General features: G+C 42.8%; 1 protein-coding gene across 1 annotated transcript; it reads right to left on the reverse strand.

Moving 5' to 3' along the window:
* Positions 1–15321: 15321 nt before the first annotated feature.
* Positions 15322–115097, reverse strand: PTPN14 (protein tyrosine phosphatase non-receptor type 14; the record flags this gene model as incomplete). The annotated part of the gene is made up of 18 exons (XM_082832391.1): positions 15322–15450; positions 20126–20289; positions 23963–24197; positions 26615–26743; positions 29938–30156; positions 31301–31444; positions 35724–37201; positions 39384–39462; positions 42786–42843; positions 45096–45178; positions 46022–46109; positions 49093–49181; positions 53078–53165; positions 54151–54221; positions 61084–61151; positions 63679–63776; positions 101049–101218; positions 114924–115097. The coding sequence occupies 18 exons, from the start codon at positions 115095–115097 to the stop codon at positions 15322–15324; spliced, it is 3564 nt and encodes a 1187-aa protein (XP_082688517.1).
* Positions 115098–144179: the final 29082 nt, after the last annotated feature.

A 144179-nucleotide genomic window follows, 5' to 3' on the forward strand; every position in this document is an offset into this window, starting at 1 on the left:
CACCACTTATTGAAGAGACTGTCTTTCTCCATTGCATATTCTTGCCTCTTAATTGACCAAAAGTGTGTGGGTTTATTTCTCGGCTTTCTATCATGTACCATTGATCTCTATATGTTTTTGTGCCAGTACCATATTGTTTTGATTACTGTAGCTTTGTAGTATAGTCTAAAGTCAGGGAGCATGATTCCTTGAGCTCTGTTCTTCTTAAGATTGTTTTGGCAGTCTGGGGTCTTTTTTGTTTCTATACAAATTTAAAAATTATTTGTTCTAGTTCTGTGAAAAATGCCATTGGTAATTTGATAGGAATTGCATTGAATCTGTAGACTGCCTTGGGTAGTATGGTCATTTTAACAATATTGATTTTTCCAATCCAAGAACATGGTATATCTTTCCATCTGTTTCTGTTGTCTTCAATTTCATTCATCTACATCTCATACTTTTCAGAGTACAGGTCTTTTGCCCCTTAAGTAGGTTTATTCCTAGGTATTTTTTTTTTTTTTTTTTTTTTTTTTGCGGTACGCGGGCCTCTCACTGTTGTGGCCTCTCCCGTTGCGGAGCACAGGCTCTGGATGCGCAGGCTCAGCGGCCATGGCTCACAGACCCAGCCACTCTGTGGCATGTGGGATCTTCCCGGACCAGGGCACGAACCTGTGTCCCCTGCATCGGCAGGCGGACTCTCAACCACTGCGCCACCAGGGAAGCCCTATTCCTAGGTATTTTATTATTTTTGACGTGATGGTAAATGGGATTGTTTCCTTAATTCTGTTTTTACTAGTTCATTGTTAGTGTATAGAAATGCAACAGATTTCTGTATATTAATTTTGTATCCTGCTACTTTCCCAAATTCATTGATGAGCTCTAGTAATTTTCTGGTGGTGTCTTTAGGATTTTCTATGTATAGTATCGTGTCATCTGCAGACAGTGACAGTTTTACTTTTTCTTTTCCAATTTGGATTCCTTTTATTTGTTTTCCTTCTCTGATTGCTGTGGCTAGGACTTCAAAACTATGTTGAATAAAAGTGGCAAGAGTGGGCACCCTTGTCTTGTTCTTGATGTTAGAGGAAATGCTTTCAGTTTTTCACCATTAAGTATGATGTTAGCTATGGCTTTGTCATTTATAGCCTTTATTATGTTGAGGTAGGTTCCCTCTGTGCCCACTTTCTGGAGAGTTTTTATCATAAATGGATGTTGAATTTTATCAAAAGCTTTTTCTGCATCTATTGAGATGATCATATGGTTTTTATTCACTTTTTTAATGTGGTGTATCACATTGATTGACTTATGGATATTGAAAAATCCTTGCATCCCTGAGATATCAGTAAATACCACTTGATCATGGTGTATGATCTTTTTAATGTATTGTTGGATTCAGTGTGCTAATATATTGTTGAGAATTTTTGCATCTATATTCATCAGTGACATTGGCCTGTAATTTTCTTTTTTGTGATATCTTTGGTTTTGGTATCTGGGTGATGCTGGCCTCATAGAATGAGTTTGGAAGTGTTCCTTCCTCTGTTTTTTGGAATAGTTTCAGAAGGATAGGTGTTAATTCTTCTCTAAATGTTTGGTGTAATTCACCTGTGAAACCATCTGGTCCTGGACTTCTGTTTGTTGGGAGTTTTAAAACTACTGATTCAATCTCATTACTGGTAATTGGTCTGTTCATATTTTCTATTCCTTCCTAGTTCAGTCTTGTGGTGTTGTACCATTCTAAGAATTTGTCCATTTCTTCTAGGCTGTCCATCTTATTGCCATGTAGTTGCTCATAGTAGGCTCTTATGATCCTTTGTATTTCTGTGGTGTTGATTATAACTTCTCCTTTTTCATTTCTGATTTCATTGATTTGGGCCTTCTCCTCTTGATGAGTCTGGCTAAAGGTTTATCACTTTCATTTATCTTTTCAAAGAACGAGCTTTTTGTTTCATTGAATTTTTCCTAATTTTTACATCTGTATTTAATTTATTTCTGCTTTGATCTTTATGATTTTTTTTTCTTTTACTAATTTTGGGTTTTGTTTGTTCTTCTATCTCTAGTTGCTTAGGCATCAAGTTAGGTTGTTTGAGATTTTTCTTGTCTCCTGAGGTAAACTTGTATCACTATAAACTTCCCTTTTGCTTTTTGCTTTTGCTGCATCCCATAGATTTGGGATCGTCGTGTTTTCATTTTCATTTGTCTCTAGGTACTTTTTGTTATCCTTTTTTTCTTCAGTGATCCTATAGTTCTTAAGTAGCATATTGTTCAGCCTCCATGTGTTTGTGTTTTTTCAATTTTTTTCTTGTAGTTGATTTCTAGTCTCATAGCATTGGGGTCAGAAAAGAAGCTTGATATGATTTCAGTTTTCTTAAATATACCGAGGCTTGTTTTGTGGCCTAGCATGTGATCTGTCCTGGGGAATGTTCCATGTGCACTTGAAAAGAATGTGTATTCTACTGGTTTTGAATGGAGGGCTCTATACATACCAGTTAATCCATTTGGTCTAATGTGTTATTTTTTTATTTTTTATTTTTTTGCGGTACGCGGGCCTCACTGTTGTGGCCTCTCCCATTGCAGAGCACAGGCTCCAGACACGCAGGCTCAGTGGCCACGGCTCACAGGCCCAGCCGCTCCACAGCATGTGGGATCTTCCCGGACTGGGGCACGAACCCGTGTCACCTGCATCGGCAGGCAGACTCTCAACCACTGCGCCCCCAGGGAAGCCCTGATGTGTTACTTAAGGTTTGTGTTTCCTTGTTGATTTTCTGTCTGGATGATCTGTCCATTGAGATAAGTGGGGTGTTAAAAATCCCTTTCTATTATTGTGTTACTGTTGATTTCTCGTTTTATGTCCATTCGTATTTGCCTTCTGTATTTTAGGTGCTCCTGTGTTGCGTCCATGTATTGGGTTGGCCAAAATGTTCATTTGGGTTTTTCTGTAAGATGTTACAGAAAAACCCAGTGGAACATTTTGGCCAACCCAATATATTTACAATTGTTATATCTACTTCTTGGATCGATCCCTTGATCATTATGTAGTGTCGTTCTTTGTCTCTTTTAACAGTCTTTATTTTAAAGTCTGTTGTGTCTGATAATAAGTTTGCTACTCCAGGTCTCTTTCGATTTCTTTTGCATGGAATACCTTTTTCTATCCCCTCACTTTTAGTCTGTGTGTGTCTCTAGATTTGAAGTGGGCCTCTTGTAGGCAGCATATGCTAATACATGGATCTTGTTTTTGTATCCATTCAGCCACTCTGTGTCTTCTGGTTGGAGCGTTTAGTCTGTTTACATTTAAGGTAATTATCAATATATATGTTCTTATTGGCCATTTTGTTAATTGTTTTGAATTTGTTTTTGCAGGTCTTTTTTTTTCTTCTTTTGTTCTCTTGTGATTTGATGACTGTCTTTAGTGTTACGTTTGTATTCATTTTTGTGTGTATCTATTATAGAATTTTGGTTTGTGGTTACAATGAGGTTTTTATCTAGCCATATATATATATATATATATATATATATATATATATATATATATATATATATATATATATATATATATATATATATATACTCTCCTCCCCTCACAATTACTGTTTTTGATATCATATTTTTTATCTAATTGTTCGTGTATCCCTTAACTGCTTATTGTGGATCTAGGTGATTTCACAACTTTTGTCTTTTAACTTCCCTACTAGCTTTCTGTGTGGGTGATTTCCTACTTTTACTGTATGTTTGCCTTTACCGGTGAGCTTTTTCATTTCGTAATTTCCTTGTTTCTAGTTGGTGGCCTTTCCTTTTTAACCTAGAGAAGTTCCTTTAACATTTGCTGTAAAAGTGATTTGGTGGTGCTGAACTCTCTTAGCTTTTTCTTGTCTATAAAGCTTTTGATCTCTCCGTCAGATCTGAAGGAGAGCCTGGCTGCATATTCTTGGTTGAAGGTTTTTCCCTTTCACCATTTAAAATATCTTGTGCCACTCCCTTCTGGCCTGCAGAGTTTCTGCTGAAAAATCAGCTGATAACCTTATGGAGATTCCCGTCTGTGTTATTTGTTATTTCCCTTGCTGCTTTTAATATTCTGTCTTTATCTTTAATTTCTGTCATTTTGATTACAGTGTGTCTTGGTGTGTGTGTTCCTCTTTGGGTTAATCCTGTATGGGACTCGCTGCACTTCCTGGACTTGGGTGACTGTTTCCTTTACCAGGTTAGGGAAGTTTCCAGCTGTTATCTCTTCACATATTTTCTTGGGCCCTTTCTCTCTTCTTCTGGGACATTCCCCTATAATGTGAACATTAGTGTGCTCGATGTTGTCCCAGAGGTCTCTTAAAACGTCATTTCTCTTCATTATTTTTTTTTCTGTTCAGCGGCAATGATGTCCACTACTCTGTCTTCCAACTCACTGATCTGTTCCTCTGTATCGTGTAGTCTACTATTGATTTCTTCTAGTGTGTTTTTCATTTATTGTATTCTTCGTCTCTGGTTATTCTTCATATTTTCTAATTCTTTGTTAAACACTTGGAACTGCTTGCTCTGTGCATCCATTCTCCTCCTGAGTTCTTTGAGCATCTTTATGGCCATTACTCTGACCTCTTTCTCTGGTAGATTGCCTATCTCCATCTCACTTAGTTCTTCTTCCGGCGTTTTTATCTGGTTTTTTTGTCTAGAACATGTTCCTCTCCCAACACATTTTGTCTAAGTTGCTACGTGTATTTTTACGTATGTGGTAGATCAGTGACGTTTCTTGACCTTGGAGAAGTGGCCCTCTGTAGCAGATGTCCTGTGTGTCCCAGAAGCACACTCCCCTCTTGTCACCCAAGCTATATACTCTAGGGGTTCCCCCTAAGAGGGCTGCGTGGGTCCTTCTGTTGGGGCGGGCTGGCTACGTGGATGGTCTGGTAGGCTTGGTTGGTCCCTAGCCCGGCTGGTTGCCAGGCCCCGCCTTGTGCAGATGCTGCTGGCTGCTGGTTAGCGGGGCTTGCTTGTGAGGCAGCCCAGGCTAGTGCTGGTACACTGGTAGGCGGAGTCAGGATCCAGAAGACTCCAGGGCTGTTGCCTGCCCACTGGTGGGTGAAGCCATGTCCTGGATTTAGTGCTGGACGACTGGCAGGCAGGGCTGGGTCCTGGAGTTCGGCTGCAGGGCCCAGGGATCCTAGAGCTGGTGTCAGCTTGCTGTTTGGGGTGGGTGGGGCAGAGGTAGAGACCAGTTACTGACACAGTTAGGTATGGGGTCTGGGGTGTCCCAAAGCTTGTGTTGCCCTGCTAGTGGGTAGTGCCGTGGCCCAGCTGGTCCCAGGGTAGGGTCTGGTCTCTTTGGGGCAGGCTTGGTCTGCAGGCTGCAGGATTGTGGTTTTCTTATGTCTGGTGTCTGCCCTCTGGTGGGTTAGGCTGGTTTAGAGGTTAGCGCAGGGCCCGTCTACAGGCTAGGCAGGGCTGGTGCCTGTCCACTGGTGGGTGGAGCTGGGTCCTTCCCCTCTGGTGGGCAGGGCCCTATCTAAAGGCATGTCTAGAGGTAGCTGTGGCCTCAGGAAGCTTTTAGGCAGCCTCTCTACTGATGGATAGGGCTGTGTCCCTGCCCAGTTAGTTGTTTGGCCTGAAGCATCCCAGCACTGGCACCTACAGGCTGTTGGCTGGGGCCAGGTGTTGGCACTAATGAGCTAGATGTAGGATACCATGATGGTACGAGCCCCGGTGTCCACACAGTAGAATACACCTCGCTGTGGCTGCCACCAGTGTCTATGTCCCAAGGGTGAGCCACAGCCACCCCTGCCTCTCCAGGAGACTCTCCAAGACCAGCAGGTAGGTTTGACCCAGGCTCCTATCAAATTACTGCTTTTGCCCTGGGTCCCAATCTGCGAGAGATTTTGTGTGTGCCCTTTAAAAGTGAAGTCACTATTTCCCCCAGTCCTGTGGGCCTCCAGAAATTAAGCCCCACTGGCCTTCAAAGCCAAATGCTCTGGGGGCTCATCTTCCCAATGCAGGACCCCTGGGCTGGGGAGCCTGATGTGGGGCTCAGACCCCTCACTCCTGTGGGAGAACCTCTGTAGTATAATTATTCTCCAATTCGTGGGTCACCCCACCCGGGGCGAGTATCGGACTCGATGATATCGCGAGTCTGCCCCTCCTACCCTTCACGTTGTGGTTCCTTATTTATGTCTTTAGTTGTAGAAGATCTTCTCTGGTATGTTCTGATCTTGTTCATCAATGGTTGTTCTGCAGATACTTGTGATTTTGGTGTGCCTGTGAGAGGAGGTAAGCTCAGAGTCTTTCGACTGCCATCTTGCTGGGCTCTCCTATCATCTTTTTTTTCCTCCAAACTTGATGTAGTTTTTCTTTTAAAAACTATCATTGTTTTGTTGCCACAGTCCACTTATGTACAGCACCATCTATGTGTTTAGTGAAATTTGCTTGCCATCTCCTTTCACCCCAGTGTGGTTTACAGGATCCTGATTTTCATGATGTGAAACAAGCCGGGACCTCTGTAGGTGAATGACTCCTTGTACAGTGATAGGACTGAAAGTGGGTTCCTCACTGAAGTGGTCATAGTGCCCTGCTACTCATCAAAGGGACATAAGGTATGCACCCTCATCACCCGGGGTTCACCAGGTGTGTGTGTGGCAGTTGAGTGGCTGAACATATGGGGCAGGGCAGCCACCTGTAAACCCGGAGATGAGCTGTGCTGCTGATAAAGTTGAAAGACAAAAGCAACGATGTGGGTCTTCTGTAGCAGCCTGCTGCTTGGCTCTTCTGGGCCAGCAGTTTGGGCTCTGAATAAATGACAGCTGTGGGGGGACTTGGCCTTTAATACGGGTTGTCACTGCAGCTGTGAGTAAGCTGCAATTCTAGCTTCTTCGCTCCATTTACCTAACCAACAATCACCCCTTTCAGCTTTTTCCTAACCATGATGACTTTTGGAAATTTCAGACTGATTCTTCAGTGTGATCCAATTATCCAGGAATGAGAAGTGGGTAGAAATAAATGGGCTTTAAAGAAGTGAAAAGGCAGGTTTTCCCAGATACGTTGGCCTATGAAAATAATCCTGAGGGAGAAGATGCTTTCAATTAATGCAAACATACATAGGCCAGAAAAGAGTCAGCTGTTTTCTCTGGGAAAAAAAAAAAAAAGTTTATTGCATTTGGAAGTCAATAGATATCTTTTACAAAAAAAGGTTAGAATAAAGATCTCACATTTGTAAAGGCACATATGAAACATTTTAATAACAAGGGCAGTGAGAACATAAACAATACACAACTAGGACCAATAGCTAAAGACTTTATAAAAACAGATAGGAAACAGTGCAAAAATACTGTCAAAAGTCAGTTTCATACACCTCTTAACTGTGTATAAAACTGGCAAGCATAAGCTTATTTACTGATATAAAAAAGCACATAGAAGAGCATGCATAATTTTATTTAAGGCTTTTAATATTATTAAATTGAGAGGGAGTCTACACCAAAGTAAAGTTGACATGTGACTGTTAATCACTCCCCAACTTAGGGAACGTCCTATAAATGTCTCACTCCCTCTCTCCCCTTACAATTAGTTTGCAGTGAAGAGACTGGACCTCCATCTTGCAAGGTAGCAAGTGCCCACCGCGGGGAGAAGAATGTGTTATCAGGATCCCAAGCCCCTATCTGGAATGCATTTCTCACAGCAACAATACGATAGGTGGTTAAATGTCCAGGTCAGCCCATGCCAGCCAGATCTGGCTGACACCGCCCTGCTATTCAGCCGTGTTGGACATCAGAAGGCTTCTGTGGGCTGACCTAAAACCCTTAAGAACAAACTGGTTTCTACATTAGGAACTTGTCTGTAGGTTCGAAATGAGACCTATTAAATGTCAATTGGTTTGAATGATAAAACAATTCACAACATTTTATAAAACACAGACCAAGGAAAGCATCAAAATACTGAATTAAGTCTCACAACAATAGTCCAGTGAAACAAAATAGATCAGCATGTTACTTGATGTAACACAAATTACTTAAGGTTATCTAATAGTCATCTGCATATGTAAACCTTTTTTTCCCCATTTACACGTCCTCAAGCAAGTTAGCTGACTATTGAAGGAACAAAGGACATACACAGGAAAGCATCTCTGATGAAGAGTAACCTTACTTTTGAAAGGATAAGGGTAATAGATTTTTAAGATTTCAAACTGGCAAGAAAGTTCAGTCAAAGGAAGTTGCAATCACATTTTACGGTATTCCAAGTTGGGGGGAAAAATGGCTCTGAATGACAGCTCTCAGTTCTAAGCTGAAGGTGTTTATTAGCTAACACTACATACAGTTCAGGGAGGTGGGAGGCCCCTGAGAAATGCTGAGAACGCCAAGCACCTCTGCTCTGAGAGCCAGCTGAGCTCAATGCAGAGCAGGGTTCCTGAGATGTTAGCAAACTAGTTCCACGCTAAGGCACAAAAAGACCCCAATCTAATGTTTTTAGCTTTTTCCCCAAACCCCTGTCAGGTGAGGCAGCCTCTGTGGTTCCCTGAAGGAGGAGGTGGAGGTGAGGAAGAAAAAAATAGGACACATTGCAGACTGGATGAATAGCGTGTCCTGCCCCTCCCTAGACAGTGGAGAACGGATCACAAGGCAACGTATAAATGTCCCTGCGGAGCCCAGAGCTTCACCCATTTCACCAGATTGGCCAGGCTGCGTAGAGGTGACGGTGAAGGGAACAGAGTCAGCAGGAGAAGGCTAGAAACAAATTAATCCGACTACATGTGTCACGATGCCAAATGCAGCCGCTGTGGCTCCATGTCAGCTCGCCTCAAAAGAAGCCTGAGGGAGGGGTGCAACCTTTGTCCTAAACAGGACTGACCATCGATCCAGCTTATCTTCCACTCCTTCTAGTACTGACAGTGCCCGTCGCCAAGGGGAGAAAGGGGGTAAAGACAGCTTCCTGGTTGCCGACAGCACCTAGCTATTTTCATTATGGTTATTTCCCTTTGCCAGATTTCATTCCTTGAAACTACATAAATGCCAAATTTTACTTTTTGAAACGATATAGGCTTTTCAGGATTAAAATTAGATTTCTGAATTACATAATTTGGAGAGATTGAAGAGGGTGATTACCTATGACTAGATTCAGCCACTTTGCAGGAGTTGCTAAAAGGGTAGGGAAAGGAAAGAAGAGGTGTGCTGTCCAGAGCTGATCCATAAAGCAAATGAAAACAAGGCCGGCGTAGCCCTAAGTGAATGGGGTGCTCTTGGAAGAGGGTGACATCACAAAGTAATCCCACCTGTGCCCTCAAGTGAGACAACGAACTGCCGTCACTACTGACATATTGACGTCTTACCTGCTTTTTATGCCCTGATTAGAAACACGATGTGCTGGGAAGGGGAATCCGCTCTGCAGCGCCCCCCCCCCCCCCCCGGGCCGGAGGAGAGGCGCAATCAACATGCACAGGAGGGGCTTCCCTGCTGGCGCAGTGGTTGAGAGTCCGCCTGCCGATACAGGGGACGCAGGTTCGTGCCCCAGTCCGGGAAGATCCCACATGCCACGGAGCAGCTGGGCCCGTGAGCCGTGGCCGCTGAGCCTGTGTGTCCAGAGCTGTGCTCCGCAACGGGAGAGGCCACAACAGTGAGAGGCCCGCGTACCGCAAAAAAAAAAAAAAAGATGCACAGGAGCTGTGATAGCTAACTCCAGAGCCGTGTGGTTGGGCAAATCTTCTGCTAATAAGGTTGCAAGGAAAGGGAGGGCCACCAGCAAGCGAGGGGAGGTGGTCTTTCTGAGCAGCAAACCTAGGCAGGCATCAGAATCGAGAACATTCGTCAAGCTCCACTGCAACAGTGAGGACACGATTTAAAACTACGAGCGAGGGTACGGACTTCCCTGGTGGCGCCGTGGTTGAGAGTCCGCCTGCCAATGCAGGGGACACGGGTTCGAGCCCTGGTCCGGGAAGATCCCACGTGCCGTGGAGCAACTAAGCCCGTGCACCACAACTACTGAGCCTGCACTCTAGAGCCCGCGAGCCACAGCTACTGAAGCCCGTGCGCCTAGAGCCCGTGCTCCGCAGCAAGAGAAGCCACCACGCTGAGAAACCTGTGCACGCAACGAACAGTAGCCCCAGCTCGCCGCAACTAGAGAAAGCCCGCACGCAGCAGTGAAGACCCAACACAGCCAAAAATAAAATAATTTTTTTAAAAAACCAAAAACTGTGTGAGGGTGAAACAGATCTCCCCACTACAGCGTGGTCTTTCCCAGGATCACCACCTCATCTCCATCCCTCTGGCCTTATAGAAAGGGAGGGAGTAGGAGAGACATCACCGAGTTCAGAAAATTGTTTGTGAATCAGGAACTTTTTGATAGAAACTCCAAGCCTTCCTCTTTCTCTTCCCATTTATAGCTCTTCTCTGGGCAAGCTTATGGCATTTTTTGGAAAGAATGATCTTGATGGCCCAAAGCATGGCAGAAGGAACAGTGACTTTCTAGATAGATGCGTTCTCATGTTCAAGGCTGCCCATCAGCTTCTGCCCTCCTGTCTTAAAACGAGAAGTTCCTTGAATTTAGTTTTTAAATGAGAGGGCTGATCAGAGTTCCAAAGGGTAGGAACTGATGCACATCCTCCTTTTCACTGCACCAAGCAACAATAAATTATCCTGTGAAATCGACTGATGCCAGATATTCAGTGCCAGGCTCATGGACATTTTAATAGAGAACCTTTTAGTTTGGCCTTGAGGAAGAAGACACAGCTGTTTTAAGCTGGAAAAAAATAAGTAAGGTAGTAAGCTGGATAAAAACACGCATCTGAGTTTCTAACAGAAATGCAAAAGCTGAGAGCAGGCAGGATAAAGGCTGAGTGTCAGGCAAGTAGGCCATCAAGTTCCTCAGGACCCCATGAAGAACAGCAATTTTGGGGGCAACACATATGAGTTGGCAGAATTTGATTGGATATACCTGCCCATTTCTCCCAGGCATGTTGCTGTTACTTTCAATAGATGCACCAGTAAGGTCTTTTGCCCCAAATGTCTTAGAAGCTGAGGCAAAGACAAGAACCATTGTGCTTAACTTGCTCAGAGTTCACGGGAAGTGTCAAACATAATTTAATATCCTAGAGATGTCCACCCTATAGGGCCGAGTAGGATTATTTCAACCCTATAGGGCCAACTAATCTGTCACCCGTAAAGCTCTAGACCAATGGAAAATGTTTGCAGTCTCCATGAAAACCCCAAATTTCTCCATCTGGAATCAGTGCTAGATGAGCTGTTACTTTGCTCACGAAAAGAAATCACTAAGAGCGAGCATGATGAGTGTCTGATAAAATCCATAGGCAATAAAATAAAACACAGTTGCAGAAGTATCTTTGGTAAAACAAGAGGAAACTATTCCCACAAAGAGCCACCTTAAGAGCCCAACAATAATTGGTGCTTCTGGAAATTTCTTACTCTGGGATCCTGACAGTTACTCCCGACACGAAGGAGGAATGAAGGGTAGATTAACACTGATATGGCTCAGACCCCATCCCCAACCCTTGAGTCTAAGCTCCCTGGCACACATCTTAGAAGGTCCCTGCATTTGCCCACCCCCTGACCTCAAGCGATGGACAGGTCTACCCCCCCAAAGAAAATCAATAACCATACCCACTTTCTCCATCCCATGCACCACTGGAAGTGGGGAAGAGAGATTCAAAAGCACGTTCTGCTTTGTGACTCTGGACACCTCGGGCCCACATGTTGTGTTCCATAACCACTGGGCTGAGGTCAGCTAATACAGACTGTATATCAAGAAAGGATGGCAGCTGAAAACCCCATAGTCACGTGCGTGATGGCCAGCCCTGCCTAGGAGAATCCAAAGTGCTCTCTGCAAAGAGTGACTCCAAGCCCCAGGAGGTGGCCCACTCAAGTGAGGCAAGGGTTGCCGTAGCAAGGCAGTGAGTTCACAGAAAGAACCAAGCCGCCCACTGTACATGCTTTCGTGTTCATCAGCACTTGAGAAATGACATACGGTGCGCTGGGATCCATACTAATCGGGGAGGAGAAACAAACTAAGTGTTAGGTTGATCCATGTGCATTTTCTGTTATTGTAAGTAAAACATGGTCCAAATATTGGAAATTTCATATGAGTCAACCTGTATTAAGCTGGAAAAGATAAGGAAGGTAGGCAGTTGGATAAAAGTGCTGACTTATGGTACCCACTGGTGTTTATAACAGAACCACAAAAGCTGAGTGTAGGCAGGATAAAGGTTAAGTGAGTCCTGGGCAAGCCAGTGGGCAAGTCCCACAGGATGTCACCCAGCGGAGCCCACCAAGACCCTCTCTCCAGGCCGATGGGGGGAAGGGGCCAGAGATGGCCACGGGACTCGGAGGCAAACAATAACTGACTAATTACAGTCCAAAAATAGTTCCTCTTCTCAATCTAGGAGCACAAAAGTTGTAGAAGTAAAATTCTCTCTATTTAGGGTTCTCGGAAGTTTATTACTCAGAATATTCCACGTTTGACATCCCTGCCTAAAGCCACCAGATCCTCCTTTACTTCCTATCCAGGGAAAGTGGCGTGTAAATGTAAATGAGACCAAGGTGGTGTCCGCTTAAAGCCCAAGGAACCCAGTAAAGCACAGCAGGATACGGTTCGGCTTTTCAAACAGGCTTAGCTCAGCTCAAGGATGAAGACGTCAAACTCAGCCCCACTGGTTCAGGGACCACGGTAAACAAGGATGAACACTGGGTCAATATATCCAAATGGGAGTGGATGAAAGAAACAAAACATTTCACCTGGAAAAACTTCAAAACCAGAGGCCTGAAAGTGTCGGATGGCTTTGTTGTAAGATGGTATCTTTTTTTTTTTCCCCCTCCATTTTTAATTTTCTCCCTTCAAGTCGAAACTGCAGCAACAGACCCCGATAGCTCCAGCTTCAGACTTGATACATCGTCAGGAACTCACTCCAAAAGCTCTAACTAGATAACTAATTTAATACACTTTGCTTCAAGGTTTATTCCTTGGCTTGCTTCCCAGATATAAAGCATCTCTGGGCAATTATTATGCAGATGCCACTGAAAGGACTTCAAATGGCTGCTGCTAATTTAACAGGAGATAGGTTGGCATTTACTGGAGACGTGAAAAGGAAGGCAAAATGGGCTCAAGGGCGAAAAGCATTTGTTTTTAAAAACAAAATATGGGGAATCACTTTTAAATGTTTTCCTTTGAGTTTCAATACAACCTTTGGCTAGGAAATTGGATACTGGACCTACTTCTTTGCATTTTGTGCGTTCATGAATATTCCCAGAGCACCAAGTGGCAACAGTGGATGAGTTGAAAGGAGGGCCGTGAGTGATGAGCTCAGAGACAGCAGATCTACACGCTGCCCACATGAGGCATTTTAACACCCCACACTGGGGCCTGAGAGACAAAGAGAAATACCGATGTGGTTCCTCAAACAATAAACCAGTAACGGCAGACCAACTGTTAAAACATCCCTAACAGCAGAATATCCCAAGGATGGAAAGTCCCTAAGGAAATGGAAACAATACCGCTTTGCTTGCCGATGATCCAATTTCTGAGCGTCTCCTAGTGAGGGTTACGAGCTGTGATCCACTGAAAATACACGTCATACTAGTGGTTTTCTTTTTCAGATCACGCAGCAAAATTCCAGAATCTATGGCGCTCAGCTGAAGTTCTACTCCTTGACTGATTCTTTAGACCTTGGAAGAGAAGGTAGGAGGCCCTCCATCGCCAGATACTGAGTCCAAATACAGAGAACCACCACTCTAACACCTGGCCAGATGTGAAACCAAGTTGATTCATACTCCAAAGTAGTTCATCAGGAATCTGCTTCCGCACCCGCCTGTTGTGGTGACCGGAAGCCACAAAGGCACACTCTTTCTGGTCAACTGGATGCCATCCTTTCTTTATATTTGCACCTCAGGAGGAAAAAAAAAAAAAAAAGGGAGGGGGGGGGAGCAGTGGAAGAAGGCATCATGGAACACCCGCAAAAGTCAATTTTAAGAACAAAGCCACAATTAAAAGTTGCATCAAGAAAAACTAGACAGTAGAGGGGAAAATTCCCCAGAAGTCAGCAGGAGGGAAAATGTGCAGAACATGATTTATTATGTACTAACCTACCAAATTCAGAAGGACAGTGGCCAGTGAAGGCCCAGAAGGAGACGAACTGAGGGCAGGGTTAATACCACAACTGACCAGAGTGGGCTGTATGGAGAAAAGGAAAGCAGCACAAATCTCACCGTCTTTCAGCAGGTGGGCCAAGCTTTGGACTGCAAGGTCCTGGGTGGGCTTAGTTCTGCTCCTGCAGGCCAAAGGCTGGAGATGCTTAGCAGCACAGCGGGGATAACACTTGGGGTGGCTCCTGGCAGGGCCCCTGCCACCTGAGTGCCAAAGAGCCCCCATACATCAGCTTTCCCAACCGCTTCCTTTATAACCTTTCCATGGCACCCAGCACCTTGACCTTCAGATCCCCGTCAGCACACGCTTCATATTTAAATAAGAAACAATATCAAGGGCCTGCATGTCTCTTCTCTCTTCCACACTGGTCTGTTGTCTTCTCTCAATCAGGCAAGAAGCCTAGCTGCATAGACAGCCTGGCCCAGGGCCTCGGAGGCCACCAGACTAGGGTCCACTGAGCCAACAGGGAGAGCAGCAAATATCAAGGGTGCAGTCTCCAGCAGGGGAACAGGCTCCAGAGCCCAGAATAAGGAGTGGTTGAGAAAGATACAACACAGAGTCCTCGTTCTTCCCGGGCAATGGCAATCACTGCATTGGAAAGGGAGCGTTTCCTCTAGCTGGTCCTGTCTTTAACTCAAGCCTGGGAGGAAAAAAGAGACTACTGAGGGAGAGGGCAAAAAGGGGAAAGGGAAGGAACTGCCCATCAAGCCGCAGGAGCCCCCAAATATAAGAAAAGAGTGTTGTTCTTCTCCTTCAGGAAAGGGCCTTAGCCCTTATCTTTTATATTTTAGGATGAACTCACTTTCTTGCCATCTTTGATGTGGACGTGAGCAATTAGGCTGACAAATGTCAGGGCTGGTTACAAATCTGGCTGCAACTTCACTCGAGATGTGTTCCCTTATGCCTCTGTCCCCCAAATAATCCACCAGGCAACCCTCCCTACTGACCTATTACAATGCAGATCAGTCAAAATGTGGTTCAGAGGAAAAGTACTATATTATTGTGAAAACTGCATTACGATGATTCACAAAAGTTATTCCAAAGGGGGAAAAAATAAATTATCTCCTATAAAATAATACATGACGTTTGTGAACGATCTTGGCGCTCCTGTCTTCAGGGAGCCGGTGACCTGCCTGCTCCGGCCATCCGCGCCCTGCCGGGGGAGCAGATGTTGTCTGGAGGTGCGTCCCCATCTGGAAGGTGGGGCTGGTCGCCTCTTCCAGGAGCTGAAGCAGGGGGTTAAATGAGTCTGGAGTTTTGGAGGAACTGGATGAGGACCTGGTAGACAAACTTGTACTGAGCGATGGTCTGGATCATAAACATCCTCTGCTCCCTGAGGAGCCTCAGCATCATGGGCACTTCCACCTTCTGCAAGAAAAGAGAAGAAGATCCTGAGATGGGGCGGCGGGGGGGGGGGGGGGGGGGGCTTCCCTTGGTTCCTTCCTCATTCCCTCATCCAGGAAGCATTCACTTGCTGCCCCTGTGCAGGTATAGGAGAAAGCCAAAGACAGCCCCCTCTAGGTTATCCCAGTCGAAGACCCTAATAGTAACTGGAGAAGCTGGTCGTCATGTACCACGGGTGTGATATTTTAACTACAGACCAGTCCACTAGAGAAAACACAGAGGCTGGAGTTAAACCCGATTGGTACTCTTAACCCTACCGTGACCCAATGGTAGGATTTAAGCCCTTTCTGGGTCTTCGCTTCTTCATCTGTACAACAAGGATAATGATGCTTTCCTCCAATGGCAGTGTGGCCTTGGCCAAGTTAGTGACATTTCCTCGGCAGTAACACAGGGTGATAAACAGTACCCTCCTCAGAGGATCAGATGAAGAAATACATGTAAAGCATTTAACACAGTGTCTGGCACACAGTAGGCTCTTAATAAAGACTACTCACTGTCTCATTAATATTAATGAAATAAGAACACTCATGCCCATCCTGCTACCCCACAGGGTCGCGGGCATAGCCAAGTGAGATAATTTACGTGTAAACCTTTAAAACATCAAAGCACAATCTCTGGGCACCAGTCACGCATGTTTGGAGTGAAAGTCTTTAACTAACGATATCTTGAGTATTAAATGAGATTGCCAATGTGTAAATTCTTTGAAGATCTCCAATGGAAAGGAATTAATACGGCGGATCATTGGTGCCACGGTGTCCCCTCACTTGTGTCACTTTCATCCCCCTGGACCAGCCAAGGCAGAAGCACCATGGAGTCAATGTACCATCATGGCCTTGGTATACTTCTCCCTGCTCTGGGAGCCCTTAACCCAGGCAAACGACCACACCCACGAACTCAGCACGGACTGAGCAAGCATCAGAAATAAAACAATAAAAACCCAGCTGTATGTCTTTTCTTACTTTACTTTCAAGTCATTTCAGCTATTTCCAAACTTTGTGTAGCTACAGTACCATACATGCCATCCTGTTTAGTCGCGCTTCTCCAAAACTAGTTAAGTAACGCACACCACAGATTTAAAAGGGACAAGTCCCTGGTAATACGCAAAGAGAAAAAGGCATGTGAATCCTTAAACTATTAGTCAAGATACAGAGCCTAGACCATAAGCTTCTGATGGTAACTAGTGGGTCTGTGCCTAAACTCTACTCCAGAGTGACTGACATCACTATACACAACACAGAGCACCTAATAATGAACTTAACATAATGCATGATAAGCATTACTCTGTGTTGGGCACTGAATATAAGGATAGAATAAGGCTGCTCCTACCTCTTACCCATCAAAGGCTTTGACAAGAGAGGCAGGGTCACACAGAAGCTAAGAGGTCATCTCCTTGTGCCTCAGTTTCTCTTTGTTAGATGAGGGTACTAACAGAACCTCTCTCGTAGGGTCACTGTGAAGGCTACGAGCTGTAAGGCTCTTGAAATAGTGTTGGCACATGGTAAACACTACATACACGTTAGCTGTGGTTATTATAGTATTTTCATTCTCGTCATCATCACAACCACCACCACCTCCCCCCCCCCCACCATCTCCTTTACCTCTACCATCTCCTCCACTTCCATCTCTGCCATCACCACTATCATTCATGGTCATTACCATCTCCATAGCCTGTAAGACTTAGCCCCTCAGGCTGACTCAAGGACAGTATGCTAGGTGATATAGGGCAGTCTGGAGACAAGACAAAGTTCCCCCTGGTCCTCAATGAAAGAATCCTTCAGCTTGCCTTGAAGGTGCGCTTCCACAGGCTCTGCTGCCCACCGTCCCTAACCCAAGGAATCCGGAGGCAGCTGACGCTTGCTCCATCTTGCTTAGAAGACGTCCCCCCCACCCCCCTACTCTACGAAGGAGGGATAACCAATTCAGAAAAGCAGCAAGATCAAGACATCTTGCTCTGTGGCTAGTGAGAACCTGACCTTTTGTAATTTAGCTAATCTGGGACAGGTGGCCAAGAGAGAGTATCACAAACCATGAAACTGGTGCGTTCTGAAAACAAATGTATGGGCATTAAAATGTCATAGCTAACATTCAGTGACCAAAAGCAACAGGGCACAAAGAAGCTTCTCAGGGCAGCCCAGGAGAATCCCCTCACAGCTGCCCAACTTCACTGTTAAGCATCTTTGCTCCAGGAAAAAGAAAAGGCATTTCACTGACGAAATTAAAACTCTATGGATTATAGACTAAAACATAAAGTATCCTAAATCCAGAAGCCATGGAAAGAAGATGGGAAAGTTTAGACGGGAGAAAAATGGGACAACCAATTTTATATTGATTTAGCAAAATCTTTTGTTTAAAAAACAAACATGGTCGCACTCCTCTTCTAAAATAAGGGTTTGAATTTTACTAGCCAGGTCTGAAGCAGAACAAGTAGAGACCTCTTTTCTCCCTAGCCGGCTCCCAATAGCAATTATGGGAAATGGGACAGATAAGGCTGGCTACATGTGCTAGGCGAAGGGAAGTGAAAACTATGAGTCATCTTGCTATCTTTGAATATCAATGGGAACAGAAGTCCTTTTTGGACTGACCACATTCCAGTAAATGTTCTGGCATGCAACTGGGCATTGAGGAAATCTGCTATGTCTGGATACACCATAGAGAATTTAATCACCCTGAGCCCTCACCAAGTCCCCTCAAGGCCCCGGTGGCTGAACCCCTTACTCTGTACCACGCTGGCTCTGACATCTGTTATGTTCCACTGGGCCAGTGACATCTGGTGATCGATGAGCCTTCATGTCATCGTATGACTGAGGCTCAGCCTTTGATGGGTCTCCAAAGAGCTCTCAGAACACAGCGATCCTTCATGTCAGACCAGACTGACAAAACAGCTTCTCAAGTTGAAAAGGAGGAAGGGGGAACAGAGGAAGAGCACATGGGGAATGCAGAAAAGAAGGGGAATTTGGCGAAGAAAGTGACATGAGGAAAAGACCTCTAAGTGGGGAGGGGTTGATGCAGCCCTTCTTCCTCCCCAGGAGCCCACTGGTGCTGCCAGCGGAGCTCGGATATGCTTGAGCCACACATACCCAGATTCCACTGCATCTTAGTCTATCTTCCCAGCAGTGAGCGGATCTGGGACTCAGTGGCGAGCTATTCACTCTACTAGAAACTCCTAGAGACTTCTAGTAGTGACAGAGAAGCAGACAATCAAGAAATCTCATGTGAGATAAAAACTCATAGAAGATGACGAGATTTCTGTTATGTAGACTCAAGTGATTCCATGATGGGAATTTTGTTCCCCAACAGAATGTTTGTTAGTTTGAACAATAGGCCACATGTGATATAACTCCTCTTCTACTTTTTAGCAGCACAAACATTCATATGTACAGACTGAAAGTTTCCAAAATTAACCTTTCATAGGCAGGGAACTTAAAAATCCTTTGAACGTATTTAAACTTGGCATTTATCGTTTTCCGAGAAGTCTGAATATAACAAACTCCATGGGGCAATATTTAATCTGATCTTCAGACCGTTGAGTAAATACATATATTGTTATATAAATTCCTTCACAGAACATGCATTATAACATCTCCTGATTTTAAAACTATCACACCACTTCAAAAGTTTCCTTTGATTCTCCAAGCTGTACAATTTGTAAATTGAACAAGAATCAAATGACACTTGGCATTTGGAGGCAGAGTGAAGACAGGAAATAACTCAGGGCCAGGAGGTGAGAGACCTCACTTCAAACCTTGGCACCACTGCTTAAGGGCCACCTGGCACTGGACAAGCCACTAGATTGTTTCTGGACCTCAGCATCCTCATCTGTAAAACAGGAACGGGACGTGTGCTGCTAGCGGTGATTAAAGAACCTAAGAAAAAAAAAGTGAAAGCCATCTAAAACCCCTAAAGCCCCCTGTGAGAATAGAAGGCAGAAGAATTGTTCTTTCGCCTTTGATTGCTATTTGTCTCATCTCTACAAAATCAAAAGCCCCTCGGTGTCACTCCCTGACCTACAGCAAGAAGGCAATGCCACACACCGTGTGGGCACAAATTCAGCCGCAGCCCGCGTCTATGGGAGAAAAGCTGGGCCTCCAGCCTCAGCAGAGGCAGGCCACGTCTGTGCCCTCGGATTATCTACCCGGCTCTGCTACACATCACTGCCAGTCTAGACGAGAGCAAAGAGTCCCCTCAATAAAACTCCGCAGTAAAGAATGAAAAACGTGTTTAAAGCACACACATTTTCACGTAGGAGTTAAGCCAGAACACATCCCAGAAATGCAAGACGCATCTATACTATATGCGACCCCATAACCCACTGTGGAAAATTACCCACAATAAAACCAGACCTTCTGTGAAACACTGCAGACTTCTGGGAGTTGATGCCAGCGAAGATCAGATTTTCCAAATGCTGCCTCTCTCACAGTTTCAACTCTTTTTCTATATTATCGGGGTCTCTACACAGAGCAGTGAAAGGCAGATCAGGAAGGTTGTAAATGTCAGAGTCCAACTAGGAATCATGGGTCTGGAAAACTCTCGTCAGGAGAGAGGACATGAAACAGTGGAAATAGAAGGGCACAGGTGAAGGTTTGGCCATGGTGTAGATTGGTCCCCAAGGTGGAGGATTCAGAAGCCCAGAATGACTTACTTCATTATGCTCCAGGCAGTAGATCATCAGCTCAGAAAGGATGACCACGCCGGTCCTTCCCACCCCAGCACTGCAGTGGACCACTATCGGGGGGTGCTGGTTCTTGGTGCTTTCCAACATGCTGTTGGTATGGCGACGGACCGACTGGATCTCCTCCAAGTAGGCTGCAAGACAACATGCAAATCTTGTCACTGATGTCCTGCATCGCTTTGCATACAAGTGAGGGGAAAGAAAAACTGTGATTTTTTTTTTTTTTAAGTGACAATAATTTACACTACTTACAAGACACTAATTATTTGGCTGGTACCCACTCTACAGTCCTGGATCCAGAAAGGACCAGCTGGGAGTCAATTAGTCCACGGGAGAATTTGTTCTTTAAATTAAATAGTTCTTTTTAAAAAATTAAATTCTGTCTTCCCCTCTGCAAATCCCAAAGTCCCCCAAGCAGATGATTCTCGACATTACTTACAGCAATTCCTACTATTAACAGACTGGGATCAGACACCAGCTAGGTCCCCTTGAAATGCCCGCCTGTCAGAGCCAATTTCTGGTGGGAAGAGCGTCCATCTGCCCTCTCTTCCTTCCCCTCACTGAATGAGTGAATGTCAGCTGAGGCTTGACTCCATTTTTAGATTATAAAATAGACTTTGGGGAGCCTGGTTTTCAGCTTGGATCCCATGTGGTGATGTGAGTAGCTCAAGATAACCCCCCTTTCCTGGAGGCAACATGTGGGTAGGGTGTGTGCCACGTGCCCCGTCAACATCTGCTTAGCCCCACAGGGCTGTGCAGGAGACTGTTCACTACTCCAACTGGGCACAAACTGAAAATTGCTCAACCCAAGCCTTAAGGACTATTTCTTTTTAATGGTCATGAAAAAAAGGAAAAGTATATAAATGTAATCCCCAAACAATCCAAGAACCGGAAAAAGTCAATTAGTAACTGAGATTTTATAGTAGCTAGTTCAGGGGAGAAGCAGATTTGAAGGTTCCTGATACTCAGAAAATCTCATCCCAGTGCAGCAGTGTAAAACCAAATGAGGAGAAAAACTCAAACTGCTGAAGAGAAAACAGCATTCAAACCATTCTCATAATATTTTATAATTCATTAATTTATTTATTTATGTTTGGCTGTGTTGGGTCTTCGTTGCTGTGCGCGGGCTTTCTCTAGTTGCCGCGAGAGCGGGCTACTCTTTGTTGTGGTGCGCAGGCTTCTCACCGCGGTGGCTTCTCTTCCTTGCGGTGCACGGGCTCTAGGCGTGCGGGCTCAGTAGTTGTGGCTCACGGGCTTAGGTGCTCTGAGGCATGTGGGATCTTCCCCGACCAGGGCTCGAACCAAGGTCCCCTGCATTGGCAGGTGGATTCTTAACCACTGCGCCACCAGGGAAGTCCCCATTCTCGTAATTTAAAAGCACCTGTTTACACGCAATGACTAGGAACTCCAATTTCTTTTATAACCTTATTTAATTAGTAATCTGAAATAGTTTACCCAAATAAACGTTTACTACCATCACCATCACCACCACTAATAATGTAAAATGAGATAGAACAAAACAAAAGAGGGAAGGCAATCTGAGGTGACTAGATAAGGTAGTTGCTATTGGTACCAACATGAGCTAAATACTGAGCATGGAATTCCTTTCACAATTTTTTTTTCCAAAGGGGAAAAGATACTAGGCAATAACATTTTCTGACGGCAGGCAATGTTCACATACAAGAGACTAGGTATTTCTTGTGCTAAATTTAAGGAGAGAAGTAAAAGGAATATTGATCAATAAAGCTGATGCCACCGTCAAGGGGAATTCCATGAAACACAGAGAAATTAGATTTAAGCAGATTCTTTCTCCTGCAATCATATTAATAAAGTTCCTTAAGGTGTAACTCAGTGAAGCCCTCTGGAAGACAGTTTGACCCAGTTCCTCTGCATCCAAGTAATCTCATTTAAACACAAACAAAAATCTCCTAAAATTCTTAAAAACCTAAAGAGCCAACATTTCTAAGACCCTGCTCAGCACACTTGTCCTGAGTTTCTTAGAAAGGTGAATTAATAAACACTGTTTTAAAATATTCTCTATATTTTTCAGTAATTTAGACGGGCTGTCCTTAAATTGGTTCTGATTTAAAAGATTTGATTATAATTTTAACCATCTCATAAAACCTTTTATCAGATCTGTTAGCCAGTCATCAAACGGATCTACTTTTATTGTTTCCATTTTCTGAGTCTTGCTTCTAATAAAGCAATTAGCAAAACAGTACCAGAAAGGAATAAAAAGAACACTGTTATGAGGAAAGAAAGCTCTGCAGAGGTCACTGTGCTCATTAATATTTTGAGCTGCAGGTAACTGTTTGACCTCAGGCCAGCCACCAACCTGCTCTAGGTCTCATTCTAGATCCTTTGATTCCAATCATCTTTCTTACTCTCAGTGTCCGACTCCTTAAGAACCATCATCACTTGAATGAAAACTGAAATAGCTGCATTGATAAATAAGTGTGCAGCAGAATCTTTCTGTTGGAACTTGTGAAATGGTACTTCAGGTACTTGAAAACCTATTCTCTCTTCTCTCCCCCACCCCTCCTACTCTAAATGAATATCAAAATAAAAATCAAGGTTTTGACACTCTCCAACCTCCCTTTGTTGTGGCCATAGGTCTTCTGCCAGCTGGTGAGTCAACAACATAGCAGGTGTAGTAAATCTGCAAGGCACCCTCAGGCCTCCTTCCTAGCTGGGTGAGGAAAGAGTAGGGTTTCCCGCAAGTGCAGGATGTTTAGGCAAGTCTGTAGAAGGGAAGGAGGCTGCTACAGCCATCACCAAAAGCATCAGATCTCACCTCCGGACAGTGATCACCGGCCTGTCTTCGTCATGAGACCGCAAGAGCCTTTAAAACAAAGACTGCTTCATTTCTGCATTCTAAGAGCCCAATTCAGTGCCTGGCACTGGTGGACACACACCCAGTTTTTGGCCTTACAAATAAAGTACTGCATACAATCTGGATGAATTCGTTTCTAAGATAACCATAGCTTGAAAACTACACATAAATTAATGAATCCAAAAATGATAGTTTCAAATACTACAAGTTGATTTCAATAATTCTTAGTATGTTTAATCGTAGGTATGAGAAACTACTAATTGGGATTTACTGCTGTAGGAAATACAGGGCTTCCGAGATATAAATTTTCATGAGAAACTTTTGAAGTTGTTTTTTCTATATTTTATTGCTTTGTGTTTCTTTTTTTTTGGTTGTGGTAAAATACACATAGCATAAAATTTACCATTTTAATCATTTTAGTGTGCATTACATTAGTGTACAGTGGCATTACGTATATTCACAGTGTTGTGCAAGCGTTACCACTATCCACTTCTAGAAATTTTTCATTGTCCCAAACAGAAACTTTCTGTCCATCAAACAGGAACTTCCTATTCCCCTTCCCCCTTGCCCCTGGTAACCTCTATTATACTTTCTATCTCTATGAAGTTGCCTATTTTGGATAACTCATGTAAGTGGAATCACACAACATTTGTCTTTTTGTGTCTGGTTTATTTTATTTAGCATAATGTTTTCAAGGTTCAGACACGTGACATGGACCAGAATACTAAAGGTCTAAATCAAGGTAGAACCAATTAGTTTACCACATTAGCTCATCTGCATACATGGTAAAGAGAATATGATAAATGCCATGTATTAGTCTTCTCTGTTCTACACATACTGCTGAAGTATTATATACTGAATGTTGTTAATACTTTGGCCACTTAAGAGAAAGCAGACTCTCTTTCCATTTCACCTCCAACTGATAAGACCATTATTACTGTTGGTAAAACCCCGACAGGGAAGAAAAGACTTACACAAAAATCCTTGAACATCCTCTGGGCAGCCGTGATCTGGCCAATCAGTATATTGCAAATGCCACACTGTCCTTTCCTGCCCGGACAAAAGGTGCTTGACCTTCAAGCCTGTGGTTGCATAGCAACCGGAATCTGTTCGGAACTTTGTGGTGACCTTGAACTTGCCATAGGTGGCTGAGCTGTGCTTGGAACCCAGTTTGGGCCAATATCGGTGGCTCTTGGTTCGTCCGCCTTCCTGAATCAGACACAGAAGCAAAATTGGACATGAGTCAGGGGAAGCTCTTATCCTCTTAATCTTAAAATCTAAGGACAGCGGAAAACTTGAATGGCTTCTAAGTCACTGACTCAGTAGCATCATTCAGTGTCTATCCCAGAATAGATACCCATATATTTTAGCTAACACCAATAATAAGATTTACCACACAGTTATATCAATGGTAAAATTTGAAGGTTCACAACTGGGCTGCAGTTGAATGTTAGAGGGAAGAGCCAGGGTGAAGACCAGAGGCGGGAACAAGCTAGGTGTGTTCAAGAAACAGAAAGGTCTTCAGTGTGGACGGCAGAGAGGAGGTTAGAAGGCCTCCTGGTCCACGGTAGGGCGTTTGGATTTCACCCCACGGTCAGTGGGAAGCCATCCAAAGGTGATGAAGTGACCTTAAGCAGAGGAGTGACAGATCCCAGTAATCGTTCTAGGTCACGCTTCTCACGTCGGATGCTCGGCCCTGGGCTCTCTCTGTTACACCCCACCGGCCACTGACACTGTCTTTACCATCTAGTGTCAATCTCACATTTTTTTCAGCCTGACCCATTTGTTTTCCACTGACAACTGAAGCAGAGGAAAACTGGCGTTACCCCTCTTCTCTCTCCCTTAATTTTATAATCTTTTCTGGGGGTATGCATTCTCAACCATTTACAAAATGGGGTCTATTTTAAAGTTTTGCACAGTTTTGACATCATAGGAGTGGGAGCGGGGGTGGAAGAGATGGCAGCTTAGAAGGGGACCCAGCAGAAGCGGGTGGTGCGAGAGGAGAAATGCCCAGCGCACGGAGCTGGGGGAATGAGTGGCAAGTGAAGGCTGGCTTGCACACAAAGCAATACAGCTTTGGGTGACACAAGTCATCTTGCCCTGGTTCTTTGGGTTGAATTGAGTCTTCTTAAATTTGAAGCACACCGGCCTCTTTTATTTAACCATCCTGTGAAAGGAGATTTATCTGAGGCCTTTAATTTATATAACTGCTGAGTACCTACATCAATTACAGATTTCAAAAGACTGTAAGTCTCTGGCTGCCTCACAGATCACTGGATTTTGTTCCTAAGACTGGTCCCTTCTTGTCACTCAGGTGTTAGCTCAAATGCAACCTCCTCAGAGGGCCCCGGGCTGCAGTCTAATCTAAAGTAGCCCCACAGTCACCCTCCATTCCGTTACTGGTTTCATTTTTTTCCCATGGCACTTAGCACTATCCGAGCTGACTTTGTTCACTTTTTACTGTAAATCCCACTGGGATGTAAGCTCCCTGGGGACAAGGGTCATGCCTGTTGTGTTTACCCTGGGGTCAGCACAGATGCTAAGTACACTGTTTTAAGTTGAATGAATCCCTCCCAAGGATGTAATTCGATAAAGTTATAAAACTAGAGATTTTTCAGGAACATTTACTCTTTGTGGGAAGGTGGGACAGAAGGTCAGCCTAGAGAAGTACAACTGGCCTGAAAGAGACCAAAGTCTTTCATCACTACCTTCTAATGGGCCGTTCTGGAAAGCATCTGCTCAGAAGAGTTAAGGAAGGGAACATGACTTTTTTTGTTTCCAGTTCTTTCTGTTCCCCATCCTTTTAAAGTTGTTAGGAAAGGGATAGGCAATACCATACATACGGTAAAAAACAAACAAACAAACGAACAGAAAACTCTTTTTCCTTAAATGACTTCAAAACGTAAGTTAAACTTTAATGAAAGGAACAAAAGGAAGTGGTTAAAATAAAATTAAAATAAAAAATCGAGACTGTGACAAGAGAAGAAACCCAAAACGTCTTCCCCCAAAGACAGTAAGCTCCAAGTGAACTGCTAGACGGAATGGGGGTATATGCCAGTTTTTGGAACACCACGTAGACTTCTCTAGTTACAAGGGAAAAGCTATGTTTGACTTGGCAAAGGAAGAAAAAGATTTTTTTTTTCTCTCCCCAAAGAAAGAGGCCTCTACAGGAACAACAGCTCTGGTCTCTTTTCAGCTGATAAGCAGGAGGGCATGGGAGCCGGCCACGCCCGGGGTTGGGAATATTTGCCGATTTACCCAGAGCAGCCCCAAAGTTCTCAAACTCCAGCGGAAAGATCATTGCTTTGTTTGGCACACAGAAGTGAGCTGGCTGAACTGAAGTTTGGTTCTTTTTTGTTTGTTTGTTTAATTTTAGTTCATGGTGATCCAAGGAAAAGAGTTAAGAGCTGGATAAAAATGGGGCATAACAATAAATTATCTTTGGAAAACAAAACAAACCTATATGCAAGTAAGGAGAGGAAAGAGATGCACGTCAGAGAGAGAAGGATTTGCAGAGAAACGGTGCTGCCGGAAGGAGGATGAGGCAGCAAAGGCGTAGACACAAAGCCCATCTTCTGCCCTCCGCCCCCGCCGGGACAGATGGCTGTGCGGCCATTCCCCCTTACCTCCTCTGCGGTGACCATGGCGATCACATTCGCTCCCTGCTCCCACACCATCTGCCAGAAGTCATGGCATGTGTGTGGCAGAGGCCCCTGAGTGGCGATGTAGTGCCATTCTGCCCCACCAACCACCACCTGGAAACCAAGGCAAGCGTTAGTGAATAAACCCCAAATCCAGGACAGAGTTACATGCTGACCATGGGTCCTTTTGTAGCCACCTGCAAACCTTGAATAATATTTTTAGGCCAAATGTGTTAGTGCTATCATCAAAAGCCCTGACACCATGGATGGCTAGTGACATCCATGCTCACATGAAAATACTTTTTGCCACTCAAGCTTATTACAACATACCTCATCATTTTTGGTCTACAACCCACAATAATTATGTACAAACCAGTGCATATTAAAAACATATATATAAAACATATATATATATATATATATATATATATATACCCACATATACAATATTACATGAAAATATGTATATAACCTAACAACTTGTTACAGAAATAATAGTTATGTTTCCAATGTGCAATGTACTGGTAATTGCCATTCTCTTCTCCTTTTTCTAGTCTATTCCATTAAAAAACAAAAGAAAACAAAACAAAAAAACCCCAAACTGCTCCCGACTACTAAATTGATTTCATATACCACTACCATATTGCAGTCCACAGTCTGAGACACAGTACTCCATGACATCCTTTTAAATAATAGAAAAATCTACCATGGAATAACACCCCTTTGGGAGCAATGTCTTTCTACCACTGCCCTGGTTATGAAGTGTATCCTAAACCTCTGTTGTACCCGCTACTCTGTACCACATACAGTAGAGGTATCATGAATGTACTTAAGCCAACAGTACATGATATTTTATCATCACCTTCCCCTCGTACAATACCACAGCATCCAACTGAACTCTGGAGTCATGAGATGATTTTGGATAATAAAATCATTACCCCACACAGCTCAGGGTGATCGTGGGAGGATAATTCTGCAGCTATAAATATTAGCAGCAGAAACACATCAATAAAAAGTCATGCCTCCAGTGTGAAAGCTCGTGCCATCAGGGTGAAATGGTGGCCTTTGGAGGGGTTCTTTCTGGGTTTGCCTCCATTCCTGTGCCTTGATACTGCCAAGTCAGGCTCCCTTACACATTCACCAGTGGGGATCTCAAGATGGTGCTAGGGGCAAAGAAGTGATCACTTTTTGAAACTTTTTCTCTCGTTTATTTTGTGAAACTATACACTAACTTGATTCAAACAAAAACAATGTCAGTTATTGTCTCGTTACACAAGGCATGTTTAGGTCAAAGCTGGCAAGCAAAATCCATTTTCCGAGTACTGGTGGGAGATAATACTCATACATTTGCTGGCCGGCTGGCTAGGAGTTTGGCTTATCTGTGGAACTGTGATTTTAAACATCAGCCTCTCTGGCACCCTACAATATAGGAGCCATAAATACTTCCAGAGTATGCTGCTGCCTGGGGCCTTTCAGCGTATTCCCAAGTATTGACAGGAGGGTATTAAAAACTGCATTAAAAACACAACCACCAAAGCTACTGAGGTAGATTTCACAGATGTGATTCCACGTCTGGAGCAAATAAATCTCTGTTCTGTGTTCACGGCTGCTTGGAACCCAGGGAGAAAACATTGGCAAGACATGTAACTCTACTCCAAAATCACAAGGACAAGTTCTTGCAAGCTCTCTGGGTCTATTAAACACACCCATGTCTAACCCGGATCCACAAGATGAAATGTGGGCCTCAGAGAATATGGAGGAAGGGATGGAAGGGATGTTAAGAACACCCACTGGGCACAGCGCACAGCGTATGCAGACTGACAGCTTTTTCCAGAGAGCAGATGGAAAATGGGGGAGGCGTTCCGGCCAAAAGAAGAAGATAGTATATTGCAGCTGTGGAAGATCTTCTCAGACAGTCTAGCAAGATGCAGCCGTGTGATCTGCATCTTTGCATGCATTATTTTGGTCATTGTTTCGTTATCTAAACTAAGCCCATGAAATTCACCACCGTCAGTTTCCTTCAGAGTTTCCTGGGGCTCAGTTTTTACTGTTTCATTGTTTTGAGAGTTCTCACTCTGAAAAATAAGAGTAGAATACACAATATGATCCATGAGAGTTGACGCCATCCTATTTCCTTGGACAGGACTTTCTGACACTTAAAAACTATATGTGGTTATCTATGCTGCGTGAACAAAAACACTACACCCAACCATGGTACACTTCCCATATTCTGTATCAAAACCATTAGAACTGATACATAGGCCAGACATCTGGCTGTATTTTAAAGGCTCAAAGGAACCTACCTATAATTTGGCTACAGTTGAAAAGTCCAATGAAGAAAGGAAATAATGCCAGACACAGATTTTCTAAGGTTATTGATCACAGCAGACTAGGAATCTGAACCTTGTATTGTTTTGAAAAGCGTCCTGTAACAACTGTTAACAATTATACTAATACAATTCACATTAGTACACAGATAATTATTCCCCTGCTTCAGAGGTCAGAGCAAATGGTGACATTCTAAACAAATGTGTTCTGTCATTAGGAGCCCTGAGGAAGGTAAGCTATTGAGGAAACACTTCACTGCATGCACACATGTACCCATAACTCTAAATTCTAACTGAAGTAAAGCTAAGCTGACCAATTTTAAAGTCTATGAAATACTGAGATACGAAGATTTGGAGTATCTGAAATAGTAACAAACATTTAATGACCCAAATGCACTGAATAACGTGGCACATTTTGCAAGATTCATTATCAACCACACCGTTATGGCTTATGTTGAAATTAGCCCACTCTTCTAAACATCATGCAAATTTGGGACTTCATCTCTAAAATGCCTAACCAGTAGTATTACAAGGGAGAAACAGTACGTTTCTGTTGCTCTTGAACATCATAACTCCAGTGACAGAAACATAATGCCTGTGATTTCCAAATTCTCCATCATCTGCCACTTACACACCGAAAGGGCTAATCCTCAGCTCTACCTGTGAGTTCCCGGGAGGGTTACAACACACAGAGAGAAGAAAAAGTTAAACCCCCTGTAATGAGCAAGCTTCAGAAACAGCTGGCCTGAGGTTTTTTCCCCTGAGGCCGCTGGGCTTCCTTCTCTGTGTGCAGTGATAGGCATGGCCTTCCAGTTGACTAAGAAAAGCACAGGAGTTCAAAAACACTCCCTTGGGGTTTGGGGACAAGCCAGGATGCACAGTGGCAGCCCGTATGTGTTCTCCTCCCTGCCCTTTTACCGTTAACCCGGCAATCTTCAGCCAGCCTTCCCAACACGCCCCTCTCCACCCCCCACTTCTTACCTTGATGTGGGAGGCGTTAATGTAGCCTGTGTTGTTTTCTTTGGTCGGTATGAGCTCTACGCGGTTCTCCTCGTAGGGGACGACCTCCCGGATACGGCTGCGCTCAGCATTTTCTGGCAGAGCTGCTGTGCTGAAAACGCCATTGGCCTTTTTCTTTGGAATCTGCTCATATTCTGTGAACACCATTCCCTCTTCGAGCTTCTTCTTCAGGGTTCTGAACTGCAACAGAAATTGATCTCCAGCTCTCTGAATTATCTTATCCAAACACTCCAACCAAACCACCAGATTTCTTCAAATATTTACAGTGACAGTGTTAATAAGTAGTTTCAAGATGGACAACTAATATTTGATTATTTGGTCTCATTACCGACCATATTGCTCGTGTCTCTTGTCCAATAACCAATTTCCTTCTCACTCATACCTTAAACAGAACGAATCTGCCAGACCAGGCAAGAGTTGAAATTCAAAATTAGTATTTTCCTTATTATCACCTCTGTTTAAAGTTCTAGTGATAAGGAGATCGTTCATCTTAATTACCCAGACGTCCTTCCCTCCACTTACACAGCTGTTCTTAGCTAAATTTTAAGATGATACTGGTCTACAGTCCTCTAGTCGTGAGGATTAGACGCCCCATCTTTTATTTTTCCCACGGTCAAGCTACTAAAAACAAAACATGGTATTAATTAGATTAAATGATCCCTTCTAAAGACCCTTCTGGCTCTAAGAGCATGCTAATACTTCATACATGCTGGCAAAACCTAAACCCGAATCTTATTGTAATGCACTCTATTACATTTACATGACCTGTTTCTTAACCTGACAGCAATTTCAGGAACTAAAAGAACGCGTTTCTTCACCTCTGAAACACTACCACGCAACTTCTGGTTACTTTTCCCACAATGCATTACCCTAACCATGATAAACCAGCCATATGTTATAGCCAAACAAGGGGCCAGTGTATTAAAGAATTCTATAAATGCGTGGGTCAAAGAATCACTCCCTAGTAAAGGGTATTTGGTCACACAAATCACAGAAACTGAGAGCTACAGCAACCGCTTAACTTCTTCATTTTGCAAAAAAAATAAAGACACAGGCCCAGAGACATTGAATGACTTGACCAAGGCCACACAGCTAGGTAAGGGCTGGTGTCTTTAGGGGTCGTCATGGCACCAGCCTGACAAAGAAACATGAGATGTTGAAAAGGATCAATTTAATACAGCACAGACCAGGTCTTGCTAAGCTTCAAATTGAAGAATGAATTCGTCAGACACGCCTTCGTGCTGGCATGTCTGGGCGAGGAGAGAGCGTTGGAATCCTAAGACCACAGAGAATGAGTCACAAGTTTGACAAGCCCAGCGCTTACCCTCTCATCCATGGGAACTCGGGTGGCATCAACGCGACTTTCTTCCCGCCCCGAGCCCCGAGCAACGGAGAGTCCGTTCAAGGCTGCCAACATCAGTGGCCTCTTCTGTGCCTCCAGGCCTGCCATCTTCTGCTTCTCTAGATTCTTGCGGCAAGAAAAGGCATGTTCTCATTGTTTGTAATACCAGAAGAATGCTGGAATGTGTTTTAATCTCCCCAAATCTGTAACTCCCCAGCCAAGGAATGCAGACAGTCACCATTAGCAGGGCAAATTCAAACACAGTCTTCCCATTATTCCCACTGTGCTGGAGGAAGCTGGTTCCTCCAGGCCTCCTGAGCTTTTATTTAAAATAGAGGAACGAACGAACAAACAAACAAGAGCAAAGACTCCACACAAATACACCCTGCCTCGGGGCTCACAAGAAAACAGTGTACACGAGACACTTTAGGAAGATAAGGGCTGAAGGAAGACAGGACCAGGAAAAGAGAAACAGAGATTCATGAATAATCAAACTTAATCACAATGATGGACCTTTTATACAGATTAAAACAGTAAAAACCTTATAAAAACTGTTTGTTGCATTCTTAAGAGGTTGGATACATACATAAATGGACAAAAACCTTCCCAAGTCTCCATTCAGAGGGGCTCAAGACTTGAGGGTGTTAATCCTGTATTGACTCTCTCTGGTCCCCGGGATATCATCGCCAAAAGGAGAGCTGCTGTGGTTCTAGCAAAGTCACTGATACCACAGCCTGGGGCCACCCGAGATGACCTACCCAGCAGCACCCTTCATGCTTCATCCAGAAGACCCACAGGAATGGACACCATGGCTCCCTGGGACCATGGTGGAGCAGCGGTGGATGTGACGGAGCCACGGGAGAACACGGATCTAGGCGCCCAGCAGAGCACTTAGCAGAAGGTTCGGGGTTGTTGACACCTGGCCCTTGTTTGTGGCTTTGCAACTCCTCTCTCTCTCACCTGCACAGACACTGAAACTGGATCAGTCGGGGCTCCTGTTACCTGGTCTACGGCTGTGCTTCCTCACGCCCTCTAAACTGATCGAGGTACCAACAAACCTCCATTTGCTCATTTCAGGCAAGACAACGGGAGCATCTCCCACCAAATAATCTTGTCTTAGAAGACAAAAGCACAGAGAGACCTCACAAAGCACAGGAACAGATGAGTTTTACAGAGTTTATGATTTTGAGTCACACGAAAGGGAAACCAATTTGCAGGTTCCTTTGGTTGCCACAGATGAAGGAGTCATCTTATTCCTGTTTTCTTGTTTCAAACCTTTAGGTAGTTCTTTTCTTAGTCTGTCAGTTAGAAATCTACTCCCCAGAGAAGTATCTTGATGGAGCCGTGGTGCAGATTATTCTAATTGTGGGCGTAAGGGGACGATTACACCCCGACATGCACGCCCTCAATGCCACCTACAGTCAGAATGGAGCCTTGGGAACTATATCCAATATCCTGGGATAAACCATAATGAAAAAGAATATAAACGTATATGAATATATCCGAGACACTTTGCTGTACAGCAGAAATTAAGCACAACATTGTAAATCAACTATACTTCAATAAAGTTAAAAAAAAAAAAAAAAGAATGGCACCCTGGCCTTTATGAGTGATTCTGTCAGTAAGATGCTTGGTCCAGCGACAGGGCTGACCCATCAGACAAACAAAAGGAGCATCTCAGAGGAAGATTAACTGTGAGAAAGTGAGAAAGGTCCCAAAGGTATAATATACTTAAGACTGGCCCTGGTTTCTCAACCCCAGACAGATTTTGAAAGTTTTGGATTTAAATGTGGTGGTGTGTGTGGGGGGTGGGGGGGAGGTGTTAGTTTACTTGCTTATTAGTTTGTTTTTGTAAGGGAGAATTTCCCCCCCCCCCCCATTATCTCTTTTAGTTGAGAATGTTTTACTCCTCCGCAACGTTTTAAGAGAGCAAATTTTTTTTTTTAATAAATGGTCCTGAGGTCTTCCCAACAGTCCTTCTGCTTCCTTCCCACCATAAGGTAACCCCAACTGGGCCCAAAAGCCCAAAGAAACCTATTTGTCTTTCTTGGGAAAGGATTACTACTTACCTAATGAAAACTGAAACCCCAGGGATAACCTATTTCTCTTAGCTCCTCCTTACTTATCCTATCAGCTTATTACCAGAGATCAAAAATAATTAATTCAAAGATCTGATTTGGCCTTTTCTCTTCCCAGTACCTGATTTGGGGTTAGGTGACTAAAGACAGTGAAATGTCTTCCAGGCAGCAGTAGGAGCCAGGAGAAGCTATCAGGACAACAGGCCTGAACTATTCATCAAATGGATAAGCACCTCCAGAACTGGAGGGAGAGACTTGCCTGCAGGGCAAATTCTCCCCATAGCTGTCTCCCTCCAGTTCCTATTTGGTTACATTTTCTCATTTTCTTATCCTAGGGAGGCCCTGACAGCCTCCTCTTCTTAGCCATGCCTAACAAGCCAGGCAAAGGCTACCCATGGTGGGGGAGGGACAGACAGTCATCTGGGATGTGGGGAGGTCATTGGGGTGAGTTTCTTCACAAAGACAATAGAGACCCATGCCAAGCATCAGCGCCAGTGGTGGTCACCACCTTGCCTGGCTCACTGAAGACCCTCCAAGTCCTACTCTGAGGTTGGGACACCAGCCAAGGGCGGCAGCCCTTGAGCTCACAAGTGTGTAGGATTTGGGGAAAAAAATCAGAGAAGGGACTTCCCTGGCGGTCCAGTGCTTAAGACTCCGTGCTTCCAATGCATGGGACCAGGATCTTAGCTGCTGGTCGAGGAACGAAGAACCCACATGCTATGAGGCATAGCCAAGACATAAAGTTTTTAAAATTAAAAAGAAGAAGAAGGTACACATTTAAAAAAAAAAAATCAGGGAAAATGACAGAGGGCTGGGGTAATGATGTTCCTGAACTAGTTAAGGGGTAAAATTGGCTATTCGCTCTTACCCAATGGATGGGATGGGAGGACACGTGGAAACAGTGGGAAAGGCCCTTGCTCCTTTGTGATAATGCCTGAAGCACTATGCAGGGAACCAGTGCCGTGAATCTGGCTACAGGCTTTTGTTTAATACAGGTAACAAGAGAAGAGAACGAATACGACCTAAGTGAGGCTAGGGGACCACGTAGGCAGCAGCTGAATGCTTAGACGGATGGGTTCTTGATACCGAGTTGTGTTATAGGGGTGTGAGGCCAAGAAGTGCTGAAAATCCCTTTCTACCAGTGCTTACTTTTCCCGAACTCAGAAAGCTCTCCCCGCAGGCACCCAGCCCCGCATCTCATTCCAGCCTCTCATTCCATCCCCAGGAAAAGGCTCCCCCGCAAGGCACCTAGCCCCGCATCTCAGCCCAACGGTCTTATTTCCCACAGGCACAGCACAACTGTCACAATCTCCCTCTAGGCGGAAAAAGTTACGCCTGTACCAACTTCCTAGCAAGACGCCACGGATGGCCAAAACCGTGAGGCTAAGAATGTTCTTAAGGTTTGTCTAAAGTAGGAACGTTGCTATGGACTAGACTCCTAAACCGAGGGACTTGGCTTCCTTAAAACTTTGGCTCTTTACAGGTTGATTCCCTCTGGAGAACTGGGAGACTTATAGATGAAGAAAGTCTAATGAACTCCATCAAAGCCCATTTTAAGTTACAACTGCTCTGGAGTTCCTAAAATAAGCCCTGGCTACCTTATAGTTCAGCTGTGGTACATGCAGAGGAGAAGTCAGTCTAGGTTTGAATGGTTATATTAAGAGGATTTTTTAAGGGAGTGAATACTTCCAGGACAAGTGTGGCGTGTGTATAAATATGCATGTGTGAATTCTTGATAGAATAAGAATGGTTAATGGAAGCTCAACGGTAAACTTCTGGGTTTATTGTTATTCTCTTAGATGTGTGTTAAACATCTCTCGAAAGAAGATTTGAACATAAAGCTGGATACATCATGGACAATATTGATGAACGATCCTGACATCTAGATCTACACAGAAAGCTGTGCTCTAAAGGGACCAAAGTACCAGGAGATGGAGGAAGGTGAGCTCCTGGCAGCTCATGCAATGGGAAGTCTGACCCTGAATAAACAGCAAATGCTGGCCCAGACACCAATCTCAACACCACCAACCTGTAAGATCCTGACTCTCTCACAGCACTTTGCACCAAGCACACCTATGAGAAGCCATGAATGAGAGTGGAAGGTTTATGTGAAAACAAAGCTCTGTGAAATGAAACACTACCTGTTTATGTGCCAAGTGATTTTTAAATCCCTACCACATTCCCTGAATAAGGCTTGCGCTTTCTTCAGTGCCCAGAGGATGTATGTCTAAATCATGGAAAAGGAGCAGAGGGGGCCGCGGGAGAGGGTGGAAATCAGCCCGTTTAACTGTCCCTCAAAAGATGCCCTGGGAGAGGAAGCCACTTACCCGGATCATCATCTCTCTTTCTATAATGCTGTCCTCCAGGGAGAACATTTCAGACACAGGTCTCTCCTTCACAGGCTCTTTCTTGACCCGCTCCTTCACACTTGTCAGGTCGGGCTCTGAGATGGATGGACCAAGAGAGGACCCGTTGATGGCCATCTGGTCAGCCCGGGAGATACTGATGGCCTTGGCTGGCCCCTGCCTCAGGACCCTGGCCCTGGCGATGGCGGGAGGAAGGCACACCTGGTCTTGCCCCAGCGCCCCGTTGCTCACACTTTTCCTGGGTCCGGGGTACTCGGGTGGGGGCTTGTTTGGAATGCGGGCTAAGGCGGCCTGTAGCTGGGCGCTGTACTCCATCTTCTCGCGGAGCACGGGGATCTGGGGCACCGGATCCGGAGCCTCCTCTTCTTCCTCCTCGCTCTCGCTGCTGTGGATCAGCATCGTGGCATCCGAGAAAGTCTTCCTGTGGTGATACTCGGGAAGCTGGGGGACCTCGTGGCTCCCCGGCACCTCCTCGGGTGGCCCCGGCTCTCGCAGAGTGTTGCGGCGGGCCATGGGGATGTTTAGCGACTTCAAGGTCATGGCTTCCATGCCCCGCACCATGCTGCTCATCACCTCCAGGCTGTGGCGCTTGTGCACCGTGCCGTGGTGCTTGGTGGCCGTGAGGGGCTCGCTCACCTCCTGGAGAGACTGATGCACCACCGGGGAGCTGTCCTCCTGGAAGGTCTTCACGGACAGCTGCACTTTGCGAGTCACCAAGTCGGGGCTACTGCCGCTGACGTACTTGTGGCGGTGGCTGGCGAGGTCCGGGGTGCTGGTGGCGGGGCGGGGCCGTGGGTAGGGGGGTGGTGGCCGGAAGAGATAGTTTTTGAGCATGTGGGCCGTGTTGTAGTTATAGGTGCCCTGGAGCTGCATGTTGGCCAACTCCGGGGTGCTCACCGTGTGTGAGATGGCGCTTGCCCCGGGCTTGCTCGGCACCGTGGTATTCTTCGGGTTGATCGGGTCCGACGGACTGACCGGTTTGTTACCGTAGCCCCCCTGGGGCCCATAAGGGACAGTGTAGGGGTGCCTCTCCCGCATCTCGGGCTGGCTGTACACCAGATCCTCTGGCTGGTTGTAGGCGTGGGTGTTGATGATGTTGAGGTTTCGCAGGGACTGGCTCTGGCTGTCCGTGTGCACGACCCCCCTCTTCATCTGCCGCATGACTGTCTCATAATCGGGGGTCGGCCGGTAGGATGGCACGATGATGGCGCTGTGCCGGTGGCTCGGGATGTAGTCAGCCCGCATGATGTCACTCCCAGGGATGCTGAGGTTGGAGGACACGGGAGAAGCCTGGATGAAGCTTTGGGAGCAACTGAGGGAGTTGACGCTGTGAATGCTACACACACTGCCATTGGTGACGGTGCCATTTATATAACTTAAGTCCAGGCTGTTGTGCGAGTTGCAATACAAGGCTTCTTCATTCCCATGGAAGATGCTGTCTGCAAGAAGTCACACAGAGGCACGTGAACGTCCACACCATCCTGCTTCAATCAAGTTCATCCTCACACTACAGACGTCATAAAAAGGGAAATCCCGTGGTCTCCACCCACATATGCCATGGAAAAACTGGTAATTTCTTGGGCCAGATGGCAACATATGGAAGGACCATTTTAAAGCACACTAAAAAGAAAAAGTGACTCTAAACAAAGAAAGCTATGCACATACGGAACCGTTATCACCTGGGTTAAGTTCTCGATGTGGCCACGAGCTTTTAAATCAGGCACCAACAATGGCCCTCACATTGGGAGACCTGTCCTCTTGTTCACGGCTCAGCGACAGAACTGGATGTTTGGGTCAGGAAGTCAAGAACTTTAATAGGGCAATAGATTTGAAATTATTGAGTCCTGGGAGCTGATCTTCCTGACTGCAGTGGGAAAACTCCCTGTATCTGAGGGACTGCCGCGCATCCGTCAAGGCACGAGGCCAGTAACACAGTCAGGATGTCGGCATGCGTGGCTGCTTCATCCTGATCGCCAACCAACGGAGGGCACAATAAGAATCAGGAGGTTTTTTTAGCCACTGCCTAAAACCCGCCTCTACAGGTGGCTTCATCACTGAGGTCAGTTTCCCATGAAAATTAATAATACTTTAAAGAGGTACCTAAAGAGATAAAAAGCAGATTTCTAAAGTAAGGCCCATTCTGGGGGTCCAGTGTTCCTTTAACACACACATACACAGACACCCCTAGGCAGGCAACCTCTTGCCAACACACTTTTCTGTGGGCAAAGTATATTCATTTTTGACACTATGGATTTAAGCATGAGCGGAGTAGAAGAAAGCAAAGGCAGACAAGATTAAAAAACAGAAAAGCTGACTGAAAACACTTGGCTGCCTGAAGAGGAGGGGTGGGAACATAGACCAGATGAGAGGATACAGGTGAGAAAAACTAGGAGAACGTGTTGCATTTATCCGCCTTAATGGGGTTTGGTGCCCTCCCACAGAAGCAGGGTAACTCTGCTAGTCTGCTTATAAAAAGTTGTGTTTTATTAAATTACATCATCTTGATTATCTTAGTCTCCATGCTCACATTTAGACAGTGCAGAAAGAGTCAAAGCAGCTAGCATATGATAACCCAGAAACAAATTATCCAATTACCATACTGTCAACATCCAATGTTTAATCCCATTCCTTTTTGGAGATACAGTTAGTGTAATGATTCCAGAGCCTGGCTCAAGAGTCAGGACACCAATCTTCGTATCCAAGCTTCCCAGTACCCTTTCTGTACCCCAGTTTCTGTATCTGTCAAATGGAAATAATAACAGTACGTATCTCCTAGGTTTATTTTGAGGATTAAATGAGACAATACAGTGCAAGTGCTCAGAACAAGTGCTTAGGGAGAGGAATTGCTCTATAAATGCTCATTCTCAGAATAATTATTATTGGAATGGGTTTTTTTACACACTTTGCATGGGAGTGTTTAGGGAGAAAAAGAGGAATAAAACAGTTTAATAAGTGCACCGAGAAAGGGGCCAGTGGGAGAGATCGGAAAGGAGAGTTAAAATGAGGGGCTGAGGGCTTCCCTGGTGGCGCAGTTGTTGAGGGTCCGCCTGCCGATGCAGGGGACAAGGGTTCGAAGATCCCACATGCCACGGAGCGGCTGGGCCCGTGGGCCATGGCCGCTGAGCCTGTGCTCCGCAACGGGAGAGGCCACAACAGTGAGAGGCCCGCGTACCGCAAAAAAAAAAAAAAAAAAAAAAAAAAAAATGAGGGGCTGAGATTTTATGTGTATTTCTTTCAATTATTCTGATGCCTGTGTTCTCTGTCACCTTGAAAAGCTGCTTGACCGTTACAAGCTGTCTGACACTGACAAGGAGGGTGAAGAGTATCGTGTGGGGCTTAGCCGTCGCTCTCCTCTCTGTCCCACGTACAAGAAGGAAGAGGAGAAAGGAACTTGCTCACTGCCTTCCCCCAAGTCCCTCTGGAGTCAATTCTGGGGAGATTTTCCTCTCAGGAGTAAATGATATTCTATGCCTTTCACAAATCCAAGCTGTTGCCCGCTGCCATTCAGACAATGACAAAGTTAAAATGAAAGCATCACGGTCACCCCCCAAAAAAAGTCTCAGTACCCATCACCAGTTCTCAACTTCGCGTCTTAAGAAGGGACAGCGGCCAGCCAGTTACCTTGAGAAGTGTGTGTTTCCGAGTAGTGTTCGCCACACTGGACATGCATGGGAGGCAAGATGTACGGTTGTTGCCGGGGCTGAAACAGAGAACACAGCACAGGTGGGAGGCCTTGGCGCAAACGGCCGTAACACTCACGAGCGCCAGCGCGAGCACACGATGGTCCCCATCGTTCACCACGCCTGCAGGGAGGCACGCTGCAGATGCTCTGCTCTCCACACTCAACCCAACCCTTCCCTAAGCATCTGCACCTCCGTCTCGTCACCAAGCTTAGGACTGGAGAAACAAGAAGCGGGGAATGGGGAGGCTGGTTCAAGGAGAGAAAGAGGCTGTAATCAACATGAAGGCCCCTATTTATAACGTATTTTCTAACACACCTGCAAGGCTCCCAATGCCTTTTTAAAAGGAATAACTCAGAAGATGTACTTTATTATGTTCCACCTAAAACATAATGAGAGTTAAGGCGGAAGCCTGTTTCCTTCTATTCAAAATTGGGTCCCTCCTGAAGCTACAAGTTCGTACCCATCAGCACAGTTGTACCTATGACCCTAGTTCACAGTGCCACATCAGCCTCAAATAGGGACAGGGGAGTGTTAAGATGGGCCCACTTGCAAATTTATATAAAATCTGAAATGTGATCCCTGACAATGAGCGTGCAGTTCCCAGCACCACTTATGGACCCTCCCATTGCAGAGGATCCAGTTCAACCATCTAGCCCTTCAGTGAGGACTCCTCGCCATAAGACTCTTAAAGATGTACATTTAGACTCAACCTGAATAACTCCGTGCTGCAGAGGAGGGTGAAACTTTTAGAGAAAACACCAAAATGCTTAGAGGGCTTCACTAACTGGGGAGCTGAGAAAGGAAATATGATGAATGGCTAATATGGTCTAGAGCAAGTCATTTAACCTCAGTAGGTCTCAGCTTCCTGTCACTCAGATCAGTCTCCTCCCTCCAACATGATCCATTTTATTCACATATTAGGGTTCCAGGTAAAAATGTGTTTGAAGGAAGAGTTTTGATATTAAAATATAAACTTTAAGCTTATAAACCACCAAACAGGATGATCTCTTATATTTCTATTTGATTATTTTAAAATTAATCTTATAGATATTAGTTTAAATGTTACTGCTTTGGGACAGAGCTGAGATCAAGTCAAAAAAAAAAACCCCACAAAGCCAGCAGGGGTCACACTTTCTCAGTATTCCTCAACAGAAGAAGAACACTCTACGCAGAGTCCGAGGCTGGGCAAATAACTCATCTACTATTTCCTTTGCTACAAATAATGTTTAAGCATCAAAGGGGCAAATAAAGAAGGCAATGAAGACAAGAAATCCAAAAATTAAAGAGAATCAGGGTAGAGGAAGTAAAGAATTGAAATTAATCTAAGAAAGTAGTTCAGGGTATCAGCTCTTCTAAATATTCCCAAATCTCTCTTGGCTGGTTTTTGAGTAGCAATTTAAAAATATTTTTCCTCTTTTTGATAATACGTAATTCAACTCAATTTTTCCATGATTGGACAGCCAGTTTTTAGGTTTAAAAAAACAAAACAGAACAAAACAAAACAGTAGGGAGGGATTCATACAAGGGAACAGAAATATACAGCAAGGCAAAGTTGGCTCACCTCTGCCTTCTCTCACCCTTATTTAAAAAAAAGAAAAAGAAAAATCCTATACGTAGGTGACCGTTTATGAACTGGCATAAGTCTGTAAGCAATACAAGTGAGAAACAGTGATAGCTAATCCTCCAAACACCATTTCAGGATTATTTATTGTCTCTTTATATATTTCAATATATTATTGTTTCTTTCCAGATCTGCTAACACAAAAACAAATTAGATGCCACAATACAGGAGCTAGAAGGGCAAGAGAAAAACAACTATTAGAAGCCCTTGTTATCAGCCAGGAAGCCCGAAGGAGACAATGTTCTCTGGTTTTACTCTCACTCATCCCAAGGAGCTCTTGCTGAAATGGTTTAATCCTAAGGGGCAGAGGAAAGGGAGAAGCCAGGAATCTGGCTTCCTGTAGATTATCTTCATCCAAACAAAACAGGAAAGCCTCTGTATCTTCTCTAGATAATTAGGATGAGATCAAATCACAAGATAGCCCTAAAACACTTTGCTTCCCCTGGTGTTTCATGGACACAAGTGAACATTTATGTCACTAGTAAAGACATGTGGACTCTAAGGAAGGGAAAAGGAAAATCATATCAACAAAGGAGAAGAATAAGGAAACCAGTGCCATGAACAAATCTACTGGTACTTCAGGGCAGAAGCCCAAAGCAGCCGTCTACACCTCCAAGGCAAAGACCTCTTGTGAGATGTGCATTAACACAGAGATTAATCATATTCACGTGGGTTTGCAGGAATTATCAATATTATGTGATATGATGACCAAACTCTAGAATTCTAAGAGTTCATGTCAATGCATTTGCCAGAAGAAAAAGAAAAAATTCCTAAAACAGTTCCTTTCAAAAGACAAGTGAAAGACGTGCTATAGGATATATATTGCGTACAAAGAAAAATTCCATTTTATCCTCCCATCAACTCAAAGGAACTGTTCAACCTACACACATTTAAAGGTCACATGTTTATTCTGATTTTGTGTAAAATAAATCATAATCTAAAATAAAAGAATTATGACGTAAAACAAGTAGACATTTTAAAGGAAACTAACTCTCCCACGTCTTGCTATGATATCCTCCTTAATTCTCAAAATAAAACACAGTCTAAGACAGAACACATGCAATGAAATGAGTTGTTTTCCCTTATTCACATGATTAGTAGAGCAGTTTTTAAAAAAAGGCTAATGGTAGGTAGAAAAGTGGATCAACTCAAATTCTGTTGGCCTTAAAATCAGAAAATTAATTAATTTTAATTTTCTTCCCCAACAAATACTCTACCTAAGACCATCAACTAGACTCCTTCGATTTTTGCTCATTTAAAGTAGACATTTTCTGACTAGTTTATTAAACTCTGTCTATGGCAGTGAATATAAAAGGATTTGTGGAGATTATAACTGAAGACACGTCTATATGCAAAAATCAGAAATAGCAGATAAAGATAGATAGATAAAGATAGATAAAGCAAGTGGAAAAAAACACACAGTAGGTTGCGTGCTCAAGGAACATGGTCTCATCGGCCCAGACTAAAATTCATGGGGGTGAACCCTGAGTCACACTTAGAAAAATGACGGACATGGGTGGGCACAAGAGGGACAAAATGGGTGTGCATCTCACCTGCATAGCAGACTGATGCCCTTCTGTGTTCTCACCATATCTCACCTGGTCATGAGGTCATGACCTAGTCATGATGCCCTAGTCATCCCTCTCCTCAAGTTAACAACAAAGGGACACTCACACCCCGACAGTCAGAGGACTTGATAACTGAAGATTTCATACATACCAGGGAGGACCGGCTCCAGGTGGGCTGGCGTCTGATAGGGGGTGGAGAATTTGATTGTCTACGTGAAAAGTTGAAAAAAATGAGGATGGTTATTATTATTTACCATGTACAAGAAGACCAGATAGACAAGAGAGGGGGAAGAGGGGAAAGGAGAAAAGATGAGTTAAGAATTACAGCAAAACATAAACATTTTCTATTTCTGGGTGCTGAAGCTAAGAACAATTTCGATTTCTTTTTTGTCCTTTTTTTATTTTCAAAATGTTCGGAACATATGATACTTTTATAATATGTTTTACAAAGTAATATTAGAAGAACGAGGCTTATTTCTAAAGACAAATTATAAGGGAAATAAACATCAACAACAGTCTTTTAGAGGTTAGAGAGTGGAGACCTCTGGAGAAGGATGCTGTTCAGATGAGGCTGATTTCCTAAAACTCCAGAGGGCTATCCCAAGTCCTCATGCAGCCCATGCTGAGGCTCTGAAACTATCAATATATACAGAATTTACTGTCTATGTGGGGTAGGGGGTATGCTTTTTAGAGAGTCCCAGTTTTCATCAGATAAGCGGTTAGGAACCTCCCATACATGGTTGTGAAGAAGAAAGGAATGATTATTACAGAAGTAGAAAGGAAAACAGAATTTCCTTAATTTTCAGTCTAATATGTGATGCTCACTCATATAGGTGATGCTTACTCGTGTAAGAAGAAAAGGCCACAAAAGAATCACAAATACTCAGAACATTTTATGTTAAAGCCACTTGCTAAGAAATGATCAAACCAGAAGACTACACTTCTCAAAACAGTTTTGTTTTTAAATTCACCCTACAGAAGTCAACTATAGAATTCTTGTTAATGTCAAAGACACCCCAACAAATCAAAGGCAACAGCAGAGAACCGCAAAGATGTGACCTATAGGGAATCTGTTCAAAAGAATGGTGTGTGTGTCTATGCGCGCATGCGTGTGTATGCATGTGTGTACCCATAACAGATATGGTGGCTTAAATTGCTGCTCTCTAATTAGTGCTCTTCTGATTTACATTTGCAAACTTTGCTGGCAGACCTAATACTATATAGTCATCTCTTGGTATCCAAGGAGGATTGGTTCCAGGACCCACCTCAGATACCGAAATCCATGTATGCTCAAGTGCCTTATATCACCTGGCATAGCATTTGCATACAACCCATGCACATCCTCCCACATACTTCAGATCATCTCTAGATTACTTATAATACAATGTAAAGAGCTGCCAGTTCATAGTGAATTCAAGTTTTGCTTTTTGGAACTTTCTGGAATATATTTTGATCCACGGTTGGTTGAATTCGCGGATAGGAAACCCACAGATACAGAGGACCAACTGTACTATCAAATATACTTTCAGACTCTGACAGTGGCCAAAGGCAAAGACTGGTTTGAAAGAACCTCCATCACGTAGAGAAAAAAGTCTGTCCGGACCTGATGCTCCAGTTCTAAAGCAGCACCTTCTTCAGCAGGAACTGCTCTAGGACAGTATTTTCACACTCTTGCATGTGTCCACTGGGGAAGTGGGAAAGCAGTTCTTCTCCTGCATTTACATCCCCAAGTTCTTTGAAACAAAATTAAGCACCTTGGACGCCCCAACTGCTGATGTACTCTGCTGAGGAACGTCTTTTGAAGGCAACCAGAGGAAAGGCTATGATAGTGTGAGCCCGGCACGCTATATCCAAGGTCAGGTCACAGTTAAGTTCCCTCATCAGACTCCCTTTATCATCTTTATTTCCAAATTAAACTGAAAAACACACACATGGATTTGTGACATCTATTAGCGTCTTCCAAGTCTTCCTCTAATTACCCTGGCCTCTCATTTACAGGCGGGTGGCGTGACCCAGAAGCACACGCAGGGTTAGCCAACTGTGTGAGCAACACAGGGCTGAGGATGACAGCAGCTTCTTCTCTTTCAAGTTGGCTCGTCGCTCTGCTACCTGCTTCTGAACACACTCCACATCTGACACGAAGGGGCGCCCCGGCAAATTGGGAACCACTCGGTTCCTCCAAACTCATGGCAGAGGTTGGAAAGGCACTGATGTCGGCCAATCCGTTCAGGAAGTCAAGCATTCACAGTCAATTTGCAAATCATTTTCTCCCTAGGCATATAGACTACACAAGACAGTCTTCATCATTAAAGCTCTTTCCCTCCCGCCCGGCTTTAACTTGCCCCTTTAGCTTCTACAAGGAATGAGGAAAAAGAGTCAGTATAAAAAGCGATCTACACCATCCCTAGAGCACAAGAATTGAAGCTGATCCCGGGAGAGGGTGGACAAAATGTTTACTTACTCAGTGCAGATTTTGTTTTGTTTGTAAAACTTGTGCCGTGTAGCAAACAATCGAGATATATACTTGGCGTTTTCGATATCATCCTTGGAGAAGAAGAAACGGGGGAAAAATAAACATTTGTTTGATTGTATTGGGCTGGCCAAACAGTTCGTTCGGGTTGGGCCATCCAAACCCGAAGGAACTTTCTGGCCAATCCAAATATATGCATTTCACTAGGATTCCTCTGAGCAGGGGCACATCCCTTCCTCCCTTCATGTCAAGCACAAAATAACCCCCTGAGCCAGAAACCAGTGTGCTGAAATTCAGTGGCGGTCATGTCTATGAAGCCCACCCAAGGATGGCAGACAAATACTGTCTGCTAAAGACGTTGGGGTTACAGTGATGATCTGACGTGTCTTTACATAATGCTAAACCAAGTGCTTTGAAAATCAGTAAATAAATCAAGGCAGAGCGTAGCATGAACGCCAAGCATCATCAAATGGGAGGCAGGGAGGTGCAGGGAGTGCCCTGGCTCTCAAGTAGGCACTCAACAGAAAGGCAATCACCCAGTTTGCTTCAGATCAGGCTTGGATTATGATGGCAAAGAAAATCCCAAGCAGCCAGTAAAAGAAAATACCATGCAATATCATCAGGGGTGACTAGTCCAGGGCATGCCCGACAATGTGATCCACCACATATAAGGCTGGTGGAGGAACCCAAACCCTAGAGTCAAAACTCAGCTTGAAACCCCAGCATTGTGAGCATGAAGTCCCCACCGCCTTCCAGAAATGAGTGATGACAGCTCTGGGCAAGTACTGGAAAGTTATGGGTTCAACAGAATATTTATTCTGTCCTGACATGGAGAGCGAGGAGAAGACATTACAGGTTGAGAAGACAAACAGCAAGCCGCCTGTGGGACCCTGCCTTCACCTGCCCGTTTTGCTTACCGTGTGAAAGAGGGCAGTCTCCTCTTTGCTGATGAGCTCCACCAGGATAGTTGACTTGTTGTGAGTGATATTCCCCATGTCATTCCACCTGCACAGAAGAAAGCCAACGGCGTTTGCCCAAAGACGTTCTAGGCGTTTATGACGGCATAGGAGTGTCACCTGTTATTCCTGAGTCTCATTTTACAAAGTATGATTTAACCATATTTTTAAAAGCTAAACGTCCCTCCTCTCAAAGCAGAAAAGGAAATAAAATGCAACACGCATCTATTTAAATAGCTAAAAATCCTATGTCAACGACGTCTAGATATTGCTGTTAATAAAGTACACTTTCCTTTACGACCTAGGAGGAGAATATGCCAGAGACTTCCACTGCCTTGGTTTTCACGCTTCCAAATGGACAGAGCATTTCCCGTGATCCCCATTTTCAATGCTGGAGGGGGGATGTCAGTTAAAAGTCATGTGTGGAATTCCTTGGCGGTCCAGTGGTTGGGACTCCGCGCTTTCACTGCCGAGGGCCTGGGTTCGATCCCTGGTCGGGGAACTAAGATGCCACAAGCTATGCAGCGCGGCCAAAAAAAAAAAAAAAAAAAAAAATCATGTGTCTCCAGGAATCTAGGCTGAAGAACGCACAGAGGTTCTGTGTTGCGCTGTACACTACAGATTTGATTATGCCACTTGGAAAAAATGCCTAGGGAGTGTTTAATGTGCCTACATTTTTGTGATCTAAACACACACATACGTTTCCTTCCCTTTCCTCATGGAGATCTTATCTAAAATGAGATACACCGAAAGAACCACCAGACGAGGGAAGGTTAGCTCCTGCTTCCCATTCTACTTGGAGCCAGTTTCTAATCATCTCTTACACTACCTACCCTTCACTCTGTTCCCCGACCTATAATTCCCTGCCCACCGCCTTCTCCCACCATCCTGCTTTTGCTCATTACACTCTACCTCTGCCTGCATGATTCCTTTAAGACTCAGAAGAAGTCACCTTCTCCAGGAAGCCTTTCCTCATCCCCAAGCACCCACATGCCAGGAAAGAGCCTAGTGCAGTCCTCTACCAGTCACCACATTGTATCACGATTGTTCATGTCTGTGACCAGATCCCTAACTAAACCAAACTCGATCGTAGGCCCTCATGCCCCAGGCAGAGATTCTGCTTTCTTCATCTCTGTATTCCAAGCACCAAGTACACCTGGCACACAGCATTCAATAGATGTTTGCTGAAATAATGAAAAGTAATGAGGTTGTCTCGCATCTGTATAGAGTACAGTTCTTTCATCAACTCTCTTAGGTAGACAAGGCGGCTATTTACGTTCCACTCTGGAGATGAGGCAATTCAGGCCAAAGGGAATGACTTGGCCTCACTCACTCTGCTCATCAGGGACCGATGAGTTCTATACCTTCCAGGTTTTCCTCCGATCAGCTTTCCGTTACACCAGTACCACCTGTTTTTACGTACATCTACAGGTGTTCTGCACAGCTGTCTGCTGACTTACAATTCCATGAGATCACATCCATGTGGACTCACAGCTATGTGCTCCTTAGTGAAGGTCTCAAGAGATAAGAGAGACGTGGTCTCCTCTAGCTCCATTCCCTCAAATCAACTGCCAAAATTCTGGGTCCACTCCGCACTCCACCATATGACTTCACCTTAGTGGCACAATTAACATGACACTGTAGTAGAAGTCAATTCCCATCTTGTAAGGGTTTCAAGGCAAGCGCTAAAGGAAGCAGTCTAGAAGCAGTTCCTAAGGAAACTGAACAAAACCTGTGAGGCGCTTATGATCAGCAAACTTTCAACTTGCTATTTTCTACTTAATCTAGATAGCCAGAATCCAAGATGTGTCTGCTTCTCTTCTCCAGACTCAGCACTGATTTAGCTACAAAGAACCGTGTGGGACAAAATGCCTGGATGGCTTTACATGGGCATAAAAGTGTAGAGTTACAACTCTGCACATATTCATATATTTTATTTAATTTGTTGTAGGTATATGAGTTGACTGAATATGTCCAATAGTCAAAAAGCTTATTCTGTAGCTCCAAAGAGCTCTCTCCCCACTCCTGTTTCAATAATGTCTCTATTCAAAGAGCAAGAGAAAATAAATGGACGAAAATAATGGCAGGGTGGGGACCTAGGAAAAGAAAAGCCAATTAGGAAGGTTTTAGTGGGAAAACTTTCTCAAAATGACCTGCAGTAACCGCTGATCCAGAAAATACACGGCTGGCCAAGAACTCACTTCCAGAAAGTGGACCGTGCTTTGCCTCTAAGATCTGTCTTTGATCATCTGCCCTGCACGTGCAGCTCTGCCTATCAGATGCACACACTGGAAAGCTGTCTTTCTGGTAAATAATAGGCCACACTGCCCTCATAAATGAAAGCAGGCATGCAGTTTTTCGGATTGTTGATACTAGCATGGGATCTGTGGGCACCTATACAAAGCAAGCTCATTGACATGTAATGCAGGGGACACCCTGCCACTTCCCTATGCTGCTTCTACTCATGTTAAATGGAAAAGAAGGTTGAAGGGTCAAAATAATAAAAAGTACCCAAGTCCTTTCAGTTATGATAACAAATTGATTGCTTTTTCAAAACACACTTTCACAAACAGACCTCTTTCGTTAACAGAAAAATTAGTTTGCACTTTTCTAGCACGTGTGGTTAGGTAGAGGGTTCAGGGCAACGGGAAGAAGCCAGTGTGGATTTAGCGTCTGGTCATGGGTAATCGAGACAAAGGTAATCCCATGGGGACCTGACTCATGGAAGAGCCCATCTCCAACCAGACTCACAGAGTTCTGTTCCACTCTTTGGCTCAGTGGAGGTTCAACTACGCATTTCTTGGGGTCAGGTGGAAAGAAAGAACATCCCCCATCCCCAAACCCCCAGGGAAAGTGAGATGAATTCCTCCATAACCCCTGAAATCCTGCAGAGGGGGCGGATCTTATCAGAGTTGAGAAAAGCTCAACTCTGATCCAAGGTCTGCCTCTTAACTCATCTGTATAACTTTCATGCTCCATGGGGTTTGCTAGAGCACCTCGAGGGGAAAAAGGAGAAAGACAAATCAGACTACCTGTATATTACTGCTTGTCTTCCAATTCTGTTTCTCACGAAAATCCCCATAAAGAAAATGCCCAGGTGCACACTGTTTCCATGATTGTCCTGCATAAGATCAACAAAAGATCGTTGTGATGAAACAGATCCCCCGCGGTCTGGCAGCCTACCCATGGGGACCACACCCCGTCTCTCGCCCATACGTGGAATGAATCATAGAACGGAATGGGGGCAGGAAAGCCACTAGGTCCGAAGGGACGCATCCCACTGCACATCCTAATAGACTACATAGATACCTTTCTTTCTTTTATCTCAGTTTGTCACAATACATTTCCTGTTTGAGAAAGAATTTTAGGATTTTCTCAGATGTGTTGGAAGTTAAGATTTTCTCTTTCATGAATATCTATTAATATCTTTTCTAACCCTAGTTTTTGGTTTTTTAAATCAGAATTATACACACACATAGTTTGATTATATCTGCACACCGCATATGTGCAATTATTCACGCACAGTTTGAAGAACTGAATCCTCTTTAGATCTTATTTAAAAGCAGCCTTGGACCCACCATTTCCTCTCCCTTAAAGGCATCCACTTCCACCACTTAAAACCCTAGAGTGTATCTATTTGCATCCACCATGCTTGGCCTTCCAATTTAGAACCTCATGTTCCTCAGTTCTGGGATATTTTCTCAAATTGCTACCTTCTGTTTCCCCTTTTCACTCCTTTTAGAACTCCCACTGTTCAGATGTTGGACATCTGGGCTGGCCCTCCAATTTTATCTCCTGCCTTCCACATTCCATCACTTTGGGTTTTTTTGGGGGGGTGAGATTTCTCTTAATTTAATCTTCTAAGCTAATCTATTAAGTGTTCCATTTCTGATATCATATTTTAAATTTCTGAGAGTTCTTTTTTAGTTGCCGAACGTTCCCTTTTAAAAGCACTCTATTCCTTCAAGAAGGTAATATATTTTAATTTTTTATCCTTGAGACTCATAGGATGGTATTTTGGGCAGGGGGCCCTTCACCCTGCAGACTCTCTGCCTCTTTCACGCTGCTTCATTCTCATTGGGTTGACGTCTATTGTTCCTATTAGGGCATCATGGGGGTGGAGGATGCTCGGCTGTCTATTCACGTTCCAGGGTGGGATGCTAAATGCTGGTTGGGACCTTCGTGAGCCCAGGAAGGGCACGTGGATGATAGGCTTCACTGTTGGGCAACCTGCTGGGCCCTGTCTAGGGGAACCCAGAGGTCTTCGGTCTGGTCTCTTGGTCCAGTCAGGTGCTTCCAGCCTCCCGCCTGGAAGAGTATAACCCGGCTTCCAGTGTTCTTGAGAGCAGAGTGGGAGCAAGGTTCAGCATCCAGGGAGTAAACTGTCACCCAGCCTCCTGCTTTCACTCGGGGGACATCCTCTTTGTGGAGTAAGTGGAGGGCCGTGCCCAACTAGGCCTAAGATGGAAAAGATAACCCCTACCTCCCTCAGAACACTTGATCCCACTTAAGACACAAAGATGACAGTGTCCCTTCTCAGGGACCTCTTCTCAACGCCCCTCCCAAAGCTTCCACTCAAGCAGGCGTCTTCTAACAGAGAGAGAGAAAGGGAAAGACAACTGCTGATGGCAAAAGCCGAGACAGAAAGAACTGGGGAGGAAACAAGGGCCTCGGGGACTTCCCTGATGGTGCAGTGGTTAAGAATCCACCTGCCAATGCAGCGGACATGGGTTCGAGCCCTGGTCCGGGAAGATCCCACATGCCGCGGAGCAACTAAGCCCGTGCGCCACAACGACTGAGCCTGCGCTCTAGAGCCCGCGAGCCACAACTACTGAATCCTGTGCGACTAGAGCCCGTGCTCCGCAACAAGAGAAGCCCCCGCTCGTCGCAACTACAGAAAAGCCCACGCATAGCAACGAGGACCCAACACAGCAAAATAAATAAATAAATAAATAATTTAAAAAGAGGGCCTCGGTAATTATGAGAAGTTCAAAGGTAAGCTGTATTACAGAAAAATCTGTGAGGGAAAAGAAGATAGGTGAAGTAGAGACGGGAAGAAAAAGGAAAATTCTGCAGAAAGACTTTTCTGGGCACGTTGCCAGTAGGTGGGTGCAGAGGTCTGGTGGGAGGGGGTGGGGACATGGGAGGAGCAGGCCACCAGGGTGGGACAATGGAAAAAACACAGAACGGATACCCGTCAGAACAACTTAGTCAAGGACTGAGGCTCCAGACTCTGTATGACCCATTCCAGAAGCTCCGTCCCTCCATGCCCACGTGCTCTGACAATACAGGAGGGTGGAGGCCGCGGCCAGCCCCGTGTTTGTGGAGGGGGAGGGGCAGACCTGTCAGGAAATGGAAGGGACCCCCGCCCTGAAGCTTGAAACTTTTTGAGAAACCATTCATGGAAATACCTACACTAAGCATAAAGGTTCTTCCCTGGGACACACCCATAACACACTCTTTAAACCTTACTTGGTCAAGAAGGACCTGTACTAACCCAAAGGGACCCCGTCCCCATGGGCAGGCCGCCCCGGCATACTTTCCTGGTGGCTTTTTCACTTAGAGCTGACCCCATCACTGCCCACACGGCTACTGCTGCCCCACCCATCATCCCTGGGTCTCCAGGACTCACGTGGTCTGTAGGTGGTCACCTGAGTCATGAACAGATATGTGGTGGAGGAAGAAAAAAAGCAGCAGCCCAGCTGAGTTACACCCACTGGCAGTGAGTCAGCCGTGCCTATCTGCCCACTCGGACTAAGCTCTGGTATCTCCCTTGTACTTTTCCCACTAAAGGACAGACTAGAAAACACATCAGAACCAAGCACGGTGGATTTCAACACTGTCTCCACTGCCTCTATTTCCCACAGTTCAGAATCCCTAAAGACAACACAAGCAAATGACCACCATGACAAAACCTCCAACTTCCAGGGCCTGAGAAGTCAGTTTTCTAGAAGTGGAGAAAAGTTTAGTCTGGTTTTCCAAAATGTCATGACTATATATGGGCTGGTGAAATGGAAGTGGGATGCAGATGGCTTCATAAGGTATTATTGCAAGGAAAATGGATTACAACCCTATGAAGGGCAGCCACTAGAGAAGCAAAAGAAAATTAAACAAATCTAAAAAAGAGCCATTTAGCCTTTTTTGCAAGCTGCGGACACCCTGCTCGCTTCTACTTGATACACATGGGCAGTTCTCATTAAGGCAAATGGCAAGCGTGCAACAGAGGGGGAACAGAACACTTATACAACAGCCAGCGGAGCCAGTCTGGAGTGAAATGTTTATGCTGAAATTGCAGGCATCTCCCAAATTGCCGAGATGTGCCAGTTGCTTTAGGTTTCTGATAAAACTCCATCTTTTGTAAAGTGGGTCAGCAGAGAGAGGAAAATGAGTTTGGATGATGGGCTCAGCTCTGTAAATGACCTTGCACCATGAACCCCCAAACCACACCCACTTCAGGAGGTGGATCTGTTACAAAGGATGGGATGTGCTGTAACCGTTTCCTAGGCATAGTTTCCAGACAACACCAAAGGGGCTGGGAACCCACAACAGAGGCTCTGTAGAGCTGGAGAAATAAAAGTATGATTGCATACAGGAAATGTTATTCTTCCTCACCAACAATGATCACTGCATCAGCCCAAAGAAGAGAAGAGAAAAGAAGCTCGGGCTAGAAAACTGCTGGGGAGGGTCTGTATTAAGGCACGCAGGATGTTTGCTCCTTGTCCCCCTGGAAGGCTGGATGTGGCCTCGATAAATTCTTGGCACCAAATGGGCTGGTGTTTGGTACTCACTCAGAAGGTTGTCTTACAGATGAGATATTCTGCTGAAGACCATGGAAAGCTTCAAACTCTGTCCGTTACGAAAAAGGGTTTGCTTTACCTAAAGTAAATTGGACTTGCCAGCTAATGCCACGTAGCAGTAAGGAAGCCAAGCCTTCTGGCTCTCTGCTCTCAATCAACACTGGTTTTCCAAATGCCTGTGCTGTTCTGAGACGGCTGAAGCAAGGAGAGGGTATGCTACCTTCACAGGGAAGATTTCCTGTCCAAAGCCATCCAAACGTTCCACCTCATTGATGTACATAAGCTCAGCTTCTGCTGGCAGGATTCCACTAAAATCAAGAGCATCAAAGGAGGAAACGGTTAAGAGCCATAAAGTCAGTGGAAGATCCTACCCTCCTGGTGGCAAATTCCAGAACTGTGGTTTTAGTTCTGGGAAAAGCCATTGTCACCCAACCAACTGTGCAGGCATGGTACGTTACTAAGTAATGCATTAACATATTCCTCAGTAGCCTTTTACTCAACAGGGAATAATAAGAGGAAGGTAAAATATTTAATTAAGAGCTACAGCCCTATAAACACTAAATAATTATTCCAGACATCCTGGTGAATAATGCTGCCTGCTTTAAAAAAAAAAATGTATTTTTCTCCCACCTGGGAAAAAAATCTCCACTGTTAAAAAAGAAAGAAGGAAGAAAGGCAAAAGTTTCTGAGGATGACATTTTAGGAGTCAAGTAACCAAGATAAGAGAAGAGTCTAGGACCACTGCACATGTCCCAAAGAGCTCCACGTAGCCCTGATCAAGCTCTCAGGGATGCCTTAGATCTCACTCTTTCCCCTCCTGACCTTGACTTTCCCACCCAAAGCAGCTCTTGAGGTCTGCACTCAGCCTGGAGTGAAATGTTTATGCTGAAATTGCAGGCATCTCCCAAATTGCTGAGATGTGCCAGTTGCTTTAGGTTTCTGATAAAACTCCATCTTTTGTAAAGTGGGTCAGTCCCAGGCTTCCCAGGTCTGGCAACAGTTTTAGGAAGGTCACAGAGAGGAATTCCTCTGGCCAACATGTGGGCCAATTGGTGTTAAAGAAAAAAAGGAAAAAGGAAAAAAAAAAAAAGAAAGGGAGAGAGAGAAAAAAAAAGAAAGGGGAGTGGTAGCACTGTTTTCAAATCTACATGCACTCTCAGAACAGAGCTGAATCACTTGCTACAAGAAACAGAACTGTGTTGACTCAAGCCGGGGCTTGGGTGAAGGGGCCGAATGTCTCCTGCCTCGGACAGGACGGTGGCCACGTGCTGGGCCTGGCAGCCCCCGCCTTACCTGTGGGCTTTGTGTTCTTGGGCCACCTTCTGTGTCAGCTCCTCCAGAACAGCTTCTTCCAGGGCCAAATCCTATCAAAATGGAAAGCAGTTAAGGTCACTTGCTATTTTGCTTGCAAACCTTAAAAGCTCTCTTTTTTCTAGAAGTTGTTCCTGATTAGCTTCACTTCCTCAGTCTCCCTTTACTCCTTTGTGTGTTTGTTTGTTTGTTTTTGCGGTACGCGGGCCTCTCACTGTTGTGGCCTCTCCCGTTGCGGAGCACAGGCTCCGGACGCGCAGGCTCAGCGGCCATGGCTCACGGGCCCAGCCGCTCCGCGGCATGTGGGATCCTCCCGGACAGGGGCACGAACCCGCGTCCCCTGCATCGGCAGGCGGACTCCCAACCACTGCGCCACCAGGGAAGCCCCTACTCCTTTGAATTAAAGGTTGTGATTTTTAGGACAGAGGTTCATGTTTCCTTTTGTAACAGGGCTCTCCACTGTAACAGGCTATTTCAAGGCATATTTGGGGTTGCCATCTACATTCTGGAGCATCTGGGAATAGCTCTTTTTTCATTTACCTTCTTCTTCCCTATCTGCCTGCCTCTTGGACTTTCATTAAAAATGCTTTTTAAGAAACAGACTCACAGACTTAGAGAACCAACTTATGGTTACCAGGGGGTAGGGTGGGTGGGGGGGAAAGGATAGTTAGGGAGTTTGAGATTGACGTGTACACACTGCTATATTTAAAATGGATAACCAACAAGGACCTACTGTATAGCACAGGGAAACTGGTCAATATTATGTAACAGCCTAAATGGGAAAAGAACTTGAAAAAGAATAAATACATGTACATTTATTGAATCACTGTGTGGTACACCTGAAACTAACACAACATTGGTAATCGACTATACTCCAATATAAAATTAAAAGTTTAAAAAAATCCTCTGTAAGTGCTTACACGTTTTTAACAGTGAGGATATACAGGCAAATGAGTTTCCAGGTCATCATCCCTTCCAAAGCTGAGCCCAAGAAGGGACTGTGCCTGGCCTTTTTATCCACCAGCACAATCCCAGCAAACTAATTCAGAGCCACCTGAAGTCAGAGCTGGCTCATTCAGAGACTAGTTGATGGGGCCTTGGGAACAAAAGAGGCCACGACAGCTCAACCGCCACAGCAGAGCTCCAGAAGGTAACAGGTGGGGAGCTGACCAGCTGGTGTCTCGACCAACTGAATCCCAGGCCCCTGGACCAGTGCTGTGCTGGCTCCCATGGGATTAGAGTCAACTGGACACATTGCTTCCCAACTCCCCTTCAATGACGGCGGGAGTATTTAAAGGGCTTGTTAAACATTTAGCAGGAAAGTGAGATGGAGTCTGGAGGAATACATCCAAGATGGGAGACCAATCAGTTCCTGAGACACTGACGGGCATGGAGATTCTATAGCTCATCCCATCCCTTTCGGTGGCTCCAGCCCAGACGCCTCTGCCCTTCCCAGGTGCAACTTCCACGCCCCCTAGGCTGGTGAGCACCAAGGAGGGCACAGATGTGCTCCGTCTTCCTCTGAGCTCCAGAGGGGGCGTTAGAAGGGGGTCCGAGCTGTGTGTCCCGGTGAGCCTTCCAAGGCTAATCAAAGACACTTGGGGGGGGGGGGGACTGATGTTTTCACAGAAAACATCCAAAACGCCTCATTCCCTTGGTTCTAAAATATCATTTATATAAAGATTACGTCCAATTTAACAGCTTTTCATGAAACACTACCCCCCAAAGGTACACCTCAAAACTGCAAGAAACATCCCATCTCAAATGATGCAACTGGAGAAAATCAATATTTCTTAAAGCTGGAACATGCGAGCATAACTATATATTGGAAATTCTATAGCTCTGCAGATGGTCCTGAGAAACCTTAGAGAAGACGGAGGGAATTGCTGGCAGCTCTCAGTTTTCATGTGTTACTGATTAATTTGCTGTTTTCTGTTTAGCCATCCACTGAAACAACTCAAGTCCATGATAGGAAACAAGCTCGATGTTTTCCGTTTTATGCTGTGGAATCACAAAGATGCCACGTGGCTTAGGAATCCAGCTATGTCTGTGCATCCAGGTACCGAGTATTAGGAATAACTCAATATTCATTTTGAAAAGCTAATAAAAGGCATGTAGCAATAAAATAAAATAAAGATAACTGAAGATCAAAAAGTGCTCCAATAAACTGCTACTTTGAAAGAAGAAAAAGTCCAAAGGGACCCCTCTGCTATTGTACTCAACCCCACCGCCTCCATCTGTGTCTGGGGCCTCCCTGAGGTATGTGGTCCCACCACAGGGCCAGGCGAGAGTGGCTGCGCTCGGATGAAAAATGGCAGAGAGCGAGCCTGCACACAGCTGCACACCTGGGGAGCGCCCTGTGTACTTAACTTTGTTCTTTGACCGGCTGCAGAAATGCCATTTGACAAATTCGGTTACTTTATAAGATCAAACACAGCCATTCATCCCATCTTCCCTCCCCCACCAAAGGAATGCATTCTTCCCTTTGAAAGCTCTAGTGGAACCAAGCAGAAAGTTTGCAACCTTCCATGGCTCCCCACTGCCTACTCAATTAGGTCAACACCTGGGCCTGGCATTCAGACCATTTTTCAGTGTGGCTCAGCCGTCCCTTCAGACCTCTTCTCTCAAGGGTTCAAGGCCTCAGGCCGACTCTTCCTAACACAACCTGCTTTCACGTCTCACCCCATCTTTCAGGTCCTGACACACCTACCACTCCCTGGACAGGGCTTCCATATTCTCTCACGTGGGACGGAAGCCTTTCCCTCTCTGCACCTACCTCTTCCGCCCTGTGTGTCTCTCTTAGAGTTCTTACCATAGTCTAGCTATTGTCTTTCTTACATAGTTATCTGGATACTCATCTTACCCTTTATCCTTGTCTCCCTCCCTCTGCTAGATGACAGGCACCTAAGGTCAGCAAGCAGCGAGCCTCCACACTGCCTCCAGGGCCCAACTCAGGGCTTTGAACAATGCCAGCGTATAAACTCTCAACATACAGTAGACGATCAATAAACATTGACTGCGCTGAGCTGAGCTCAGCTCAATATGCAATGTGTCAGTGTCAAATTGTCAAGCGAGGGTTTTTTTGTTTCTGTTTTGTTTTAATTTTTATTGGTGTATAGTTGATTTACAGTGTTGTGTTAGTTTCTACTGGACAGCAAAGTGAATCAGTTATACACATACACGTAGCAACTCTTTTTTAGACTCTTTTCCCATATAGGCCATTACAGGGTATTGAGTAGGGTTCAGGTTACGCGAAGCGGCTGGATGATAATTTATGCACTCTGCTTGTCCTCTGTCCGCTCACATTTCAAAGTGCATAGGGTATTGTTGCCTGGAAAGCACACTCTTCAGCAGCCTGTGCTTGCCTAACAGAGACAGAAAAATAATGCTGCTGATAGTAATAATGTGAGGGCAACGGTGATTATGATGACAACTAAATAAACACTTACTGAGAATTCACCAGGTGCCCGATTAAGTCCTTCACATGCATTCTCTCCTTTTATCCTCACAGTCAGATTAGGCTTGCTATCCTCATTTTTAGATGAGGAAACGGAGGCTTTGGTTAAATAACTTGCCCAAGTTTGTACAGCCAGTAAGTGGCACGGCCAGGATATGGGCACAGAACACTTGACCCCTATACTCTAAACCTCCTGACCACAGGCCACAGTGTATCGAGGATACAACAGGGGTCAGGGTCGTGGGGCGGAGGAGAGGATACATGACTGATGGCAGAAGCCTAGGAATGTTCACGAATCAGATATGCATGCTGACATCAGCTTCTGCCACGTCATCCTGAGGGCCGTCCAGTAGGACTTTCTGGAATGATGGAAATGTTCTATACCCAAGCTTTCCAGTACCGTAGCCACGAGCCACATGTGGCTACTGAACACGTTTTTAATGCAACTGAGGAACTAAATTTTTAATTTTATTTAATGCTAATTAATTTCAATTTGAATGTAAACAGCCACCTGTCACTAGCAGCTACTATACCAAAGAGGGAAGTTTTAGATCCAAGGACAACAACATCAATATCTGTCTGGCACAGTGAGACTGAATGAGGTCTCTGCTGTTTTAATATCTGATTTGCTTAGAGCCCAGCGGAGACATGGTCTTATTCTGAAAAAGGTATGATACACAAAATAACTCCTTAGCTGCCTTACAGCACTTTAACCTGTCAAAGCATCTTACCACCTACAAACTCATACATCTCATGCTCGTAATCACCCTTGAAAATTCTCTTGATCTCTGCCTAAAGGTTATGTGATAAAGACCTTTAATGAGAGAAAGGTAAAAAAAAAAAAAAAAAAAAAAAATTGTGAAAAATTATCAACCCAATTCATTGTCTCCGTTTGACACAAACATACACGTTCTCTAAAATTCTAAGGTATCACTTTCACTTTGCTCCGCCGAGCACACCAGAAAACATCCTGACTTTTGTGTGAGCTGCTGAGTTGTTACAGATACTGACACCAAGTCCTATGAAGAACTTCTCTGCTAAGTAATATGCTAATCTCTTTGAATGGAGGTTGATTTAATCGGTGGAATTAATAAGGCATAAAAAACAGCAGGCTCAAGATAATACTCCTGTTATCTTGGTGGGAAGAATAAGGAGAGAGCTATTCATAAAAAGTTAGAGATTTTGCAGTATTTCCCTAACCTAGAAGAATAAGGTTAAGTTTTCGACCACTTTAGAGAAAAGGTAACCCTTGTACACTGTTGGTGGGAAGGTAAACTGGTGTAGCCACTGTGGAAAACAATAGAGAGGTTCCTCAAAAACTAAAAATAGAACTACTCTATGACTCAGCAATTCCACTCCTGGGTACGTATCTTGAAAAAAAAAAGAAAACACTAATTCTAAAAGATACATGCACCCCAATGTTCATAGCAGCAATATTTACAACTGAAAAGCTATGGAAACAACTTAAGTGTCCATCAACAGATGAATGGCTAAAGAAGATGCGGGGTGTGTGTGTGTGTGTATGGATACACACACAATGGAATGCTACCCAGCCATAAAAAAAAGAATGAAATTTTGCCATCTGCAACAACATGGATGGACTTGGAGGGTATTATGCTAAGTGAAATAAGTCAGACAGAGAAAGACAAATACTGTATGATATCGCTTATATGTAGAATCTAAAAACCTACAACAAACTAGTGAATATAGCAAAAAGAAGCAGACTCACAGATATAGAGAACAAACCAGTGGTTACGAGTAGGGGAGGAAGGAATGGGAGGTACAAATTACTGGATATAAGGGAGGCTCAAGGATGTATTGTACAATATGGGGAATACAGCCAACATTTTGTAATAACTGTAAATGGAAAGTAACCTTTAAGAATTGTATAAAAATTTTTAAAAAGTTTTTTTTAAGTTTTGGACCAATTAGATTCATCTCATCACTGACACAGGAAATAACTGCAACCTTACTCACCCCTTCTCTCAACACTTAAAACCTTTGTCGCCAGACCCCTCTACTTTCTCCCATATGCCATAGAAGTTTAGATGCCAAGCTCTGCCCACTGTACTTCCAAAATATCTTTTGCATTGCTTTTTCGTTTTTATCTTCACTGCCAACACCTAATTCTTATGTCTTGCCGAGAACACAACAGATTCTTATCTGACGTCCTTCCGCAAACGGTCTCATTACTCTAATCCAGTGGTCCTCAAAGTGTGGGGCCTGGAACCCCTGGACGGAGCCCACGCGTTCTAACTCCTCAGATGTCTCAGGCTTCTCTGCCACCGCTCCCCTCCGCACCCCTGAGCGGCCATCAGACTGGCCAGCTGACTCCCACCCAGTTACGCAGGCCGCCTCGCCTCTCCTCCTCCAGCCTCTGTCTAGAGCATCCCTTGCTCCTTCCCTCTCTGCCTGCTGCAATGCGGCTCATCCTTTAAGATGCAGCTCACACACCATTAGCCTTTCGACCTACCCTCACCTCCCAAAAACAGGTAACCTCTCCCTACACAGAATCCCTATCATACTTTGTTACACTTGGATTTGCATTAGGATTTTGCAAACTTCCTATTGACTCAGCCACTTTGTCGTCGCCCTGAGAACAAGCACCGTTTCTTATATAACTCTATCCCTCAGGGGAAAAAAAAAGTGGTAAATGTTCGTGATTTCTAAAATCAGAGCCGGAATGTTGGAGCGGGTATAGCCTTTCCCTAAAATGGTTTTTCAAATGTTTTAACTTTCCTCGTGAAAGCTCTTCTCAATTACTCCAAAGCTACCAAAAAACAAACAAAAATACTCCAGGGATAAAAACCTAGCCTCATCCCTAATTTAACCCAGGAATAAACATTTTACTTCACGGGCGCATTCAACAGACGTTTATGCACGCAAATTATGTGCCAGACAACAGTGGATGAGATAGAGTCCCTGCTTAAGGACCACAGAGCTGACATTCCAGCTGACAATAAAAATGAAAGAAAGAATGAACACGTTCAGATACTGAAAGAGCTCTGAAGTACACGCATAAAAGGGCAGGAAGTGCTGGATGGTTGGAGTGTATAATATAGATGGTCAAGGAAAAGGAAGCCTTCCCTGAGGAGGTGGTATTTGAATCAAGATCTGAATGACAAGTCATAAGAAGACCTGGGGTCGAGCATTCCAGGCAGAGGAGGCACAGTACAAAGGCTCTGGGATGGGACCAAGCTGGGTGTGCTCAGAAAGGAAGATAGAACATAGTAGTGGAGGCTAGTGTGATGGGGCCGGGGGCAGGGAAGTGTCTTGAGGAGGTAAGAAGAGGCATCTTTACCATTCTCAGTGTCTTACAAAACTTGTTCCTACTTTATAAATGCAGGGACATTCTCCCTAGGGAATATGTGCGTAAATTCCTCTGAGATTTTCAAAGGAAAGAATTAAATATCCATAGAAGGTAGAAAATTAATTAAGAAAAAGGAAGTTACACTTACCATTGGAAACAGCACATATTCTCTGAGGAAATCCTGAGAGTCAAACTGATTATAGTCTCCAAAATCAGCTGAAAAGAAAAGAAGGGGAAGGAGGGCAGTCTTTATTATATGACATTAAAGATGGAATAAAATAGGGTAAACTTATCACCACATTTACTCTCGCCACTTTATGCTACTTCTGTACTATTATTAAATAAAAACAGTGCCAAGATGGGTTTGATGTTACTACCACTTTCACATAGCAATAACGTAAATATAAGCACGTGAGCACTGCTACATAATTTTCTAGAAAGAATGGGGAAATTTGAAAGTGATTCCTAAGCTATTTTAAAAACTTAAAACAAATCTATATTTATCTTTTTATTAAATATTCACCAACATATATCTTAATAATATCTGCCAAGGGGACTTTTTTTTTTTTTTTTTGCGGTACGTGGGCCTCTCACTGTTATGGCCTCTCCCGATGCGGAGCACAGGCTCCGGACGCGCAGGCTCAGCGGCCATGGCTCACGGGCCCAGCCGCTCCGCGGCACGTGGGATCTTCCCAGACCGGGGCACGAACCCGTGTCCCCTGCATCGGCAGGCGGACTCTCAACCACTGCGCCACCACGGAAGCCCATGCCAAGGGGACTTTTTAACTCAAGGTTAATTTAGAGAACTGAAAAGACAAACCCATCTGCATCTCTTCATATATTTGCAGCTGGAAATTCCCACTGTAAATCACCCTTGGCAAGCATCCTTGCAAATTTTATACCTCTTAAACAGCTCCACATGTTATAAGATGCCCAAAGTTCTGTTCTGTCCTACTTTTATCTCACAGTTGTAAGTGTGAGCACATGTAAAATGAATACAGTGCGCCTCTATCATAAATCTATAAATGTCTTGCTTCGAATCCTACTTGCTCTCAAAAAAAAAAAACAAAAACAAAAAACAACTCAAAGCAGCATGAAATTTTAATTTCATGTAAAATGTTTAGCATCAGGTAGAAATGGATTCAGGTATCTTTTAGGTAACAAGAACTAGAGAGTGAGGGGATCCACACAGAAGGCCGTTACCAAGAAGACAAAGATGCACCTACAAACTCAGCACATAACTAATTAACAAGGTGAGGCACTCAGGAACACCAAAGATCGTAGGCTCTGCCTAATTCCAAGGTCAGTTATCTGTTGTCATATTTCATCACAACTTTTATCTCTGTTGATGTGGCTTTCTAACTGCCCAATAAGGTTCTCAGAAAACTTATTTTACAAATATTATAGCTAGAGGAGGTTTCATCAGACTGAACAGCGAGCTTCAAGGACCCAAGGAAAAGGGAACCCAGAGCAAGTTCACCAACTTCCTTCAGCCTGAAAGCTATCACTAGGGTCCTCCAATGTCCAGGATGCCTGTAATGAGCCCAACGATTAAAGGGTGAGAGGGAAAAAAAGAGAGTGAGTGAAAAGGAAGCATTTTAAAGGAGAAAGACCCAATATGAAGATGAGGGACCCACTGATCTTCTCCCCAGTTAAGGGTGTCTTCTCCACTGTTTTAATGATGTTTCAGTTATAACCACGGATGGTTTCGTTATATCGTTCTGGGCATTGCTCCTTCCCTTTCCAGTGTTAGGTGAACAGATGAGATACAACATATTTTGCGTACTTCCAATCCACAGGGGAACAGGAGAAGCTACCTACTAAGAATCATACGTCCAACAAAAATCGCTAACCCGCTAATATCCCAAAAATGAAAGTTATCAAGGAAAGGCTGCCTCTTTAGACATTTCAAACCCAAAAGGTTTAACTTCAGTGCAGTTACAGATGGGAAGTTCAGTTCTCAGCTTCTACAACAACAATCCACTCAGCAAGGACTTGGCGGCTGGCAGGCTTGCATTTGGACGGTACCCGATTTTAAAGAAAATCATGACTACAAGGGAAACTTGTCTCTCTTTAAAAATTATACTTTTATCTTGTTTTCAACATGACTAAAGACAATGAAGCTGCCCCTCAATAAAGAGTAATGTATAAAGATATGTAAAAAATCACATGGTGTGTTACGTAAATATGTGTAACGATTTAGAGAAGATAAAAACATAGGTGTCTGATCAATCTAAGTAGGACAAGTTGAAAGATAAAGGTACTCTAACACACATTTGTTGTTCCACATTACAATCTTGCATTTTAAATTTCTCTCTTTAACTGTGTCGGAATCGATTACACTACAATGTTTTAAGCTCTCACACTTGAAACTGATGTGAAAGTCACACAGTCATAGCTCAAGCCACAAGATATGACCATGTTGGGCAGTGACAAAATTCTAAGAAAATGTTCCACCAACCCTGCAATGTAGCTTTACTTAGAGGCAGGATGAAAGCTGCTGTTTCTTCAAATAAAACTAAAATTATACAAGCATGAGCAATTATGCAAACAGCTTTGAGAAATCCAACATCCTGCCTCTAAAAATCACTATCTCTGCATTTTTAATGTAAGATACCTTGAAATGAAAAGTGAGAGTTACTAAGGGATCGTTTAAGTAAATTTCACTTTTCCCTCTGAGAGGCCAGCGACACCAACATCCAACAGAAGACGGACTGTCACACACCGGTCCCCACTCTCTTACCTTGCACAGCTAAGCCCGCCAGCCGGATCACCTGTTCCAGCGTACATCGCAACCGCCCTTCGAGCACGTCTTTTTTGACTTGCAGGTAATACTGATATCTGTTCATGGAAACAGAAGAACAAATAACCTTAAAAACACATACTTGGAATACATTCCCACGACATCGATGCCTCTGGATGTGAAACCTTATGTACACAGCAGGATACACAGGTGATGTCGATAAAGGTCAGGTCTATAGAAGATGGAAAGTGACCTCTGCCTGTGTTTATCTTTGTTTGATGTGGCAGGTGCCACGTCCCGTTCACTCTGAGTTTGAGAGCGTTCTCATCACATCATTTCACTGTGGGCCGGCAGGATGAACTACTGATAAGAACCAGCTCTTCACAACAAGAGACCAAGAACGAAAACGCTCTTCCACACTTCGACAACCACAACAGCACAGCTGCCAAAGCCATATTCAACAGTGTGTGCACTCCTGAAAAACTTCTGGAAACACACCATTTCTTAAACCCCAAGGCTTGGGAGAGTAGAAGACAAATGGGCCAAATCATTGAGAATTCTGCTAATGGACAGGATAAAGCTTTTCAGAGCCAGGCTCACCCTCCACGTCTGTGACTCACAAAACATCTAATCAAATGTGATACGGAGCCTTCCAACCCGAAGTACGTCCTCCAAGCAGCAAAGTTCAGACGGACAGAATGTGCCCATACACAACATCGACCTCAGACTAGACCACTGTTCTAGAACCTAATACAGCGTTATTGTTTCCTCGCCAGTAAAATCGCACTTAGAAATCTCCTCACCCCAAACCTTTACATCCCAGGACTCCACTTCCTCTGACCATACTCTTAGAACACAGCTACCTCTAGAACAGTCACACTTTTTAGGCATTAATTCTTGGCAAATGCTAACCACCTTTTTGCTCCTGGTAACCATAAGTCTGTACTTCTTCAAAATTTTGGCATGTCAATCAAGGGAGCTCAGGAGTGACCCAAAGCCCAGCTCTCGTGGAGAGAGGCAATCAGCCCTGAGAGCTAATTATTGCTGCCTCTACCTTGATATCATGGACATCACTACACAGCAATCCAATACCTATTTGAACAGAAGAATCAGGCTCGACAAAATAGTCTCTACTTCTCTACTCTTGGGTTTATGGGACAAGGTAAAGACAACCAGGTCTGTCTCTGGTGGGAAAACCTACACTCAAATTAGAAGGACCAACACTCGGCGTTATCTAAAGTTTTTTTTACTCAAACTTAATGTCTAATAGAAAAACAACCTATTTTTCCTACCACCATTCTATCTTTCACCTAAAGTATTCAAAATCATTTTACAGCGTCCCGTATCGAACCAATAATTTGACTACTTGTCAATATCAGTTGACTAAATCGATTAATGTACATAACAGGTACCTTCACTGCTTTTCAGAAACAAGTCCCTGGTACCTGGAGAAAACCTTTGTGTCCACTCACCACTCTGAGCTCAGTGGACACTGCCCTGACCTCACCTAGTCATTATATCCTTAGCTGGTTAGAGGCATCGTGGATTCTGAATCCCAACAAATAGGAACAGAGGTTTCATAGAAGACCCTGTGATTAAACATCTTTTGCTGGTAATGAAGTGGCAGCTCTGCTGTTTCTGAATGTGCACAATTGGAGCTAATACTAGATAGGATACTTTGAAAAATCCTGTGAAGTTGAAGGTACCACCTTTGTGTGTGTGTGTGTGTGTGTGTGTGTGTGTGTGTGTGTGTGTGTATTTTTTTTCTTTGTTGAGGGAGTTTCTGGCAATAATATATGATAGAGGGAAAAGGGGAAGTTATGACCTGCCTCTTCATTCTTCATAGGAGAGAATCGGAGTAAATGAAAACATTTTGAAGCAATAATTGTAAACGAATTAAAAGAAACAGCATGAGAGTGAATCAAAGTATTGAAGACTAAAGAAACCTGAATTGCTGCAGTTAAAATATGCCATGTTCCCCTCTGGCTTCCTTTTTTCCCCTGTTCACTGAGGTCAAGTCCCCAAGCTCTGGCATATTTTTCAAAGGTTTCACACCAGGTGAGTTACCATCACAGAAGGGTGGTCCCATGCATTCCCATGATCCACGTGCCTGCTGTGTGCCTGAATGTCTCCCATCTCAAGGGGAAAGAGACAGCCAGCCTGCACATGGCAAGCGCCAAGGATCGCAGGTTCCATGGTTTCATTCAGCAAACCGAGAGCTCCAACAGAAATGCTTTACACTAGCACCTTTGCTTCAAGGAGTGTGCACCCTATCAAGTCCAAGCAAAGCTCAGGGCTTCTATAACCTTACTTAAATAACAGATTTATGCCTGAAAACATAACCTAATAATGCACACTATTAGTTCATCTCCTAGGAGAAAGCTCAGTAAAACCTAAACTAAGAGGGAAACACAGGCTTCAGAAGTCTTCTTCTCATGCAAAGCTACAGCACATGTTTTCTGTTGCATCCTCCATCTTCCTTCATGGTTTGTCCTCAGCACCCACCGCCATGCTCTTTCCCTGTCCCCAGCCTGGTTCTCGGTTTTCCTCTGACACCTGTCTTGTGCCTCTGGGCCAATTCTCCAGGAAACAGTAAAAGGTCCACTCATTCACGTGAGGAAACTTTTCCTTCAAGAGATTTTAGGAATTGCCTGGGAGCCATTCAGGGAAGATCTTTTTTTTTTTTTTTTTCCCCAGTACACGGGCCTCTCACTGCCACGGCCCCTCCCGTTGCGGAGCACAGGCTCCGGACGCGCAGGCTCAGCGGCCATGGCTCACGGGCCCAGCCGCTCCGCGGCATGGGGGATCCTCCCGGACCGGGGCACGAACCCGTGTCCCCTGCATCGGCAGGCGGACTCTCAACCACTGCACCACCAGGGAAGCCCAGGGAAGATCTTTTATGTTTATAACCTAGCCAGTTCTCAAAAAGGAGAACACCTTCTTGTAGAAACCCAGGCAAGCAAGGGGGTCCTTAGTCATCAAAGACCTTTTAAGTACCAAGAGTTCACTGTGAAAGCAGATAGGTCTTTGAAGAAGAGCCACTTAGAATCTGAAGACCATACTTTCAAAACTGGGGGAATAAGAAGAAAAGAGGGATGACGAAAAGTGTTAACATCATCCTATGGCCAGAGGAGCCCGCTGTGTCTTTCTTCAGAAAAATTAAAGGATGTTTAATTTTTTGTTAATAAAAACAAACAGAAAAAAACAACCAAAGGACTAAAAAAACAAAATCTCACAATAGGAAGGAATGTTAGTGTTTATTAAAGAAAGGTACAATGGGATTCTAAAAACAACAGCAAGAACAACACGCACAAAACCCAAAAACCCAGACAAACCAGAAGACACAGTTTCAAGGTGGGAAAGGATGGTAACGTTTGCCTACTCGTCCGTCCTATTCAAACAGTGTTTGAAACTCTTCTACATGCATTCACTCCTTCGTATCTGGAGTTGTTGCGACTCATTTTCTGCTCTCCAAGCCCAGGAGACACATGGACATTAATGACTATTCATTAAGCACTTCCTGTACGTCTAAGTCGGCTAGACGCCGAGGACATCCTGGAGAAGGCTAAGACAGTCTGCCCTGCGGGGATGCTCATCACCTCTCGGGCCACCGCTGTCACGTTTCTCTCTCCAGTGCAGTATTTAAGGGTTTAATGTTTAAGAACCAACGAGAAAAGCATCTTAAAAGGTGTTATCCTAGCATTATCTGTCACAGCTAGGGCCTTTTACACGTCACCTTGGAGGCAAAAATGATTAGCTGAGACCTTGGGAAATATAACCCACAGCACCCAGCAAAACAATAGTTATAGATTTCTTACCCTGCTGATCCCAACTTTCATCCACAATTATCACTTCTATAAAATGTACAAGCAGGTTCCATCTATTATAGATCCATCCCACGCTAGGCAACAGCGAGTCCCAATCCACTAGCAAGGAACACCAGGATTGTTCCCGGTCATTTAGGCTAAATGTAGGCTTGTGCTGGTAAGCAAAACCAAGGAGCTGAAGAATGCAATGCCCCTGCCTGCAAGCCATCCAGACTACGAGAGAATCTGAACAGCGTTAATGATATGGTGTGATTGCCATTTGAGATTGTGGATGTTACTACATGAGATCACAGAAACAGGAATGGAATCTGAACCACTTTGCTAACTGATTGTTTGCTACATTTCTGCTCAAAAGGTACTTTTATAAGATATAATAATTCTATCCTATATGAAGACCAAATTAGAGAATATGAGCTAAAATTCTATTTCTAGAATGTTTGGTTTTTGCTTATTTTTGATTAGAGATTCAATTCTAACAGCAGTAAAATACAACACTGAATCCTATTCTGGAAACATGCAATTTCATGGAAGTATACTCCACTCCACCCTGTCATAGCTTTGGGTGGAGGGGAAAAGAAAAAAACCAATCCTTGTGCCAGGAAAGTAAGTATTTGCCAACTTTCCAAAGGGATCCTCTTTGAAAACCCAAACCCACAAGGAAAGCTTTTAAATATTTTTTATATTCAAAGACCTGGAAATAGTCCATCTGACTGCTGAGGTCCAATGAATGGCTTTAGGTGAAGATTTTGCTCTCCCTCTAAGAATTGGTGAACATAATTATGCTTATTAACAAGGGTAACATTTCTATTTTCAGTTTTTTGTTTTGTTTTGAATCTCCAGAGATTAATTTATGGATTGAATGCAAGTTTCTCTGGGTGAAGCAGTAAGGGCTTCCTGATAATTGGTGCTATTAAACGTCACACTTGGAAACTGACAGACACTATAAACCCATCCCTAGAGGTCTCATCTATCTGGTATACTTCTATCCAAACTCAAGAAAATATGTGACTTCTCCATGTTCTTTCCTCCCCCTAAGATTTTGGAAAGAAAGGTTAAAAAAATGCCACACTGGGGCTTCCCTGGTGGCGCAGTGGTTGGGAGTCCACCTGCTGATGCAGGGGACGCGGGTTCGTGCCCGGTCCGGGAAGACCCCACATGCCGCGGAATGGCTGGGCCCGTGAGCCATGGCCGCTGAGCCTGCGCGTCCGGAGCCTGTGCTCCGCAACGGGAGAGGCCACAGCAGTGAAAGGCCCGCATACCGCAAAAAAAAAAAAAAAAAAAGCCACACTGAATTAAATCAGTAAAGCATGCATTCAGTGGTATCAAAGGACTCTTTCAAAATTACTCCCCATTACATTATCCTCAATGTTTACAGATGTGCTGCTAAGATCTTTCATCTCTTATTTTAATTTATATATGAGGGCTTTATCTAAGCACTTATGCAAGTATATTTCACATGCAGGTCTGTTAATACTTCTCAGATTGAGAAATTCCACACGGTATTCTGGAAAGTATGGACTGTACTGCCACAGAACCACAAATAAGGCAAGAGAACCCAGAGGCCGAGTACGTGCTGCTTTTAAAATATTCCTCCCACCCCTCTCACACGTGAAATATTCATTCCAAGTCCAGTTCAGCAGAAATGCCTCAAATAGGGAATAGCCATGAAAATCTGAAAACTTTAAGATGTGATTTTGGTCATGCTTCTACCCAAGGGCTCAACATAACTCAGCCTAAATCACAGGATGGCGGAGACAGGAGGATGGTAGGCCACTATCACTGCTCTGAATGCTGCCACTCTCCTTGGGGCCTCCCCTCCCAGAGCATCATAGCCGAATTAACTCTGAGACTAGCTTCGGGATCAGTGAAACGGAGGAGGGAGTGAGTGACACATGCCAATCCCAAGCAGAAGCCTTCCAAGCCCGTGCCTGGTTCCCAGCTCTGCTTCCCTCTGCCCTGAGACCTGCAGTGTCCAGGTAGCACTGCTGCCTGGTTAGCCTGACCACCGGGGAAAGAAGGCAATGGACACTGCACCCATGTAAGGTAGCAAGAAATGAGCCTTTGGCTCTGAAAGCCACAGAGAGGTGGAGGTCATATACTATTGCAGCATGACTTAGTGTAAGCTACTTAATAAGGGAAGGATTTCGAAAACTCACGCCCAGCTCTTTTGTTTCTAGAGAAGAAAACTCTGTTGAGGAAGGAGAATGACTTGCCCAAGGTAACACTGCTCCTTGAAGGCAGGACCACACAGACCAGAGCCTGGAGCTCCTTTTCTGCATGGCAACCTCAGAGGTGATGAGAGTGGGATGGGATTCCCAGCCATTGTAGGCAAGTCATCAATTTCACTGAAGTCTAAAAATAGAAATGAAAATACAAACACCACTGCTGGGTGATTTTCATGATCCCAATGCTTCTAAGAAAGGGCTTCAACAACCAAGCTGCCCTCCCCTCCCTCATCTGTGCCACAGCATATGAGACAAGCATTGACATGGAAGCTTTTCTGTAAAAACATATTACATGACATGTTTCATACTTTGGCCCTTGGATTTTTCAGATCTGTTTTTTCTCCCAGCAGCAGCCTCTGGGATATTTCACTTTCCTCCCGAAGGTAGAAGGAAGGGAAAGGAGACTGAGTTATGCATTCTAACGACTCATTGACAACTTCATAAGACGCACAGAGGGATAAATGTAAAATCTAGAGATTGGGGTCTCCAATTAATAGGCTCCTACCTAGAAGGAGAGGCTGTGCGCAGAAGCCGGTGCAAACTGGGCCCTTAAATGTATATGTTGCCAAATGCAACATTTTTTAAAAAGTAAACAGCAGTTCATCATCAGCAACACACACAGTCTTTACTGCCTTGCTTTGAGTAAAGATACTTCTATATTATGGATCATTAAAAGTTACTCAGACTTGGGCTTCCCTGGTGGCGCAGTGGTCGAGAGTCTGCCTGCTGATGTGGGGAACACGGGTTCGTGCCCCGGTCCGGGAAGGTCCCACATGCCGTGGAGCGGCTGGGCCCGTGAGCCATGGCCGCTGGGCCTGCGCGTCCGGAGCCTGTGCTCCGCAGCGGGAGAGGCCGCAACAGTGAGAGGCCCGCGTACCGCAAAAAATATAAAAAAATAAATTAAATTAAATTAAATTAAAAAGTTACCCAGACTTCACTCTGTTAGTGAAGTTACCCAGACTTCACTCTACTAAGGTATTAATAACACTTGAAGCTGTCTGATCAGCACATACCACCCATGCATTGATCTCTTTTACCCCCACTGCCCAAGGATATCTGAGACAGAAAGAAAACGCTCTTTCGTAGTTAAAAACAGGTGAGTGGAAGCACTCTGTATGCTCTAACTGCGGACCTGCAGTGTCACTGCTGCTGTCAGACAGCTACATCTGCCTTTCCCTCCTCTACAGTTCAAGGTCAGGCAAACCCTCTTATCTCTTCCCATGTACATGGTCAGTAGGGACGTGACAATTTAGAGAGAGGGAGCACATCAGTACCATCCTTAAACTCCTCAGTCTGTGAAGCTTTTCCATAAAACTACTGGGGTGGGAGGACCAGAGAGAGAAACCAGATTGTTTTGTCATTGTTATTATCAAGAAAAGGGTAAGACTTAAAATGTCCTTTCCTCACTAGAAAACTCCCTTTACAATCAGCAATATCAGAAGAGTCTTGCTAGGATGTACTGGAAACCCAGTTCTCCCAGGACAGTGCAGTAGGTACCAAAACGCTCGCATTGCTTTCTGGTCAGCATTATATTGGGCAACTAAGAAATAAATGTACAAGCTTTCTACCATAAAAGACAAACGTGGGAGGCGGGGGGATGTTGGGGACAAGCTGTCCTAGAATTCTGGGACACAGGTTGGCAAAGAGCATAATTTTAACTCTTACATTGACAGAGGTACCAACACAAGCGAAACAGCACATTCCAGCCATTTCAAAGAGTGTTCACAGCTGCAAATCCAGATAACGGACAGGGTGGCCCACCCTGCTCTCCACCTGCCAGGACCAGATAAACAGTACATACGCGGGCATGGAACCAGACAAACGGGAAGGCTTGCCTCCCTCGGCCCCTCTGTCCTCAAAGCCCCCGAGAAGATTTCAGTGTGTGATTATTCGGGTATAATAATGTGTTTGGTTCCTGAGCCATGCACTATCTAAAATCTCTTCTATTTAATGAATGTTCAAGTTGACAGTCAATTAATACTCTGCATCATCAAGCAGCTGACAAAGTCAGCGTTCCTGCAACTATGCAAAACTGAAATAAACCAACAGGGAGGAAGAAACGAAAGGAAAAGGCTAAAACCAGAACTCCACAAAGAGAACCTTAAAAGGAGAGGTTTTTCTTTTTGCCTTTTTTACACCACAAGCCAACACACGTGCGTACGTGAAAATACAAACACGTGCATACACTCAAACACATACAGACAAGATTGTCCTGGCAGAACTTCAGTTCCAGAGGTTTTCAACATTCGCTGATCAATATCCTATTTTGCCAGAGACACCTAACTTCTTACTGAGACTCCTTAAGTTTCAGTGAGTCAAAGGATTGCCATTCTTTCCTGAAAAGGATAATGTTTGTTTAAATGCACACAAACACACACAGGCCTTAATGCTAGTGAAAAAAGGCCAATAATAGCCAGGTGTTGCAAAAGAGAAAAGCATGCCCCAACCTGATCCTTACTTTCTGCTCTTGAACTCCTGCATTAATTACAACAAATTACAGGGAATCGAAGTACAGTTTACATGTACGATAAACTCCCTAATAATAGCTTATAATTCAATCAAGGGTTCTCTTTAAAATAGAAAAACTCATTCTCTACAACACATCCTAGAGAGAGAGCATGAATACCCTGACAGCACTTCTTTCTGTCCCATTCTACGCTATTGGGTACAGATTCCTCTGTAGCAATCACACCAATGGAATTGTAAAGAGCCCAATAGGTTTCACTGCTGTGGACTGTGATGCCTTGAACTAGGAAGACAAGGCAACAGCACTAGAAATACCCAGGCTCAAAAGAAAACACTGTCCTCAAGTGTGTGATGTTAAAACAGAACCTGAGTCTGTTTTGCTCCGGCTTAAAAATCTCCAATGACTTGGAAGAGTTCAGCAGTTCCTCAAACGTTAAATATGGAGTTATCATCTGACCCAGCAATTCCACTCCTAGGTATATACCCAAGAGAACTGAGAATATGTGTTCACAAGGAAACTTGAGCATGAAGAGCAACATCATTCATAATAACCAAAAAAGAGGAAACAGTCCAAACGTCCATCAACTTATGAATGGCTAAACAAAATGTTTATTCCATACAATGGAATATTATTTAGCCATAAAAAGGAACAAGGTATTGATACATTGCTACAACACGGATGAACTCTGAAAATATTATGCTAAGTGAAGTAACTCAAGACACAAAAGGCCACATATTGTATGATTCTATTCATACGAAATGTCCAAGAACAGGCAAATCCATAGAGACAGAAAGTAGATTAGTGGTTGCCAGAGGCTGGGAGACAAGGGGAGGGGAAAAGACTGCTAATGTTATGAAATTAGATAGTGGGAATGGTTGCACAACGTTGCATACATAGTAAAAACAACTGAATTGTATACTTTAACGTGCTTAAAATAGTGAATACCATGTTATGTGAATTTTATCTCAAAAAAACAAAATATCCAATAACCCTAATCAGGAAAAACTTCCAACTCCTGATACAGTACACCAGATTCTTCATGATCCACTCAGAACTACTTTCTTTTTCATTCCATGTCTCACCACACAGCATATACTTGAGTTGCAATAAGTTTACTGTGCTTCCCAATACCACCCCCTTCCTGTTTCATCTGTCTGAATGCCCTTGCCCATCCTTCTCCATTTGGACAGTCAGCATCTACTCATCCTTCACAGCCCTGTTGAAATGTATGTCCTTTTGTAAAAGCTTCCCAAATCCTTTCATCCAGTTAGTGAACCCCTCTCCCAGCTCTGAAAGCACGTCACCCGGGTGACCCTGCACTGCTGTCAGCACCTCTCCCGTTCCACACAGACTGGGGACCGGGTCTTTCCATTTACTGTCAGTACCTGGTGCCAACTAGACACTCGATAAATGTTTCTGAGTAGATGAAATACTGACAGAGAAACAAGGACAGAGGGAGGAAGCGAGACTAGTCACCTCACAGGAAGATTATTAGATGTTATTTCTATGGTATGAAAGAGGCACCTGAAAGTTTCAGAAATGTAACCCATCACATACCTGTTTTTAGGCAAAGGTAAACAATATTCCTTCAAAGATCTAGAATAGTCAACACAATGTTAAAGGAGAAGAATCATGTTGGAGGAATGACACTACCCGACTTCAAGACTTACTATAAAGTTACAGTAATCAAGACAGTGCGGTATTGGCAAGAGAAAAGACAAATAGATCAATGGGACAGGATAAAGGGCCCAGTTACAGACCCACATAAATACAGTCAACTAATCTTTGACAAAGGAACAAAGGCAATACTATGGAACAAACATAGCTTCTTCATCAAATGGTGCTGGAACAACTGTGAATCTACGTGCAAAAAAAGGAATCTAGACACAAACCTTACACATTTCACAAAAATTAACTCAAAATGAATGACAGAACTAAATGCAAAATGCAAAACTAGCAAAATCCTAGACGATAACACAGGAGAAAATCTAGATGACCTCGGGCATGGCAATGACTTTCTAGATACAAAGACACAAATTCATGAAAGAAATAATTAATAAACTGGACTTCATTAAATGTAAAAACCTCTGCTCTGTAAAAGACAATATCAAGAGAATTACAAGACAAAGCAGAGACTGGGAGAAAATATTTACAAAAGACACATCTGATAGAGGTCTGATCCAAAACATATAAAGAACTCTTAAAACTCAATAATAAGAAAACAAATAACCCAATTAAAAAACAAGCCAGGATTTCCCTGGTGGCGCAGTGGTTAAGAATCCACCTGCCAATGCAGGGGACATGGGTTCAAGCCCTGGTCCGGGAAGATCCCACATGCCGCGGAGCAAGTAAGTCCATGCGCCACAACTACTGAGCCTGCGCTCTAAAGCCCGCGAGCCACAACTACTGAAGCCCACGTGCCATAAGTACTGAAGCCCGCACGCTTAGAGCCCGTGCTGAGCAACAAGAGAAGCCACCACAACGAGAAGCCTGCGCACCGCAACCAAGACCCAAAGCAGCCAAAAATAAATAAATAAATAAATTTATTAAAAAAATAAAAACAGGCCAAAGACCTTAACAGACACTTCGCCAAAAAAGATATACGGATGGCAAATAAACACATGAAAACATGCTCCACATCATAAGTCATCAGAGAAATGTAAATTAAAACAACAATGAGATGCTACTGCATTACCTATCAGAATGGCCAAAATCCACAACACTGACAGCACCAAATGCTGGCAAGGATGTGAAGCAACAGGCACTCTTCATTCATTGCTGGTGGGAATGCAAAATGGTACAGCCACCTTGGAAGACAGTCTGGTGGCTTCTTACGAAACTAAACATACTCTTACCATACAATCCAGCAACAGTGCTCCTTGGTATCTACCCAAAGGAACTGAAAACTTACGTCCACACAAAAGCCTGCACACAGATGTTTATAGCAGCTTTCTTCATATTTTGCAAAATTTGGAAGAAACCAAGATGTCCTTCAGTAGGTGGATGAATAAATGAACTGTGACACACCCAGATACTAGAATATTATTCAGCACTAAAAAAAAAAATGCACTACCAAACCATAAAAACACATGGAGGAAACTTAAATGCGTATCACTAAGTGAAAGAAGCCAATCTGAAAAGGCTACATACTGTACGATCCCAATTATATGACATTCTGGAAAAGGCAAAACGACGGAGACAGTAAAAAGTCAGTGGTTGCAGGGGGAGGATGAATAGGCAAAGCACACAGATTCTTAGGGCGGTGAAAATACTCTATCTGATAATCTAATGATAGACACATGTCATTACACATTTGCCCAAACCCATAGAATGCACAACATCAGAAGTGAACCCTAGGGCTTCCCTGGTGGCGCAGTGGTTGACAGTCCGCCTGCCGATGCAGGGGACACGGGTTCATGCCCCGGTCCAGGAGGATCCCACGTGCCGTGGAGCGGCTAGACCCGTGAGCCATGGCTGCTGACCCTGCGCGTCCTGAGCCTGTGCTCCGCAACGGGAGAGTATGGAGATGGTAAAAGGATCAGTGGTTGCAGGGGGGGGAAGACAGATAAGATAGAGATATAATCCCAGCAACCGCCAAACGAAGCCAGTTCTTCTGTCGATGAGGTAATGTCCCAGAAATGAGGAGAAGATGCTAAGGGCTTGATAAATGTTTGCTGAATGAATGATGGAATGAAAGTAATGAATTAATTATAAATCCAGAGAGACTATGATAAAAATAGAAGTTCCCAGCCTATATTAAATCACATGGTTAGACCCACAGGGTATCTGATTATTACTGGTGACCGGGAAACTCAGTATGGATAGAGGTGAATGGGGAGACCACTGGGTACCAGGATGCTATCTTCTTCAAGCCATTTTCCTGCTATCAGAGCAGGACAGCACGAAATGGAGGCCTTCTTCAGTTCTCATAAATGAAATGTGCTGGTCTACCCAACTCTCACACACCCACTGGACTCAAGAAACAACTGAAGATTCTATATTGGCCACAAGGCAAATGACAAGCGAGGCCAAGGGAACACCCTCCAGCTGTGGGAACCTCTAGTCTAAAATAAGTGTTGGAAGGGAAGAATCTGTCACTGACTGTGGGGTTTTTTCTGCTCACAGTGACGGGCCGAGAATCCTTCCTGCCTTTAGCTGTCTTCCGCCAGCCCTGTCCCTGGGATCTGACACCTCAGTACTCTGTGTGACCAGCACCACGTAGGTCCTTCCTCCCAGCATCTCTGTCATCGAAATCATGATGAAATCCATTGTGCTAGCTCTCAGTTAGGGACCCAGTTTTGTCCCTAACTAAGACTAGCCAAATCTAATTTTACACTCTGGTTGCTGTTTTTACTTATTGACCAACTACGTTTTAAATATTTTTCGTCACTAGGCTTCAGGCTTTAGTGCTTAAACTCTGCAGATGCCCACTTACCCCATGCTCTCTTAGCCACTTAATGCACATTTCCTCATATTCACAGCTTAAAAATGCCTGAGACCTAACAGAGTGACCCATATTAAAAGTATATTTTAAAACACTGATAGAAAAAAAACACACACACACATAAGCTAGATGGGTTGTTCATCAGAAATAGCAAAACAGCTGCTATTTCTGCTCAGAGGTCAGGAATATAGGAGATACCTTAAAATCCTGACGGATGATCGAAATTTCCATTGTGGGGGCCTATGGTGACCAACCTCACCTCACTTTCTATTTGGCCAATGAGATTCACGTTCAACTTCTCCCCAATCACAGCACTTCAAAATCACAGCCTTCACATATTTCGAATGATGACAGGCTCATCATCTCTATCAAGCCATAAGCACTCTGAGGGCAGGAACACACCAGTCTTCGTTCAGTGATTCACAGACCAACCGATGGTCCCGGACATGATAACTGCACAATAAAACACTATGATCATTTACTGACTCAGAGAAGCCCAGTGGGTAAAATAGAATGCTTTCTTTGGAAGTCAGCCACCCAGATAGTTGGCACAGAAGACTACTAGACTCAGCAGCAAAGCGAAACCCCCAAACCACCTATTCTCCAGGTAATGCACAATAAAGCCTTTCCCAGCCACCAAACCGGAGTAATTCATTCCATCCTCCGTGTTCCCACAGCGTCTGGTAACTCTAACGTGCCTAATCAAGGCAATGTGTTTAGTTATGGGGATTTCTTTCTGCCACCTGGGCTACTGTATGAGCTTATTTTGTAGGTCTTTGTATTTCACCTCAACACCTAGCATAAAGTAGGTCTTCACTGTACCTCTACATTAGAACAAGACATCACGCCAGTCATACGTGATGTGGCCTTACTTAAAAGCCAGTTAGTTACAGACTAGCTGAAAGAAACTTTACATTGTTCCTAGGGTGGTCTGAAAGAAATAATACAAACATACCGCATGTGCATCAAAACCTACGGAAGACTTGAATTCTCCACGATTGAAATTTTCATCAATTTCTCTAGATGTTAAGAAATCAGAAGATTCAAATAATCCTTAACAATAACCGTGCTTTCCATCTGTAGAGTTGTCTTCCAAGTGTTTTCATGTGTAATATGACACGTCACTTCATATTCACAGCCACCTTTGAAGACAGTCACTACAATTTCCCTTTTCCCCGTGAGGAAGGGGAGGCTCACAGAGGCAAGGTGACTTGCCAAGACTCCTGATCTTACAGTCAAGTGCTCTTTCATGACAACATTGCGCCTGCGTAGTAAACTGGCACAGTCTGTAGTTTCAGTAAGTGTGGAGCATAAACCTCAAAGGAAAAATTGGAAGGAAGAAAAAAAGTACAGAAGACTGTAAACACATTACAACATGAATCCACTGACCACTTACTGGATTTTTACTGCTGGAAATGAATACTACTTTTCTTTTGCAGAATCTTCAAAAGCAGCTAAGAAGATCAAATGTGGCAACAACTGCCAAAGATAAAATACCAAACCAGCAAACATCTCACTGCCCAAGTATCTAGCATCTTCCTATGCTGTGCTTTCTGCCAAAATTGTCCCTGATATTTTCAGGCATGAAAATGTCTCTCTACAATTCTTCCTTTCAAACCCCTTCTGGGGCTCTAGGATCAAAGGACTAGATACTCCATGTGTTGAATGCAATTTTACAATAATTTTAGATGTCCTTCCTTCCGTTAGAGTTTCAGTTTACTAACTGCCCCAGTCTCTACGCAACCCCCAATACTTAGTAGACTTTAAGGTAGGAACTTCTAATTCCTAGAAAAGAAAATGATGACCCAAAGTGACAATGAACTATACACAGGTGGAAAGAAGCCCTTTGTTTAGGTATGGGGGCAGGGAAGGGGGACTGTCAAGCAGAGGACTGTAATTCCCACATCAAAGAAAATTCCTCATTCCTCATTTCTTCCATTTCATGCAGAAGGCTGCTAAAAACACATTTCTCTTTTTCACTCTGTTTAAGAATTGAAAATTTTCTCATTAGAAACCAGAGTAAAAACATATCAAATGTTTCTTTAGGCACCCAAAACCTAGGTACACAAAACCAAGAAGGTGCCAGTTCTGGAGAGTCAGTAGCTGCACGGGGCCTGAGGTCATGTTCAAAAGACAGGATTCCTACAGAAAAGTACAAACTCCCCCTTAAACAAAAAGCTCAGCGAGCTTCTCCTAAAAAATTATGACTGCAGAAAATATATGGCCTGCTATATTTTGTTAATATGTTCACAAAATCACTACAAAATCCATTGGTTAGTAATCATAGTAAAAATGGTCAAATTCTATTACCACAATGATTTCTGAACCTCTTATAACACTTTTATTCAAAAGTAAAGCCAACGTAGACCCAATTTACTGGTAAAATATTAGAAGTGCACAAATAAATATATTCAATGATGCATTCATCCATTCAATAAAACTTAACGAGCACCTACTACATGCCAAGAGTGGTTCTCGGCACTTGGGATAGAGCAGTGCTAAAAAGTCCCCATCCCTGCTCTCGTTCATGTAGGTTACATTCTGGTGGGGACCGACAAGCAATAATTAATTAATAAGTAAGTTCGCTGAGATAAAATCAGGTAAGAGGTATAGAGAGTAACAAAGTGCAGGTGGTCAAGAAAGATCTCTCTGATAAGATGAACTTTGAGCAGAGATCTGAAAGAAATGAGGAGCTAGCCATTGTGGGGGCGCGTGGGGGGGAAGTGTGGAGGATGCTCTCGTTCCAAGCAGATAAACAGCAAATACAAAGGCTTGCAAGAAAATGTGTGGTGATGTGTTCAGGAACGGCGAGGCGGCCAGTGTAGCAAAGAGTGAGCAAGAGGTCAAACGGCAGGGAATGGAGGATGAAAGACAGGAAGTGGCACAGATCGTAAAGGGCTTCTACCACAAAAGGTCAGGATTTTGACAATTCTAAGATGGCACATCAGTGGAAGGAGCTGTGCAAGGAAGCTACATGAACTGACGTACGTTTAAAAGGAGGGCACTGGCTGCTGTGTAGACCTCGGACTGTAAGGGGCAAGGGTGGAAGTAGGGACACCAGTCAGTAGAAATGACCGTGGACTGAGGTAGAGCAACAGCCATGGACATGGGAGGAAGTGGCCAGATGCTGGACATAGTCTGAAGGTTGGCTACAGGGTGTATGAGAAAGAGAATTCAAGGATGACTGCGACATTTTTGACCTAAGGAACTAAACTAAAATCTTTAGATAAAGGCCTCTCCTTTTTGGACAACTGGCAGACTACTTTTTAACAAATAGATTTGGGGGAAATGGATTTAACTGTTGGTTTAAAAAAAAAAAATTATAACCAGATTATGTTTTACTATTACAAGTTCATCAAAATACTTCAAATATTTGATTTAATCTTTTTTAAGTTTGGAGGGGGGTGTCTTTGATATAGTAATGGATTCACTCTTTTTTCATCATTCTTTTTCTTCTTCTTCCTCTCCCTTGTCCCCCCGCCCCCAAATCTTCTGCTTTGTATTTCTGTAAAAGCAGAATGAAGTTCTTAGATATTTCTACCCGTTTTCTATGATCTGAATTTTGAGTCCTGATCAACAACAGCAAGGAGGCCCATGTAGCAAACGTGGAGTGAGCAAAGGGACACGTGGTAGGAAATGGGAAATGAAATACTACTCTCATCCAGCATCTGCAAAACCCCGGCGAAGCCCAAACCATGGGCACTTCCCACTTGATCTCCATTATAAAACCGCCATACTTTAAAAACAACAGCCTCCTCATCAAATTAGAGAATAATAACACTAAAAAAAATCTGCCGTATAACTTGATGAAAAAACATGCACTGAAAAGATTAGGGAGGAAGGAAAACCAAGTGTTGTTACTGTGTTATTACTAGTCCATGCATTTTCTGTTACTTAAATTTTACCTTTATGAAAACTCATCTAGAGACACTATCCTCTTTACACGGGCAACTAAGTCCTGTACACGTTCCACATAGACCTAAGTCCCAAGCATTTCTCCACTTTCTCAAGTTAGTACATTCTGTATAATTTCCATCAATTCTTACATAAAGGAATGACTGGTTTATAGACAGACATCTCCTCATCAAAGTCATAACCATAAATTTAAGTTAAATCTAAAGAAGAATTTGACAAAAAACTTTTTAAAGAACAAACATAGTGGGCCCTTCTATAGTTTATTTTATATATATATATATATATATATATATATGTTTACATAAATACCTTCTATATGCTTATCATTTCTATGGAGGGACCTGTAATAATTATTATGTGAAAAGAAACCATTTTGGGGGAACTGCACAACATTGTTTTCACAATTTTTTTAGAGAATTTGGTATCTGATTTTAATCATTCAGCTAACTAGGTACCATATGCTCTTATAATTCCCTGAATTTTATAAAAGGGAAGGGGACATTCATAAACAGCTATAAATATTTCAAAAATGTGACCTTCGTGAGGGAAAGGCAGGGACTTTGGCTATTTTGTTCACTGCTATATCTCCAGTTACTAGAAGATTCCTAGCACACAACAAATGCTCAGGATATACTTATTGCATGTAGACACACACACACGAATGAGTGAATGAAAAACCTAAGTGACTGGTATATTGCCCAAAATGGTTGTCTAAGCTAACTCAAATATAAACTATAAAAAATTGTGTTGTTATACTAGTTATTCCATGCTAAGGATAAATATGTGGTATTGAATAATAAAATGTTTTGGGGAAGTACTAAAGGTGGATCATTTTTTTTTCAAAACATAGGGTTTTAGGATGAAAAGAAAAAGTAAAAGTGGTCTCTTTATAACGAAAATACTGAGCACTCTAGACTTAAAGATAGCATTTTTCCTCAATGACTACCAAATTAAAACTCTAACGAAGAAACAACATAACTTAGTTCCAGGATATAGAGAGAGATTTCATAGCAGGAACCTGTGACCCAATAGTAACAGGAAAATCTTGAACTTCAAAAAATTCTTTTTTCCAAGAAATCAAAAAGCTGATTCAAAAAGATACAATTATTTCTATAAGATAGAAAATGTTAACCTCTCCTGTGGTATAGGAGATAGTATTTAACAGATTAAGAAAATAACAAGAGAGACTAACTGGTTGCCCCAAGGTCACACAGCAAGTTAACAGGGGCACCAAAAGCAATGCAGAACTGCTGACTCCTGGTCTTCTCTATTTCTGGCTGAAACCACATTGATTTAATAGGATTCAACAAGTGGATATGTCTTTGTTGGCAGAAAGGAGAAATGAACTTCATCATCTCTATCTTACGGATGTGGAAACTGGCTCTCAGAGGGCAGTCACCTTCATGATTTACAAGGAGTAAAGGGGTGAAGCCAAAATACAAATTCAGGGCTCTTTCTGCTACAATGTAGCTGCTTCCTACCACATTTTAGAACACCCTTGAGGAATTTACACTGCAATTTTCTTCTCCTCTCATATAGTTTCCTAGGAATGTTCTCCCTTCAGAATGTTCTCCACCTTCACCCATCAGTGAGCCCCTGCTACTTATGGGAGTTACCTTACCCTTTAGGTATGTGTGGGAGAAGACAGCCTACCACCTTTGTCTTCCCTTCCAAGGGTCCTGATTCACCTATCAAAATCCAACATCTTCTTCAAAGTCCACTGACACTTCACACTTCGAGTTACCTTTATTGTCAACTTGACTAGGCCACCATATCCAGATGTGTGGTCAAACACTATTCTCCAGGTTTCTGTGAAGCTGATTTTTTGGTAAGATTAACATTTAAGTCAGCAGAGTAAAGCAGATTATCCTCCATAATGTGGGGAGGGCCTCATCCAATCTGCTGAAAACCTTAAGAAAGAGACTGACTTTGCCCAGGGAAGGGGCAATTCTGCCAGCCGCCCACCTTTGGACACAAACTGCAACTCCTCCCTGGGTGTCCATTCTGCAGGCCTACTCTGATGATCTTGGATTTGCCAGCCCGCATAGTCCTGTGAGCCAATGCCTTAAAAGAAATCTCCCTCCATTGCTACAGATCCCGTTAGTTCTGTTTCTCTAGAGAACCCTAATACACTTTCCCAAAGTTTCCTCTTACCATTCCACCCATGAAAGGTACCGCCAGTTGGCATCACCGTATACTAGTGATACCTTCAGATATTTTTATGTGACCATCTAATCTTCCCTAATAGACTGAAAAACCCATAGAGAACAGGAGCGCCATCTCGTGCCACTCTACATTTTAGAGCATCTTACACTTAGGGACTAATAAATGTGCTGAATGAATGTCCAGAGATGAGTCTGGAAGGCAGAGGAGGCTTCCAAAGCAGGAAGGAAAAAGGAAGAAGGTGATACTTCCAGTACTAGCAAAGAACAGAAAGAACTGAGCAGCTCAGGTGTCAAGAAACATTGAAGAGACCGGCCAAACAAGTATAAAAGGTGAACGGAAGGAAGTAGAAGGCAATAAGGAAGACACAGCCTTGCAATGCTTCAAATGCCAGTGTATGTTTATCTTTGAGGCAATGGTAAGCCCTCAAATCAAACAGGTTTTTGATAAAAGGAAAATGATGAAAACAACCACCCTTAAGAAAAATGCTTAGAGTTGGTGTGTAGGTGGTATGTACCACAGATGGGTGGGAAAGATACAAGTTAGGAGGCCAAATAATAATTATGATCATAGTGTCAGGTACTATAAAGCATACTTTTCCATTTACTAACCAGATTAATCCTCACGAGATCTGTTCGTGAAGAAACTAAATCATAGAAAGGATAAATAACTCACCCGAGGGCATACAGAAGGCAAGTAGCAGAGCTAGAATTCAACTCCAAGTCTGTCCAATTCAAAAGCCAGTTGTCCTCACCACTTCACGGTATCTCAGGCCAGAGGTAAGAAAACATGAAGCGGGGACAAAGTAAGGTGGAATGGATTTAAATGGAAAGCGGGGCAGCATAGGGGTAAACATAGCTTCTGGAGCCCCGCTGCGTAGGTTTGAATCACAGCTCTGTCGCTTATTCATATCTGGGGGCAAGTTACTCAACCTCTCTGTGCCTTAGTTGCCTATTCCGTAAAATTAGAAAAAATAGTAGTACTAACTCTAAGAGTTACTGTAAGGACTAAGTGACTTAATACATACAAAGATCTCAGAACTGTGCCCTGGCACACAGTAAACAGTTAACAAATGTGAACAGTCATTATTGTTAATATTAAGAAAGATCAGTAATTGTAATGACCTGCAGCTGAGCAAGTGCCAGAGTACTTGCTTTTATGTTTACTGATGCGCCCTCGTGGCCTCAAGCACAGTAGGCACACAATATATATTTATTTTATAAATAATGAACGCAATATAGGGAGCAAAGAGAAAGCAAGATCAAGTTGCCAAGATTTTTCAGCCTGAAAATTTGCTTTTTATTTTCCTGGTAGTAATAAAAAATTTTACAGAACTGCTAGATAAAACTAATATATGCATGTTCAGCAGAAATGAGTCCACTTGTCAAAGCCATATGCAAGAATGTCCATAGGATACGTACTAGAATGTCTATAATACACATACTAGACATGTAAACAGCAGCACAGTTCATAGTAGCTCCAAACTGGAAACAATCCAAATGTCCTCTCAGGAGAATGTGTAAATTGTAGCATATGCATATATTGGAATATTAGGCAGCAATGAAAAGGACCGAGATCTAACTATACATATATTGTTATATGGATGACTCTCACAAAATGGTGATTAAAGAAGTAAGACACCAAAGAGAACATACGGTATTATTCCTCTTAAAAAGTTAAAAAAAAATGTAAAACTAATCTATATTTTTAGAAGTCAGGATTATGGTTACTCTGGGGGGATAGAAACTGAGAGGCAACAAAAGGAAGGATGTGAGGAGCTGGCGACGTTCCGATTTTTTTTTCTTTATTTTGGCTGTGTTGGGTCTTCGTTGCTGCACGCAGGCTTTCTCTAGTTGCTGCAAGCAGGGGCTACTCTTCGTGGCGGTGCACGGGCTTCTCGTTGCGGTGTCTTCTCTTGTTGCAGAGCACAGGCTTTAGGCACGCGGGCTTCAGTAGTTGTGATTCGCAGGCTCAGTAGTTGTGGCGCAGGGGCCTAGTTGCTCCGCGGTACGTGGGATCTTCCCAGACGAGGGCTCGAACCCGTGTCCCCTGCACTGGCAGGCGGATTCTTAACCACTGCGCCCATCGGGGAAGTCCCGATGTTCCGATTTTTTGATCTAAGGAATGGTTACATGGGCGTGTTCACTTTGCAAAGATTCACTGAACTGTACCCTTTGATTTCTGCATTTGCCTGTATGTGTCACCCTTTAACAAAATTTACCTTAAAAATGATTATTGGTAGAGAAAGAAGATGACAATGAGACTCCAAGTGGAAGTAACTTCCAGAGCGTGGAGGAATGGTCAGGGCCTGGTATAACAAATGACATAAGGAAAGAGAGCCCTGGATGACTCTAATTGCCAATTTATGACAGGCAAAGAATCACGGATTTACCTATAGGAAAATGAGGTATATAGGGAAGGATTTAAGGTCAGGAGAGGTAGCAGGAGGGTAATAGTTCATCACTGTCTGCCTTTCTGGATCCTACAAGATTTGATTGTGCAAGGGTGTGCGAAGTGCCCCAGGTAGAGGTGATCAACAAATGGTACTGTCATCATCACCCCAGGGAGCCTGAAGGAAGACTATAACACGCAAGCAGAGGGGCTTCCATGAACGTAGGTTCCTTAAGAAAAAGGCTGTATTTTGCATATACTCCAGTGCCGTGCACACAGTACATACTCAGTCTATTCATGAATGTGTTCTAGACTGTCCTCTGTCAACAGGAAATCAAGAATAAGATGGGGGTAAGTGGTACAAAATTAACACATCTGTCAGAAATTACCTCTAAAGTCTGAAGATGATGAAGCTCTGTGGCAGATCATAGATAAAGAAAAATTTAGAAGGGCAGAGTTCTGGCAAAGCAAGGACCAGATAAGGGAATGGCACCAGGAGCCCAGGAGGGAGGGAATTTCAGGAGTGGACTCGCCATGTCTAGTGTTGACCGGGAGTAAAGAGACTAGGAGTGGAGAAGGCTCCCGGTTCTAAGGTGGGGTGTCCCTTGGTAACCTTCAAGGGGCCCATGTGAGCCAAATCAACGACGTACATAATTTCTCAAGGGCTCAAGAAGGAATGGATGAACAAAAAATAATGGAAGCAGTAAGTAAATAAACAGAATACACGCAGGAACACCAGGCATCTGAAGGTAAGAGAGATTTTAAATGGTAATTAGGAAGTAAAAAGCTGTGAAATGAATATTTTGGGATGAATTTTTGAAATAGGAAAAAAAAAAAAGCCTGGTTGAAAATAGAAGGCAAGGAATCTATGAGAAGCAGATATTAAAGATATTTGAAAATTACCAGAAACTGGACCCAGACTGGGGAAAGCGTTGAGAATCAAGAAAAAAGGTTGAAAGGTCAACCTGCTTGCAGACAGCAAACACCCAGTCTGTGGACCCAGGTGAAGGGTGGGAGTAGAGAAGCAGCAGCTGGAACATATTAAACAAGGATGTGGGCACAGGACAGCACTCTGGAAGCAGACACCTGCCTGGGCTTCTTTGCTCTGGATCTGATCAGACTGGTTTCTTTAAAGAAGAGTCACATTTGATGATCTGTACTGTCCTTTATCATGACAAAATTCTGTGTTTCTTAAATGAATACCATAAAAGGAGAATCCGTACAGTGGCCAAATGAGTCTCCTTCAGAATATTAGCAAACATTACTCTAGACAATTAAATATACATATATAGATGTATATATATATATATATATACACACACACACACAGTATTTCATTCCTGATGATCAAAAGTTAGATTGGGGCTTCCCTGGTGGCGCAGTGGTTGAGAGTCTGCCTGCTGATGCAGGGGACACGGGTTCATGCCCTGGTCCAGGAAGATCCCACATGCCGTGGAGCGGCTGGGCCCGTGAGCCATGGCCGCTGAGCCTGCGCGTCCGGAGCCTGTGCTCCGCAACGGGAGAGGCCGCAGCAGTGAGAGGCCCACGTACCTCAAAAAAAAAGAAAAAAATTAGATTGATTCTCTCTCATTTATTTTAATGCTTTCTAATCCAATTATTTATATATTGGGTCAAGGGTAAAGAGAGGTAAAATGTTTTAGTCCTGGTGTGTGTGTGCATGTATGTATGTTTTCAGGTATAATGCAAGTATCACAGAGCAATGAATAAGAATCTCTGTAATTCAACATACCCCTCCTGCAGATGTTCAAAGCTCTAAATGGATTTTCAATCATACTGTAGTTATAATTATACATGTTACAAATTAGCAAATAATCACATTAAATCAGAAAGGAAAAATGCCTCCTTTAATGTATAATGGTTATATAATTCATGATAACCTTTTGAAAATGAACCAGATGTAAAGAATACAGCTTTCCTTTATCTGTATTTTCCAACTTCCTGTGGATAAAAACATTTCCAAGACATTTTTTTTTTTTAAATAAGAGTGGAATTTTCTTGGGAAAGACTGTCAGAATATTAGCTCTCAGAACAATACTTTCAGTACTCATAACAAAGGGGAGTACTTCAAAAATCATGTGTGTGTGTGTGTGTGTGTGTGTGTGTGTGTGTATGCAACACAAAGCCTATAGTAAGGAGGAGGTCACAGAAGATTTAGAAAATTAAGATAACTCCTATCTAGAACTGAGCATTTCTACCTTTAAATTTTTTATTATTTAAATATATTGTGCTTCTGGTTAGTAGTTGGAATCAAGGACTCCATGAACCAGTCTAGAAAATAATATCCTTTTTAAAAAAACTAATCATGAAAACTTTGATGTTTTTACAACTTTGGGATTTTATTTGGCTGGATGTTTTTATTATCGTTTCTCAATTCACCTATTGTTTCATCTTCCATTTACCTAAATTCAGTAGACATTGACAAATTAGAATGGCAAGAGAAAGGAATTCCCTGGTGGTCCAGTGGTTAAGCATCTGCCTTCCAACACAGGGGAAGTGGGTTCGATCCCTGGTCGGGGAACTAAGATCTCACATGCCGTGGGGCAACTAAGATTTCCAGGGATCGTGGGTTCGATCCCTGGTCGGGGAACTAAGATCTCACATGCCGTGGGGCAACTAAGCCCACGCACCACAACTAGAGAGCCCGTGTGCCACGACTACAGAGAAGCCTATGTGCCACAACTAGAGAGTAGCCCGCACACTGCAATGAAAGATCCCACACGCCACAACTAAGACCAGACGCAGCCAAAAATAAATAAATAAATATTTTTTAAAAAAGAATGGCAAGAGAATTACTGAAATCCATATACAGTCTTCTCAGTTTGGAAAGATTCTTTTTTTAATTAAAATTAAATTTACAATTTCAAAGCCTGAGTAAACATTGGAAAAGGTCTCATACAGAGTTTTAGGGTCTTAGAGTAGTATACACAATTTAGGCCAGTTGTTATTACCACTTTTATTAAGGATGCACATAATGCTAAATTCTTGTACAATAAATAACATTTAATGACTTATTTAGGGACCTATCATACATTACAGTATGTATAATCTATTACGCATTATCAAAGTTTAACTAAACGACGAAAATGTTAGACTCTGAGGTATGTGAAATAAAAACTGACCAAAATTGCTGAAGAACCTTGAGTTCTCCATTGTGTTCAGACCAGGAACCCATGAAGATGCCTACAGTTAGTCTACAAGTAAGACCACACCATCTATCATCCAAGTTCCTCAGCCTAAAACAAACACTGAGACTCTTTCATTCCTTCCCAATTCCTCCAATCCATCCTAAGAGTCTCTAACATCTATTTACTAACATAAAACACCAGCTACAGCAGAAAGAACATCAGGATAGAGTTTACTTCCATTTAACAAAAAAAAGTGTAAGACTCACCTGTGGCACTAATTAAAAGATTTTGATTCAGGCAGTCAGGAGTGGGGTTCAAGAATATGCATTTTTTAAAGGTACTGATTTATTTAAAAATTTTTTTGAAGTATAGTTGATTTACAATGTTGTATTAATTTCTCCTGTACAGCAAAGTGACTCAGTTATATATACATATATATATATATATATATATATATATATATATATATATATATGAATATGCATTTTTAAAGAATGCCACAGGTGATTTTGAGCCATGCAGGCTAAGGACCACACTTAAAGATTCAACCAGCCCTATTTCTTACTTTCGTTTTTTTTTAAATAATCATCACTTACCAAGAGTCTATCATCCCCTTAAATAATCTTTATTTGGAATCTGTTTATCTTCTTCAAACTACACCCTCTTCAAGTTACAAGTACTGCAAGATTAGCATCAGGTCATCCTGGCCCGTCCTGCTGTAGCCATCCTGGCTTCATGACCCTGAACAGCTGCTCTGACCATCTGTGAAGCTGCAGGCCAGGCCTGCCTTATCCTGTTTCCTCACACTCGCCTGTAACCTCAGCCCAGAAAGCAGGACCAGCCTGGGCCCTCTGGGCAAGATCTGCTCCCTTGTATGGGACTGGGTCAAGGGTAGGGAATCTACTTAGGATGATAACAATACAGTTTTTGCTTAAATTAGTTTTTGCAACTCTAACTTTAGGAAGTGCCAGAGGAAACATGGGACAAATTTGAACTTAACTTCAATGACATCAAATCCTTTGTCTTTGGAGGGTAATTTTGATTTCTAGCACTCATGTGTCAGTACCAAATTTGTACTCAATAAGAGTTTCTACTAAAGCAGGGTTTATAGCGATTTGGGCTCTGCTAATCATCAGTTAGGTACCTAGCCCCTCGGTAGCAACGTAATGTCACAACTTGGCTAGGCTGAACTACATTTCCCAGAATGCTCTTCCCTGTATGTTTCCTGTTACCATGGGCCCGGATTGATTCTTCTACCAGGTGATTGACAACTATCCGCACAGCAATTTCTCCTTACCTTACACTATATCTTTGTTATTTAAAACACAAACATTATTTGAATACCCACTGTGTGCTGAAACCCACTATGTGCTTTCTGAATTAATCATCACAGTAACTATGCTGGTATCATCTCTGATTGACAATAAACACAAAGGCTGAGTTTGGGGAGGTTTACAGAGCCTGACCAAGAAACAAATACCTGCAAACTAGGTCTTCTGACTACAAATCTGTGCTCCTACTACAGCAGTTTTGTTTTTGAACTATATTTTATTCCCAGCTATTATTTTCCTTGAAGATTAGACCGAATATGAGGTCTTTGCTGATTCCATCAATCATTCAAAATATACACACAATGAAGTCTGGCAGATACATAACTTGCACTCATATTTTTCCACCAGTATCCATCTTTTCACAATTGCTCATTTATTTCAAGGATCCAAATTACTGACCTTTTCGAGTTTTCCTTTGATCTATGGGTTTCTCTCTTTAGCGATCACTGTTCAGGTCTTCTGAAGACCTTCTTCAAAACATTTGTTGTCCTGGTCAAAAACATTTGTTTCTAACATTGCTTCCTCTCTCTGATTGTCTGCTAAAGTATCATGCAGTCTGGCTTGCATTTCAGTGAAACTTACGTAAAATTTGCTGGGCTTTGCTCTGAATAACGGTAACACCTTTTTATGCTGGCAGGAAACATTTTTACGCTGGCAACACATCTACTCACTCTGGCCAGCTGCAGCACAAGACTGAGGGGCCAACCTTGAGAGCTGGGCTGCTGTAAACTGAAACACGTTGCAACGTGCCCCTGCTATGAGGACTCCTCCCCTCCTTTCACAAATTACACCAGAAAGAATAGTATCATCCTTTCACAGTCACACCTGGGAACCTGACACCAGCTGACACCTTTCTACTGTTTATTTCCAATGTCTCAATTTTCCACTCTTCTAAAGGGCTTAGTGTCATCTGAAAGCTTGGCACTTTCACTCTGTGCCCAGGGCAGCAGATCACTGATAAAAATGTTAAATAAAACCCATCTCAGTTCCAATCTCGACATAATGCTCACCCCATTCAAAGAAGTACCTGTTCTCCCTTACCCTTTGTTTCTGCTGTCTAAACTACTTCCTTCCCTTGGACAAAACACATCTCTTCCAGTACCACAGGGTGTCTTAGCTATTGCAGGGCAAGGGAGGGGAGGACGGGCCAAGGCTTTTGGAAGTTTAAATAAATCCTCTCCCCGGGCTCTCCCACGTCTGCATTCTTGGTTCACCATTCCAGCATTGGCTGAAGAGTCCGACTTCTCTGTCTCTAAGCAGTGGTGTGACTATGGGCCAAGCCCCTTTATCTCTCTAGTTCTCACTTCTCTCACCTGTACAATAAAATAACTGGCCTCTGGAATCTGTGGCGCTTCACATTTGGATATAAAACTATGATTCTGGTAAATCTGTCTTGATAGGTGGCAAACTATTTTCTCAAATAGGCTATGTTTGCTTAATATTTGGGTGATTTTTTTTTTTTTTTTGGCCTACAGGACATTTGGTACCTTTGTGACGGATGGAATCTTTTATGAGTAATCAGAGATGAGGCAGATATTGAAACAATAATGGGGAAAACTCTGAAAGACTTAAGCCACATCTCCACTACATAAAGTACAGAATATGTCATCTAGCACCCTGGAGCGATCTGACATAGAAACAAACTTTTCAGACGAGGATGTAAGGAAAATGATACTCCCACATCCAGCTGAACCATCTTCAGTTTCTGGTAGGTGGCTAAAGTGTTAAGACAGCTGGACTCTGAGTGGTGAAAACCCAACTGGGCCAATGCGGAGCTATGGGTTGATCCCAGTAATGAGAAGCACTTCAAGTTATATAGAAAGCACAAGTATCAGCAGTCACAACCTAAATGCCTACAGGGCCAGCAGGTCACATGAGGAATCCATGTCGCTGACTGTAACACCACAGGGAGTCGGGGAACTGGGCAAACTAGACAGCCTATACCTATCTGTAAGGCATCCAAATTCAATTCTTAAAAAAATGTTCCAGGGCTTCCCTGCTGGCACAGTGGTTGAGAGTCCGCCTGCCGATGCAGGGGACACGGGTTTGTGCCCCAGTCCGGGAAGATCCCACATGCCCCGGAGCGGCTGGGCCCGTGAGCCATGGCCGCTGAGCCTGCGCGTCCGGAGCCTGTGGTCCGTAACGGGAGAGGCCACAGCAGTGAGAGGCCCGCGTACCGCAAAAAAAAAAAAAAAAAAAAAAAAAAAAAAAAAAAAGGTCCAGGTAAAACAAAACCCACCAGTAGACCAGAATCAGCTCTCGTGCTGCCAGCGTATGATCTCTGACTTTACGGGTACTTCAGCCCTCTGGATTTCTATGCTGACATTTCAGTAGGAACTAACAGCCCCACCTCCCATTTCTCTGGTAACGCTGGGGAGTAGAGGGACATGTGGACGAGAGTATTTCTCTGGCAAAGTAATGTAAAAGATTCAGCTACTTTGATGGACGAAATCTCCGCTTATTAGTAATAAAAATTCTATTAGGGAAAAAAACCCACAATCCTTTTTCAGAGAATAATAATAGAGCCCCCTTCATGGGGTTGTAGTGAGGACCGGAAAAGGTAATCACCTAAGACACTTGGCGCAGCACCTCGTACATAAACGCTAGCCACTCTCATGATGATTATTGTTAAATTCTATCAGGTGATGGAATACAAACTACATGCTTCCATGGAACCATAGAATTATCATATTCTCAGGCTGGGTAGGTTTGGAAGTCTTGTACTGGGTCAGAAAACAGCTATACCATAAAGCACAAAAAAGGATTCTGTGCTTTCTAGATGCTGCTGCTCTGACACTGTAGGCCTCTTTAACGTGGGAATACAGCACATCTGCCACTTCCCTCCTCCTTCCCCACCCACTCTGCCCTGACTTAAGGTCCCTGCACTGAGATCCCAGAAAAAGTAGAGCAAAGGATTCTAAAACATCTACTACTTCCTGTGCCTCTCCCCGCAAGACTTTTTTAAAACCCCAGCATTGAAATTAACACACCATTCCCAATCCCACCCATTATAATGATAGCCCTACAAGTCCTAGGAATACTTTCTAAGGAAGTGGATGTCTTTTAAAAATCCATAGAACATAGCCGGCATGCTTTGACACGACAGAACACCTCTTCCCATCGCTTCTGTTTATTTTTCCCCTCTCCACCCCTCAGCTGAAGGTAAACACTGCTGTGTGGGATCATCATGTTCTACCAGCTTTTGAAATAAAAAAGAATATTCTAAAATTTTAAACCCTGCTCTCTTACAAATCTTTATCGTTTCATGAGTCAAATGTTGGATCTTTCTCAGTCTGCTGCAATGTAACTCTGATAAAGAACCATTTGAAATCAATGAATGAGTGAATAAAACGAATAAATGTACGTTTGAAAATCAAGGAATACACAAAGAACAGAAGTATTACCCTTGCTTAAGATTTCAAGTTATTTTCCAAACAGCTCAAGAGAAGCACATGATTTTTGTTTGCTTTTGAAAATTTCAGAGTAGATCATCAAATACTAGTAAATAGGGACTTCCCTCGTGGTCCAGGGGTTAAGAATCCGCCTTACAATGCGGGGGACACGGGTTCGACCCCTGGTAAGGGAACTAAGATCCCACATGCTGCAGGGCGACTAAGCCCATGCACCACAACTAGAGAGCCCACGTGCCTCAACTACAGAGCCCGCAAACCGCAACTACGGAGCCTGCACGCTGCAACAAAGAGCCTGCACGCTGCAACTAAGCCACAACTGAGCCAAAAATAAATTAAAAAAAAAAAACAACTAGTAAATACACATTAACCATACGATTGAAAATGAGAATCTTAACACTTTAAAAGCAAAGGGGTTTTTTTTTTTTTTTTGAGGTATACTATTGATACTTTACCTATTTGGCAGAAACTTTGCTTTACTAATGGTTAAAGCATAGAGAAGCATATCTTGCTTTACAAAGGGTGAAAATCAAATGTCAGATGCATTAAAGAAACCTAACATTACATGAAGGCTCCTTTTGAAACATGAATGATGCCACGGACCTATTTCCATTTGAAATTCCAATTTTTCCATTTATTATAGAAAACCTACAATAAATAATAATAATGTCAAGTGATATTATTAAAGAACACTGATTTATTTTACCATTTGTTTTCTCTCCCCTAAAGGGAAAGAATATCAAAGAAACACCCAGATTGTGTTTAAATGTTAACTTCATTTTATTTGTGTAGACCTCATTGTTCTACTGGCAGTGTGTTGCCTAAATAGCTATCTCCCTACATATTCTTGCAATCTGTATCTTTTTCCTGTGAGAGGAAAGAGAAGGATAAAAAGTAATTCCATGCATCTGGAAGACTTGGTATGATGAGGTAGGAACTAAGGTGTGCTTTCGATTTAATTAAGAAAAGTATAAACTTTGCGGACTCATCTTCTTCAAAGCAAAACATGAGGAAATCCTAGTTGAGGATTGAGATAAGCTAATTGATCAGCTTCCCTAAAGGAAATTCAACTGATTTTATAACAGTTCCCCAAACTCTGCAGGATTTTCCGGTAAGTCAAGTCCAGGAGCAGAAATGGTTACCAGGATCTCAATTTTATTTTCATATTTGCAGAGACAGTGAAAATTTTATTTGTGTTCCCCCATGGTTTTTGTTTGTTTGTTTGTCTTTTTACCTTTCCTCTTTGATCACACCCATAACAGAAGACTCAGATCTACCCAGAGCTAAGAGCAAAAGTCACAAGGCAACAATAAAACAAGCAGAGATGAACGAACAGGGATGGAGGTAGGAGGCTGTCCTGGGCAGGACTGGCTACAAAATCTGCAGAGTCTAGTGAAAAATGAAAATGCAGCGTTCATTATTCAAAAATTAAGAATTTCAGGGACTTCCCTGGCGGTCCAGTGGTTAAGACTCCGTGCTTCCACTGCTGGGGGCATGGGTTTGATCTCTGGTCGGGGAACTAAGATCCTGTGTGCCCCGAGGCGCAGCCAAAAAAAAAAAAAATTATTAAGAATTTCAGAACAGCAGCAGTGCACTGAGCCAAGTGCAGGCTTTTCTGAGCGTGGGGCTCCGTGCAACTAACTGCACAGGTCACAGGTCCTGGAAGACACTTACCAGGCTCCCTGGGTAAGCTTTCCAAACAAACTCCAATAAGTCAAACATGTAGAGATGAAATAAAAGCTGCTTGGAGATACAGCTCTTTTCAGGAGAGAGAGGACGTGTTGAGATCTGTTCATTTTGTACTCCCACTGACTAGCAAAGTGTCTAACACGGAACAGGTACTTAAAATAAAGGCTGAAATGAAAAATAATGCAAATGGCAACTAACATTTTCATCAACTCATCTCCTTTGGGAAAGCAATTCTCGCCTTCAAGATTGCTCTGCTTGTTGCAGACAGCCATTTTCGTCTCTCATCTCATCATACATGACATTAGCCACACAGCATGATGTTTGAGATTGAATCCCAGTATAAACAGCATCTTAAAATATCTAAAATATCTGGCAGGAACAACTCTGTTCTCAATCATCAACAGAGAGAGAACAAGTTCTCATTCACCCGCTGGAGCTGGCCAGGAGGAGGATTTGCCATTCTCAGCAAATTATATTATCCACGGGGAATTCATGCTGAATTTTAAGTCTGATTTGAAGAGAGTCCCTATTTCCCAGCCCACGGGTAAACTTTAAATAGCCATTAAAATGACATTTCAAAATAATAAAAGAATTCACAGAACCGGGGAACAAAATAAATGGTGTTGTAAAAGGAAATGGAAACGTTACCATAATTAGAGCTTTTAAAAGAGACATTTTAAACACTGGTTGAACACTGACTTGTTTATAATAGCACTCAAGGCAGATGGCAAGAGACTAAAAGGGAAACCATAGGTATTTACTAGAAAGGTAAGGTGAAGAGAGCTTTTGTAAGGTCATTGGAACCACTTCTTGAAACCTAGTTTAAAAAAAAAAATCAAAATACCAATCTAACCTTTATGGGGATGTAAGGCTTCACCTAATCTGGCTTTGCCATCAATATAATATGCCAGAGGCCCAAACTATGTAATTGGAAGAAAAGGGGGGTTACCACTGCCCCCCCACCATAGTCTAACAATGTAATAACGTAACTGTCTTGTCACTCACCATCACAACAAAAATGCACTCACGCTCTTTATGGTACCTAAACAGTGCAGCTTTCAATGTGGGCATTTATTTGCAGTTAGTGGAATGACACGCTGTCCGGTAAGTTCTTCCCAGACAGGAGCTACATTTAACATTGTAGAATGCCCCCTACAAGCCCATACAGAGATTAAGTATTTTTCAAAATCCTTCTGGAAAGAACTGCTAGGCAGCTTTACCGAGCAGACTAGAATATAGCCTCATAGTCCAGTACTTTAGAGAACTTGAGACGTGTAAGGAGAACGGTGATTCCAAGAGTAGAGTGACCCACAGAGGCTGAGAAGTGCAGAAAACACAGAGGCAGCACCCTCTAGATGGAGAGAGCTTGGAACAGGTCCCACAGACCCGAAGTTTCCACCAGAATTCCACAATGTGTCAAGACGGTCCTTGGCCGGTAGAGCAACTGTGCTGGCCACAGCAGTGGTTCCACTGCTTTGCATCAAAACGATGCTTACCTCTAGGAAGGCGGATGGCCGCACCTCAACAGCAGGCTACAAATGTGTTCTGGAAAAGTAGGAAAGGTTATCTGCCCTCATTAGGACAATTAAAAGCTCCTTAGCACTATGCAAACAGACCATTCAACAGGGATAAGGCAAAGACAAACATGTTCTGATAACAGAAAAATTCCCAGAATTGAAAATTTTAGAAACCATGTATGCAGTCAGCAACTTCAACCTTGAAGCCAATTCACTCTTCAAAAATGACTTTTTCTCTTAAAAGTGTTCTCTTTAGTATTGAAAAAACTAAAGAGGGACTTCCTCACTGGAGGAAGACTTGGAAAAACCCCAGACCTAAACGAAAAGCAGTGATCTTGGCCAACAGCTTTCTGGTTTCCCCTGGCTATTATTAAGGATCCTTCTGTTTGACTAAGAATTTCTCCACCTCTCACAAACCATCTTTTTTCTTTCTGTGTCCAGAAAAAATCTGAAAGCCATGTGTTTATAATGAGCCTGTTGCTATGCACATCATTAAAACACATTACAAAAATCTTTCCTTTGAGTCAGGAGGAGGACAGGATGGGGGAAGATGAACTCCTAGCCAGAGTCCCTTTGCTGAGCAGATAAGCTGGCAAAAAGGGAGATGAGAAACAAAGCAAAACGGAAAAAAATATGGTGGTCCCATCCCTTGAGTCATTTTAACCAAAGGAGGAAAACTAACATTTTTAAAGCGCCAAGGTAATGTATCTTACAGTTTGGAACAGGGCTAACAAACTCTCTTCCTAATCTCTTTAATTCCTATGGTTTCATGACTCATCTTCCATCTGTCTATTAGTGTGTCCTTTTCACCAGCTTTTTCACACTTCTGTAAGACTATCAGGAGTTTTGTTTTGTTTTGGTTTTCCCCTTTTATGTGTACTTCTGTGTGTATTCTCCTTTTGATATCTTTGGTCTTCTATTCAGTTACCACCTAAACGTAGGTCCTGAACTGTCCATGTCGTCCCCTACTCCCCATAGTATCTTGGCCTTTTTCCCTCACTTACGAAGAGATTTGTTCTGCAAAAGTCATATCCTGGAAACGAGATGAGACAAAGCATATCAAAATTAATGTCAAAAAACAAAGATTCTCGATTTTCTAACTTAAAAAACCTGGACTTGATAATCTTAAGTCAATCACCTTCTTAAACAGTTTGCAATCAACATTCTTCTCCAATTTTTGTTGTATTGTTCCAAATACTCTGTTAACCTGCAAGTTTTCAAGCGTAGACTGTCTGAAGATGAGAAATGAAACATACGTCTTTTAAATATATCTTTCTTTCACCCCTGTGTGTCTTTATATGGGTTCACACACATGCATGCACACACACACAGAGTATTAATTCCAAGCTCTTTATCCTTAATCAGAAAAGAAATGGCTGGTCCCGACTAATGCTATAGAACCTGTTTTACTCTCCAAGAGAAGTAGCCAAACCATTGCAAACATGTGTTGGGTGAAAACAACTGTGGTTGGCTCCAGACAAAGGCTTATTTTTTAAGCACAGATGGTTGAATGGTTGCCTCCTCCAAAGGGTTGCCCACAATGAAAGACAGATTTCTATTTCTAATCTATGCAAACATCTTACTCTGCGGGGCATCACAAAGACTAACTGTTCTGTGTCAGATGCTGCGGACCCCAGGTGCTCTCAGAGAAGCCAAAGCCCACCTCCACCTGAGATGCCTGGTAACTCAGGTAACAGGGGCTGACTGGGGAGTGAGCCACTAACCAGCTCCTCATGAATGCTGCCGGGCGCCCTCTTTCAAACATTCCTCTGGAATCCCGCCCCCCACCCCCACCCCGGCTTCTCCTTGGCTGCTCTGCCTGGAGGACAGTTTCAATATTCAGTTGAGACCCCAGATGCTTCTAAAACCTCCCAGGAAGGCTCAGATTTCCAAGGGCTCCTGATGACGATTGGTAGCACTCGTCACCTTGAATTCAGCTCTTCTATTCATCTCTAATATCAAACCCAGAAATCTTGAGCACTTAAAACTGTTATTCTGTTCAAACCAGTCTCCTTTACCCTCTAGTCTATATGCCTAAAACCCAGGTGAGTCTCAGTGGATCACACCTGGGTCATTGTTGGTGTCCCTCAACCTTCCCAAGTATATGTATTCCTTTTTTCTTTCTTTTTTTTTTCCCGGCCATGCCGTGTGGCTTATAGAATTTTAGTTCCCCAACCAGGGACTGAACCCGGGTCCCCCCCAGTGAGAGGGCTGAGTCCTAACCCCTGGACCCCCAGGGAATTCCCTCCTTTTTTCTTTTTGTTCTCCCTCTATCAATGTTCCTTTCTTTATTTACAACACTTTTCTCTATTATTTCTCCACCTCCCTTGCTCTGACCCCGCCGCCCCCCCCGCCCCCCCGCCCCCCACCCCCCCCCAGGCACATTCCAGTTTTACGGCCCCTTGGGACAACAAAAATTCCTGCAATGCTGGGGGTGGGGTGGGGGAGGACCAAAAAAACCTTCATGCAAACCGGCTCCTAATTTTAAACATCCTTTCCCATAAAGAGAAGGTTATACCTGAAATCTACATAGGTTAGTTCCAATGTTTAAGTCTAAAAAATGTCCTTCAAAGTTTTGTATTATTTTCTGTTAGTTTTTCTCATCAAACTACAGTAACAGAGTTTGCTTCAACATCCTGTGTTGAAAAACCCTTCTTTCCTTCCTCATCAAACTTCTTAAATGAACCAACCTGAGCAAACAGAAATTCAAAAGTTCCTACTCTATACCTCAGGTTCTGAGATTTAAACACTTTTTGTTTCAGCTTGTAAATGCAAATACTGACAATCAAATAATGCAGCATTTAGTTTACTTATCGGGAAAATCTAAAACTGTAAAGAGCTTTAGAGGTTAACTAACTTATTGATTCCCAAGTCTGAATGAACATCAGAGCTACCTGAGGAATATTGTTTATTTTAAACAACACATCCTCGTGAACCCCAGTCTGAGACATTCCAGTTCAGACTTCTGGTGCGGCCCTGGAATCCATATTTATAATAAATGCTTCGGGTAATTATGATCTAGCAGGCCCTGGTCTGTTTGAGAACCACTGATGATTCCAACATTCTTCCCAATATGGCGGTCTCCTCTACAAGACACTACATGGGCTATCACTCTGTGCTACAATATTTTCAGAGACTGGGGCTCTTGCCCTTTTATAAGTCTGCTTACTCCACTTTTACATGGCTTTATTATTAGAAAGTCTGTTCTTATGTCGAGGCAGATAACCGAAGTCTTTCAACTCCTTGAACTTCATTATTACCGGCCCTAATTTTGTGCCCTGGAGCTGACACAGAATTCCCTCCCCATGAGAGTCCAAAGGCAGCTACTGTACCCTTGCAAGCCTTCATTTTTCTAAGCTTAAACAAGGTTTTTTTTCTTTAACTTCATAAAGCACAATTTCTGAGTCCCTCACCATTTCAACTGCTCTTCCTGAACAGACCTTACAGAATAAATCTGTCTAGAGGAACACCACTTCATTTTTTTTTTCCTTACGGGCTGTACTTTTCCCAATATGCATTAATTTACAGTCCATGTTTCATCCTTGGCACTCATTCTCTTGCATTTAATGGTCCAAGAGCCATGAATCAGCAAGTATTTCTTATTTACCCTAATGCTGTGTTCCTAACACTGTGTAAAGTACTCAAGGATTCAAAAGCTGGAGGAAATCATCTTGCTTTGATTTGACTTGAGGAGATTTGAGGAGATAATTTCTTGGACAGAAAGGACTTAAATAAATGAAATCACTTGAAAACAGTGCACGGTGGTACACCATCAAGTGCTTCAAATGAATGACACCTGAAAGACTGACATAGGTTTCCTGGGTCAGACTGTCGGCTCTCTCATGGCCTGTGTTTATAGAAATACCACCTATTTAACAATGATATGGGTTAAGAAAAGAAGAAGATGGACACTATCACCTTAAAATGTAAACAAAAATTTCAACTGCATCCTTATTTCAGAAATTTAAAATCTAAGAAATGACACATGGAATAATCAAGTAGAATACTGTTCCTTCTACCTGGGATGCCGCTGACATTGCTTCCCAAGCACTCTGAACGCCATGATCCAAGTAAAAGGCTTAAAGTAGAGGGTTTATGCGATTCCCTTCAGTACCGGAAATAACAGAATGATAAGGAGACACCCCCGCCACCTGCATATTTGAACGAACACCAACAAAAACGCACTCGTTTCATTCACAGAATCGCAGACTATCGGAACGTTTGGGACTCATTCAAATCCCTCACTTTACAGATGAGGGGAAAATATCACTTCAAAGATGGCACATGGTTTCTCTCCCAGGTAAAGTAGCCAATGAGCAGGAGGGCGGGGCTCATCCCCAGATCGCTCTGCCCTTGGCTTCCTGCCTCCTCTATTCAACCCACGAAACCAAAACTCTTGCCCTCTCAGCGCTTTCCTCAACTCTACTGCCATCTTCAGTTACCTTCTCAATCCTCAAATCCAGAGTCTGATGATGCATTTTGTTTGGGGACATTCTGAGGGAAGGACTGGACCAAACGGTTTTAGGGGGTTAATTTTTCATGAAATCCTAGCCTATTGATTTTACCCACAGTCTATGCTGCTAGACACAAAATTCTACGTGCTTCAGGGTCACTGCTACCTCACTAGCAGTATAGGGAGCCGCTGGGGTTAGCTACATGGATTCAAACAAACATTCTAAAGCTGCAAAGCAACTGGTAAACAATTCCCAACTACGCCACCCTCTTCCCCCACCCCCCCCCCCACCCACACACACACCCCCTAAATCAACCAGCTCATCTACTTCATCTGAAGCCTCACAGTTAACCCACAGCCTACTTGGAACACGGAGGAAAAAATGTACCTACCTTGTGGCCTCTTGCTGAAGCCACGACACATTTGGCACATAAAACATGACTCCAAAGAAAAGCAGAGGCTCATTAGCAAATTTGTCCAGATGTTTCTTCAGAGGTTTCTCCAGCTCCACCCATCGTGCTTGCTGGCTCTTGCTGAGAAACCAAAGGCCAAAGTAGTGCGTCTAGATAAGAGGATAAAACAGCGTCAGTTCATGCGCACAAGGGGCATTCTGAGGCCACACAGGAAATAAGACTCCAGCACCTTTCCCCCTCTGGTGCCTCAGCCCGCACACAAGGATCCGGCTTTTACTTTTGAACTTTGGGACGCATGAAAAGAAACCACAGGTGCCCAGTACTGTAATCTACCCTGAGTCTCCAGATGCAGCATTCCTACCCATTGCTGCTGTTTGTACATGTGGGTACTGATGCACCTATGCTAGGTAAGCAGGGGTGACGCAGAGCGGGGACGGTGTGGACTTATTCTAAGATCTCAAGGCTGACTTCCCTGTGCTAGTGAAGCGCAGGAGCAGAGGCAAACACAGCTCTCTCACCTGCTACAAAGTGACTGACTGTTCAACTCCAAAGATGAAACCTTCTGCCAACGTTAAGCTTCAGCAGTGTAGATATTTTCATACAGTACCGGATTGGAACAGAAAATTGATTCACTGTTTAAGCTTTAATGAGGTACTTTTAAAAAACATCGGCCTCGACCACTTCATTATACATGAACTGCGGGGAATCTCTCCCCGGCATTAAGCAGGGAGAGCGGAAGTAGCCCCTCTTCACAGCTGCCACAGGAGCCCCTGGTGGCTGTTCTTGGCAGATGATGGGGGGATTTGAGAGATGAGAGTGAGATTTTCACCCTTAGACTTGAAGCCTCAAGCAGGTTAGTTTTGAACAACGTGCTAAATGATTAAAACAGGTACTTTTATGCATCCAATCCTGTCTTTACATTAATTCATGCTAGGATTTCAGGATTAGCACAACAGTCGCTAAAAAATAGATCACTGCTTTTGAAGCATTCTTTTATATTTCAATTATAGCCTAGAATGGTTTACAGCACACCTGGAAAGCCGCCTTCAAAGGAATCATTTCGTTACAATGTTTAATTTCCAAAGGCATTTTTGCGCCGACCTTCCCACTCCAGCCGGCTGCCACCTCAACAATACTATAGATCAATCCCCATCACCACCCCACCAAAATCTGTAATCAAGTTTTGACTCTGACTTTACCAGAAAACCAGACACATCCTTCCCTACATAAAGCTGCAGACCCAAAATACTCTAAAGGATATTTTTAAACAGGTGTACTTTCAGATGGGACCATTTCCTCCATGATTTTCCGAAGGGCAAGTCCGTACCAGAAATCTATGCATTTCTTGAGCAACAAAATGCCAATGAACAGAGCCGAGGTTATATTTCTATCAACTTGGACCAACTTGCTTGAGTGAATTCTGACCCTATTGTTCATTTCCCAGCTCCAGTGAGCCCATTAGTTGTTCCAATGGGACTGATGACGTAGGAGAAATGAAATGTGGCTGAACAGAGAGAAAACAGGCTTTGAAGTCAGTTTATCTCCCAGCTTTTACACTCTCTGCCTTGATAACTTTATACAAGTGATGGAGCCTCCGAGGGTCTCAGAGCTTTCTCATCTGTACAATGGGGATGGTGATTACAACCATCACCCACAGGCCGTTAGGGGTGTAAATGAGATAATGCCTGTCCACGTGTGCGTGGCCCACATTAAGTAACTACTTCATAATCGGTGACTTCGGTTGCTGCTCCTATTATCACCACGATCATCATCCTCAGTAAGTGAAGGCAGGCAAGCCTCAAGAATCTTTGTCATCAGTGCTATTGGCATCTCTATCGACCACAGAATCAGAAAACAGAAGTTAAAAGACGCAGATGTAGAGAATGGTCTTGAGGACACGGGGAGGGGGAAGGGTAAGCTGGGACGAAGCGAGAGAGTGGCATGGACATACATTCACTACCAAATGTAAAATAGATCGCTAGTGGGAAGCAGCCGCATAGCACAGGGAGATCAGCTCAGTGCTTTGTGACCACCTAGAAGGGGTGGTATAGGGAGGGTGGGAGGGAGGGAGACGCAAGAGGGAGGAGATATGGGGATATATGTATATGTATAGATGATTCACTTTGTTATACAGCGGAAACTAACAATACACTGTAAAGCAATTATACTCCAATAAAGATGTTAAAAAAAGAAAACAGAAGTTATCTAAAGATAAAGGAGAAAAAGCAAGCAAAAGCAGAAGCTGGAAGGCCTATAAATAACACAAAAATCTAAAAGGTATAAGAAAAAAAAAAAATCACAAAGCAGTGCCTCCCCGAAGATTTTCTTTAGAGTCTCATTATAGGTGTTTATGGGACACTGGAACATCACTCTGATGCTTTCCTAGGGGATCTATCATGTGGGCTTAGGCTAACCTTAAAATGAGGCAATCTGGGTACTTAATAAACCGTCTGAAAAGGGTCCAAGGCAGTTCTGCATTATAACTGAATTCCTTCATGGAGCACAGCGCCATATGAGGGTATTCCACCATATTGTAGATGGCTAGTAATGAGTTTGCATATGATAAATGAGGTAATATATGTAAACAGTGACAGGCTATTGTGATAATTATTTTAGTTGAAAAAGAGCCCTTTTATAAGCATAGGTGGAGAAAGGGAGGGCAAACTTTGCAATTGCTTAACAAGCCAACCATGATTTACTATCTTTCACTAAATGGAGTCTTCACATTTGGAGGTACGATTTTATGGTCCATACTTCATTCAAATTGTAACATTCACTCAAATTAGTAACATTCAAACTATAAAGGGTCCACAGTAACTGCATAAACATTCTACAATTGATTTTGAAAAAAAAAAAAAGATTTAACTTTTACTTCTCCTGTGCTTTGAAGGCCGGTATTTTAAATTTCCTTTTCTCATTCCCACCCAATCATTAAACCAGAACTGATCTCCCCGCTTCAAAAAAAAAACAAAACGCAATTTCCCTCATGGCGCAGTGGTTAAAAATCCGCCTGCCAATTCAGGGGACACGGGTTCAAGCCCTGGTCTGGGAAGATCCCACGTGCCACGGAGCAACTAAGCCCATGCACCACAACTACTGAGCCTGCGCTCTAAAGCCTGCAAGCCACAGCTACTGAGCCTGCGTGCCACAACTACTGAAGCCCGCATGCCTAGAGCCCGTGCTCCGCAACAAGAGAAGCCACCGCAGTGAGAAGTCCACGCACTGCAATGAAGAGAAGCCCCCGCTCGCCGCAACTAGAGAAAGCCCACGCACAGCAACGAAGACCCAACGCAGACAAAAATAAATTAATTAAAAAAAAAAAAAAACCCTGAGAAAGAATATTCCATGGAGTACACATACATGCATGCACAAAGATACATTCATGCACACGTGCACACACAGAAAAGGAAGATGATGAGGTACAAAAGAAATCATTGTATGATAATAGTCTTGAGCCATAATTAACAGTACAGAATTCCAAATAACAAGGTAAACCACTTCCAATGCCAAAACCTAATCCATGGCGTAAGCTATTTTTGTTGCTGCAACACAGTCTTTTCCAGAGGACACAGGGTATTTCTGGGTGACTCACCATGCATTTATCCAATGAAACAATTATTTAACTATTCAAAAAATGGGGTTCCAATGCAGAGGCAGGTAATCTGGAGGACACAGTTTCTACATACTACGGCCAGAACGACCTAGTTTTAGAAGTGCTGTATTGAGTTATTTAGGAGGAAGGAAAGTTCATTTATGAGATCCCCATCCGCACACTGTTTTGTGAAGCTCTGCCCCAAGTAACTTTCTCCATTCCCCCCCCCCCCTGCCCCCCGTTCTTCCCCTAGCCACATCCCTGCTCTGGAGTATTCAATGGAGGAGAAAGACCCTGTCTCAAAGTTCTTACCCTGTTCTGTTCAAGTTCACAAGGCAACACATTTATTCAACACAAAATTCATCACAGGAAATGGAATCAGAACCTAACCACTCACTTAAACTAACATGTGCACCAATCAACTTCCTGTGTACCAGCCAAGGGGCCATTACTCCCATCAAGCCCAGCTGAGACCACACCAGGCCTGTTCATAAGCGACTTGCCAATTTCAACTCCAGCTGAATTCTGAAAGCTGCGCTTCACTGCTAAACACTGCCAGATGGTTGAAGGAAATGTGGTGGATTCCAAATAGAAATGGTAGAAATGGCTACCTCCTCCATGACCAAAAGGATTCCACCATATTGCCCAAGAAAATGCCTGAGACACTTGTTTGGTTTATCTCCAAAGCACCAAACATAAACCAGGTCCATCTAATCCTCAGGATACCTCTGTGTGAGCTCTAAATCCCATTTTATTTCTCTAGTTTTCTTTAGAAAACAGCTCTGGTGCCATGAATTCTGCAATGAGTTCATTGCAATAAGAAAAGACAGGGCTTCCCTGGTGGTGCAGGGGTTAGAAATCCGCCTGCCAATGCAGAGGACACGGGTTCGAGCCCTGCTCCGGGAAGATCCCACATGCCGCAGAGCAACTAAGCCCATGCGCCACAACTACTGAGCCTGCGCTCCAGAGCCCGCGAGCCACAACTACTGAAGCCCGCGCTTAGAGCCCATGCTCCACAACAGAAGCCCCCGCTCGCTGCAACCAGAGAAAGCCCACGCGCAGCAACAAAGACCCAACTCAGCCCAAAATAAATAAATAAATAAATTTATTTAAAAAAAGAACAGAAAAGACAGAAGAACCGGTTCCCAGGGAAAGGAACCACATCTCTGAATCAATTGCTAAAAATGCAAAAATGCATTACTAAAAAAATAATGTAAGAAGAGCCACATAAATTGTCATTTTCATATGAGTAGTTTCCTGGTTTATTTGGTTTGGAGTTTTGCATTTTAACAGGGAAGGATAAATGTATGTGAGCCCTCGAAAATAGGCTCGTTTCTTCAGTGGCAGATTGGCATGTGAATCCTTCAGTGTCATAATAAGAGCCCTCTTCCGGTATCATGAAAAGATTGCAGTAAATAAGGCCTTTAAAAACAGTTTGGGATGTTTTTGATTGATTTCTTCATTTATTTGTAAATATGGTGTTATCCCCCACAGTAGCTATTAATAGGGAAAGATATTTTTTGAGGGTCTTGTTTTTCTAGTTTCATGACAATGACACAGCTTTAATGCTAACTATTTATAAGGGTTACAGACACAGTCTTGGCAATTACTAGGGATTAAATCCACGATCTTATCTCAAGCATTCTGAAGAGTTAATCATCCAGAAGCAAAAGTTTAAAATACTTTCCATTAGGTTGTAATAGGGTCCCTGTCGTAGCCAGTATATTTCAGTTGTAAATTTAGAAACAAAGAGGTTGAGACACCTTCACATAAAATATATAGGAATTACATACAAGCATTCAAACTTTCACGGAGGCATGGAAAATACTCCAAAAGGTGACTAGACACAGACTCTGAAAACCGCACTTCACGCAATTACATTCCAAATGCTTTGGAAAATAAACCACCATACATCAGCTGGATAACTGCAGAAAACAACTTGTGTGCAATCAACCTCTGCTCTGGATAGTCTGGGATTTCTATAACTGGCACGTCTATAATTAACAACTGCACCATCTTCATTTTCCTAGTCAATCTTTTCATAAAAGTACAGGAAAAGAAACTGCAGAGTAACACAGACCCAAGAGGCAAATCTCATAGCCAAGAAAATTCACTCTTCTGAGGCTGCACGACTCACTCGGAATATACAAAAAGATGAAGACCAGGGGATTACTTCACCTACAATCTCTGTACCTAGAAAACAGACACTAGCACCAATTTACCTTACAGTATTGACATTAAGCTAGTAAGATTTCACATCATAATCTTTACAAAGACAAAAAGCAATGCAAAACTCAGAACTTTCCCCAGCAGAGTACTCTTCAATCAGTTCTTAATTATGGTTGATTATTTTAGTTCTCTGCAAATACAAACATATATGGATATGCTTAAGCTAGCTACAAAATACAGCAAATTCCACTATTATCTGACAGGGCCAGGGAATGAAGTGTTCGAGTACTCCCATTATCACAGATAAATTTCCAATTCCCAAAAGATTAACATAAAATCAAGCCATAGAAATGTCCTTAATGTAAGTTAGCTTTACTCTGATGAAAGGAACTGCACGTTAAGATTCTGTACCTTTGTAAGCTCTAGCCATTATGAAAAGAGCAAAATGTGAGACATTTCTACCATAGCTGATAGCTCTGGATAAATCAGCTTTCAGTAAAGATGAAAATATAAATTTGCAAAAGAAAAGGGGAATAACTTAGAGGATAATCACCAACGCTATGAAATGGTTATGGATTATTTTAGGCTCCTTTAAAAACCAGGGCTCTTAGTTTACCCTTAGAAGAGGCCCAAGAGTTATCAAATTTATTCTTCCCCAAAGTGCTGAATTTCCTAATAAAGCAACAGTTCTCTACCTTGAATAGAGTATAGCCATGAAAAGTATTCTCACGTACCTGTGTAAAATTATTTATCCCTCCTCCATTTATTATTTTTTAATTAAACGTAGAGTCACGATTATCCCTAAAGGAAATAATTCTAGCATATTTTTATGTTTTATTGGAATTCTTTATATTCCTTATTATTATTAACATGGCCTCCTTGCTTTTCTTAGAACAGCAGTGTTTAGTAGAAATATAACGTGAGCCAGATATTTTTTTAAATGTGACCTGAATTTTTTAAAATTATTATGCTAACACTACTTCATTTTATTTATTTATTTACTTACTTACTTACTTACTTATTATTTTGACTGTGCTGGGGCTTTTTTGTGGCATGTGGGATCTTTGCTGCAGCATGCATGCAGACTTCTTAGTTGCAGCCTGCGGACTCAGTTGCAGCATGTAGGCTTCTTAGTTGCAGCCTGCAGACTCTTAGTTGCGGCATGCAAACTCTTAGTTGTGGCATACAAACGGGATCTAGTTCCCTGATCAGGGACTGAACCTGGGGCCCCTGCATTGGGAACACGGAGTCTTACCCACTGGACCACCAGGGAAGTCCACGAGCCACATGTGTAATTTAAAATTTTCTAGTAGCTACATTTAAAAAGTACAAAGAAGTAAAATTAATTTTAATGAAGTCTGTTTAAAGAAGTAAAATTAACTTTAATAAATTTTACTTAAAATGGTATAGGGACTTTCCTGGTGGCACAGTGGTTAAGAATCCACCTGCCAATGCAGGGGATACGGGTTGGAGCCCTGGTCTGGGAAGATCCCACATGCCGCTGAGCAACTAAGCCCATGCGCCACAACTACTGAGCCTGCACCCTAGAGCTCACGAGCCATAACCACTGAGCCCACGTGCTACAACTACTGAAGCCCGCATGCCTAGAGCCCGTGCTCCGCAACAAGAGAAGCCACCGCAATGAGAAGCCTGTGCACTGCAACGAAGAATAGCTCCCGCTTGCCGCAACTAGAGAAAGCCCACATGTAGCAAAGAAGGCCCAATGCAGCCAGAAATAGATTAAAAAAGAAAATAAAATGGTATATTCAAAATATTATGCTTTCAACATGTAACTATTATAAAAATGACTGAGATATATTAACTTTTTTTCATAGTAGGTCTTCAAAATCCGCTGTGTATGTTATACTTACTGCACATCTCAGTTCAAGCTAGCCACGCTTCAAGTGCTCGATAGCCACATGTAGCCAAGGGCTATCCTACTGGGCAGCACAATCTGAAATTAATAACTGTTCAAGGAACTGAAAGATTCTGGCTCAGTGGAAGATCACAGCTTCTAATGATCAAAGCCATCTAAAAATGGAATGAGCAGACTTACAAAAGGGTGAGAGCCCAGACTCTGGAGGGACTGTAGGGGGTCTAGACAGCCTGAGTGGTATCTTATTTTTTTTTTTTAACTTTCTATTTTATATTGGAGTATAGTTGATTAACAATGTTGTGTTGGTGTCCGGTGTACAGCAAAGTGATTCAGGTATACATATACATGTGTCTATTCTTTTTCAAATTCTTTTCCCATTTAGGTTGTTACATATTATTGAGCTGTGCTATACAGTAGGTCCTTGTTGGTTACCCATTTTAAATATAGCAGTGTGTATATGTCAATCCCAAACTCCCTAACTATCCCTTCCCCCGACCCTTCCCCCCACCCCATAACCATAAGTTCTGTTCTCTAAGTCTGTGAGTTTGTTTCTGTTTTGTAAACAAGTTCGTTTGTATCATTTCTTTTCTTTTCTTTTTTTTTTAATTTTTGGCTGCGTTGGGGTCTTTGTTGCTGCGTGCGCCGGCTCTCTCTAGTTGCAGCAAGTGGAGGCCACTCTTCGTTGCAGTGCACAGGCTTCTCATTGCAGTGGCTTCTTTTGTTGCAGAGCACGGGCTCTAGGCGTGCGGGCTTCAGTAGTTGTGGCTCATGGGCTCTAGAGCGCAGGCTCAGTAGTTGTGGTGCACGGGCTTAGTTGCTCCACGGCATGTGGGATCTTCCTGGAGCAGGGCTCAAACCCGTGTCCCCTGCATTGGCAGGCAGATTCTTAACCCCTGCACCACCAGGGAAGTCCCTGTATCATTTCTTTTTAGAGTCCGCATATAACATACTATATTTCTCTTTCTCTGTCTGACCTGAGTAGTGTTTTGCAGAGGAGACCGCCATATTAAGTGCTTCCTATGTGCCCAGCACTGAGATACGGTGGCAACTTTGCAAAAACTAACTCATTTAATCCTCCCAACAACTTACGGAGGCTGCTACTATTACCATCTTCATTCACAGATGAGAAAACAGAGGCACAAGGTGGTTAAGTAACTATTCAAGATCACACAGCAAATCAGTGGCAGAGCCAGGATTCAAACTCGGACAGTTTGGTCCGAGCTCTCATTCCTAGCCACTAAACTCTGCTGTTTCTCCATGTATTTATTTTTTAAAGATAAGGTTAGTCATAAGGCAACATTGTTTTAGCTATTTCTCTCGTAATCTAGGGCCATGATTTTTCAAGCCACGTTGGGGTGTGTGTGGGAAGGGCACAAGGAGATGGGGCTCCAGATACCCTATCCACCCCCTCAGCAAACAGAGCAGCTCCATTTTACATACTGAAGTTCCACCTAAGATTTCATTTGGGGAAGAGGAAATCCATTGATCCAAACATATTGTAACTATATTATCAGAATTCTAATTTTCTAAGCCTCCTATATCTCCCGAGCCTCTTCCTTTAAATAGAGTTCCCAGCCAGAAACTCATACCTAATATTTTTTCCAAACTTATTTAAAACAATTAAAAATTTTTTTTCTTAAGGGGTTCACGTTATTTCCTCTTGCCAAGTTATTGTTATGCCCACCTAATTAGCATCTCTGTTCCTCCTGTCACCCAATCCCCATTGTTTTTCGGCTATTTGGTTCTTTCCTTAAAACTCAAGGTGATCATGTCATGCTTCACCTTGAAATCTTTTTATGGCTTTCCATCTCCAGGCAGTGTTTTATTACCCAAACGATTCTAAGAGTATTTACTAGAAGGCTAGATTAATTGTGAAACACTGAGCTCAACACATTTATTTTTTTAACTGCAGAACTTATGAGAGTGTTTCCCAAAGCATCTTACCACATCCCCTTTCTCTGCCACTACATATCCCTGGGAATTAGAATGGTGGAGTCAGTCTACCTGAATTGGAGCCAGTCCAGTGACTACACTGTGGTCTCCCCATCCATAAAATGGGGACAGCAAGAGTAGTCACCTGACAGACTTGTTAGAAAAATTAAATGAGGTGATCTATGAAAGGCGCTCAGCAAAACAGGTGGTACATTAAAAGGTGGTGATTATTTTAATTATTTTTGTGACACATTTTAGAAACAATGTTCTACTGGATCTAGTTAAAACTCCTTAGCCAGGTACATCAAACCCTTCAAAAGCAGACTCCACCTACCTACCCACACTCCTATCCTCCCCTCCATGATCCCTACACACACACACACACACACACACACAAATCTGTGCAAACTGCACTCTGCCCTTCCCTGAAAATTCCATGTTCTTTCCTGTTTCTGTACCTCGGCACAGGCTGTTCTCTTTGTTTTGTTTCTTGTTTTTCCTATTCTCCCAACTCCAGGGTTTCTGGGAGCAGGGACCCTGGCATATTCTGCTTCCCCAGGGGATGACTGTTCCTGCTAACTAAGCCAGGCCTGGGCACTCTGGATGCCATATGAAATGGCAGCACAGCTGTGTATTCAAAACCAAATTTGACCCTGAAAACGTTTAGCATTATCAGTTCAGGGATTTCTGAGCACGATCCACCTGTTCCCTTTGCTTGGCCCTCGCAATAAACCTTTCTTTGCTCCAAACTCGGACGTTTCGGTTTGTTCGGCCTCACTGTGCATCGAGCACATGAACCTGCATTCAGTAACAGGAGGATAAAGTCACACAGGACACGGTCAAATACTAGCAGAGAGTCAACTGAGACCTCTGGTGACCCAAGGTGACTCAGGGTGACATTTCATTTTGTTGGTAGAGGAATATGTGTTTAACGCTGAAACATGTATACTTTTCAATTCATGTTTGCATATAACATTTGTTTAAGAAATCAGTTTATTACATTAAAAAAAGAGTTTACCATATGGACACACGTCATTATACGTTTGTCAAAATCCACACAATGTACACCACCAAGAGTGAACCCTAACCTACACTATGGACTTTGAGCATATGATGTGTTAATGTGGGTTCACTGACTGTACAAATGGACCACTCTGGTGCGGGGTGTCGACAGTGGGGGTGCCTGGTGGGGAGGGGACAGGAGGTATAAGGGACTCTCTGTGCTTTCCACTCAGTTTTGCTATAAACCTAAAACTGCCTCAAAAAATACAATTTTTTTTTTTTTTGGCCGCACCGTGCAGCTTATGGGATCTTAGTTCCCCAACCAGGGATGGAGCCTGTGTCCTGCAATGGAAGCATGGAGTCCTAAGCACTGGACTGCCAGGGAATTCCCTACAATCTATTTTTAAGTTATCTAATAAAACATAAATTGTAATTAACATAGATCAAAAATTAAATCAAAATTAGTTTTCCTTTCCTAATATAAATCTACCGTCAAGTTTAGGGTACACCTAAACTACAGAACACTTCTAACGGCAAAGCCAAAAATTCACCACACTCTACTTTCCAACACTTCATAAAGACTAAACAATTCATTGTATCTTAGAGGAATTTTTTCTTTCTTCTCTAAAGCACCATCAGCCCTATTTGAAAAATGACCCACATCCAAAGTCAAGTGAGTGTGGCAGACCCTGTGTTCACACCCTCCCCTCTGCTCTTGGGCGGGGCATGCATTCCTCCTTGAGGTGTGTCTGGGCAAATGAAGAACAAAGTATTACATTGCTCTGTCTCATCCTTCAATTCAAGAGGACTTTCTATAGGACTGTTTCACAAAAGGCCAATACCTTCAATGTGATCTGTCACAGAATGAAAGCATAAAACCAAAAGAGAAAGTGATGTGTTCTAATGTGGATGCACCTGTTTAGAGCATGTCAAAATAAAGCCAACATTAAACGCAAACCCCATCTTAGCATTAGAAGATCTGGACTTCGCTGCTTTGTCCTTTGTGATGACCCAGTTGTGGGATAATCCAGGGTTGACCTTTGCCCTCTCACTGAGAGAAACAATACTCTGCTGGAACTTAATTATTATTATCATACACATCTCCAGACGCCCCTCACTTTGCACCTTACACTCTGGCTTTACCTGGTGATTCACAGAGATGCCTTCTCCCCATGCCCAGAATGACCTGCCTTCTTTTCCACCTACTGAACTCCTGGGCATCCTTCAAGTCCCTGTTCAAAATACGAGGGCTCTGTTCATATTTCACTGAGGCTTCCTCTCCCCTAGCTAGGGCTGCGGTGTTCAGTGGAGCAGGCCGTGCACTGCACAACTCTAAGGAGAGCCACTGCCTTTCAGGCCAGCCCCTGCATTGCATTTAGTGTGGAGCACATTCAGTCTTAGCTGGTTTTTACAGGCTGGATTCCTCTATTAGTCTGTGCATATCTTGAAGGAAAAATTACAACTTATTTATCTTAGTTTCACCAAGTCCCCAAACAGTGTCTGGAACATTGCAGTTATTCAGTATTTTCTTTAACGAAAAAATGTTTTTCAAAACTCTCAAATTGGAACAATTATACATTATTAGACACAGCCCTATGCATTTACCATACTATATCTCTTCTAATATTTACAACAGCCCTGTAAGGTAAGTGAGGTGAGTATCACTATTCCCATTTTATTGCTGAGAAAACTGATTTCCAGAGAAGTTCAGTAACTTTTCCAAGGTTACCTAGTAAGTGACAGAACCATAACTTGACTCAAGTTTAAGACTCCAAAGCCTGCACTTATACCTACTTAACCACATACTATACTGCTTCTAATGCATGCAAAGAATATTTAGCTGTTCTCATTTAAGTTACTGGGAATATTCAAAAGTAAAACCACTGCATATATTTTCAAATGATCTATAATGAAAATTTTTATGAGAATTTAGACCAGCCTCTTGACCAACTGACGACAGCATCAAGGTTTTTCCTTTATGCCGATACACATACATATGTTTAAATATGTGCACCCTAATGTGCTACCAAGAAGCAAAAAGGAGCCAACTATCAACCAGCAAGGTCAGAACGTTTCACATGTGTATTGTGCCAGCTACCAAGCTACATATACCTGTTGGGCAGGACAGTCTCCTCCGCAGGAAGATAAATGTCAAAGGAAGGCCTGAACACTGAAACCAAAGCATAAACACGAAGACCAGTAGGAAACAGAAGTGCTCAGGTGAAACCGTCCCCCAGAGGATAAGAGGCAGCCTGTGGAAGATGCCAAGCGGAGAGGAAGACCTTCCTTGACCCCAACTCCTTTGTGCAAATGGAAAGAGGGTGGATCCTGAGAGGTGAGTAAAGAGATCAAATAAGATCACTTTCAATAGGGACCGCTCCCCTCTTCTGCATCTCCCTGAGAACTGGGCAATGGTGTCACAGGGCCCAGGACAGTCACAGAGCTCTTCCTTGCCCTCGGGAAGGCTTGACTCTCAGGGGTCTGCCGTCATTTCAGCACTGGCAACCTTTCAACCACACCCCCTTACCTACCAGCCCATACGCCACATGCGATATGCTCCCAAGACACAAATGCTTGAGGGAGTTTCTCTCAAAAGTCCCTTGTCCTAAATGTCTGTAAGACTGAAAAAAAAAAAAGCAGGGCTTGCTGGTTACAAAGGGCACATTGCTCTAAGAATCTCTTCTAAAGAGAGATAACGTGATTGTCTTAATGGTGAACCCTGGGTTTGCTTAAAGCCCAAAGAAAACAAGGTCATGAGGAATCTTAAAAGGAACAAAACCCCCATTTTACAAGCTCCCACAAAAAAATCCTCGCTGGTCATGCTCACTTTAAATGCTCTTTCTTTTTTTCCCTCTTTTCCCTCTTTGAAGAGGAAAATATGGAAACAAACAAAAAAGCAGCTGCATCCACCACTTACGTGGTTTTCTCCTTGATATGCAGCCGGAATGCCAAAACCCCAGCTACCCACTTGATTGTTTTTAAAGAGAGTAAATGGTTTTGGGGAGGAGAGTCTCATTACAACCTCCCTCATGGGCTGAAAGCAAAGGGGTGCTGCCACCCCCAGCCCGTGCCCCGTGCAAACTCTAGGGGGTGTCCCTGCTTCTCACAACATCAGAGCAGGTGTCTGCATCCACTGAAAGGTGTTAAGATCTAGGCCACGCTAAGAATAACAGGATGCTTCGAAACCAGGCTGAGGCTGAAAAGCCTGGCAGGTGCCAAGAGAAGGTGGCTGGTCCCTGGGGTCGAGCTACGGCGCATCCACCCACCACGCTTGCACCCTTACCTCCCGCAGCTCCAGCCTCTGGGCCACCGCCTCCAGGCACTCCTGCCCCGTGCTCTCCACAGACAGCGTGCACTCGATAACGTTGCTGTCCAACAGGCGGATGCGGGTGACAAAGCAGTTCTTGCTCAGGACGTTGTAGCGCCGGGTCCGGCGGAGCTTCAGACCGAAAGGCATGGCTCTGTGGCCCCCGGATGCTGCCCTCCTGTCCTGACGCCCACGCCCCTGAGACGGCCTTAGCAGCTTTGTGACTGGGCGATGACACTAGCACCCGTGCTCCTCCAAGTGCGGAAGAAGGCGTCCATGCCCGGCGTGGCGCTCTGGAGGGTCGCTGCAAACAGAAAAGCAGCAGCAAGGTCATCACCTGGAAGGGAAGCTCCAGGCGGCACATATTCCACACACACAAGCATATGCCCCTGATAGATGAATGTCCAGATTCAAGAGCCAGCAGACTCTGTTGCTCCCAAGCGCCTTGGTCTAACCCGTGCACTTGACCTTACCTTATAAGGGTGATGTGATAAGATCCACTTTATGGCTAGAGTAACTGATGCTCAGAGCGATTAAAAGAACTCATCTAAGAATGCACACAGCAAAGCCTGCATTCACACCAGTGTCTATGTGACTTCGATTCACATGCTTTTTTTCATCGTACAAGCCTGTCTGCTCAAGAAAGCAGGAGTAGAATTTGAACTTTTTTTTTTAATTTCTAAATATATTATCTCATTTCAGCCTCATTAACAACCCTCTGGGTGTCGATTGTACGATCCCTATTCTAGAGATGAAAAAAGTGGGGTTCAATGATTTAAGCAATTCCCTGATCCTGAACGTAAAATCTTATCTTATTCCTCACTCTTTGTAACATTGCCTCTTTACTTCCATTAACATTATTTCCGTTTATTTTAATTTTTTTTTTTTTTTTGCGATACGCGGGCCTCTCACTGTTGCGGCCTCTCCCGCTGCGGAGCACAGGCTCCGGACGCGCAGGCCCAGCGGCCACGGCTCACGGGCCCAGCCGCTCCGCGGCATGTGGGATCTTCCCGGACCGGGGCACGTCCCCCGCATCGGCAGGCGGACTCCCAACCACTGTGCCACCAGGGAAGCCCTTATTTTAATATTTATACTTATTTTCTTATTTACTTTATTACTGGATGATAGAAAATGGAGTGACTATGCATTTAATTATTAACTAATTATAAATTAGTAATTAATGATTAACTACTCAGCAACTTTCTTTTTTCAAAAAAAATTAATCCATGAATTTTTTAATGCACTTAAAATCACAACTCTATCCTTTTTTCACCAGATATTTAGACAGATGTGGGGAACCACCCTACAATCATTTTGTTCCTTTACAGAATTCTTGATGCAAAAGCCCATCACCAAATTACAGATAATTTAACTTACTAATAACAAGATTTACTGACACCCGGATGTCCCACCAAATGGCAGCGATGACATTACTGCCATGGACAACACGAGAACAAAATAACAACAGTAAAAGCGGCTTTACCATTCCGCCCTGTGCCAGCAATTCTCTCACTGGGAGGCTCGTTAAACTTATCTTCCAAAGAAGCCAGAAATGTCCACACGGTCTCTCTGTTCAACTTTCTGTTCTCCATGAAGTGCAAAGGACTATCTCTCGCTCATATGATTGTTCTGTTAATTTGATTCCCTAAGTCAGGCAGCCTTTATGCCCTTTATCCACAGAATTACCTCTGAGCGCCCTGACACTTGGATAGACAAACAGGAATAATTACTTGTAGGCATTCTTGCATTCATAAGTTAAATGGCTTCAATATTTAGAAATCACTCCTTGTCAGTACCCCCCGGCCTCACAGAGGTTGTCAGGACACAATCCTACAACACAGTAAAACACACTCCTGAGACTCCCTCGGCCATTCTTTGATGCCTGCCCTCGGCACATTCCTTAGCGTGACAGGTACGTGTTTTATGATGGCTTAAAATACATATGCTAAAGACTTGGGCTTGGTAAAATAGATTAACATTTCTAAATCACTTTATGTTGGCAGAGTATCATGTTTACCTGCAAGGTAGGCCAACCTGATGATCTCCTGGTATCTGCAGAAAAGAATATGGAGGGACCCACCCAGAAGAGAAAAGCAAAAGAGCATCCGAATTTAAATACAGAGTCCTTAAGAGTTTACTACTTCCACATTCCATCAACTTGCTAAAACACAGGGCAGAAGACACCAAGATTCAACTCCTATATTAGCTAGAGAGCCTCAAAGAGAGAAAAATATTTGCTCTGTGGGCACAAGTCACATTTCTCATCCTGGGCCGGGCACTTTACATTCGGGTGTGTCTCGCCTTGAACACCTAGGAAGGAATGTGGCTGGCTTGGTGCACTTTTATCCCAGGCACCACTAAACACAATCTCAGCTACATATTTGACATGACACAATCCACAATGCAGTTAGTGAGATAAAAAGTAAACTGCACAACAATGTGTACAGATGATCAGTTTTTATAATAAATAAATAAATGGGAAAAAATATGTTTCCCCAAAATGACTGTTATCTCAGGGCTACATGGGGATGGTATCAAACGGAACTCTTATTTTATATTTCATACATAGTCATCCCTCTGTATCCGCAGGGGGATTGGTTCCAGGATCCCAGCAGATACCAAAATTCGAGGATGCTCATGTCTCTTATATAAAATGGCATAGTGTTTGCAAAGAACCTATCTCGTATACTTTAATTCATCTCTAGATTACTTATAATACCTAATACAATGTAAATGCTATGTAAATAGTTGGCCAGCTTGGCAAATTCAAGGTTTGCTTTTTGGAACTTTGTGGAATTTTGTTTTAAAAAATATTTTCAGTCCAAGGTTGGTTGAATCCGCAGATGCAGAACCTGTGGATACAAAGGGCCAACTGTATTTCTGAACTGTTCTAACATTTTACAATTGCCTTATTTTTGTAAATAAAGATTCTTTTAAAATATATTAGCTACAGAAAATATCAGGTGCAACATCTGACAATCTGGCAACACATCTCCTAGAAAATACCTATTTTAGGTTTAAAGAACTTTTAAAATCTTCAATTTGCAAGACACTTGCCAGGTAAAGTGTCAACAAAAACGTTATAAGAAAACTGGTCTGGTCCCTCTAAAAGTCAGTGTCCCGAAACGAGAGCTGAACAGGAGGGATTGGAGGCAGGTTGGTCTAGAGTAAGAGAAATTCCGGAGTTATAAAAGCAAAATGCAATGTGTGAGCCTTAAGCAAACCCAGGTTGGAAAAAAATAGTTATCAAACACATGAGACCATCAGGGAAATCTGAAACAGAGAGTAGAAATGAGATGATACGACCATATGCTGGTTAATTTTCTTCTGTTTTTAATAGTGGAATTGTGGTTACGTAGGAGAATGGCTTTAGGAGATGCCAGTGGATATATTTAGGGGTAAAAAGACACTCACGTGACGAGAGGAGGGAGAACTGCAATTGAGCTGAGCGGTTCTCTCTAAGAGCCAAAGTTTAATCTCAGGGAACAGAACATTCACAAACCTTGGTGTGAGAACTGGATTCACCCAGAGAGGCCTGGAGTGAGTGCCCAGTTACTAATCCTCGGTTTACTCATCTGGAAAGATAACCTCTGCCTCAGTCTACTCATCTGGAAAGATAACCCCTACCCCAAGTTTGTGAGGAGTTAATGAGAAAATGTTTCCGGGGTGCGCTCAGTAAGTGTGGGCATGTTCCCTTCCTATGCCCCTCACAGTGAGCTGGGTTTGCTCAAAGGATAGCAGAGCAGGTGTGAAAAGGACTTGAGTACCTTGCCACCTACTGTGGACAAAGCCTTTTAAATAGAAAAAAGGCAAAACAAAGAATATAGAGTTTAACATGAAACAACGACAATTCCACAGGGAAACTTGACCAAGTGTAAAACGAACCATGGACTCTCCCAGAACTGCTACCTTGTCATTCCCCCAACTGACATCTGGAGCAGAAAGGAACTGGTCATTCGACGAAATGTCCCATTATGAGCCCATTCTCAGTGGGTTAGAAGACTGTAGCCTTCTCCTTAATCCCTTATTTCAGTCAATAACATGTGTATAGTGTCTGGTGTCAGCAACTGGCTTTTTGGGTTTTTTTTTTTTTTTGGTAGAAGATTGATTCTAAACTGCCTTTGGGGGACTTCCCTGGAGATCCAGTGGTTAAGATTCCATGCTCCCAATGCAGGGGGCCTGGGTTCAATCCCTGGTCAGGGAACTAAGAGCCCGCAAGCCGCAACTAAAGATCCCACATGCCACAACATTTAATTAACATTTAATTAAAAATAAATAAATAAATAAACTGCCTTCGGTCCTATAATCCACTAGGCTGTGTCTCTACAGCTGCTAGCGTATCCCAGTCTCTCTCACACTGAAGAATCGCCCATAGGTGTCTTGGTTCCCAATCAGAATCCTGAAGGGAAAGATCTGTGTCAGATTCTCTGTCAGATTCAGCTCTGTGGTCTCCTGTGACCCTAAAGTGGAGTTTTGTACATGGCAGAAAGCTAAATAAATATTTGTTGTTACAACGAAAGAAAGAGTGAATCCTAAAAATAGTTGAGATTTTGAAACCAAGGTAGGACAGGGGCCTCCAGGTGACCCCAGTGAAACTTGAGGAATCTGAAGCCTCAGATAGGACTGACTTGGAGGCGCTTAAGAGAGGCTTAAAACTGTGGAGAAATGGGATGAGAAGTTATTCAGCTCACTGGTGCTTTTTGGGGAAAAAATTTTACCCAGATTTTGAAAAGAACATTCCCACCACCCAAGTTTCCCTTCTCCAGCCCTTAATGTGCCTTGTCCTGGGGGTGGTCTCGAAGACTAGAGAGATGCCATATCCCCTGGAAGTTCTGTGAGAAAACTACAGAACTACCGATTGGATAGTATTCTAGTGTGCCCACGACTGCCGAAAGCAATTCGTTGGGATATTTGCTGGGTAAACACCACACTTAAAGGCCTTTTATGGAACAGGCAACAGTGAGAGAGAACATACAGAAAGCTTCAAAGTCACTTCTAAAACCCTCTCCTGACTAGCCCATCAGATTCCCCAAACCTCTAATATGTATATATCCATCTTTGACTATCAGCTATGAATTTCCAGTACCCTGTACTCTTCTTTTTCCTAAACATATCAATGAAAATCCTGCAAGCTGAAAACACAAAGCAAAGACAGCTTTCTCATAATACAGAAAAAAGTATTTGGCTGATTTAATAAATCTTTAAATAAGCTGGGTTAAAAGTAGAGAGATCTTTCATAATGTCAACCAAATACAGCTTAATCTTCTTTATTGATTTACCTGTACAGTCTTTAGAAAAATGAAAGACAGAAATTAACACCCACATCTTCAAGATGGTCATCACACTTTCTCTTGATTTCCCATGCTATATTACACATACTTGACTTTTTTTTTCTCCTAAATGTGAGTTCTGAAATCACTAGCAGAAGCTAACTGCTGTTCAGCTGCATTCTTTATTTACCAACAGCCTCTGGAATTTTTCCAGTATTCCATATTATTACAACTCCCAAGCACACCTCACAGAACTATGTAACCCTGGTCTGGGTGTGAGAAAGGAAAAATTGATGTAACTATAGCCCATCCTGTGTATAAGCCTGCATAAGGCACAGCTCAGTTTTGAAAAATACTATGTCATTTTCCTAAGGAGAGTTTTAAGAAAGGATAGGGCTAGAGGGGATGAAAATGTCTTCTCTGATTCCCCCTTTAAAGAATAGCGGACAGGAAGTTCATTTTGTCCGGTGAAAAATCAGACTGTTAGTTTCTACTATAAATTTGATATATACCCATATATCAAATTATTTTTAGCCAAGTAAAAGTTTTGTGCAAGGTCTAAAACACAAATCTCTAACTTTTAGTTGCTAAATAACTACAACAACAAAAACAGAATGGTCACCTTTTAAAATCCCTTCATTTCTCTCCTACTAACTCATTCTCAAACGTTCAACGGTGAGATGGAGAAAAATGTGTCCCAAAACACATTTTCCAACATTCCCAGGCACTAACCACGTGGTTGACCTTTCAAGCCTTTCTTAAGCTGTATTTAAGGTGGGAAGAAAGATTCCTGCTATAGAACCCCATCACAGGGATACCTCACCTACATGAAAGGTAGCTACACAGCAACATCTATGTAGAATATCACTGAAAATCAGGAAATGGAGCCCAAACTGCCTTTGAGCGTTCATATATCACAAAGCCCTTAAGTCCAACAACATACACATTTGCTTGGGGAAACAAAAAACACCCTCATAGTTCATTCACTGTAACCTTACATACCTCGCTTCTTAGCCCTTAGCAGATTGTAGATAAGGAAAAGCACCTTGACAGGGCACAAAATTGGCAATGAGAGAGGTGACAGGTAAACTGTAAAAATAAGCCCTCCACAGCATGGAAAGCTGTACTGAAAACACCCTGTAGTAAATGGGAACGATTAAATAACATCCAGCAGACTCCGGTTAAGAAGGCAGAAAATGAATATATATATATATTTTTTTTTTTTTTTTTTTTTTTTTGCCGTACGCGGGCCTCTCACTGTTGTGGCCTCTCCCGTTGTGGAGCACAGGCTCCGGACGCGCAGGCTCAGAGGCCATGGCTCACGGGCTCAGCCGCTCCGCAGCATGTGGGATCTTCCCCGACCGGGGCACGAACCCGTGTCCCCTGCATCGGCAGGCGGACTCTCAACCACTGCGCCACCAGGGAAGCCCTGAATACATTTTTAAACAGTCCCATTCATGGCGGTTAAGAAGGCAGAAAATGAATATATTTTTAAACAGTCCCATTCATGGTGGTTAAGAATAACAAGAAAAAAAATGGTTCTTGAGAGGTAAAGCTTCCATCACCTGGAATCACTTTTTTCCCTAAGCAAGTGGTTCCCTATCTTTTATTCCTGCTCTAACACTCAGAAGCAAACCAGTTTCAAGAACTGGTTGCAAGAACTGCCATTTTTAACTGGGGGAGAGGGAAGGGAGGGGGAGAGAGGAGGGGAGGGCGGAGAAAACGGAGAAAGGAGGGGAATGGAGGGAGAAGAGGCCTGCAGAAGGCAACTCTGGGAAAACACGGAGTTGAAAAAGCCCCCCAGGTAAATGTTTCAAAAAATCATTTCCCCACCCCCTGCTTTCTGAGGTTTCTAGAGAGACATGATCTTCCCACAAGAAGGACCTTAAAATGTGAAATTTTCCATTTTTCACGTTACTGAAAACTTTAAGGCGTTGAAAGTACATCTTGAATATAAATAAAATAATACGTCGTCAGGATTTGCTTAAAAGGAACGGGGTGGGGAAACTGTGCGCGCAGTGGTGGAGGGGGTTTGGTTACAGATGACGCAGTGCTGGCCATGAGTTGACAGCTGTTGAGGGTGGGAGCCAGGTATGTCAGGGCTCATACCACTCTCTACAGTTTTGTGTGTGCTTGAAATTTTCCGTATTTAAAAGCTGGCAGGTTTTTTTTGTTGTTTGGTTGGGGGTTTTTTGTTTGTTTTTTTAATGAAGAAGTATTTCTTAAATGGTACTTTGTAAAGTAACCTGGTATAACAGTGCCCACTCTGCAGAGGTGTTTTACAGAAAAAAGGGGTCAGATTTTTCCCTCTACCCTAAATCCCTCTTGCCCTTCCAAAATAAAACTTGTATTTAACTAGATCAAATTGAGAGTAGGAGTTTTTAATTTCATTTTTAGAAGATGACAGGAAAAGTTTTGTAGGTAAAGTGACAAGTTGGATAGAATACAGAGAACAATCAATCAGACCTAAGAGAAGGGATTCTTCTCTGTCCAACTTGCATAATCACCTGTATCAAAATACCTGACTCGGGCTTACTCCTCAAATGAGCTTTCTCTGTTTATTCATGCCAGGAATGCTTTGTCCTGAGAGACTCCACCCTTCTTTGGGAGACCGTTGAATCTGCAACTCTCAATTCCAGTTCCTTCTTCTGTCAGTGTCTACACCCATGGTGATGTGTGTCCTGGAATGTCAGAGCTAATCACAGCCCGGAACCAGAACAGGAGATTCCTGCATGTGTCAGAACCCCAGGAAGGCAACAAGGGGCACCTCCATGTTTAAAGGGGACATACGATGCCGGGGTACCCTACTGAGCTTTATCTTCAAAAGCCTATGAGATGGCTGCTCCTAATACCCCATTTCACAGACTAGGGCATCTAGGCTGGAGAGGTTAAGAACTTGCCCAAGAACTTGCTAGGTACTAATGACACTATCTGACCCACCACGTTCTTATTCAATGAACCATTCTAATAATATCCGGAAAGTGGGTTGGAAACCATGACCTGGTGATATAAAAATAACAATGACAAAAGCAAGCCACCACATTCTATAAGGAAGACTGCGACACGGCATCTGCAGTCTGCCTCTGCGCACCCACAGTGGACTCGACTCAGCTACGGTGGAGAGGGATCCTGAGGCAGGTGACCCATCTTCAGCCCTAGGATGTCATATCCAGAGGGCACAGCAGAAGAATCAGGGTCCTGTTCAGGTCACACCACCGCCACCCCCAATGCCTCTTACCTAGACGGCTTTCCTGCTACAGTCCTGGTCTGTGGTCTGTGCCGCCCAGTGTGGGTAATCCTAGCAGGTCACACACAACCTCTTCAAAAACCAATTTCAGAAACAATCGCAAGAGCAGCCGGAGAGGTTTTTCCAGCCGGGTCAAAGGACTCACTTGTCAAAACAAAAGAAACTGGCTGAAGGTAAACACACCTTCAACTTGCTTCACCCTCCTCTGGGATTTGCGCCCTGAGGGCACAAAGCCCATGAAGAGAGGGGCTCTTCGTGAGAGGCTGCTGCAAGTGACGTCCCTCGGCCAAGTTTCCACACCTCCCTTTCCTCCGCTTCCTTCCTGCCCTGAGTTCCCTCGACTTCCCTCACAAGTCCAGGGCTTTCGGATGGGAGGACTCATCTGTGTCACTTCCTCTCCAAACATAAGCAGGGGCCAAAGCATCTCTGCCAGTTCTCTCCCCCTGGGTCTGTGCATCCAGTGCCCGGCTTCCCTGGGGGCGCTGTCTTGTTCCTGGGTTTCTCCAGCCCCACCAGTGAGCCTCTCCCCGATGTGGGGTAATTTCCACGCACAAGCCATTTATAAGCTCTATCACCATGGCTCAGCTGCCTCACTTTCTGCATTCATAACATGGGGGTGATAAGAGTCCCCCTGCAACACACAGAGTTGTTGGAGGACTTATAGGAGTTATTACTGTATAGGGCGCTGGTCCAGCGCCTGGCATGTGGTCGGCACTATGTATGTTTACTCTCACTGCCCTTATTATTGTTGCTATTTCACTAAATATTGCAGAAGCCCAAGGAAACCCAAAGTACCTGCTAAGTCCCAGAAGAGAAAAAAATCTGCTTTCCAACAAGCCAATAGTTACAGAATGTTTAAAGTTAAGGCTATTCATCATAAGGAGACAGACCATGAATGAAAAGCAACTACAGGTCCCACTGATTGGGAACCGTGACAGGGTGCCTAGTGGGTTTCAGATATGCGACCACTCCAGTGAGTCAAGAATACAACCAAGTGGGTTCTAAAGTGTTATAATGCAATCACTTCTTCAGAGCCAAGATGCTGAATCCGGGGGGAGAAAGAATGAAAACAGGTATGAACTAGTGTCAGCTGTTAAAGAGTTGCATAATCCCAACTGATGTAACCAAATGTTAATTACTAATGGGAGAAAACGAAGCTTCTAAATAGATGGTCATGCGACACGTCCGTCCCTTCATGTAAGAAGACTACGTACACACATGCACGGCAAACCCATCCTAACTGTCCTTTCTTCTCTTTGTCCCCTACCTCGTAGGTAGACACATACACACACCTTAAGTGGGTACTTGGTAAAACTTATGTTGTACTAAGTAGCTCTCAGTAACAGTACAAAGAAAAGGCATCTGTCTACCTCTAGCAGAGTAGCTGCGCTGTTGTAAAAACAATTTGTTCTCATCCTACGATTCCTGTTACCATCAGTGACCTCAAACCTGAAGATCTGCTCAGCTGCCTGCATCTCGCGGAGCAAGTCTGAGCCTCAAGAGACAAGACGCTGTCCGTCTTGTCTCTCCCCCTGCATGGGGGACGTCTGTGCCCTGTGGGATGTGAGCCTGGTAAGGACCAGGAGGCCAAATGTCAAGTGCTTCAGTCCTCAAGTGGAACGTTTAGCTCTTAAAAACTGAAAAACGTACACATGTACACTTTCTAACAAATACATATCTAATAAATGCAGCGAAGACTATACAGAGTAAACCTCATTCAAGAGGCCCCCCTTTGCTCTCTTGATTTGTACTTATGTTTCAAAATGTTAAGGATTTCAAATTTCCCTAGAAATAAACACCATTTACTGAAATCTTTGTACATAAGCAAAAAGAAAAAAAAAGAAAAAGAAGAAAAAAAGAAAAGGAAAGAAAAAGAAATTCCTGGGAAAATAAATGCATCTGTTCTTCAACTAGATTGTAAGAGGGCAGGAACCAACAATGTTTTACACAACTTTTGTAACCCCAAATCCTTCTGCACTATAATTAACACATACTCTGACTCAGTAATGCCACTTTGGGGAAACTAATTGGAAATAAAAGCAATGAATCTTAAGGATTACATATAAGGATGCTGCAGTAAACATCATCTGTAGTAGAGGGTGGGAACTAAGAACAGCCCAACCCAAATAAATTCTGCAATTGCCGCATTATTTGGGGTATTATACAGTTATTAAAAAATTAATAACATCTGAACCTATGAACTCAGAGCAACAGCCATGAAAAATTCTGTAACTATTGGCTTGTTGGAAAAGTTGCAGAGTAATACGTAAGGGAAAGACAAAGCAAAGCCAGTCATCTTGCACGTGTTTATGCTTATATAAGCTTGGAGAAAGGTGCAGAGCATTTCCATCCATCCTCAGAAGGATGAAAGGGGCAGCAGAACATCCACTTTGTCTTTACAGTCTTTGGAGTATTAATATCTTATTAGACCAAAAAAAGGTATTTTAAACCACTTAACCTCTGCCTCTTCTAAATTCTATATGAAGGCAATTTGGAAGAAGTCCTCCTTCAGGAGTAGTATTACATCAGCTATCATGTATCATCTCAGCTAGAGTATTATCTGAGTGATTACTATGTGCCAAAATTGGGCTTAAGACTTTTGCAGGCCTCATATCATTTAATCCTCAAAATCCCTATTTACAGATAAGAAAACTGAGACTACATAACCTGTAGACTACATAACCAGTCCCAAAGCCATCAGGTGGCAGAGACTCCCTCCAAGCCCAGTCTTTCATCATTAGATTACACTGTAAGATGCACATTTGCTATCTATGTCCTCTTCATAAATATCGATATTTAGCACACTGTCTCATTAACCACATGGCTTTCAGCATCATATATAATCATCCCTTGACTAAAAGCAAAAGGAAAAAAAGAAAATTGCTTGGGATCAAGCATTCCTTCTCAAAATTAGAACTGATTAAAACCACTTAAATCTTGGAACTTGCATGAGTTTTCATTCTTTTGAATTATTAGAGTTCAAAATGTCATTCTTTTTCTACTTTAAAACTTTTAATAATCTTTAATACTTTCTGATTATAAATTCATTGTAAGTAAATTGGAAATCATAGAAAACTAAAAGGAAAAAATAAAAGTCACCCATAATGTCCCCATCCAGAAATCAATTTAAAACTTTTGTATATTTTATCCAATTCTTTTAATTAAGTGTATTTTAAATTTGTTTACATAGTTGGGATTGTACAACACTGAGATTTTTCTTTTGTCTGATTCCTACTTATTATTTTCCCCTATTACTAAAAATTTTTCAAAAACAAGTTTAAACTGTTACATAATATTCCATGGGATAGATCAACATTTATGTAATCATTCTCCATTGCTGAAATGTTAGGTTGGTTCTGATTTTTTGCTATTGTTCTAAAAGATTTGCCTAGACCTCTGATCCTTTCTTTAGGTTAGATTCTTAAGAAGGAGTGTTATCAACTCAAAAGCTATACGTTTTTAGAAGTCTCATGGCGTACTGCTAAACCGATTCCCAAAGGACTGTAAAATGCACAAGCCATGACAAATTGCTAAGACTTCCAATTCTTTACCTGTAAAATGACTGAAATACTGCGTTTTCTTAAATACTTTCATTAAAAGCTGCATAAAGTAAACAGAAAGGAATCAAACGTGTAGTCAAAAGAACCAAGACCAGGTTAAAGCTTTTTTCTCTTACAGGGTTGTCTTCAGCACGACTCCCCAAAAGGCAGAAAAGCTTCAGTAAAGGAAAATTTCAACCCACAAGGGATACATCAAAGCCCCAATGCCCCCATGTGACAGGAGGTCTGGGCAACAGAATGCATCCCAATACCCAACCTGCAATAAATGGGATCCCTTCTCTCCAGAGCTACAGTGCTGTGTCCCATACCACGACTTCAGAAGCAGCAGTTCTAAGGATAGCTTTTGAGAAACAGAACATGTTGCCCCCCATCAAGTGGGAACTATGGAAGTTACTTGGCCTGAACATCAAATGACTGTACTTCCTTATATTTATATATCATTTCCTCAAAAACTATTATTCACTCAGCACAGACTACTAATTGTGGGAAATCCCAAAGAACAAGTAAAGACACCCTCTCTGCCTACCGAGTCGTAGGAAATGCCAGGTAAGGCTAAAACCAAGAGCAGCAGATACACTGCGCAGCTGGGAAGAGATTAGCCCAGACAGAGCAAGGGCAAGACAGAAAGAAGGAGTAGATGAACATGCACACCAACCATCTGGAGACCTCTAGGCTTCAGGATAACTTACAAAAGGTAGAAAGGGAAATGACAAAGGTTCGTGGCTCAAGAAGACCTTCAAGTATGCAGAGGATTTTGGCTAAACGTTCTGTCCAAGCTCATTTTATTTCACATAAACACAATAGTTAAGACAGAAGAAACGGAAGGTCCAAACACAGTCAGCACAAGAATAAAAATTAGAATACTCTATGGATCTTACTATCACATACGATATTTTGAAACTGTTGCATTTACCCAAACACTGGAACCATAGTCATTAGTTCTCAAGAGCAGTTAAGTCAGAACGGTAAATGGTAATACAGCAGCTAAAACAGGCAAGAAGTGAAGAATGAAGATCCCATTCTACTACCTGCTCCTGGACACCCTGAAGAGAGAGTGAACTGACTTGGAAAAATGAGATGACACTTAGTCACTTATATACAAGGTTAGAACTTTTAGATGGTGGCTAAACACATCAAAGAAAAATTACCCAGGGTGACCATACTTCAGTAACTCATTCCAGTAACAATCTTCACTGTGTTGAAATTTCTCCTTTGTAAAATATACTTAAATCTCTGGTTCTAATTTTATCCATTTCCTCTTAAAGTCTTTCACCTTGAAAAGGGCAACTGGGAACCATCATCTCTACATCACACCTTCAAACATTTAATACTTAGTATGACAGGCACGGTCATACTAAGATTCTCCAACTTAAATCATCTTTCCTTTCTTACCTTCTCTTTTTAGGTTCATCGCCCTTTAATTATCTCTGTAGTTCCCTATTAACTCTAAATTCTTATTTTCTTCTAGTTGCAGAAGTAAAATAAGACAAGTTATCTTTACAACCTATCTCATTTTCAACAGAAAACACAGTGCACACAGGTGGAGTTTTCCCATATCTTAACTAGAAGGAAAAGATCTCTTACTAGAAGAAGAAACCAAAAAACCAACCAACCAACCAACCTAGTCCTGTTCTCATTTGTATCGCATAAAGAAGAATAGGACAAACGAAAAAGAAAGTATAAAATAGGTCTGGAATATGTAGGTTTAACTCCTTGCTCTGTCTGGTTATTTCAGTCCAGTCAATAATTAGAAATTTAGAGCTAGAAGCTAGGAGATTGCTGAGTTTAACTGAAAAATCACTTCCCAACTGAAAAATCACTTCAAACCGAGGAGAACAAGACTTATATGCTAAAAGCTCCATGTTTGATGAAAGTAGGGGATTTCAGAAACCCCGCAACAAAAGATACAAATCCAGAAGGAAAAAAGCCAGGAGAGCAGGTTAAATTGGCCCCCTGTTCGCCTACCTCTGGGAGGCACAAGGTAGCAGGTGTTCTGTTTTGCGTTGCGAATGTGTAGGTTGTGAGTAAGGAAGGTGCGGAAGTAGGGCAACTGCTTGAATGTCTTTCTAAGGAAGTGTTACTCCCCCCGGTCTAGCTGGAACAGGAAGTCGGAGGGCTCCAAGAGGGAGGTCTCCAGGAGGGAAGGAGGAAGGGAGAGGGGTGTGAAATTATCCGACAAGATTGGATCATGTGGAAAGCTGTGCAAGAGGCGTTTCATAAAGCCATTAGAGGTGTGTGGGAAGACTTACATGTTTAAAGAAAACCAAGCAGAGGAAAAGGTGAAGCATTTACCAACTCAAGGAGAAACAAGAATGTGTTCGAAAAAGAAAATGCAATCTCAACACCACACCTGGCTTAGCTGAAACCATTACTTAACATATTTATACTGAATAGAAAGCAGTGGACTGAGTCTAACCAGAGTATTCATGCTGCTAATCATTCTGGAAGGATGGTGGCAAGGAAGACTCGGTGTAAGTGAGATCAAGTCCTTACCTCTCACTGCCACCACCACCACCAGCATCCGAGCTAACATTACTGAACACTTACTGTGTTTTTTATTTTTTAAACTACTGAGCACTTATTCGTTGGCCTCCTGTCTCTCCCGGGAGTCAGGAGGCTGCCACAACACAAAAGGCACCATGCAGCCTCCCAGACTGAGAAAAGAGGGATGTTTCTCTAGGAAGGAAAGGTCCCCTTGAATATCCTGAAGCCAGCCTTTGGAATTCCTTCAGTGAGAAGACGAGCATCTCGCTCTGTTTCAGGAAGTCTGTGGTAAACGCCAGGAACAGGGACCCATTAGAAGAGACTAGATGAATAAAGAAGGGCCCATGGACACTGAGCTGGAAGAAGTGGACCCGAAGAGAAATCTGAAATACAGCTGACCTAGACCTCCAACTCCCGATGTTCACCGCTCAAATACTAGAGGCTAATCTAAATGCAAATACAGATGGCTTTTGTACTGAACCTAAATCCATGAAGACGGATGACCATGAGGGCTGAAGACATCCCGGCTTCATATGTAAGTGGTGATTCCTAGAGCACAGACATGTACAGATGCTGCCACCTTTATGGGTTCAATGAGTGAAGGTCAGTGAGTTCTCGTCACTAAGTGTTCACGCCCAAAAGCCAAACTCCTAATTTTCCCAGAAATTATAGCTACCATTTATGGAGCATTTCCTCCACACTAAACTCTGTGCATATATTATTTCTAGTACTCACATCACCAACCTTGTACTAGGCATCATACCCATCTTATATAGGTAAGTAAACTGAAGCTTACAAAGTTTAAGTAACTTACCTAAGACAACACACTAGCTAGCAGTGGAATTCACACAGTCTCCATTTGGCCATGTGGTTTCCATATTCCGTAATATCTTACAGTATGAGCCTCTATTATGACTCTTCTAGAGTCTGGAGGAATACAGGGAAATTAATCTCTACCAGTGGAAATATATATAACTCAGAGCTCACGACCTACTGACAGTGCTGAATACAATTAGTTGCCACATTAGAGAAATGCACTCTTTGAATTCCTAAGGTTAGGACAAGAGGAACAAAGTTGCTAGATGACCCAGGGTCAGGAGAAAAAGAAAGAACGGAGATTAGAGGGAGTGGAGGGCTAGAAGCCAGGTCTTTACTCCATGTGGGCCTGGCGTTTGCTCTAGACACATGCCTGGCATTTACCAGTATTGTTCCTCCTCTGTTTCAAAAACAAACTCCCTGGATCCTGACATTCCTCCCACTAATGAACAGAGGCTAATCTTCATACCGTAGGACTGACTGAAAAAAATAAACCAAACTGTGGGGAAGTTCTTAGACATTTACATGACAAACTGGCATATTCCAAGTTTTAGCTTTGGCAGTTCTCAGGAAATCTGGAAAGGCTGACCCACTGTCACCCAGAGGCACGAACCTTCTACTTATTCATGTTAATTTGTGCACTTTGGTCAAACTCTCCAAAGCGTCTTTTCACTCTACCAACAGAATAATAAATACCAGATAAACATGTGAGGTGACGGATGTGTTAGTTAACCAGATGGGGGAAGTCCTTTCACAATATGTATGTACATCAAATCACCACGATAGTCACTTTAAATGTCTTAGTTTTATATGTCAGTTAGACCCCCAATAAAGCTGATATTTTTTAAAGTTTTTAATAATACCGGAAAAAACTATATGCTTTTATATTCTCATGCGTAAATGCAGAAGTGAACACAAATTGCACTGCACCCACTCCTCTTAAGCTAATGCCAATATTAAAACAAATTCAGCCAACAAGGACCTGCTGTATAGCACGGGGAACTATACTTGATAATTTGTAATAACCCATAAGGGAAAAGAATCTGAAAAAGAATATATATATATACAAACACACACACACACACACACACACGTATGTATAACTGAATCACTTTGCTGTTCACCTGAAACTAGCACAGCATTGTAAATCAACTATACTTCAATAAAAAATAAAATGTACTGAAAATGACATCTATGTAGACGCATTTATTAAATAATTCGAGTTGCCAGAAAAAATATCTATAAAAACATATAGGAAACAAAAAAAGGTACCCAATTAAAGAAAACTAAGAGAACAAAAGTAGAACCAGACATTTTTGTAGTACAAATATTGAAAAAGCTAGAAAGTTTTTTTTGAAAATGTTTAGACCTAAGTGTATCATTTTCACTGCAATCTTTTACCTATAAACATAAAGGGGAGTTTTTTAAATTAATTTTTATTGTACTATAGTTGGCTTGCAGTGTTGTGTTACTTTCTGCTATAAATTTTAAAAAATAAATAAATAAAATAAACAAATTCAAGTAAATTATGCCTATTTGCCAAGGCATATCCTAAAGTCACCGATTCGTGGGTAGTTCATATATGACTAGAGAAAGGAAAGGAAAATGAAGGAAGGACCAAGCAGGAGACTTACTGAGAGGTCTCAAAAAATAGACTAGAATTAAGGAAGGTGAATCAAGGACTGTGAAATCCAATTATAAAAGCAATAGGGAAAAACCTTAAATAAACCTACCCTTTGCAAATAACATAGGAAGAAGGTAGGAAAGCATCGTGTTGCGACATAACATGCTTAATAGTGACTTAAAGAGAAGGCGGCTTCGGGGGAAGCCCTCTCTCTGACATGCCTGGGAAGAAGAAGCAGAGGATGCTGTGGGTATGATGTTCAGGCCACATAATCAGCTGCATCTGAGGGAGGGAGGGCAAGGGTAAAGCACTGCAGGATGGCTTTCCCACTCTGCCACGACATCCCTCCAATAGTCCAGGCAGAGTAACGAGGGCAAACGGATACAAAGCAGAGCTGGGACCAAAAGTCCACACCTAAGCACTGAACCCATTCAGCCCAAAGACCTCACCTTTACGAGAGGATGCTACTGGTGACATGGGGGAGAAAGTGAAGGCTCTGTGTACACCATACAGCATTTAAGCCAGCCTCTGAAAGAGAAGAACATTTCTATCCAAACATGAATTTTGTACTGACCACAGGCCATCTTCCCACTTATGAGCCAAGAGAAGTAAATAAGAGTCAAATTTGTTGTCTCTATTAAATTAAGGTTATATTTTAGGACAATGGCCTAACCCACATTTTTAAAAGAAATTCATTATTGCAAATATTTATCAAGGACCTACAATGTGCCAGGCACCATGCTAGACAGTACAGATAAAACTATTTAAAACAGATATGGCTGTGCTGTCCTCAAGAAGCCCACCTACCATAAAACACCTTAATCTCTAAAACAACTGTCTGTACAGGCACTCAAAAGACTGAAATCACTAAAGCATCCAGGCAGGGCAGTATCACAGCTGAGCACGTAAAAATCACCAAATAATGCACTGGCATAAGTCTCATCTTTTTTTCTTGGGGACATCTGCCCTTCTTTAAATGTCAAATACCAGAACACTAAGGAATACCGTTAACTTTCACTTATCCAGCTCATTTCCACTGAGTCACCCTGCAGACACTGCAGATACCAAGATGAGTACAGTCCGGTTCTTGTCCTCAGGAAGCTCATAATCTAGTGAGGATGATTTGTTAAGAATCTGAGAGGGCAAAGAGCATTCTCTGGAAAGAGGTTTGAGAGCTGTGTTCAAGAAGATTTTTGCAAAACTGACACAGAGTAATATTATTGCCTTTTTCTCCTTACAAATTTCCCCACTGCAAGCTCTGACATCAGAGCAGGCTCTTGACCTCTCTGCTATGGTGGAATGTACTTCATCAAAACAAGCTTGCTGCCACTTCTCAAATTACGAAATTCACTCTCCCCTCCCACTATGGCATTCAAAGACATCTGAATTTTCCCTGGTCTATGGTGTGGCTAAAGGCTGCTCCCAAAGACTAAATAAGGTGATATGAAGAAGGCCCTTTAAGATATCTGGTCTGGGCTTCCCTGGTGGCGCAGTGGTTGAGAGTCCGCCTGCCGATGCAGGGGACACGGGTTCGTGCCCCGGTCCGGGAAGATCCCACATGCCGCGGAGCGGCTGGGCCCATGAGCCATGGCCGCTGAGCCTGCGCGTCCGGAGCCTGTGCTCCGCAGCGGGAGAGGCCGCAGCAGTGAGAGGCCCGCGTACTGCAAAAAAAAAAAAAAAAAAAAAAAAGGTATCTGGTCTGTGCCTTCCTGAATACTGTGGAGGAGGAAGAGGATGGTGATAATAATGATTAATAATCGCAGATCCAATGGACTCAGCATTGACTATGTACCAAGCATCGTGCTAAGCAGTCTCAGCTCATTGCCATTTAATGCTCATGAGAGCCCTACGGGACAGGTCTATTATTTAATTCCCAGTTTACAGATGAGAAAACTGAGGATTGAAGAGGTGGAGACTTTGCTCAAGGACACAAAGCTAGAAAGTGGCAGGGCCGAGTCCAGGTGTTTAGCCAGCGTACCACGCCCTCCCTTAGCTGCCTTTTCCCCACATGCACCAACCACCTGCAAGGGGCAGGAACCCCGCATGCCTTTTCTAATCCCCAAGCTTTTAAGTGCTATTGCCTCTGAGAGGTCCTACTTTCCAGTTGACTCCTACTTGTCTTTCAGAACTCATCTGGTGTCACCTTTCTAGGAAACTTTCTAGACTGCCCCTCTCTAAGGTTTGATGTCTCTTCTCTGGATTTCCCCAGACCGTGGGCACGGGCCCTCTCTCTCAGAGAACGTGCCATTCAGTCCTGAGCTGCTCAAGGTCATGGGTCATTTCATACTCAATTTTGGAGCTCCAGAGCCTTGTGGAGTGCTTATGCAAAGCAGGCATCAAATCAACTGTGCTGGTTGGTTGAACAAATGATTGAGGAGAGAGAACTGAAGCTAAGGGTTTATTCCAGAACATTCTTTGGAGCCAGAAATACCCAAGTTCAAGTCCTAACTTGATTTCTTACCAACTTGACCAACTTAACTTTTCTTCTTTTTTTTTTCCCCACCTTAACTTTTCTAAGCTTCAATCTCCTTTATAAAACAAAAGCTAAGAGTAGCATATAGCTCAAAAGGCTGTTCTGAGGATTGAGATTTAGAAGCATAGCTCAGTAAGTGGCATATAGTATGTGCTCAGTAAATGTCAGCTATTAGTACTAGTAAACTACAGGTCAAAAACCAACTCGCCAGTAATAAAGGACTTCGCCCTTGGTACCTAGCTCCTCTCTTCCCTCCAATCTCAAGGCTCTGAGCAGATACAGAGTTACTCCCCCCATAATATGGTTACAGGGTGGGAGAGACCACTTCCACAAGCAAGCCGGATCCCTTCCAGAGCTAAACATTTAAAAATTACTTAGGTTTTTCAATAAAGCTTTGAGGGGAAAAAATGTTTCACACATAACCTTGAATTTAACCTTTTCTCCCAAGACAAGCTTTTCCCTAGGAACTCATGACCTAGCTCAGAATAAAGCAGCTGCTACACTAACAGCTACCTTTGACAGAGCACTATTAGTAACTGTACCATGCTGATCGCTAGTTCAAGTTTAAAAGCTTAGTCATTTCACACCATATTGGTCAAAACATCCTTGGCTATAAATTAGACCACAGAGCGTATCCCATTTTGCATATATAAGTGACAATACCATGAAAGATGTCAGAATTCATAGTTATATTTATGCTACTTTAAGAAATGTAATTTGCTTAATACAGTCTAACCCCATATTCAGTGCCACAGGAACAAACTGCTTTTCAAATTACATTTTCTTTAATAGGTTTTAAAGCTCCATAGATTTCATTACAATAATTATGTAGGACTAGGAATGGCCTGGAAAAATTCTAAGATCAAGCCTCATTTCATATGTTCTCTTGACGCTGTAATGTCATATTAGTTCATGGATAAAACTGCGATGTAAGAGCTCTACAGTGGCTGCAGACGGCCAATGCTGCTGAAGTAGTCCAACTTGATAAAGCACCACTGCATCCCCTCCTAGGCTTGCAACGAAAACTTCAGAACATGGGAAGTTGGCTTTGGAAAGAGACCAGATGAGATGCGGTACTCATCTATGCAGTGGCCAGAGCAAACGTGCCCCTTTTTCCTTCCGTGCTTCATTGTTCTTGTACACACTGCCCCCCTCCAACAAAAGGCTTATTTACTACGGTAGATCTTAGTCTAAAAAACCAGAACATTAAGGAAGAAATTTGCCTTTTATACACAATTTTAATCTACTCAGAGGCACAGTGAAGATGTGAAGATCAGTGAAGATGCTGTAAGTTGATATGCTGGCCCATGTGTTAGACCCATTTTATGTACAAGAGCAACACATACAAGGTCACATATATATATGATGAAAAGCTGCTCAAATTCGAAATATCAGCAGAATGATTATATTGGGAGCAGCTTTTACAGAACATATTCTTATAGGCATGTGTCAAAGAAAGTAAGAACAACTTCTAAAGTAGTGGCACTCAACTTGCGTGAAGATAACCAATATGCAATACACACTCCACCAGTGTCCTCTCTCCCATCTTTAGTGCCTTCCTTTTTCTCTCTTTTCTTCTTCTCTCTTCCTATATTACACTAGTGGTCTTGGCAGCCTACTGCATGGTCTAGCACCCCCAAGGTTACAGAGGTTGGGGATTCCTGCCATATAAACTTATGCTTTAATGTTTTCTGGTCAAAATAGGAGCGAGCCCTGGATATACTTCTCTTTAACTGCTGAGTTAACCGACAAACAGTGTGCTCCGTTGTGTTCCATCATCTAACTTTAAGAAGTTAGAGCTGTTCTTTTTTCTGAAGGAATGGAAAGAGAAGAGGCTAGGAAACTGGTTATATAGAGGAAGTTCTTACCTGAACAGCAGCGAGGCAGAGAGAAGGAAAGCTGACAAAATACTTGTGTAAAGGAAGAATGGCCTCTCCTGACATTTCTAAGGCCAAGAGCCACTACTACACTATTGGATGAAAGAGAGGCAGTGAGGGCAGGTGATTCTGTTCCTTGACAAGATTCAAGGAAAGGAAGGAATGAAGTATAATTAGCAACGATGACCACGTGTCATCTACACCACAAGTAAACTTAAGGGAAAGAGATGCCTGCAAGACCTGGAATTCCTCTTGTCCAACTCATGAAACTAAACAGGTCTTGAAGATTACTTAACTCGCTTAAGATCAACCAGCAATAGTCTGAGAGCTGGGACCAGCATTAGTGGTGAGATGTTTTCTCTCTCCTCAGCCTCATCCCGTAAAAGAATGGCGACACATCCAGTTACTCATTAAGGTGAAAAAGATCTAAAGACTCAAGAGCTTGGGCTTTGAAGTAAGAAAGTCCTGAATTTGAATACTAAGTTTGAATTTTAACTAACTGTAAAATCTTGGGCAAACCATTTTAACTTCTCTGAACCTCGGTTTCCTCATCTGTAAGATGAAAGTAACAGTAACTACACTTCACAGGGTTACTGGAAGGATTAAATGAGACTCTACATGTAAAGCAGTTCAAGTATTTGGACCACAAATAAACCCTAATGAGGTTTCTATTAATATAGCTATTACAACTGGAGGAAAGATGGTTAAAAAATTAGCACTCAAGAGATAAAAAGATTTGAAAGGTGACTCTAAGAACGAAAATTTATTTGATAATGTCTGAAAAATAAATAACGTTAAGGTGAGAAATAAGAATTAAACAGTCAAAATGTCTGCAATAACTCAAAGGAGCCCAAATAAGAAAGATTTGCTATCAATTTGAAGTAAATTTGCCATCAATCTACTCCAGGAGAAAACATATTTAAACAAGTTATCAGATTAAGATAGGGCAGGAAGAAAGCTTCATGACACAGTTAGCAAATGCTATTCTAATATATTTTTCACACCCACAGACAAACAACACTTCGTGTTTCTTTTCTAAACATAAAAATAAAACTCTACTGGCATTCATGGTCCTGAGCTTAGAATGTACTCAGTAATTTTCCATGTCACTTTTGTGCTCACAGATTTAGAAATGCACTTCAGTTCCTAACCAAAATATTTATGCTCTGAAGTATTTATTGCTTCTGCTTAACTATATCCCAGTGTACAGATGAGAAAGGTATTCGAGAGGAAATGTGGAATAGTGTGCAAAATGTTCTAGAGCAGAAGGTCAAGCAACGGAACATACTTTACTTTATAAGTGTAACAGGATAGGGCTGGAAACAGAGTGAGGCTTAGCCCAGCCCCGCCTGGGGAGCTCAGCCCAGGTCCTCAAGGCAAGGAATTCTAGCTCCAGAGCACACAGACCGAATGCAGGACTAACACCAAGTACTGGAAACCCACCCAGACCCCAGCCAGGGGAAAATGGGTTCCTATTACCTGCCCCGCTCCCCCAACTTCAAACAGGTTAGCAAATCAGAGGTTTTCTGTTTCTTTTTTTAAGCAACACCTTTATTTTCAAATAAAACATTACAGATGAAAGCAGAACTGACTTGCTGACACCCATATATCCTCTATGACGCTCCCCTCCTCTGACACCTAGCCCCAAGTCCTGGGACCCCTAAAGTGACCAGAAAACACAACTTGAAAAGACAAACTAAATGGGAGCTAGAGAAAGACTGGAAGACCCTCAAGAAAAATTTATCTGGAACATGTAAATTTCCATCAGTTTTAACTTGGTTTTTTACTATACAGAATTGCTTTGGTAAATCATAAAAATTCTGCACAAGAATATACCAATTTTCATGGTTAAACAACAGGGAAAAAAGAATAGTAGAATTCAATCAATCTAGCTCAATCTAAATGTTTAAAAAAAAGTTATAAAACTGTCAGAAGAAAATACATTACAAATGTGAAGGTATGGGTCTTTCCTAAATAAGATCCTGGCCTCAGAAACCATATCAGATTTTATTACATAATTAAAATTCCTGCATGGCTAAAGACAACATAAAGCAGGTTAGAAGACAGCCACTTGGGAGAAAATACTTGTACCATATACAACAGACAAAAAGTCAATATCAAAGAAATCCTATTAATCTATAAGAAACTAGTAAAATGGACACTTCACAACTGAAAGACACAGGGCTAAAGAGCATATGAAGACATTCAAACACTCTAATTATCAGGGAAATGTAAATTAAACACACATAAGGGGCCATTTTTTTTAACTCTCAAATTGAAAAAAAATTAGAGATTGATCATTTCCAGTGCCGATGAGGATATGGTGCTTGTTATGGGAACAGACACGGGTAAGACCTTTTTAAGGGAAACCTGTAAAAACTTAAAAAGTGTGTATGACCTTTAACCCAGTAATTCTACTTCTAGGAATCTATCCTACAAGATTCTACATGTATTTATGTAAAAGGCCGTTTGCCTTAGCATTATTTTTAAAAGGGAAAACTTGATACAACTGAAATTTTGTATGGAACGTGGTGCAAACATTTAAAAGAACTAGGATGTGTACATACTCACAGGACAGGGAGCTATTACCACACATCTCTGTGTGACAAAAGCCCAACACAGTTTCTAATTTGTTTTTTAAAATTTTCTTTGCATTTCATGTTGTCTATGCACACGCATAAGAAAAGGTCTGGGAGAACATTCCCCAAAGTGTCAGCTGTTGGCAGGGTAAAAAAAGGAGAATATAAAACTGTATCAGGGACTTCCCTGGTGGCACAGTGGTTAAGAATCCGCCTGCCAATGCAGGGGACACAGGTTCAAGCCCTGGTCCGGGAAGATCCCACATGCCGCGAAGCAACTAAGCCCATGCACCACAACTACTGAGCGGGCGCTCTAGAGCCCGCGAGCCACAACTACTGAGCCCATGTGCCACAATTACTGAAGTCTGCGCACCTAGAGCCCATGCTCTGCAACAAAGGAAGCCACTGCAATGAGAAGCCCGCGCACCACAATGAAGAGTAGCCCCCGCTCGCAGCAACTAGAGAAAGCCCGTGTGCAGCAACGAAGACCCAACGCAGCCATGAATAAATAAATAGATAGATAAATAAATACAAACAAACTACTATCAGCACATTGTTCCCAATTTAATAACACACACACACACGTACACATATCCATGCACACATGCAACACAGAAAAGGACAAGAGGTGATCTAGTGATTATTCATGGGTGGTAGGATGCTGGGTGATTTATTTTCTGCTTTAAAAATTTTTCTATATTTCTTACATTTTCTACAATGATCATTATAACTTTTATATTTAGAAAAATATCGTGTTATGCTTAAAATGTTATAATGAAGTGCTTGCAGGAGCTTTAAAAAACTTGAAAAAATAGTATTTATTTCCTGTCCCAAGTATAATAACTATTTAATATAACAGTATTTAGAATTCTGTCCCAAGAACTAGACTAGACCCAGGGCAAAGTCCTCCTTGCTCTTTCCATTTTAACTCTGATTCTCTAGACATGGCTCACAACCATGATACAGATTAATTTTAATAAAATCATATAATTAACTACAGGCTCTAAACGTTGCCCCAGGTCACTAAGACCTAGAATAATTATAGAAGGTATCATGGAAGAAGGCAACATTGGGCTGAATCTTAAAGAATTCAGAGAAAAAGAGGACATGAACCCAAAAGTCCCTCCAATTACCTCACTATTCATCTCTTCTCAATCTGATGGCTCTCTACGTTTGAAAATTGTCACTTAAACACCTAGCTTCCCAAAAGAGACTCATATATGACTCCATAATAATGAAATATATACTGAAACATATCTAAATATGCACACATATATTTAACAGTGTATATTTTTAATGTCTCAAATTCCTACCCCAAAAAGAAAGACTTCAAGGCCAACAGTCTACAAGGTATCCCGGTAACACTGCTGGTGGTGTAACTTTCATGGCAAGCAATTTGGCAATATCTACTAAAATTACAAATGCACAAACCCTTTGACCCAGCAATCCTACTTCTAGAAATTTATTCTAAGACTCATATGTGTGTGAAAAGATTCTTTGTAATTGCAAAATGTGGAAACAACCTAAAAACCCCATCACAGAGGACAGGTGAAATAATGGTGTGTACATAAAATGGAAAAGTTAATGAGGAGGCCCTATATAAGCTGAAATGAATGGCTTCTAGGATAAGAGACAACACTGATACAGGGCAGGAGTGATGCACTAGGTTTGTGGAAACAATGCGGGGAGGGCTATATATGTCTGTATGCATACAAAATATCTCTGGAAGACTACATTAAAAACTATTAACAATTGGCCTCTAAGAGGGGAACCTGAGGCTGGGGATCAAGGGTACCTTTAAAATTCTGCATTATGTTCATCTTTCACCCATTCAAACAAAAATAGATATAATTTAAATTTTAAATTTAATACATTTTATCTCTGCCCTCAAAAGAAAACTTCAAAGCCAACACTTTACATAGTAAAACTGTCCATTTATGTGAACTCAGAAAGTCTGCCAAAGTTCACGTCACTGTAATTTTTTAAATGGTTAATATGTCAAACTCTCTGTAAAGTTGTTATACGACTTCTAATTTAAGTATAAAATTTCAAAACATGCCTATGAGACAACTCCAAAAAAAGAAAATAATACTCAGCTTTGTTTGATGTCTGATACAGAAAACACTCTTCATATTACAGGAAACTCAACTTCAAAAGCCAATACATTTCCTACAGGAACTCTTGGTCCTGGGGACACATCTGTACCAGCCCCTTGAGGAGGGAAAGGGCAAACGGTCCTAACTGCGAGTGTCTGCCAGCAACTCTGTGTGACATTTTCTCACCGTAGGCAACGAATCACAATTCCTGTTGATGGCATTTTGGCTTATAAAGGATAACTTAATTCTAAGACAACTGTGAGGATGTGCCCAAGAATAAAATTCTCCGCAGAATATTCTCCCAATTAAGTACCACATACTCACATGTGTCCGTGCTGCTGGTATATCTGTGGCAATCATGAAAGATAATCTGGAAAACTATCTTTTAGTAGTCTGGGACAAAAGGCGTAGTCACGTCCCAGATTCCCAATTAGAAGGGGCCATAGATCTCCCTCACTCCCTTGCCACACAAATCTGCAGTCTCCTATTCAACATCCCCAAGGCAACTCAAATTTTGTTCAAACACCCCAACTTTCCACGTTCTTCCATAGGACTCAGCTTCACCTCTCCTGAGCGCTCTCTGCTTGAGGCTTCTCAGAATCAGAGCCGCCCTGGCAGCAATACCATCCTCCTCCATCTCAGTAAATGACCAACTCTTTTTTGGTTCCTAATACAACCGGCTCGAAGACAAGTGGCTTCCTGAATACGTTGCTGACTGAATAAATCCCTCTCGGGAAGTCCAACGTCCTAAGGTATCAGGACCACCGAGGGGCAGACAGAAATGAAAGTTCAGCAATCAATTCACCACTGGTCTCACCAGATTTCCACGTCTATAAGGAACCTTGGCTCCTGCAGAAGCGGAGCGGATGAGGGGATATTTTGTTACAGCCTATCTAAGGTCTTCATGAGAAAGTCTGAAAGAAACATGAAGCCACTAAGGCCTGCCCTGGCCTGGCATGACAACATCTGCAGGGCATGTCACGGTGCCTCGGGTCCCTGCGTTATGAATATGAGGAAAGCACAGAGCCATTCCAGGGGGCGAGTGCAAGCATTAGAGGAAAGATGAAAAGACACCTGGTATTTGGTAATTATTCATTACTGTGAGGAACTATGTCAAACACTAACAACAAGAGTAGGTGAAGAAAACTAACTACAATAAAGATTAAAAAGTGTTTTAATTGACAGGCTGTGCAGTTTTAAGTCAACACCAAAGTTCAAGGAATATTGGGGCAAACAGTTGAGATTCATCTGGCAGAACTGGGAAAAAATGTTAAATTTTCTTTTCATATTTTGATTATATTAGGGTGTGACTATAATAATATTATAGTCTCATAAACCATAAGAGAGCTGATTAAACAGAGAAAACTTAATCGATGAAAACGTACTAAGAATTCTATGAACAAGTAGCTATAAACTCTTTAAGAAGGGACCCTATTCATGTTTATCCCTGTGGAATTTCTACCTAACACTGCGCCTGGAACATATTAGGAGCTTAACAAACACTTGTTAAGGAAATGAATTGAGATCACCAGGTGTAGAATAGAGAAAAATTAACTTAAAGCCATTTTCCATGCCATGTACTCAATTCTAAGAGAAATTGTTGCGAAATGTTTTTATTGTGTTGGTTAAGAGTCTGGGCTTTAGAGACAGAGATCTGAGTTTAACCCAGTTCTGTTTCTTACTAGCCAGGTAAATGATGTACGCTTTACATGCCTGTTTTCCCAGGGGCAAGATAAGCCTCTTCTTGCTACAATACAACTCAGAGTGGCAAGGATTAAATAAGAAAAAATGTATGCACTGAAAAATATTTGTTATATCAATTAAATATTTTTATCATTTAAAAGCTAAGGAAAATGATAGGCATTTTCATCTAAGCTTTGGGGGAAATATAGCATCTGAAGGTCAAGGAATTAGAAGAAATTATCAAAGAAAATTATCAAGAAATTATCAAAAACAAAGGCAGAGTTATTTGATTATGTGAAAGTGTTCCATAATGACACATAGCACAATAATGTTAAAAATAATATCACAGAAAATATGTATGTGGAAAACATAAATGAAAGTGTTATCATTCTTTTTTTTTTTAATTTATCTATTTTATTTATTTATTTTTGGCTGTGTTGGGTCTTCGTAGCTGCGTGCGGGCTTTCTCTAGTTGCGGCGAGCAGGGGCTACTCTTCGTTGCAGTGCACGGGCTTCTCATTGCGGTGTCTTCTGTTGTTGCAGAGCACGGGCTCTAGGCATGCGGGCTCAGTAGTTGTGGCTCGCAGGCTCTAGTGCTCAGGCTCAGTAGTTGTGGCACACAGGCTTAGCTGCTCTGCGGCATGTGGGATCTTCCCGAACCAGGGCTCAAACCCGTGTCCCCTGCATTGGCAGGCAGATTCTTAACCACTGCGTAACCAGGGAAGCCCCAAAGTGTTATCATTCTTATATCAATTATTTACATAGGATGTAACCAGATTTCCCTCAAAGTTTTTTAACAAGACAGTAGAAAAATTAAATGAGAAGTTGTTGAAATTTGTAATTTAAAAAACCTACTAACTACTACATATAAAATAGATAAAAACGAAGTCCTACTGTATATAGCACAGGGAACTATTATCAATATCTTATAATAAGCTATAATGAAAAATATGAAAAAGGATATATATATATGTATAACTGAATCACTTTGCTGTATACCAGCAACTAACACAACATTGAAAATCAACTATACTTCAATAAAAAAATTTAAAACCTACTAATATATCTTATAGGTAATATATATTAGTAGCCTAACCTTACAAAAGTAAAGTATCTCAAAAGAAAATTCCAACCCCAAACAACAAAATCCAATTAACAGAGGGATTCTGAGTTTTAAATTCAAACTGTGAAAAATAATCATATTGGTTTATATTTAGCAAAATCTACCATTAAAGAAAAATATAGGGCTTCCCTGGTGGCGCAGTGGTTGAGAGTCCACCTGCCGATGCAGGGGACACGGGTTTGTGCCCCGGTCCGGGAAGATCCCACATGCCGCGGAGCGGCTGGGCCCGTGAGCCACGGCCGCTGAGCCTGCGCGTCCGGAGCCTGCGCGACCGGAGCCTGTGCTCCGCAACGGGAGAGGCCACAACAGTGAGAGAACCATGTACCACAAAAAAAAAAAGAAAAATATAAATACAGTTTTGCTAAAAATAAACAACAGTATTATCAATAAGAGAGCAAGC

This window comes from Leucopleurus acutus (genome assembly GCF_964270905.1).
Source record: "Leucopleurus acutus genome assembly, chromosome: 2".
Lineage (NCBI taxonomy): Eukaryota > Metazoa > Chordata > Mammalia > Artiodactyla > Delphinidae > Leucopleurus > Leucopleurus acutus.